The sequence below is a fragment of the Brachyistius frenatus genome, unplaced genomic scaffold, assembly GCF_029030835.1.
Source record: "Brachyistius frenatus isolate BFR_SWC_R1_liver_20210118 unplaced genomic scaffold, ASM2903083v1 Contig_12, whole genome shotgun sequence".
Lineage (NCBI taxonomy): Eukaryota > Metazoa > Chordata > Actinopteri > Embiotocidae > Brachyistius > Brachyistius frenatus.
This window is the reverse complement of record NW_027210611.1, coordinates 331594-475772: the sequence shown is the minus strand read 5'-3', so window position 1 is coordinate 475772 and position 144179 is coordinate 331594. Positions and strand designations below refer to the sequence as shown.

At 40.8% G+C, this 144179-nt stretch overlaps 3 protein-coding genes across 14 annotated transcripts in view; 1 reads left to right on the top strand and 2 right to left on the bottom strand.

Annotated features, from left to right (window-relative positions):
- Positions 1-3807, bottom strand: part of kmt2cb (lysine (K)-specific methyltransferase 2Cb) — a 62144-nt gene extending 58337 nt beyond the window's left edge. The window contains exon 1 of the mRNA XM_069692020.1: positions 3388-3807. The gene's annotated coding sequence lies outside the window, so the exon portion shown is untranslated. The remainder of the gene's footprint in view (positions 1-3387) is intronic.
- A 23338-nt stretch (positions 3808-27145) lies between these two features.
- LOC138617227 (A-type potassium channel modulatory protein DPP6-like) lies at positions 27146-104564 on the top strand. Of its 4 annotated transcripts, XM_069692014.1 has the most exons (27): positions 27146-27346; positions 27618-27693; positions 83015-83129; positions 85148-85246; positions 89068-89162; positions 89270-89344; positions 89428-89480; positions 89945-90026; positions 93068-93188; positions 97000-97154; positions 97891-97988; positions 98122-98248; positions 99015-99053; positions 99226-99333; positions 99425-99516; positions 99606-99653; positions 99751-99863; positions 100686-100733; positions 100865-100963; positions 101033-101102; positions 101837-102031; positions 102112-102166; positions 102284-102386; positions 102486-102541; positions 102689-102761; positions 102855-102928; positions 104205-104563. In XM_069692014.1, the coding sequence occupies exons 2-27, from the start codon at positions 27637-27639 to the stop codon at positions 104349-104351; spliced, it is 2397 nt and encodes a 798-aa protein (XP_069548115.1). In that variant the 5' UTR covers positions 27146-27346; positions 27618-27636; the 3' UTR covers positions 104352-104563. The 4 variants fall into 4 exon arrangements, with proteins under 4 accessions (XP_069548115.1, XP_069548116.1, XP_069548112.1 ...); XM_069692015.1 differs by lacking the exons at positions 27146-27346; positions 27618-27693 and adding an exon at positions 34623-34699; XM_069692011.1 differs by lacking the exons at positions 27146-27346; positions 27618-27693 and adding an exon at positions 40147-40381 and having other exon boundaries at positions 104205-104564.
- Positions 104565-106801: 2237 nt separating this feature from the next.
- Positions 106802-143029, bottom strand: arhgap21b (Rho GTPase activating protein 21b). Of its 9 annotated transcripts, none has more exons than XM_069692002.1 (25): positions 142878-143029; positions 141652-141847; positions 134458-134640; positions 134271-134292; positions 128660-128755; positions 128065-128143; positions 127924-127978; positions 125077-125103; positions 122068-123643; positions 118630-118776; positions 118266-118368; positions 118117-118162; positions 117158-117283; positions 116766-117065; positions 115625-115686; positions 115337-115482; positions 115098-115240; positions 114701-114859; positions 114493-114571; positions 114311-114384; positions 114119-114208; positions 113824-113991; positions 113205-113310; positions 109716-109747; positions 106802-109629 (listed from the first exon to the last, which is right to left on the bottom strand). In XM_069692002.1, the coding sequence occupies exons 2-25, from the start codon at positions 141721-141723 to the stop codon at positions 108025-108027; spliced, it is 5496 nt and encodes a 1831-aa protein (XP_069548103.1). In that variant the 5' UTR covers positions 141724-141847; positions 142878-143029; the 3' UTR covers positions 106802-108024. The 9 variants fall into 9 exon arrangements, with proteins under 9 accessions (XP_069548103.1, XP_069548104.1, XP_069548105.1 ...); XM_069692003.1 differs by having other exon boundaries at positions 106802-109626; XM_069692004.1 differs by having other exon boundaries at positions 128660-128752.
- Positions 143030-144179: the final 1150 nt, after the last annotated feature.

Here is a 144179-nt window from a genome sequence, read left to right as displayed (position 1 = left end):
AGTATCAGAGTTGAATGTCATTACAGTTTTCTCATTAAATGGAGGTGAACAGAGTAAGAAAAAACTTTTATTTTTAATTTTTAAAACCACACTTCTTTTGGGGCAACTGGGGCAAAATCATTCCACTCCATAACCCTCATATACCCCGTTTCAAACAGATGTCTGAAACGTTGACGGGCCTATTTTCATTAGACTATATGAGGGGGGAAAAAAAAAAAAGTTTGTGTTATTTCCCACCAAACCTGTTTAGCAGTGTGACTGAAATAACATGGAAATGACACAGTGCAGCCAATTGTGATGCTCTATGCTTCACACAAGTCATTATGCAATTAAGTATTTTTGTTTACCCGGTGAGTGAGTGAGTGATTGCTGTCGGGAAAAAAAACAAAACAGGATATAGGTTTTTTTGCCACCGATTCTATAGTTGGTGGAAAAAAACATCTGATTTCTTTTCCACAATGGAATTTACCCTGTAAAACTTTGACACATTTAGTAATTAAAACCAAAACCCAATGTTGACCATTGACTATTTTTCATGGATTTCCGACAATTTTTGTGCAATCGGGCTCTATCGTGAAAAGCTCACTACTGTAGGTGAAGCCATAGATGTGTTAAATTAAAGTAAACACCAACATTAACATTGTAAAACATGCATAACTGCAGCAACGCTCCTTGGCATAGATTCTCTAAGTTTCTGGATCCCCATTGAAGGAACGAACACCATTCTTCCAAAACATATTCCTTCAATTGTTATTTTAATGATCAGCTGGGTTGATTTGTGCACATAACACAACTTGTGATTGGGAATGGGCATTTCAAGGAAAAGCAGTATTTGCGCTCTGCACAATCTAGTGTACACACACACACACACACACACACACACACACACACACACACACACACACACACACACACACACACACACAGTAAGATAATTATTCACACCATCTCAGGCTTAACAAATCCCATCAAACTTCAGAAACCCTTTACCGTAGATAATGGGATGCATGTCTTTAGCCATTATATTTAAGATGAAGGCCAGTATTTGCTGTCTAAAATCAAACCTATTTGGTTTGGGGACAAAGCTACCCATTGATTGTGGACCTTTGGATGTGGAAGTTCAAACAACTGTCCATAGCTGTTAGAATTATTCATTAGCTTTACCTGGCACTTTTCACTGCATCTCATTTTTGTTGATTTATTAAAGGAGTTCCACAGTGAACATTTTGACAGCTTTACTAGTCCTTGCAATTTTCTCCAGCTTGTGTAGCAGCATTCACAGTGCCACAAAACATACCAGCACCTGGTCGGTTGTTCTTCTCCTCTTTTTTTTTTTTTTGCATAAAGGTGGTTGGATAAACAGTTTTTTGGTGCATTACTGCAACCTACTGGTGGTAGTGATGGGTTACTATCAGACACCTGAAAAATATTTTTAATTATTTTAAATTTGTGACCAGTCTGTATTTTGTCTGTTCCAAGTGTTGCACAAGCTGAAATGTTCCTGCTATGCTGTGTTTCCACCAGTAGTGATCAATGGTGATTCCTCCTCAGAAAGGTAGACGCAAACGTCCACACAAACCACTGTGGTTTTGTTTTGTATCACAAGGCAATCACATCAAACAACATATTGGCATTATGATGAGAAAGTCAACTTTGCTCGGTTTCAGGTCAGTAACACTGTAAACCATGCTGAGCATAGTTTGTTTCAATGCACGGTATACCTCGCAGTGTGGCATATTGCACATCTGTATAATACAATGTCGATGCAGACGCAATGTATTGTTTGGCCCCACATTAAAAAAAAAACATATGCTTTCAATACTCCTCGAACGAACAATTACCGGTGTCTCGTCATGCCTAGTGGGGTTTTAAGGACATAGCGAGGGCTGAAATGATTAAAATTATTATTGAGGCATTTTCTATCAGTGACCCAGAAAACAACTCAATTTGACAGACACCACCTTTAACTACTGGTTTCTGGTTATATTGTTTTGGATAATATCCTCCGCCAGCCTCCCATCTCAGTGGACAGATGGCGGTCCGACACCAAAAACGCAACCTTTAGAAAAGAAATAGGTGCTCTCACTTGTTCCTCCAAAACAATACACGGAGATAAATGAAACATTTTTTTGTTTTGTTGGGAAAAAAGCACCATTTTTTTTTTTTTTATATATATAAGCAGATTAACAACCAGGTGAGCCTTAACTGAATGTGATGCGAACACCGTTGACTTGACGGGGCATCCGAGGTTAGGGATCCGGTGACCGACCGGGCAGTCACGACCACCACCGGCAACAATTGAAAACACGCTAGCGTTAGCTTTTGTTAACTCCAGCTTTGGGCACAAAGCGGTTGCATCCAGCTAACGACAGCTAGCCTGTTGTGTTGAACTCTTGTCGCCTTTTTCTTCGGCGACCACAGACACACAAAACAAAAACAAAAACAAAAAAAAGTACCACTGACAACGTCCGAAACGCGACCCATCGATCACACGCAGCACGGGGGAGGGGGGGAGGGAAAGGGGGAGGGGGGCAATAATAGTCGGATTAGATTTTGAAAAGACATTATTATCCAGCGAGGACAACTTTGAAAAGGAGATTCACGCAGCAAACAGGTTAATCTACGGTCGCGGTTTTTTTTTTTTTTAGTTGGCCAACTCATCGTGCTTGTAACTTAACAAAACACCGAAGATCTTCTTCAGCCTTTTTGTTTTGTCCCGTGTGCTTATAATAAATCTTACACGTAATGGTCCGGAGACGGTGGCGAAACTTAACGGTATCCTGAACTAACACTTATCCGCTAAGCCAACTTCGTCCAGGGGTCCGCGGCGGTGATGATGAGCATTTGTGCCCAACACACACACACAAAGGCTCGGTCTATCCAATGGAAACTACAATGCTCCACACACACACACACACAAAAAAGTGAAAACGATCCGTTCCCATACGATGTGTTGCTTTGTTATAAAGCCGACTAACGTCAGCTGGGTGTGGGATAATCGACCTCCCTCCTTCCTCCCCTCCTCCTCCTTCCTCCTCCTCCCCTCCTCCTCTCCCTCCCTACACCTCCACCTCCGTAATAACGCGTTAAACCGGTAAACAAAACGTTATAGCCCCTCCACGTCTTGATTATACAAAAAAAAACAACAACCCGTGAAGCAGATCTCGTCGATCGCTCCGTTGAATAGTCTTGAGTCATGAGAGCCGAGGCGGCGACAAAACCCCCGACACCAAGACCGGAGAGGAGGAGGAGGAGGAGGAGGAGGAGGATCACGTTGGCTCTCAGCCTCACTTTGAAAATGGGTGAATTCCCCCAAAAAAAAGAAATGTATTAAAAAAAAAACAAAAAAAAACACAAGAAACGACACGAGTCGTCACCGCGGCTTACCTTCCAGCCCTATGAGTAGCGAGTTATCCTCTTCATGTCCGAAATACTGGGGGATGAAACGTCGCACTTTTATCACCCAGCTAGCTAGCGAGCTAATTGAGCTAGCTAGCCTCTCTCCAATGAAGCAACACCGCAGTTCTCAAAAATGCATAACGCATATCATTATATTCCAGCGTTGCAATGTTATTCCCAACTTCGCCCATTTGACGGGAAAGCAGACGACGTAAATCCCACGGAAAGCCGCTTCGCTGGCACACGCATTTGCAGGGATCACTTTCCTTTCTCCAATGACAGCTGTCGTCGCACGAGTTCGGGTTATATAGCTAGTTGGCGTTAGCCACCCAAGTCTACGGCCAACAATTTTTTTTACCATTAAACGTACAAACAAAAATCAAAAGCCCCCCCAAAAAAATAAAAAATAAAAACCCCCAAAAACAACAACCAAAAAAAAAAAAAAAAAAATCCAAAAGCGGCTGCAAAAGTCGACACTCCGTTGAACGAAACTTTAAACGCGGATCCTCGGGGGGAGCACGGCGACGCGCAGAGCAAATGTTGGGAGCCGACCGCTGGGTTGGCAACCGGCTCTATTTTCTTCAGCTGCGACAAGCTGCGGGACCGAGCGGCCAGTTAGGAGACTCTCGTAGCCAGCCTGCCACGCAGCAACACCCGCCTCCGAAGACATGTAAAAACACACATTAGATCGCCGAAAAATACCGTCCCGCCGGCCGCGCTGACCGAGCTGCAAATAAATTTTTGACCATGAAATATCACAAAAAGAATTAAGTTGAAGATGACGCTTCGGCGTACTCTATAACGGTGGCCATATCTAATGATAAGTGGCACCGAAGCGCAGCCCCCTCTGGGCTGTTCGAAAACTAGACCCTCCTCTCCCGGCGCGACTACGGCGCGCAGAGCTTTTCAAATGAGTGCGGCTCGCTGAGAAAGGAGCGTTTTGACGAGCGTGGGACAAGTCCCGAAACGTCGGTAAAACGACGTAATAGAAAATAGCACGTAAATTATTTTGCAATTTCTTCAAAATACTCTCTGACCCTGCGGAGGGATATGGGCATTTAGTAAATAAAATAATGGCAAAGGAGGTCTCCAAAAGCCGGAGCCTGGATTTTTGCCGGGGTTGGAGGGGAACCTGGTCCTCCAGCTCATGCAAATCTTCGTCAGCGGCTATGGTGAATCCAGCAGTCGGCGGTCTTCCTCATAACAGGGAGACACACAAAGATTGATTAACTTTAATAAGCAATGGTGGTGGTGGTGGTGGTGGTGGTGGTGGTTCAGACCCGTGCCAAATGAACTGGTCTGAGCAGGCTCCCCTACAACACTGTGTCTCCTTTCCTGCTTTCCCACCCCTCACACGTACACACGCGCCCTCGTATACAAATGCAGGCTTTGCATTAGGTGTTAAGTAAAGGTAGGTGCAAACTGGCAGACATACTGTACAAGCAGGGGTTAACTTTCGGAAAAGCCCCCAGGGGTCTGCTTTCAGCGGCTGTACATAATTTGTAATGGAACCAGTGGGTTTTACGTATTTACGTAGATTTTGTTTATTTAGGCTCTTGTAGTTACAACTTAGGCAACCGAGTTTCTTCGAATGAAGCTCTCAGAAAAATAACTGGAAATAAACACAGCCCTGTTCCTTTAAATGGTAAACCTTGGCACTGCTTTCCTAAACTGTGAGCTCCCCCTGCTGGCTCATACAAGACACGGCGCATTTTAAATTGACATGAATCATTCGGAAGCCAGTTCAAATATATCAGATAGCGATATACAGATAGGTGGCAAATTAGAGCAAAAACCTGAATGCAGTTCAATCCATAAAAGATAAAATTAAAAAAAAAAAAAAAAAAGGTTTTTGCAAAGTAGGCCTATAAGAAAGATGTGACATTGACAGTCAATCAGATCTATGGGATATTTGGGAGCTTTGTCGTCGATAGTCCTCATCACGAGTATTGACACATCAAATGAGGGAATATCTTTTGGAAGAATGGTGTTCATCCCTCCAGCAGAGTTACAAAGAACTGTGTAATATATACGAAGAAGCATTGAAGCTGTTGTGGTGGGCCAACACATGCAGTAATGAACTCAGTGGAGATGGATTGCCTAAAATGATCAAAAATCTAATTTGTCAAACAGTACAATGTGTGGATGCTAGATGTCACAAGACACTTTCCTTTAATTTGTCACTCATTCTTTTCTCATACAGTACACATGTTATGACACAGATGGGACACGTACGAGGCAACCTACAACCCTGAAATGTGGTCATAACAAAATCATTATTTATTAATAAAAGATAGAAAAGGGAGGATAGAGATGATACACAGTTACGTCAATAAGTGTACACAGGGAACCTTACTTGTGGCATAATCATTCATATGGGCTGAGTATCATGTTCAAAGTCCTAATAATAAAACATTCTTCAAGTACAAATTTAATATCATTTCCAAGCATTGAAATGAGCACTGAGAGAGAAAAACAAGAGTAATGATGTCTGTGAAACTTGACATTTTTTAAATACAGTAGCTATATACAAAGCATATATTTAACTATTTATAAGTATATCATGTACTGCAAGCAGGATGAACTTTTGGCTGCAGGATTGAAAAATGTCATATTGTAGTGTAACAGAGTCTTTGTACATTTTTGGGTGATTTCAGGGGGCTATTTTGCAAGACCTGCTATGCAGTTTTTTTTGTTTTTGTTTTTTTAAATGGTTTTTTTATTATGGAGTTCCACTGCAGTAGTATTGCATGATTCACAGTTCAAGAAATCCGAATTTATCCAGTACTGGCCCTTTATGCAGCCCCTCAGTTCACCCTCCTGTCTGAAACAAGCCGTATGTTTAGTTCCTGTCTCTTTAAAGCCCCCTTTCGACAAGGCCTTCTCCCTTCTGACTGGCCAACTTCCAGGAAGCCTGCGGCGCGGCAGAAACAAGTGCCGGTGTGGAAACCAAGACGCCAAATTTATTGCAACCACTAAGTAAAATCATTTCCTGGCCTTGATTGGAGATGGTAACTCCTCACATCCACCCGTGCATGCTTGAGCCTGTATCCGGTCGGGAATATGACAATTGACAACACGAACATCCATAGCAACAAAGATTACAGCAGGTCATTTGGTAAATATCACGCTCATTATCTGCTTATGGTGTCACATACCGGTGGATTTAAATTTTGTCCTAATTATACCCCTATTAATAAGTGTACGTAGTGATCACAATGGGTTGGTACTCTTTTCTTCTCTCTCTCTATGTCTGGTTTTCTGGGTAATTCATGATGACCTTACATAAACTTGGGCTACACTACCCAGGAGGAACTATATGACGCTCACCTGTTTCCGTTCATTCCTACCTGCTTTTCTCTGTTAGTGGCTGGTTTAAATAACATACATTAACCCTACAATAATGTTGGCCTGGCACCAGAAGGGTACAAAGTGAACAAGAATAGAGACAGATTATGAAACAGCAGAGCTTTTGAAGTCATTAGATATTCAATCAGATAATACAATCTGCTATTTCCTATGAACTCCTGTGTTTACATGACAACAGAAGTCATGTCACTGTTTGGTAGGCTTCCTGTTTACTTTTCAAATTTAAAGCTCTCCTGTCAAGCTCTTTTGTGTTTCATACATGGTCCTGCTATGTACTGGTACTGTGTCTCTATTCCTGTACTTCTTTTGACACACTTACACTTACTTGGCTTTGTTTTTCATTTTACCTAAAAATGAAAAAAGGTTTGGTGACCCCTTGTTCACGTACACAATAAACATACTGATAGCTTTTGCAACAGCAGTATCGAGGCACATAGTGAAAAAGAAACACTCTTGCGTTGACGTGTACAACTTTTATTTGTGATGTTTTCCACAACAGCTGCAGCCTCTGCCCATTTCAGGAGGTTAAAAATATGTCAGCCGCTACATAACCATCATGGCCACTGATGAGGGTGAAAAGTGTTGAGTGTTACGTTCTCAATTTTTTTGCTGTTATGAATACACCTGAATGTTCATATGGCGCACTGCCTGTTGCCATACTGATAAGTGATTGCACTTATGTCCACAAAATAGCAAGTGTGAGTACACAAGTAAGCAAACTGAGACACAGCCTAAACTCTGACCTACCCTTATTACTCCAATAGGCCTAATTGAAATGGTAGTCCCCCTAATTAAATCAATGTATGTTGTGAAGATCAGCAATATTTCCTAGAATCTGTTATTCACATAGAAATAAAGAATGTAAAACTTAATGATTTGCTGATACCAGATGAGACACATACATCACCATGTGAATAAGGGGAGCACTGACACTTTTTTTTTTTTTTTTTTCCGGCACTGAGTGTACATGTGGGCTTGGAATATCTTCTTTGGAGGATAACTGCTTTTGGTATTATAGACAGACTGAACGTGGACGGACGCGTCCTTGTACGTCTTGGCATGTTGTGGCTGGAGCAGATGACCATATGAAGAAATCCGTGATGAGCTGACCTCAGGACCCTCGCTGTAGCTATGAAGGACTCATTCTAAGATAATGAAAATATACCGGTTCTCAGTTTCAGGGTATTATACACCAATGTCATCATAATGCTGAATATTATATTTCCAATTCTGATAATAGATCCTCTTAAATCCTACACAATGAATATGTAATATGAACAACCCACATTGTAACATTGTATATAATATGACTGAAGTATGGAAAAGCGTAATAGGTCGTTTAAAAAAAAGAAAAAGAAAATCTGTGGATTAGGCTTAATACAGTATTTTTTTGTTGCAGTTAGGTTTGGATTGTGATTAATTACAAACTTCAACATAACCATTATTTCATGATATGGGAAGAATATGTTTATGTTTACAGTAACTTTTCAGACTTAATCCTGTGCAGTCAAATAATTATTAAGACTAAATGTTTAACGTGTATTAGACTGTGCATTGTGGCATCAAAAGTCACATTTGTGGTCAGCAGCATTTCCTGACAACAGCCGGCACGTACCGGTGTCACTTTCTAAATTATGACCTTTGAACCGGTGTATGTTTACACCGCGAACCACCATTGACCTAATTACTCTGAAACAGACAAAGCTGCTGTTTACCGCTGCATCACTGATACTCTTGTAGGCCTAATTCTTACACGTGAAAACCTAATATAGATCACTCCACAGACAAGTGATATAGTTATCAATATGGAGGTAACTCTATTATTGATTTGAATTGACTGAGTACTTCTGCCATGAAATTAGTAACAAAAAAAAAAGACTTTATGTTTTATACTAGAAAGTCAATTATAACCATTTTAAAGAGATTGGATTTCAATTTCTGTCAAAAATTTGCCTTTTGGCCTTTTTCAAAGCACAGTTTGACTTCACACAGGCATTCCTAATGACATTACCAATGGCTCATTTCAATTCTAGTCCCAGTAAGCCATGAAAGCAAGCCAGCATTAACAATACTAGGGCCCAGAAGCCAAAGGTAAATAGAATTCAGCTATCGTGGATTTGATTATTCACAGTACATGCGGTGACATGTCAAAATGTCACAGCATGACATCTATGAAAAATGCATATTACACAGTTAGTTGTGTGTAAAGTTAACAAAATCCCTCAAACAGATGTTATAAAATAAATTCCTAGTTTGTATTTGCAGGGAGCTGTAGATCTATACAGCAGTCATTTATTTTATAAAGAATCTGCTTTACTGCCACATTAAACATATAAACTATAATGCAAGATTTAACAGCTTATAATGTCATTGAATGTATACATTGAAGAAATAAAAAAAAAAAAATGCTCATTAGTTGGTGTACAGAACTATTTTGGTATATTACAGACAGAGGGCAGCATGGCTCTATTTCATACAACAGTGGATGCAGTAATCAGATCAAGTTGCCCAATACAATTCAACACGAAAAATGCAGTCTGACTTTTTACCACATGCGAGAGGCTTCTTATTCATTAATGTAAAATATTATCAGTCGGATGATATGTGCAGTCTGGTTGTAATGGCTTGTGGAGCTACAATAAACCTGGTTGAAAGCTACAAATTCAGTGTGTTTAACTAAGCGAAAATCACATCTATGCCAACAGTCACTCAGCATTTCCACAGTTTTGCATTTGTTGGTTGATGACCAGGTATCTTGAGGAAGACATATTTGAACTCAGCATCTCCCCAATTCAATTCAATTTAAATCTATAATTTAGGTTTGTGTAATTATTAGCAGACAAATGCGCTTTAATACAATAAGTCACTTCAGCAAAATAAAGCATAATTACATGCTGAATGGATAAATGCTCGAGGAGCTCTTTCCTGGTTGTTGAGCTTAATTGATGCCCTTTAGCTATCAGCATTAAGGACACATTTTCAAGAGAATACTGTGACTGCGAGATGAAATAGGCTTTTTTGAGACTAATGGTCTACACTTTGCTAGCTAGGCAAGTCATCATGTGGGTGTAGAGTCTTGAAATGCTGTGGATTTGCTATTTTATTCCTACAAAATAATTGGCTGTTTATGTTGGTGGCTATTTTCCTGGTGATTTGAATTTATGCCATATATGCAGTTTATCAATTATTACATGCAAATGCTGACATCGTTATGTGATGCAGGCAATACTACAATGCAAGACAATCCACATATGTAAAAGACATCATTACTGAAAAATGTAAACCACATAAACTCCACATCATCTAAAAAAACAACCGTGTCAGATCATACATTTTTTTCCTTCTACAAGAATGTTACTGCTGGTATCATCAGAGCTTTTCAGTTTTTCTGTATTATTCTTGTAGGACTCTTTTAGAAACAAAGTACAAAGGCTACTCATGATAGGGTAAAAGGCAGCTGCATAGACAGTTGCAGAACAACAGGACAGACAGCTGCCAGTTCATAATATTATAATAAAGACAAGAAACATGAAACCAAACGCTGGCCGAGCTCTTTGTCTGCAGAAGAACAGGTATTGTTGAATTCAGTCCACGGCATATAGCCAGATCATTATTTCCCAACGTTACATTCAGAACACATTTCAAAACTTCAGTATGTTGTTGAAACTAGGCTCAGTGTGAGTGCTAAAAATCAGAGAGTACACAAACTTTAAAAGACTCCAGGGTAGGGAATCTGTTTTAATCTTTCATTTCAAAGAGTTTAAATATTTCACAGACAAATTTGCATCATAATTTCACCTGCTAACTGGGAGTTGAAGCAGTGTGGAATCACTGTTACCTTTAAACAGGGACGGGTTTCATTAGTCTAATTAAAGAACAAAAATGTGAACTTTGAAGACCAAAACTTCTCAAAAGGATTTTCTTTGATTGGTGTGCATTAAATAAGCAGAATTGGGAAAGTGGATATGAGAAAGGTGGAGTGAGTCCATCTCTTCTTCTAGTTCTATCTCAGAATACAAGTCTTTGGTCTTGACAGGTTTTAAATAACGTTTTAGATCTCAGTGATATTAGAAAGTGGAACAAATGTGCTTAGATGCTTGCATGGATGTTCTTAAATGGTTCAGACATTGATAAGCTTCAAAAAGAAGTCAAAATCAATCACTTATCAGTTGATTGATAAAGAGACACTGGGTGGACTGACCCTTGTGTCAGTTTACAGCCCAAAAAACTGCATTGTACTGTGTCTGCATCTTCTGATTTCATGTGACTTTATGTCAAAAGGTCGGTCTGACCTTTCTTAGTCCTTTTGAAATTGATTGCACTGGAGAATTATTTTCGAACTGATAAAATACAGAAAATTAATCCCTGCTCTGCAGAAAAAATTAAATTGAAGCAGAGGGGATTTGCTATTTCTTCTGACTTTTGCACAAGCTTTAATGTATAAAGGCTTCTGAGTGTAGTCCCTACTTGATGAACAATTCTATTGCCCATGGCTGGAGGAGCTAATTAGAATCTATTTATAATCGTAGGGGAATATATCCAACGAGCTAAGAGAGAGAGAGAGGATAGAGAAAGAAAGAGGGGGCTAAAGGGGGAGGAGGGGTGTCATAAAATCAGTCTGCATGCTGTGATATCTGAAACTTAGATGTTCACATCCACGGAGTCAGAAAAAAAATCAAATTAACAGGCAAGATGGAGTTTGTTCCTTTTCTTCTGGAGAGAGGAGCAGCTGGTTATGGGACATTTTTCAGTAACACAAGTGCATAAGTGGAAGATGGAGAGAAATGGTTTGATCACTTGAAAGTTATAAGTTTCTGAAACTTTTCCTACCAGCTTTCAGCTGCCAAGTCTTATGTAAAGTTCTCATGGGAAAGTACGGAGAGGAAGATCAGGGCATAAGGACGAGAAGAAGAGAGTGAAGAAGCAAAATGGGTTGGCTCCATGATTAAACTATCACTATATTAAAACACATTATTTTCAAATACTTTTTGCATATATCTAGAAAGAGTGTATTTTTTTCTTTTTATATCTGGCTTAACCTTCATTTTCACTCAGCAGTTGCATCATCAAAGATTCCACCCAGAAACGGGCTCTGCTTCACTACTTTGTGAGAAAACATGACTGTACTGTCGGCTCTCTGCCGCCTGCCACTTATGTTTGTGCCATGATACAACCGAGAGCAGACACAAACCAGGTAGTCCAATGTGTACCACCCATCATCCACTGAGATGGTAGCACTGACAGTCTGACCAGACTTGGGAACCGCTAAAAACACCACATAGACACAAGCATGGGCTGATAGGTCATTACACTGTGCTGTAGCTGCTATCATAGGAGCTGTTAATGTCACATTAGCTGAAAAGAAAATCACCGCAACCCTATTCTCAGCCATGTGTTTATTTAACCCTCTGTAGTGTGAAGGTGAATACTCAGAGTATGGTTTACTTACAGTAAAACATGTATTCATATGTCACAAAGAGACTCACAGAGTTAAAAATATGAAATTGCAGATGCTGAGCTTTTTTTTTAAAGATGCATTATTATTTTTTTAAATGGGAAATATTCATATTTCCAGTGATTTAAAGATGTGAATTTACTTTCGATGACAAGGGCACACAATGAATTGTAGTAAAATCCTTCCTGTAATATAAACAGATTAGCCGCAAGATTAAAATCACTGAGGACAAGTGAGTTAACATTAATTATTTGGTTACAATATTACCTGTCAAGGGCTGTGATATATTTTACAGCAAATGAACAGTCCGTTTTTTAAGTTAATGTGTTGAAAGCAGGAGAAATGGGCAAGTATAAGGATTTGAGCAATGTTGGCCATTACCAAATTGTGATGGCAAGATGAACAGATGTTGTGGGGTGTTCCTGCTATACAGTGTACCAGTGGTCCAAGGAAGGACAACCAATGACAAGGCCGTGGGTGTCCAAGGATCGCAAATGCTCGTGGGCAGCGAAGACTGGACTATGTGAGCCGATCCCATGGAAGAGCTACTGTAGCACAAATTGTTCAAAGCTGTAATGATAGAAAGGTATCAGAACACAGTCCATGGTGACTCTGTGATGGAAATCATAGCGTTGGAGTGAAGAACTCAAAGGATAACTTCCCGGGTGACAACACAGTGATGTTTATTGACAGCAGCTTGATCGAGGAGAGAGATCACAACAGGTGGCAGTGCTAAACCTCTCTGACCGCACTTTCACATAGATCCGTCACAGGGACCACATTCTTCCAGATAAGGGTGATTAAGGTGTCCTTGGAATGTTTTAGTCCAACTAGGAATGAGCCTGACTGTCTCCAATGCAAGTATAAATAATGACAATCTTGGACAGTTAGTTCATAAGGTTGGCGTGCCCTTACAAGGACCTTTATCCCACAAGCCTCAGGGGATCAGTGGAGTCTCAGAGTGTTTCAGGCCTGAACTATGACATTTCCCTTGCATATTGTCAATTGCTGAAAACGCCTGCAGTGGACATGTGAGCATCAGAACTGAACTGTGTAGCAGTGGAAGGAGATAGCCTGGTCAGATGAAATATGTTTTCTTTTACAGTACGTTGACGGCCAGATGCTTGTGTGTTGTTTACCTGGGGAAGAGATAACAAAAGGATAAACTATGGGAAGAAGGCAAGCTGGTGGAGGCAATGTGATGCCTTGGGCAATATTCTGCAGGGAAACCTGGCATTCATGCAGGTGTTACTGTGACATTTACCACCTACTTAAATATTGTTGCAGATGACGTACACTGCCTCATGGCTCAAGTAAGATGACAAATAGTTTTAGGTGTTGACTTCCAACTTCAGCAGATCTCCATCTGATCAAGGATCTGTGGGATGTGCTGGAAAAACAAGTCTGATCCATTGAGGCGCCACCTGGTGACCTAAAGGATCTGCTGCAAATGTTTTGGTGCCTGCAGGACACCTTCAGAAGTCTTGTGGAGTCCCTGCCTCAATGGGTCAGAACTGTTTTGGAAGCATGAAGGGGACCTACACAGTATTAGGCAAGTGGTTTAAATGTTGTGGCTGATTGGAGTAGTTTTATTTAATTTTTCTGCTGTATTTGCATGTAGTGAAATAATATATTTTACAACCAAGAACTGGGGGAATTTTTGTGATTATGACTAAAGATGTATTATTGTGTTTTTGGTCTCTGGCAGCTTTATACTTTGTTAACTTAAAATAAGAGGTACGACTTTCAGTTTATGCACAAAAAAAAGAGGATGGAATGCATTTGGGGGGAGAGCAGTTTATAAGGTGCTGATCAAAGACAAAAAGGAATGCACAGAAAGTTGGCAAAGATTAACGGAAATTAATTTTGGACTACAGAGGGTTTATTTTAAGGCAAGGATACAAAAATAGTATGAACTGAAATAGCACTAGTCCACATAATAACATCCTGATTTCCTACAGAAATCATTCATTGATGTGACAGGATGAAAACATCCGACCAGCATTCAAAACAACGCTTTTTGTCGATAAAACACAGTGCGTCACTATTGCTGTCTTTCACATCATCTCCATCTTGTCATCTTTTCTCTCCCTTACTCACTGCAGAGGGACTCAGCCCCTCTTCACTTTGTCTTTTGAAAAAAAGCAACAAAGACCAGTGAGCTCCCTAGCAGTCACACCCAAGAGGCCTTATTAAAGCTAAGGTTAAATCCCACTTCTGTCTTACACTTCATACTAGTATCCACTCTAGGAGTTCTCTAATATTGTGGATTCTGTGCTCCACTCGAAGTCCTCGGAGAACACTGTACAGTAATCCTGGTGGTGTTACAATGAGGCAAGGTGAGATATTTCTCTGTTTTTGCTCTGAATGCCCTAAAGAAAGGAGAACAATAGGCCGGCACAGGCTTGTCCGGCTTCAGTCAGAGATTATTTCTCTTCATTATCAGATGTTTCCATTTTACATAGCCATTTGTGATAGGAGGCAAACAATGTTGTTGAAATCCCATGTGACCCCCCCAGTATTTTCTGTTTTTGCAGTGATTTGCTCACTCATGAAAAATTGCAGAAACTTTCTATGTGAAAAGCCTTTTTTTGTATCATTATCTCCTGTATCTCAGAAAATGTAATTTAGTCATATGGCTCATGAAACAGCCTTTTTTACTGCATTAATCATTTGTCTGACTCAGGCAATGCCTTATGGAATTTCTCAAGCCTGCCGCAGCAATACAGAGGAGATGAATTCATGGGGCTCAAGTTCCCATATAACCCAGGAGAAAGGGTAGTGGGCCGTGAGACACCAGAACTGATGCTATGTCCTCAAGCCATATCGGAGAGTGAAGTGAATGTGACAGAAAAGATTGAGGTGGGCTTAGCTCTGAGATCCCAGGCTGGTTGATAGTACAAGGCTCTCAGTCACTTAGGGTGGAGGCGGGGTGAGCATGGGTGAGGGTGGGAATTGTTTGGGGCACTTCATCCTGTTATTCACCAGAAATTCTCTTTGAGGTTCTTTCATTGATGCATGAGTATCTTTTTGAATAATAACATCATTCACTTTTAAAGTATCAGTTTCGCATTTTGAGAAATATGCTAATTCACTTTCTTGCTCAAATTTAGATAAGACCAACACCACACTCTGCCAAGATAATTGAACTATAGCCTTAGCTGCATAGCTGCTGTGCAGTTGTGAGTGTGGCATCAGTCCTCTCCAATCGGCAACCCACGGTGGCGTAACCCATTCATTTTTGAACTGCCATTATCAGGCCTCAAGTTTTGATTTTGGCCGTTGCCATCTTGCTAGCTCGTACTGGTTTAGAGCCAGAAGGGACCATATTTGGAATAGCTGGGGAGGAGCGAGTGGTAGATCTGACTTGATCTGACTGTAAACCTGAGGACACTATGCCCCAACTACCTATAGCGGAAACCTGACTGCACCACAGGGCAGTATTTTATGAGAGAAGTTGAATGGGAGTCTATGGAGCTCGAGGCTTTTTGGAGCCAACCTCTAGCGGCCCTCACTGGCATTGCAGTTTAATGCGCTTCTGCATCGGCCTCATTTTTCAGACTCGGAAGCTACGTCCACTTTTATGTACGTACATTCAATGGTCCTCTCATCTAACTAAGCGTATTCCCCAAAATGCTGAACTATTCCTTTGAGAGTGAAAAGATGACCACAGTGCACTTAATAGATCAAGAGGAAATCTGTATTGACTGAATCTTGCACAGTTAGGACATCCAGAGTAATGGATTTCAACACATGGATGTATAAGGTTTGGGAATTAAACCTTTCAGAAAGTATAAGAACACAGGCCTTTTATGTATCTCAAGAAGATTGCGGCCTTTTAAAACCCTTTGATGCCCACTGCTGAAGCATTGGTTTTGAATAAGTCTGTGCAGATTTGCATGACTTGCAGATTTCTGACACTCAATACTTTCTAACTATTTTTTCTATCTTTAATTTTTCTTAACTTCTTTCTTTAAAAACTGAATTAACATGAATTTGTCACTCCCAGTTTCCAAGGTCAAGAATGAACTTCCATAATAATCGGGTTCATTTCATAGTTTATTTAAAGTTAAAAGATAATATTTTATGTCACTTAGTTTAGCCTGTTATGACAGCCATCTCAGATATTTTAAGAACATAAAAAAAAAAATGGATGTATTTGTGTTTACAGTGTTTGTTTTCCATGAAAATGAGTCCAGATTCATTGAACATTCACTGCACTGATGCATGTCAAAGCTTTTGGAACAAGACTATAAAATTACAGCAGAGATCACACTTACTCCAATATCTAGTGTGCCAAAAAAATGTCAAGTTTTCCTTCAGTTTGCCTTCGTTATATATATATATAAATATTTTTTTTTTCTCTTCTCAGAAATATGAATCTTGGTAATAAGCTTGTGCTGAAGGGAGAAATCTGTGACAGTTTGCTGCAAGTGTGATACCGAATACTTGACAGGAAATATAGCTACTCGTACTTTGTGTTATCAAGCTGTCATGTTGTTTGTTTACATAGCAATGACCTATGATGAAGTGTGGGTTGTGTTTTGGAAGTGATTTACAGGCATTCATATTTCTCCTCATTACTGCTCCAGACTGGGCAGAGTGTCAGGAATAATGTAAAAGACTAATAACTGTTTGGGTGATACAGAGAAAAGCTATCCTGAGTTCTTGTACTTGATTCAGTAATTATCATTGTGCATGCTGTTTGGACATAACGGACAGGTTAACATGACTTACAGGGTGTCTAATGGTTTTAGGTGTTGTGCGGAGAAAACTGAAATGCTGTTGGCTAGCATTTTGTGGAGAAGGCGAGCAGTCCAACAGGAGGATATTGATTGCCATCCATCCATCTGCTTATGGAGCCTATTGAAGCACACACTGGGTGAGAGATGGGGTACATTCTGGGCAAGTTGCCAGCCCTCCAAAGAGCAAACACTGACCTCAGCAGAGACAATCAAATGCAATGTTTCAGTGGTTCACCAAACCACCGAGAGCCAAAGCCACAGATTTGAATGATAACGCTTCGCATTTAAATGATCACCTATTTTTTAATTATGGTTTTTGATGAGGTAGTTTTCCTTTTGTCTCTTTAAAGGAAAACTGAGAAAGAAAAAAATGCCATAAATTTACATGTAATAATGGCCCAATGAAATATCAGAACTGATGCATTAAGAGAGATGCACGAAGTTGCAGTGTGTTGGTGGTAATATAGTTTATACTGCATCATAAAAAAAAACATGCAATAACATGACTTCCATGCAACGCAAAGTCCTATGTATATTATATATTTTCTCTGTGTAAGGCATCTTCTAGGTTAGTGTTGGGAAACAATGGCAGTCAGAGGCAATCTGTTTGTATTCACCCCAGGTTTTAGTCAAGTTAGTGACATGGCTCTTGTGATGGCAATGTTTACCTGTCTGATGGTTACCGTTTTGGCCCAAACAGAAATATTTCTCCAACTATTACAACTTTGTACAGACATTTATGGTCCCCAGAGAATTCCTACTGTCTTTGGTGATCCTGGACTTTTAATCTCACACTGTGGAGATACAATTTTTTTTCTTTCAAATGAAATTAATCTATTGTGTGGATTTTCAGGTTGATGTTCATGTTTCTTCCAGGATAAAATGTAACAACTTCAGTGATCCTTAAACTTTTAACTGAGCACCATCATCCAGTCCAATTTGTCACATTAGGGTTTTATGATCAAATACCTGTAAAAAATAATGTCATTCCAATCAATATCAACTCTATTTTGAATTAAAATGCTAGTTGTTAGAATGTTAGCATGCTTTAATATTAAACTAAGATACTCAATTCTGTAAAATCAGCATAGTGTTAGCATTTAGCTCAATGCACCTTTAAGCCAACAATTATACACTAACATGTTGCTATGGACTCTTTTCATGCAATTCAGCAATTTTAGTGAACAGTTCTTCTTGTTACTGAAGATGTGCCAGTCAGTGACAGAATCTGGTTTCACACAGACCCTTAAGAATCCCCAGCATGACACCCTGTCCTTCCTGCAGGTTGTTGACACAGCCTGTGCATGAGCTGATGTTTCTGTCTGTGAGGCAGGAAAACAAGCTGAGGCCGAAATTATCAGGGCGTTTTGTTAAGTTTTGATCCTGTTGCTCAGCCTCACCATCTGTCTGTTTACAGACATCCCATTTCTTGTTCGACTGTGGGTCTGAGCACATGAATTAACCTGACCTTTCACTGATGTCTTGACAGTCATAGGGCGATTAGGGTCTTGAGTGTCACATGTCACATCTTGTTAAATTTGCCTTTCCTCTACAATCTGATTAAAGGGTCCAGAAGGATAATTTCCAAAGGCGCATTTCAATATAGGCCAGTTTTTTAAACCAGTAGATGCATCTGTCCTAAATCTCTCAGCTGTGAAAGAGAGTGAAGAGTCCATCTGTCAATAATTAAATGTGTACTCTTAGTAAATGAGGTTTGCAGATAGTATTTAGGTTACTCAAACATTGAAAAATCCACCCAAAGTATCATCCTCCTTAGTATTGTAGTCTAGTAGAGAATAGTCGCATTCATTCATGCAAGGTCGAAAATAATTTCACAAGTAAATTCTCAACCTATACACTCAACTATTCTGAAACACTCTGAGATATGTTGTTTTAGTGTTTGTTGTTTGTAAGCTACCAAGTTGGTCAGAGAGAAGATGCTGAGGTCAGCAGTCCAATTCAGAAATCCTTATAAAATGGAATTGACTCTACTTTACTGTCTCTGTCGGGACCTAGAAATAAATCATGAACAACTGTCTGTCGATTTGGTGTAAAATTAATGTTTACATACATCCGTAATGGTGATTGCAATTATCAAAGAGACTAATTAAGAAAAATATACAAGCTGTCAAAATTAGGTCACTTTGAGTGTTTGTGCAATTCTTCCAATGAGGACTAGAGCCCATACTTTCATGTTTTCATGTTTTTTAGAACACAGTCTTCGACAGTCCAGGGAAAGATGCAGTGAGCCAACATGAATTGGGTGAAAACTATCCCAAATTCAGGTGCTGGGCTGAATGTGAGGTTGCTGAATAAATCATGGCGCCGAAGTCCATTAGGGAATTGCCAGAATTCTCTTTGCTGGCTACCAAGGGATCACTTCAAAGTTTGATGAGGTAGGTGATGAGACGGCATGCATCACAAACCTGACAAAGGTTTTTTGAAGGAAGTTGTCTGTGCTTGCAAGTACAAAACAATGATTGTTTTCTGTTTTATTTTTGGGTTGTTTACGAAATGCGCTAAATAACGTGTAATAATTATATGTGGGCAGCTGTAATGCACAGATTCAGACCGAAGGAGACAGAGAGAAAGTGAGGGCTTCTCAGTTTCTCTTGCTGTGGTTCTGCATGTTGTCTGGGAGAAGCCAGGAATAAAAGCCTGGCTTGGCAGATCATGAGTTCTTTGAAATGTTAATTATAATCTCAGACATAAAACAACACAGGTCCTCTGTAATTGTCAGCCAAACAGAGCAGTTATCAGAATAAAAATAGTGTAAATACAGTAGGAACTAAACAGCCTGTGCCTGAGGAGAATGCAAAAACCCAGGCGACTGATTCAGGTAACAATTTCTTCAACCAGTCATGATTATGTTTGACCATTATACATTAAAACAATGGTTCCAGGCCTTTCTGGCTTGTAACCTTATTTATGTACAGTCTATGCTTGTGACCCATTATAGCAAAGCTCTGTCTATTTGCAAAAGTCTGCAAAAAAAACCTGATTCTTTTCATCATTTTATTTGAATGGTTTTTGAAGGTCTTTGAGAATTCAAATGGAATGTAGAATTTGCCTCTTAAAAGAGTGCTCTGCAAATTTGGCACTGCATCTCTAAAGTACTGTGAAAATCAATGCAGCCCAATCAAAAATATCTATTTTTCTATTTTGCACATTCTTCTTCAGTACCTACATTACCCACAGTGCAACTGAACCACCCACAGAGTTTCAGGTGTGGCTCATTGCAGCCAATGTGGCTCTGAAATGCCAGTCTCAGTCAGAAATTAGGAACAGGCGATAGTGGACTGGTGAGCTTTTGTTCTTGGTGAACCATTTTTTCTAACTCCACACATTAAGAGTTTTTGTTATTTATAAATTTGTAGTCTCCATCACTTGAGGGGAAAAAAGTTGTTGGCGTTGTTCTGTACATGGGAGGTATTCTGGATTTTTAAATTGGGATTTAAACAAGGAATTAGGCTTATAATGACATTTGCACCACTAGTAGAGAGCATTATTGTTTTGTTTGTCGGATGGTTTGAGGTCAACTGTAGATATAATGTGTTTTGAAAAATTAGGTTGAATTAGGTTAACTTTTTTTTACCCACTAATTACTGGCTGTATTTGTGAAAGAATATTTTAAAAGCATAACTGTATCAACATGTTTTATAATTGCTGTCATTTTTATTTCTCTTTTTTATATCCATTGAAAGTCAATATTTTGTAAATTGTATTTTTTGAAGAATAATGATAATATATTTCGTACTGTGCAACTTTAGTCTCATAACAGAAATAAATAAATAGACTATAGGAGAGCAAAAGCATGCCAGACCCCACTCTGATGAAACCAAGAGTGCTTAAACTTTTAATGATCAAAACATGGTGTTCTATAGAACCTTGAAGAACTTTTTTTTTTTTTTAATTATTATTATTTTTTTATGCTGCTCAAGCTGCTCTCTGCACCTGTTCTCAAATGTCAACACTGTGGATTCCAGAAGAAGTAAAAACTATCATAATTAAAACAGATAAAGGAAAAATTTGAAGAAAGTTGGGCAAGTTTGTCTAGCGTAAATGTGTTTTTCTCATTCTCTCTCTTTTCACAGCCTCTCATATTTACCCACCATCAAACTTGTTCCCTTAAAGTGTGATAAATGTAATTTAAGAGGAGTAAAATGTGATAAGCTAATGACCTGGGATATTGCTGCTGTTTAACTAACTAAGTGAAACTTTTACAGGGTAAAATATTTACACATGCATGGCAGTTTTGTTTTCCCATCCCAACGAATCATAAATCATAAACCACAAATCACCAGCATCTCAAAGCCGAAGATCCGGCAGCGCTGACTGTGGCTGAATGTGCCGAAGTACAGTACAGTGAAAATTCACACTGTCTCTGTCCATTCATAGTGATGAATGGTTGCCCTCTCTTTCCCAAAACAACAAAGCACACGGAGACAAAAGGCTTTGATGATGAGTAATTGTTTTTGAGCCAGAATATGTAAACCTTTGCGTGTGCAGAGCATTTCTGTCAATGTGAGATATTTGCTTCACTTTTCCCTTTGTAATCCCGCTTCATAAAGCATACTTAATACGCTGCCAGGGTGATGCATGAAGGTGGGTGTCCGTAAAATAATGTGATGAGGCAACAGTATCAGAGTAGGGCTTTGTTTATTGCGGATCTGATTGGAACGTATGACATCTTGACCTCTTGATGCTTGTATTTGAGAGCATTTAGAGGCAATGTAGAGATGGCAAATTGCTGGAAATGTAATTCGGATGAGAAAGCAGTGAGATTTAGCTGTGCTGCATGTGCCTTACATGACAGCCACTTACTCAGCGTGTGTGCACATAATGTTGTTTGCTTAGTTCTTCAGAACAAAACACAATGTTGCGAGCCCACACAAATTTGCCCCAAATCAAATTTCTTCAAGGCTTATTTTATGTACTATCCATCTCCTCTCATCCTTGTTGACAAATTATTTAATACAATATGACAGTTTGCACATAGACTGTGGAGGTTATTGAATTGTTGGCTCATTTTCAAGATTAATTTTGGCCAGCATATTCCTTGTGGTGTTGTGAAACAGCATGGCCACTAATGGCATGATTTATCCCTTGAATACAGTCACAACAGTAACTCTGGCTAAATTTGTCATATTACACTCCAGGTGATGAATGTTTACCATACATGATAAAATCACATAAACAAGTTTGACTGACTTGCGAAATATGGCCACAGTGCAAGCAAATGAGCATCTTTAATATCCCAGAGTGGCACGGAACCAGTTCCTCATTAGAAAACACATTTGTTTGTGCAAGTTGTTTTTGCAAGCTTCTTTTTTTTTTACTCTTGGCTGCTCCTCATAGACACCAAATGCTTACTTTAATAGACAGTCCTACTTTTTATCTCATAGCACCCGTGTTCTCATCCACTCTGCAACAAATGGCTTAGGAGCAGTGGTTTGACTATCCGCCAGGTGCCAGAGAAAGAGGAAGATTCATAATTCAATTTTAATGTACAGATAGGATGTATGGGCTAGCTCCTGCAGAGCCTGTATGCAGTCTGTTCACACTACTTCTATATGAATTCTGAAAGTATAGCCAGCGGATTCTTGGGGTCAGTTGTAATTACTGTATGCGTGTCAAAGGGCTGGTAAACCGGAGCCCTGCGGAACTCCACAGCTGAAAGGCAATACAACAGGATGTCTACACGTTGCTCTTGACCGCAGCTGGAGATGAAGTGGCTGGGAAGTCTGAGACCTGGCCGTGAAAGCTGATGCAGAGCGTGAGTCTGTGTGTCTGTGTCTGTGTGTGTGTGTGTGTGTGTGTGTGTGTGTGTGTGTGTGTGTGTGTGTGTGTGTGTGTGTGTGTGTGTGTGTGTGTGTGTGTGTGTGTGTGTGTGTGTGTGTGCATGTGCATGTGTGTATATGTGTGTGTGTGTGTGTGTGTGTGTGTGTGTGTATAGGTGTGCACTTGTATGTCTATCTTCTTGAGTAATTCAAAGGACTGTGGGGGGGGATTAAGACTTGTCAGGGTTAGAATTACGTTTAGTTTAGGTGCAGAGTAACAGTTGGTTCGTTAAGTTAGGGTTTGGGTTTGGGGCGTTATGCATTATTTAAGTGAAGTTTTTGGTTATAAATTAAAAGAATAGTTAATTTGTTTATGCATTTTGGAACATATGCATCTTTAGTCTCTTCAACATGACTAGTGACTTCCTGGAGTCTCTGCTGGCTTCCCGGCAACCTTATTGTGACATCACATCTCGAGGAATTCAACTAGTTAGATACAATTGTAAAAACACTGCCAAACATTTTTACATTTCAGTTAACATTACATGTTAAAAAAAAAAGGGCTTTATAGGTGCTGGCAGGCAGATTTTGTTTGCTTTGGACAGAGCCAGGCTAGCTGTCTCCCCTTGTTTTACCTTTTTGTACTAAGCAAAGCTAACTATCTCCTGACTCTCAGTTTATATTAAACATAGAGAAATAAGAGTGATACACACATTTCCTAAATGTTATCTAACTTTTTTGTCTCATCACATCTAGTTTAATGGATAAATCTGGTAATATTCCATATTTTTCTTATTCTCAACAAATTCTTTGAAAGGACCAAAAGCAGCAATGAATTCTCCTGATAAGTGTTACCTGTACAGAACCGAATGTAACTTATCCCTCTGTGCTCTAGAGGTTTATTGTTGTCCAAAAACAGAGTCAAAAACTGCACTACATGTGACAGGATCCTTCATTACACTGAACATATACAGTATGTATTTAAGTCAGTACACTCTCCCACTGCTGTAAATATTAACTAATGCACCATATCTACAGCCTTAAAGAGTTCCCAACAAATGTACAGTTTACTCCTGTATTGGATATGTTGCAAAAAACCTACAATTCATATGTTTATCCTTTTTGTAAAATAAATGTATATGTTCATGACCCATTTTCATAAATGTGTGTCTCCAGTAGGAAAAGACAGGCTTGTGGTTCAGACAAGGAGAAGGAAAGTATTGAGAGACCTACTAAAAAATAAAGCACATTTGAAGTTGAACAATTCTAATTTGAACTTTAACAGTAGCACTTTGTAGATGCGTTGTAGTTGTTCTGCTCTTCTGTACAAATAGTTTTTTTGGAAAGTGACTCACCCTCTAAATTGCTGCTCAACAAGACAGCTGCTACAGATGGATTTTATAGTCACCACATGACCCCTGTTCCTGCAGGCAGCTGTGTTAAGTAATGCCAGGCAAATTGGAGGAGTGGAAATTAAAGTTAAGAGCAGTAGTGTTGCTGCTGTCTGTGTCACTCATGTCAGCCCTTCAGCAGCCCACACATCATTTGGTGGAGGAGCTTTTTAAGCTGATAGCGTAGCTTCCCCATTCAGGTAGTCATTACTACAGGGCATGGCTTTCCACATGCGGCAAGTGTTATGCAAATGCCTACTCCCACCACAGAGATCCTCAGGTCCCTTAAATCAGCAGTGTTCAGAACACAGATTTATTTATTGCCCCACAGCTCATGTGGTCAACTTTGTTGATAGTCTAATGAGAAAGAGGGGAAGGCCAACTGGGAGAAGAAAAAAAAAGATTGTCAGCAAGAAGTCAATGATTTATTCTGCGTCTAAATTGCAGTTTTAGAGGTGGTAATGGAATGAATAAGTCACATTCAAATTCATAAAGCCCATTTTGAAATGAACCCGGTTTAGCTGATATTTTGGGCTCTTGTCTATGAAACTAGGAAATTGGATGCTTCCTCCATAGGCTGAAATCCCCAAATCTGAATTTAAGTTATTTGTTAAACTGATATATAAAGCAATTGTTTCTGCAGATAAAAACAATCCTTTGGCTGACCTTTATCCTGCCATGCTATGTGCCTATTTTAATAAAGGTCTGTAACTTACTTAGCCTCATCTAAATAAAGTGCCTATAGACCACAGGGACTGAAACAGGATCTGAAAATGCAGCCTGAGCTTCACAGTACTCTCACATACCATCTGACAGGAAGTACTTTATTGATATGGGGTCTTGGTAACACTGATACTTTTTAATAGTCGGCTCATTTCTTGCAAAGCAATTAATTCTATACAGACATTTATTAAACTGACAACATGAAACAGGGAACAGAGAGGGCATGTTACTTATAAGTGACATCTACATAGCAGATACAATGATAATTATTGCTATTTTCCCCCAAATTATACTCCATATTTTCCCCATTTTGTCTAAAAAATATGGAAATAAATCATAAAATAATGATCAAATAAAGAAAAGAAAATGTTTGGTTATGATTTTAGTAAGTTCATCTTGTTTAGCAAAGAAAATCCTTCCATATAAAAAATGGATCAACGTTTTTTTCCAACATTAGATCATAAGTCTTGTTATTTACCACAACTATTATGAGAGTGGTAACAGGCTTCGGAGAGTGTTCTCTGACAGCGGTTTTCTATGCTTCATTCAAGAGTACAAAGCTGTGTCATAAACACAGAGAGAACGACAAAGAGATAGGAGCATCATAAAGGATATTTGTTATGGAGATTCCTTTCATTCAGCCTCCCTCACTCGATTTCAACTCGCAGATGTCCAATTTATTCGGGTTCTGTGTAGCTCAGTTCCTGGTCTAAAACATCTAGCCTACTCCACTTGAGCATTTCCACAACAAAATAACAACTGTAATTGGTCTCCTGTGGGCTTTAGAGCCCGTTGCCTGTTCTTCCATTAACACCACCACAGAGCAGCCCGGATGCTGTCCATGGTGCTGATCTGTAAATGATGGCTGTTTTTGGAGGATGCCTCATGTGGCTCAGCCCTCAGTCACACACACTTCTTTACACTTCCACCTGTCTCATGCAGGATTGTTTTTATGGAATAATAATAACATATTTAAATGTTCATACTTCTTATAAAATACTTAACTGTAAGTTATACAATGGGAAGATCATGGCTGCCCTGACTCTCAAAAAACAATTACTTGAATTTTTAATTACTTCCGCATAAAATCTGAATTTAAATGAATATATGTTTGCTCTATATGACTTCCAAAGAGAACAGATTCTGCTTTCATGGCTTTGCTGTATTTTTCCTTAAAGGGCGGGATATATTAGCACGTTTTGTGTTGCCTTGTTACTATTTTGCCAGCGCAGCCCAGTTGGGAATTGTCATACCTAAACAGTTTATCTTTGGGTATTGTATACTACATTTCTACTGTTCAATTATTTATGGTCCAACATCAGTGCAATGCGGCAAAAAAAGAGAAAAGATTACCGCATGAAAGCAAGTAAAGGTTGTCTTTACTGCTTTAATGCACTGACTGTAATACCTCAGTGTCAAGAGGACAGTAAAACAATAAAAACAAGCTGTCCCCTCACGGGAATTACAGACAGTTATGACTAAATATCAATCTGATTGTCCTTGTTACAATAAGAAGCGTCTTTTCTTTGTTCCCTCTAATTGGCTGCAGCTGAAGTTGGAGAAAACTCCCCAGCCCCGGATCATTAGTATTTGCAGAGTGCGCTGGCACTTAGCTCCCTGTGGTTTCACTAAATTCACACTTTACTCTCTGTAATGAACTATTTTGCATCGCCTTCCTCATTAGGCCTATATGGAAAAATATCAACCGCTGAGGGGCCAGAGGGTGACGTAGTTTCGCCTTTGATCACCACCCACAGCTAAAAGCTTCTAATTTGGCTACATGCGGAAGTTTTTGCCACGAAACACCAGTGGAGGGAAAAAAAAAAAAAAAAAAAAGGCGCGCAGTGTTTTGCTTTTGTCCAGCTCATAATGGTATCAGAGAAACAAATAATTCATAAACGAATTGTGAAAGCGGTCTAAATCTTTCCAGATACAGATACAGTGAGCATGGGCTGTATATATATATATATCTCTGCTGCGTCTCAGAGAAGATCTCTGAAACAACCGATCCTCAAAATGTTCTGATAGGCATATCTACTCGATGGGGCGTGAACATTTCAGAAAGGTGCAGATGAGACGGCCAGTACAGACTCCTTTTCAACCAATTGGAATCAAACTGCACAATTAAACGTGGACACTTGGAGGATTGCAGCGGCTCCTTACTCCTGGAACAGTACGCAGTTTGCTGACACAGCAGCTGTTTCTATCTTCTTTTTCTTTGTAAATGCATATTCTACGTTGGAAGACGAACCTGGTCGGCTCATTTAAAGTGACGCTTATACAAAACCATAAAAGAAACTTCCCGACTGGACATTTTTGTGGTTTGTCATCGTGTGGAAAGTTTCTGCTGATTATCTGTCTCGTTGCCGTCGGCGCGCAGGCAGAGAGCGCACACTGTACATCGCGCCTACTACTTCTGGAGAGGCTGCGCGCATAACGCTTTGATTTATCATTGGACAACACTTTTAATTGGCGGTACTACAGGTGGGTGACGTTTAATCTCGCGCAATGTTGGAATAACTGTAGTTTAACCGCAACTGCGGGCAATTAGCCCAGCGAACGGCTGTCTCCACATTAGGCGTTTCAACCTGCGGTTTTCAACAGAACAAGCACAGACATCTTCGTAATTATTGGCTGTGTGAGTGTATGCGTGCCTGCGCCCTCATGTGTGCGACACAGAAAGAGAGCGAGAGACAGAAAGAGAGATCAAAGTTGATTGTTCAGGCGGCTTCAGTTTAATATTTTTGTATTTCAGACTCTTGTTCTATGGGACCATGAACTCATCAGCAGGTGCAGGAAACTACCGCAGGGGATCCACCAAGGGAGAGAAGGTAACTGACATTTTAAACCTCCTCTTTGCATTTCTAGTTCACATTCAGCTGCCATGTCTTTTCCACTGCAGCCAACTAGCACAGCGTTGTGGAAGCACTTTTAAAAGCACTCTGATGCGATTTTATTTCCTCTGCTGCGGACTCACCGGCCAGGAGTAAAAGAAGACGATCAGAGTCGTGTTACGTTGAGGTGTAGAGGTGTTGCCGTCTTCTGGGTCTTTTATCTTGAAGTTAAAACTTTGTATAATTTGAGGTCGTTTTTACACAATTTTTTTTAAGTGCAGGATCACTTACTAGCAGGACTATTCTGGAAACGGTGGCCTAGGTGCCATTAATGTTAAACAAATTCCTCTGATTGTATCAAGGTAAATAGACTCAATTTGACTCACTAGTAGTTTAAATTCACTTACATTTAGAGGTTATGACTTAATAGACCATTTAATACTTGTTTACAAACTTCATGAGTGTCCGTCCATGTTCAGTCAAGCCAGCTGTCCTGATAAGAGTCTGTTTTGGATTTTCTCTTTATCTCTAACTTCATGTTTTTATTAACGTTTGCTCTGTACATCTACCAGATTGTGTGCTGTCTTTGTTTACCTGAATGTGCCCTGTTCATTGCTCTTAAAAAGAAAAACTCAACAGACAGGGCAAAAATACCTATTTTTCTATCTGTGCCGTTATGGTCCAGCAATAGTACTCCCACAATGCCAGTTCTGAGATACACTCCCATAAAAGATTCAAAGTTAACTTCTATTACACAGGAGAGGGGACGCTTTGATTGTGGTTTCAATAGAGAGAAAAACAGTTTTCCTTCGTGTGATTCTCTGTGGTGGAGCTGTGAAATATTTAAATTGTGACAAAGCTATTGGTATCTCAGAGCCATGTCATACCAAAAAAAAGGTTTAGCAGTCACAGGCTGTTGTCTATGTTTAGACCACAAGCACAGCAGGCAAGTTTAAAATATTTTTTAAAAAGTTTTATAAGAAAGATTTTTTTCATTTACATAATATCATATACTGGAAAAGAACAATTAAATAGATTGTAGAAAGTGTGGTGGTTTGCCCTATTAATTATTCTCTTTAATCACATTTATACCTCATGTTTTTCATGTTCTGATTGTTGTGAAATGTGGGTGTGTCTTGTTTCTGTGGGGATTTGCTCTTCTTTTGGTATAACTGGATTGTCACAGATTTGATTTTTGACTGACCTTTGATATCATCTTGTGTTCAGATCAGTCCGTGCTCTTCTTGGAGTTAGTTTGCCCTCTGCTGGAGGCAAAAAGTCACATTCTCAGTCGTCATCAGGCCTGCTTGAGAAGCTTCATCAGTTCCTGAGTGTCTTATTATTTAGGCTTTGTGGGGCTCCTGTCAGTTTCATTCATCCACCACTGCGATTTGTAAAGCACTCTTCTCTGTACTTTTCCATATTTCTGCTGACACCACTTATAGCCCAAGGCCAAGAAAGCCCTAAAGTCTGAAGTTTCTGTGACCAATTTTTGACTCTTTAAGGCCAGACTATTAAATTCTACCATAATCTGTGGTCAATTTGCCTTGAAAAGAAATCATGAAGTCTGGCTGTGGATATCTGAGCTGCCAACTCTTCTCTGAGGACAGACCAATTTTAGAGAAAATGCAGATATGTCTTCACTAAAACTCATTATGCCTGACTTAGTTGGTGTACTCCTGCCCTGAGAAAAAGAGAGCTCATTCTTACTGAGACCTACCAGCTGGATACACTCAATCATTTTCTTTTCGCTCTTTTTTTCTTTCCCACTTCCTTTTTATTATAAAAGTATTGAGTGGCTACTTCAATTAAAGACGTAAACTTTGTTAGGATATTTACTTTTAACAAGTCATGACTGAGAATAAACCTGCAGCTCCTCACAGACGAGTGTCAAAATTACAAGTCATTAATTACCAAAATCACTGTGTTTCACGATTTCGCTCATGATCAGAGAGCACATTTTCAGTTTCAAAAGTTACGTTTTAAGTGAAGAGAAGAACATAAATAAATGTGTTTTACGTGCTGCATTCAATGCTTTTGTGTTATAACTTTTACCCTGATTTAACAAAATGCATCTCTTCTGCTTGTGGATTATCTAAATTTGAGCCCTGTTAAAGTTTACTGTCAACACCTGAGGGTGTTCATTGTTTGTGTTCATTGCATTAAGATTTGGCAGTGTTTGTCTGCTGCCTCCGCTGCTGCTGTTGTTGTGTTGAAGTGTTTGTTACCTGTGGAGATTATGTCCATTGTTGGTTTCATAATTAAACATCACCCAAGACGACACACAAATTCAAACATTCAATTGTGCTGTGTGGAGACCAGGCTGTCACGTTAACCTTAATGGAAGTTTCTACTTTCATAATTTTTATTTTTGGAAATCCATGTGCTGCCAGTGTCCTAGCAACACACTTTAATTCATCTTTTTTACTCTGAATTCTTCTAAATGCATTTAAATCGGATGGAAAGGTTACTCGGCATCTTTTAATTATGTTTCGACATGTTCCTGATTGAATCGCTGGCATTTGTTTGTACCTCTCACACCACAGAGCAGAAAATATATTTCTTATTTTTCCTCTTAGTATTTTGTCTCATCTGTTGTGCTGGCTGTTTCTCTTGTTGCCTGACGTTTTTGAGGCCAGTACCTTTCCCCTGAGTCCAGACTTCCATTATTTGCATTTAATAAGAGACTGAGATACACTCAGTCAGTTGACAAGTGCTTTCGGTTTCCAAGATATGAATGGTATTGTTCTCTGCAGTAACACCCCTGCTCGAGCAGAGAATGTAACGTTGTCGCTGGGGTCATATGATGTATTTTGTGTGTTGCCAAGAAACATGGTCACAACTTTAATCTGTTTGATCACGTTGGTTTTGAGTGAGCCTGTATCAGGGCTGTTTGAAAGTACGTGTCAAGGATTTACTGGCACCCTGAGCTGAATGTTAAGGTTCCCTGGAGTAAAATTGCACAGACAAACTTTCACTGAAACAATTTGTATGCAGCAGGAATATGTACGGTTGAAATGTCTCTCAAAAGCATTCTGTATTCATCTGGTGAGCCCTTTGTATTTCTGCATTGAACCATTGCACTTTGAATCGCCTGCTTAAAATGTTTGTATTGCTGCCCGCAGCCAGTAGTAACCATTATAAAATGACTTTAATTTTCCTGATGTGCACTTCCACACACATACGACGTGCACATTTCGATACCATCTGTTTATTTAATCCAATGACGGCATTGAAAATGATAATGTTGAAGTGAACAATAGCACATTTGTTCAATGAAATTAAATTTGGAGACAGAGAAATAACCAGGGATGCAACAGCAGAGGGACAACAACATTCAACAGCAGTCATTTGTCACCACTAACTGCTATGCTGCGATTTGGCTCTCCAGAGAAGGTTTGCTGTAGATGAGAACCATGTTTATAAAAGCTGTCCAGGTTTTCCAGCTCCTGGCCACCCTTGAACACCTGAAGCTCTTCTTCCTGCTCCTGATGATACGCGTGCATTGCTCCCTGGGGTGCAGGGTTCATCTGTTCCTGTCAGAAGTGACAGATGACCTGATAATGCACTGCCTGTAGGGAAGTCACTTGCGTCTTGCTGATAAAGATGCATTATGGCCTGATATGCACAAAATTATTCCTATTCTGACACCATCACCCTGTAATGTGCTCTCTGTTCATATCTTTGCACCGTTGCCCTACCTCCTCAAAGAGGAGCTCTTCTGAAAGGCATACCAAGTACGGCAGTATGAATCTTTGGGATCCAGAGGGAGAAGAACTGATGGAGGATGCTCGGGGGCTTTGAGTCAATTAGCCAGGGAGACGTACTGTAATCAGGCTGAAGGTCAAGATCAGAGCTGGGCTCAGGGCAGAACAGTTTGGGACACAAAGTTGGGAACTGATTTCAGATTGTGCACACTAAACAGTAGCAGACATACAGGGGCAATAACACACAATTCTACTCCCTTCAACACACTTGTATGTTACTATATTAGTATTTGACATGTTGAATTTTGTTCTGACGTCAAATCTCTGCTCTCTTTGTATCAGTGCTGAAACATCGCTGCTCAAAGGCAAAAAGCAACAGGAACAGGCCATGATGAAAAATATACCTCAAGCGATCCACAAGGAACTGTTTGGCATTCACCAGCCTTATTTATTGATCAGTTTATGATTTATCAATTTAATTCAGCTGCTGGAGACACCATTTAGGCTGACACTTTCAGACAAACCAAAACATAATCTGATTAATTCATTATCTCCACAGTATTGATTGATAAATCTTGCTTTTTCACTGGATCCAGAGGCCTCCATGTGCTTCAGGCCAGTCCGTTGAACATGTTGATATATGTGATTTAAAAAGACGAAATTGCACACTTTAAGCTATGAAATAAACTAATATGTCTCCTCCAAGTTATGTATGCTATCATTTATAAACTTTATTCATGGTTGTCTTTTGACATCAGCTCTTAAACTGCTTTGATGGCAGCTTACGCTCTGCAAAATCAGCAGGAGGTGACAAATGGAGGAAAGTAAACGAAGCTGCACTGCATGGGAAACGTAAAGAAATTCAAGCTGTGCATTGTTAATGTTCCGTCAGTTTGATAAAACACTGCATCACCTCTGTGCTCTACAGCAATAACCACGCTGACCTTTTACACTAATTGCAATTACAGTGACTTACTGTGAGCCAGCAAAATTCATAATCATAGGAGTGTATGTCATGGCTGTAAATGTGACAAAAAACTAATGGAGAAGATGACCAATCAGAGGCTGGTTGAAAGGACCCTGGGGAAATGTCATGGTATAAAATCAGCTTGTTAACAGCAATAGCTACAACTACAACCATCGTGTCTTGCATAAACTCAAAAGACTTATCATTCCCTTGTACAGTCACCAGAGCAATTACTCCCTTAGATGAAACCTTATCTCCTGTGGTGTGCATGCAAATATGAACTTTAGTTTGTCTATATCCTCAGTGCAGAGGATGTCCTTGCATTTTGGCTTGATTAACAAGGGAACATTTTTTTTTGTTTTTGTGTTTGAATTTTAGTGTCTTGTGTTCTGTGGTTATGCTGCTCACATTTAAATATGTGCAACAATTCATCCGCTGCTGCCGTCATTGTGGGCTTGCTGTCTGTGTGCAAATCAAACATGTAAAATATGAGCCGAAGCCCGGCAGCCGTTAGAGATAAACTGCTGCAGCTGCAGGGTGAAGACTCTTGCTTTAAACAGGCACGAGTCACGGTTGAAAAGAAATTTAGCTGACTTTTAATATAAGTATTTATGAAGCACCGTGAAACCTCAAACCAGTTCTCACCAAAGGGCATAAAACACGCCGCTGTCCGTGAAATAAGAACATAGGCGGCTCAACTTTATTTTATTCACTCTTCCTCTGAGTAATTGCCAAGGTCATATCAAAATAGTGCACATTTTCCTCCTGAATGTTAAATTTAACACCACCTTCCGTAGCTGTGAAATGTAAAACTTGAGGCAGTGTTCTGCCATGTGGTAGCCCCTTAAAGACCTTGCAGTCTATAGGTCTCCGATGTTCACACAACAGTTTGATTTCACACACAAGCAAAATGCTGGACAGCTGCATCAATACGAGCAGTGATTCAGAAGACCCTGAGTCCATAACTGACCAGGGATTGGCTGTGGGTACCCCTGTGATTCACTGCTCTTGGAGCCCACCGTGCACCCTTTTTAATGGATGAGTTATGAATGCCGTCCTTCCTACTGCCTCTGCTGCTCTTCTCAAGGTACGATGCGTCTTGCCTCCGGCTTTTGTCATACTCGGTTGACCCGATTAGGTCAAGACAGAAGTAGAGAGCCGATTGGATTTTCTCTGAGAAATATCACTACTCCCGGATTTATAAAAAGCCACTTCCTTCCCACTCTCCTGTGGCTTCCTGCTGTAGTTTGAATAAACTGGTTACTCAGCCTCAGCCCTGGGATTCAATACACAAAGTACAAATTCTACATAAATAAAGCAGCAGCATTTCCTGTGCCAGGCTTCTGTCCTGTTAGCATGGCTTGATGGGTGTGTGTGAGTGAGTGTATGTCGGTGGTGGTGGGGTATTTTATGACAAGGAAGACAGGCAACATAAATATTACTTGTGCTTAATCACAACCCAGCTGCAAAGTCGACTGAAGTGATCCATTTCTTGGTAATATGTCCACACACTGAGATTGGAAAAACACCTATTTAGACACACACACACACACACACACACACACACACACACACACACACACACACACACACACACACACACACACACACACACACACACACACACACACACACACACACACACACAAAGGGAAAAAAAATGCCTAGCAGGCAGTATTGGTTTGGATGTGTTGAGGAACACAGAATTTGTGTTTATTATTTGTACACTACAGTATGTGTGTAAGTGTGTTTATGTGAGATTTATTTACACTATTGAACGCTGCATAATTGCTGAGAAAAGTGTGGTTAAGAGAGTTCAAGCGCCTGAGAGAGAATCAGTGAGGGAGCTGGGGAGGGAAGGAGCGAGGACGGGAGAAGCGTTTGGAGCAGATGCACCCCCTCCTATCCCACCTCGTCGCCACCCTGTGGAGGCGATGCCAATGTGTGTGTGTGTGTGTGTGTGTGTGTGTGTGTGTGTGTGTGTGTGTGTGTGTGTGTGTGTGTGTGTGTGTGTGTGTGTGTGTGTGTGTGTGTGTGTGTGTGTGTGTGTGTGTGTGTGTGATTCACCCAGCAAGCAGAGAGAGAGGTGTTCTGGTTGGGTTCCTGGACCCCCAAGTCATCCTCTCCCTTAGCTGTAAGGTAGGGAGGGAGGGACGTCGGGTGTGTGTATGTGGGGGCTGGGGGGGACTCCTCAGACACCTCCAGCAGCCCCAACTTCACAGCACAAAGGTGTGAGCACAGCGAGAGGAGAAGGCAAGTGGCACTTTTCACCATGTCTGTCCTCATAGCCACCCAGCTGAAGATAGACACCAGCACTCTTTCCAGAAGGGTAAGGGGCCCTCTTAGCATGCATGGCACGCTGTGGGGGAATGTCTGTGTTTATGGGTGAGTCTCCTGCTCCTGACAGAAAAGGCAGCTGGCTGTTTTTGATTACAACTGGACAGGCAGGAGGAGAGCAGCGGGTCATGATGTCCCCTCTGAGGAGCTTGATGGACAACCGCATCCTGTTTAATTTTCTTTCAAGTGCTGACTTCTAATGAATGGCTGGTTGCATATGCTGTGGAGAATGATTAGTGCCTCATTGTTATTCTTTGTGATGTTGCCATCTAATGACTTCAGTCGGAAGCAGCCATCATGGGGGAAAAGTTGAATATAGAAGTGCGTAAGCAGTGTTGTGTGTGATGTCTGGATATCGTCAGATGATTGCTTTGCATCCCTCATTGGCATGTCCTGAATTTAACCGCTTTCTTTACTCTTTATTTATGTGGAAATCCATTAGATGGTTTTGAGGTCAACTAATTGGTCAGCTTTGACTAAATGCTGACTTTATGCTGCTCTGTTGCTTGCATGCAAGTGTGGCTGCAAGGGAGATTGATGAAGAGCTGAAGTTTAGGGTAACTTTGTTGTTCACAATCATCTAAAACAGACACAATCTGAGGGTAATTTTCTGGAAGTTTCTTCCTGTTGTAACTGATGTCTGTGGCTTCAGCTGAGCAGCATTTATATATTGAGAGGATTTGTGTGGCACTCCGGAGCACATTGAATAATAAATGACCAAACGGGTTTTGCCAAGCAATAACTTAAAAAGCATAAAAAGCAGGCAGGTCTAGATTATGCTCCACATTTCTTCTTCATCCTCATTTCATTCATCGCTTTCCATTTCCAACTCTTGTTTTGCTGCACACACTGTCTATCTATCCCCACACAAACACACATGTGATACTGAATTTCTTGTGACATGCTTTGGTTCCCCAGCTGCCTTTCTTCCTCCTTCCTTCCTCTACTCTCCCCCTCATCATCTGCTGCTACCATAATCCACAACTGTGGTCGGCTGCACCCCTCGTATGATAACCACAGTCTATTCTACAACATCAGCCAGCAATTTCCTCAGTGACTTATCTGTTGCCATTTCAATTTGGGCTCAGCACATACAGTAGCTTCCCTACGTTCGTAATATGCTGGAAGATTCACCACTTATTCTCTGAAAGATAATATCCCTGTTCCAACATGCTCCGCTAGTTTCAGCCATAACAATAATTTTACACGTGGGGCTCAGTAAAAAATGGCTTAAGAGCAGGTTGGAAATGTGTTCTCGCTTTGATATTTACATTTATGTGAATTTATGGTTGTATTTTCATTAAAATGATGAATGCAGGACTTGTGTAATCATTACAAGGCTCACGATGTGTTTCTGTAGCCTGCGTTTTATTGTTAGGTAGATTTGTGTCAGTGGTTGGTGGAGGCTTTCGGCGTTTGTGCATGTGGGCCATAATCACAATGAACTTGCAGCACAGAGTAATTGAATTGACCATTGTTACATGTCACGAAATGAGCCAAGTGTTATGATGTAGTGTTAGGGTGTAATTCAGTGATAAGGAGCGTATTCTTCTGCATTCCGATTGACTTTGCCCTCACTAAAGCCTAATTAAATTTTTATAAACACAGACGGAGAAAATGTTTCTACCCTGGGAGCCGCTGCGTGTTGAGTTGGTCAAACATGTTTGTAAGTGAGCAACTAACCTCTTGTTGTTGCTAGCACTTTGCCATACATGTGTCTCTTTCACCTCGAGCAGTATCATTGCCACGTCTCTTTAACTCTCCTGGGGGACATGCCTCAATGTCTGAACATGGGATCTAAAGGCGTCTTAATGATTTACCGTGTGTAAAAAAAACTACTTCTAATAATCAGACAGATTTGACGTATACAACACAGTTTAAGTGGAGTTATAATATTTTTAATCAGTGTGAGAGTAAACTATTTACAGCCCAGTAATGGACTGCCTTGAGGACAGCTTTAGGATAAAATATGTGCCCAGGCCACAGCAAAGCGATCCATGTCATCCGATGGTAAAGAAACTTGTTGCCATGGTCAGATCAGCTCAGCATCGAGGGTAATCATTAGTGTCTCGCTATTGTCGATTGGAAAATGGTGCAAAAATGTGATTATGGTTTGCTCTAAAAAAAAATCCATTATGTTACATGCATGTACAGATGTGCAGTAATTTCCTTATTCAGCTGAGTGATGTTCAGAGGAAATTAGAAATTACTGCTCTCCCACTAGACATCGATTGATTGATCTGTTTGCTCTTCCATCCAATTAATTTGTGAGCCATTTTGTTGTTTTGTGTATAGCATGCTGATGGAAACAAGTTGGCCTGTGGTGGTATTTCATTTAATGCAAATATATTAATGTGGGTATTGTAAGTGCATTACTCTATCCTGTATATGATATCATAAACCATGTACGATTGTATTGTAATACTGAGCTATGCTTTGAACTAATCGTCCCACTGACCTCTGTTATACATATTTTCATAAAAAGAAAATACTACAAATAGACTAATGTCATTGCCTTAAGGTAGGATAGAGACTTAAAAGCTAAAACAGGAAAGAATAAAAGATAAAAAGGCTTTATTATATATTTTTTCATGCTGGACAACAGTTTGCTCATGATTTTTGTTTCTCAGAATTTGTAGCTTCACTTCAATTTTTCTTCCTAAAAATCTGTAATGCTGTTGTGGGATTTTGTCTGCCGGCTGCCTCAAAGTATTCAGCTCATGATCACTAGTATTTTTGCATGATTTCATTTCAACAATGAGAAGAAAACTCATGACTTTCCGCTGGTTCTAATATAACAATATAACATCTGTGGATTCAGTTAGTGCATTTTCTGATAATGCTGTTGTGTTAATCCCTCACTGGAACTAAAAGTAAACTCACGCAGGGGAGTTTAGTACATAATAGAGCCTCATAAAGTCATCACCCACAGCAGCACAGAAGTGCATCATAGCATTCCGATTAAAATGCATCTGTTATGTGCTTGAAATATAATTAGAATTTCACACCTGAAGTAAGTTTTGGTTTGTACCAACTCCAACAGCACCATTAGCTACCCAATGGAGTTATTGGTTATGCTGCAGCTATCATCATCATTAAAGCTGCTATTACATGCCTCTCCAAATTTTGTACCACCTATAATGCAGAGCTCGCCTGCAGTGGCGTTTGTGAGAGCAGGAAAAGGCGTAGCTCCAGTCAGCTGCTGTATCTGCGAGAAGGCGATAGGGGAGTCAAGCTGAGCCCAGGCTCCCCGGCACGGTCCTGAGGGCAGCGTTAAAGCAGTCAGGCAGTTCACAATAGCTCCCCAACAAGGTGAAGGAGATTGTGAGGCATATATCAAAGAGAATGGGATGGATGTCAAGTGACATGGACCTATTTCCCAGGAGCACACAGACCCAAGAAAGGCATTTATGAACTGGAGAAACAAATGATGACAGGGACCGAGGCAAGCCAAGGGGAGACTGCTGGAAGCCCAGAGATGTTCAGTTCACAGTACAAGCCTCTGCCGAAAGCCCAATTAAAGTGTAGACAAAAGCATCAAATAAAGTTCAATTAATTTATGAATCATACTTTGAGTCAAAGGAAAATTGATTCACATTGATTAAGAAGGGAGGGATGAGACTCACTTTAATTAGGCAAAGGCAGTCATGTCCTATGTCCTTGTTTTTCAATGACTGTCCAAACCTTTGAAATTAATTTTCTGTATTCCAGATCCATATACTATTATTGAGGTTACATTCATAATTCAAGCCATGAATCAATGAGCCTCCAGCAGTTCTTTCAGAGCTCCAGATGACTCACCATTTGTAAAAGAAAATTAATTGAAACTCGCTCTTTGTTGAAAGTTCATTATAGAATATTTTCATTTCTGCTTGTCAGTCCTGATAAGTCTTTGCAAATGATTGCAAAATGAACTTAATTTCACTTAATCGGAGATGCAAAATGGTGGTATTGAACACAATATGTGTGGAGCTGTTTGGAGCTGTGCTTTAGTGCCGCTTTGAAGTTGTACCCCTGTGAAGATGACCTATTTCCCAGAAATGCAGCTCGCCGCCAGTGGAGTGCTAGTTTGAGCTGTCACAGTGAGGCTGCCGTGTGTTCGCCTGTGGCATTCATGGCAGGAGGCAGAGATTTTAACACTTTGACCCGAGAGCCTTTCGCTTCCTCCGCCACATATATAAGCCAATATTCTGCATTTACCAGAGCTCTGAAATGCTGTGGCCTCTGTGGAAATTTCAAGCATGAAATCACTTGCAATGTTATGAGCTGAATAACAGTTGTGGATGTAAACTGACTGGAAATGTACAAGGAGAGAACTGAATAAATTAAGGATGGGGAAGAGACACTTTGATGGTTTGAATCATTACTGTTAGATAGGATTTAAAGAGGAGTATTTATGAGACTATGTAAAGTTGCAGGAAAGAAGTTGATATCAGTTTGTTTGTGTAGAAACCAAAAATAAATGCCTTACATTTTATTCAGTTGCATGAATAAAGTATTTACTGTGTCTATTTGATTTCAGCTTTAACCTGAAAAAAAAACCTCACTTGATTTGTTGGAAGTGCATTTTATAAGCAATGACGAGCAAAATTAGTTTTGTTTTCCACCCGAAGTAGACCTCTTTAGAGGTGTGCGATCAGCCTGCCCTAATGCAGAACACCACGGAGAGGCACTCGAGCTCCGTCCTGGGACCAACACAGTGTGCCATCATTTGGGAGAAAAATGTGGTCTACGACCGCGTTCATGAAATCATAAATGAGTGAGACTTGTCACTCAGAGCTTTTCAACGAAAAGTGAAACTGTGGGTTAGTGGTTTGTGCGTAAAGCAGCGCACTGAAAAGTGCAATGACAGCAGCGCAACAGTAAAGCCGCTGTGTCTGTGCTGGTCACTTCTCATGCAGCGCGCGTCTGCGGAGAGGACCGCCGGGCTCTCTGCGTCCTTCACACTTTTCATGGGTAAGAACAGTCGGGCAAAAACAGAGCAGGAAGAGTCGAATCATTATCTTTTACTCTTTTTGTTTTGAGGACAATCACTCGGAGTCTGCCGGGGATCGAATATCTGATGGCAACTCAGCGCATCTGCCTGCTATCTCGCTGTAAGGAGGCATCGGGAAACTGACGAGGGGAGGCAACGTGTTGTGAATACAGAAGAGAGCAACTATTGACACCTACAGCTCACCAGTCTACCGCGTGCTCCGGACCAAGCAAAAAGGACAACGCTGCGAAGAATCCAGCTTTATATCACTGTCCATAGATGCTTATTTGCTAACCAAGTATCTTCACCTTATCTTTTTGCTCCATCCTGGAGGTGAAAACTGGCTGCCTGCCATCGGTTCTCTTCGAAGCGCACAGAAAACCAACAGATTGTCCAAAAAATCCGAACCAGATGAGACCCGTTTGTGGCTCTCGCATGCTCTAAGTTTTTTTTTTTTTTTTTTTTTTTTTTTTTTTTTTTTTTTTTAATCTGAACTGGACCTGTATTATGGCTTCGCTGTACCAGAGATTCACCGGGAAGATCAACACGACCAATTCCTTTCCGCACCCACCTGAGGCCAGCCACCTTCTCGGTGGACAGGTCGCAGACGAGGAAAACGCAGCGAAGACCTCTCAGCAACTCGCCGACGGCAGACCTCACGTCCAGTACCGCAAGAAATGCTTGCGGGAGGATGAGGATGTAAGACACTTCTTATCTATTTGCCAACATAATACCCTTTTAGGATAAATCTCCAGATGTATAATTTAGCTTAATCCTCTTCAAAGGCACACACTAAGACACACGCTTGCATAGGCTATATACACACAGTCACAGGCCTACCAGTGAATCCCTGGTGATGAAGAAGCTCTCATTGGTGTCACTTTTACAGGCTGCTCAAGAAAGTTTTAAAAGCTTGGTTTTTATCTATGGCAGCTGTACTCTTAGTTAAATTGGGTTCTTTTTGGCTGTATTGTGATGTTGTTCATTTGTTCCAATACCGGTGTATAAATATTCAAGAAAGCCTGTCATTGTCTCTGACATCTGTTTGATATGGAATCAAAGGTTAGTTAAAGGCCATATGATTTTTTTTTTTTTTTTGAAGCATTCACATCATTGACAATTATCGAACAGATGATGATGTTGATGAAGAGCAACACTGTCTGTTGTGTTTCTCTGTAGTTCACAGAGTCTGCAAAGAGTTTCTCTGGTGCTGACCGTGGTGCTGAAACTGCAAAGAGCACTACATTTGTGTTTTGGTTATAAACAGATAAAAAGAAGATTGGTCCCTTGGGTGTGTTCTGGGTGCTAAGTTGCACTTTTTTTTTTGGAAAGAAACTATGAGAAGACCCTTTGCTTAAAACCCATAAACAGTGTCTTTTCTGCTGAGCCCTGCTGGATTGTGTTCAGCATTTGTCCGTGGTTTTAGATTTTGTTGTCCAAACATTGTTGCCCTGGTCATTATTTTTCAAACATTTGTTTTCATGTACTGTGGTTTATACATAAAATTAAATAAATCCTCCTCATACAAAGCAAAATCAAAAAAGCTTTACAGATTTAGCCTTGAATTTAGCTTTTGTCCAACAGAGAACAACATTCACATAAATGATAGTGTAACAGTACAAGTGACAGTGCTAGGGCTTTCTGATAGAACATACACACAGCATTGTGCAGAACGCTTCTTCAGCATGCATTATTTTACAGTTCAAACACTTCTGGTTTCTTTGTGTAGTTTTCTCTCCTGCCAAATACACAGAGCAGAAACCACCAGGTGAAATGAATTGCATACAGCTTTGGTTTACATACCAACTGGCAGGATGTCTGTCAGCATGAAGGCCTGATGAAGTGATCCATTGAGACTTGTTGTGCTTGTTTGCTGATGACCCCAATACAAACCTACAGCAAACACAAGCATACTTGATGCTCCTCTGAATTATTGATGCCTGCCACATCAAGAATCAAGCCATAAGGCTGGCAACAGGTGGAACATTGACACTCCCTGGGCTGTCAATAATAGCAACACTGAGGCCAGGCACAAGTAAAAGGCAAAGTCTCTTATTGCCTTTAAACCCTCTATGTTCGCTGTATGAGGTAGCCGTTTTCTTGCAAGCAAATTTGAAGTCACGATTTCCTGTAAATCTTAAGATTGTATTTTAGTAGTGAAGTCAGCAGCTTTTATTGCACTGCTGGATTTCCCACATATTTATGAGGTTTACACTGTTAACCTTGAGGTCACCTTAAGTCACGATGTCCCCTTGAGTAGTGCTGGACCATGAAATTGCCTTTTGCCTCAAGAGATGAGGAGACCATTTCAAGGAATGCTATTTCCAAACCCGACCTCCTCGGGAGAAGTTTGAACGCGCAATTGTTCTCATTTTTTTTGCAGAGGGAAAGGGAAACATTGATTTGGAAATGGCATCAATTAAATTTCATTCGTCCAGATATTTACCTCCATGGTTGTCCAGCCTGCTTTTAAAATCTCTCGGTTCCAGATGTCAGAGGTGCTTTTTGAGGCAGCACATTACTCTGAGTTCATGAAAAAATTGAAAGGAATTACATTTTCTGTAAACAACAGATTAATTTGTTTGCCGCAGTGTTCATCTGAGCTCTTGAGCAGACAAAATGCAGACATTGCATCTTTGTAGGAGAGGTGTGTGTGTGTGTGTGTGTGTGTGTGTGTGTGTGTGTGTGTGTGTGTGTGTGTGTGTGTGTGTGTGTGTGTGTGTGTGTGTGTGTGTGTGTGTGTTGTGAGGTTGATTAATTGTTGCTTTGCTCCATGTGTATGCATCAATATTTTATGTTTACTTGGAGCCACCTATAGGGAGATATCAGCAGCAGTTCTGTCTCCCCCTCACTGCTGATTACCGCAAACAGAAGTCCATGAACATCCCTAATTAACTGTTGTATGTAAAGGTCAAATACCATGACGCTTTACCATCAGATTGGAGCCTGGAGACACCTTCATGACCCGGGCCTGTTCTCACTATTCTTTTACGGACAGATAAATGCATGAAATGTAAACATTTCCTTTTGTTTTGTAATTTGCACCGCAATGATAAAAGATAACAGAGGGTCACAGTCAACATATCGAGAGACAAAAAAATTATTCATGCAGGTTTTCTGAGCAACATGAAGGCTCATCTGCTCCTCTACACATTCTTAATAAAGTAGTTGATTGAACTTTTTTTGGTAATACTATTTTTAGATGCTCTATTTCAACACATAAAGATGACATAAGACAAAACCTAACAGTGAATCATTGAAGAGCAGATAACAGAGCAAAGACAAATAAACACTAAAAATACAATGTAAAATCTATAAATGCAACTAAAATAAGTCTGCACTTTCATAGTAAAATTTTGTATTTAATTTACTTTACTTTTAACACACTAAGTAAATACAATTTAATTGGAAAATAAGACCCAAACTTCAAATAAATTATATATTTGTATGATCAAAGATTCAAAAGAGGCAATGATTATGATTAATTTGGACCATTTAACAAAAAAAAACATTTGTCTGACAGACAGTGAAGCATAAAAGTAATTGTGTAAACACACACACAAAAATGCCACTAAAAATAGTTGAATTGTTTGTCAGTCAAACTTCTTTCATGTCAAAGTAAAGCTCTTCTTCATCCTTTTATTGAGTTGTGTTTGTCTATTTTAGGATTTGATGATCCAACTAGTTTTTATTTTCTGTCAGTTTTCTAAATGAGTTGAACATTTTACTGATAATTATTGAGGTAAATCACAGACTCTTCCCTGAAGCAACATCTTCCAAGCTTTTGACATCTTGTATCACAAAAAACAGATACAGTGAGTCTGTATTTGTGCATATTGATTTTCTTACAGATTTTCCTAATCATCACAACAACAACAAAAATAAATAAATAAATATATATTTCTCAGAGAAAAGCTAAAATGCAGCGCTTGCCGCTGATTGTGTTTGTGTGATGACATCTGTGAATTCTTGTTAATCCACAAGTCATTAGTGAAAAGCTTATTTCCCACCCAGCTACCTTAATATCAGAGGTGTATGCTGCTCTACAATGCAATATTTTTTTTCCTCCTCCTCCATAGCTGCTATTTATAGGATAAAACTGCACTGAATATGTGTTTTAATTTTACCTTTAATAGGCTGTTCCTGATGAAAATTTACCTCGCCTCTAATGACACAGAGACAGTGTGATATTGTCCCTCTGGGAACAAACACAAAGAGCTACGAGCTTTCTAATTTCTCTTTATAAATTACATGAATGTTTTCGTAATGTTATCAGTGTATTTCAGGAAGTACTCCTCAGTCTTGAAAGCGCCATTACACCTGTTATCACTAATTAATTAAAATTGTACTTTATCTTCGATAAATTCCCTGCACTCATAATTTCTGATCCTGTTTTGGATCACAGGAAATTGTAATTAAAAAAAGTCAATCGCAAATTTCCTTGACTGTGTTACTTAGATTTAAAATTTTATTCACATTGATAAGACTGCCCAGGGCTCACGCTCACACTCACGCTCTCACACACACACACACACACACACACACACACACACACACACACACACACACACACACACACACACACACACACACACACACACACACACACACACACACACAGCCTGTCTTCACATGTACTTAACTGCGCCTTATGCGTAGAGATACTCCAGATCTGAGTAACACAGTTTGGCCCGGTTCCCAAGTCTTAGTTTAGCTCTGTGCCTCCTTTGAGGTCTGCAGCTCAGATAAATCAGCCAGACGGAGCTCAACAAGAGCAGCCAGATAAAAGAAAGAGAGCAGTGAGATGTGATACGCTGTCCTCATTATCTCTGCAGCTGGGCTAACTGTATGGTTCAGGTGATGACTGCTTACTGAAGGCTGCCACTAGGTATGTGACTTACTGCACTAATCCAAAATGATCATGTGTCCTAAGACAACCTCTTCCCTTTTAACAGTGCTGAGAGCCAGATGTGCCTGTTAAGTATGTGGGCTTTATGGAGACAAGATAGTGTTCCAGTCTGATCAGTTTTTGATGCTGTATATTTTTTAGAGTGATGTTGTGATCACATTTGACCTGTGACAGTTTACTATAATGACACACACATCGATAGATATAGTACCTCTGTACTCTGGTCATGGGGAGTCTTTAAAAAAAAAAAAAAAATTCATACGACATACAACAGATACAAATACGCTGTGTATCTATATTGTCTTACCTCGTGTTGAAAAAATTGGGTTGCTTCTGAAACCTGAATCAATGGATTCTCTCCTTTTAGCTCTATTTTTTGGCCTCCACCTGCTCTTTAGTTGCTAAATGCTCCACTATGTTCACCAGCTCGTCAGTAAATGCCTGTATCCTGCTTGGTGCTTTGCAGGTAGTGTACAATAGGTTTATAGAGCTTTTGTTTTTGCTAGGAATTATCCTATAAAAGTGGTGAGAGTGAATGAAATCATTAAGTTGCAGGCCCAAACATCAATTCAATGAGCCAAGGGATTCTGAAAAGCTCTGAAGCTGAGGAACTGCACCATTTGTGAAAGAGCAATCCTCTGTGTTCATCACTATGAACATTTTCCCACAACATGTGGTCCTTTCTTCCACTGTTAATATATAAACATTGCATTTGAAAAAAAGCTACCCTAACTTAATGTCAAATTTAAGCTAAAATGGAAGATGCAAACATAAGTTAGTGACAAATTGCTTTACAAAAGGCAACAAATGAAAGTCCAAATATTAAATTAGATTATTTTATATAGCACATTCATACAACATAAGTTGACCAAAGTGTTGAATAACATCAAACCAAATTAACAGAAATAAAAAACTGTATCAAACCAAAATAAACATACTAGTATAATAATACAGTATACAGTAATTAATACTGAAAAAAATAATTAAAATTAGATTAAAAGAAATGAGATGTTAATTACTTCGTTCAACAAAGGTTCAACAAAATATAATTAAAGAATTAAAGAAAATACTAACATCAAAAACAACTGGGTGTATGGTTGCTGAGCTTTGAAACCAGTTTGCAGTAAAGGGCACACAAGGCAAACACGCTGTCACCGAGTGCAGCTCCTCCCCTCAGAACAACAAAGCATCCGCAGCAGGACCTCTTGCTCGATGTTGCCATGGTTGCAAAGGTGGAGAGGGTGAGGCTGTAAGCTCTGGGAACACACGCTGCTGCTCACTGGTGGCTCTGACTGCCATCTGGAGATGACGCAGCTCTCGCATTGCACACTGAACGTCCTCTGCTCGCATCTACATCCACTGCAATTACCAGGATGTGTTGTTTTTTTTCCCATTGTTTCTGAAAACAGTCATTTCCCTTTCGACTCCTAATGAATACCAGCTTCTACTCATGTTTCTGTGCAGACAGAATTATTCTCTATCGACCTGCTTTTTTGGGGGGGTCGGGGGGGGGGGTCCTCTGTTCTCAGAGGGCATCTCAACAGGTCATCCACCACCCAGAACCTCAACGCCCTGTCGACAGACCATCAATCATCCCTCACCACACGGCCCTCCCCCCGCCACCGCCTCCACCACGGACCTGTCAACAGCACGTCAGCAGGCGTCTGCCTCGCTGTCTGACTGCCCCTCTTCCTCCCCATGATTTACTGTATTATTACACAAGCTGACAGAGGGTATTAGTCAGTGCCTAAATACAGGGAAGCCTTATTACCCTGTGATGATGCTGAGCTTATGTGTCTTGTGGTAGATTTTCTATTCTGAAGTAACAAACACATCATCAGCTGTCATTATGCCTCTATGTTGCAGCATGCATTTAATATTACATTTTGGTCACATCCCATTTGAAATCCCCTTAATTTTGTTTCGTTTTAACAGTACAATCTGCCTCGTTGAAATTTAGCCCATTAAATATTGATGCAGTAACAAAATCCCCCGTTTTGTCAGCCTTCATTTGTGATTTTGAGCTTAATGATGGCAGTCACGTCCCCTCCTTTCTTTTCATTGGAGATTAACTCACTCCACAGATCTTTGTTGTGGATCTCAAAGATTTCTGCAGCTTTTTAGAACTTTGAGTAGGCAGCTAAATATAACTGTCTTTTAACCCAGCTTGTGTCTCTTTTTCTTTTCATGTCTCTTTTTATTTATAACTTCACGCAGTGTTTTCAGTGTTTCACTTTTGAGGATTAGTCTTATTAGTTGTGAAATTGATAATCACCAGTAGAGCTCCTTTTAAGAGAGGAGGACAGTTTTGTGTGTCAAGCGCTTGTTTACTCCATTGTCTGCTATTTGTTGAAAAAAATGTTTTTGCTCAGTGGATCATGTCATTTCATTGATGTTTTAGATGCCAAAACACTTTTTTTTTTATAGGTTTTCCATGCACTGTGGCTGTTCTGCCACTAGAGACTGTTGTGTTCCAATCAATGGACCCACTATGGGCATGAACACACAGTACAGTAGCTGAGCTCAGGCTTTGGTTCTGGCGAATGTTTTGTGGAAAGACTGCTTAATTCTTGAACCTTAAAAGAAAAACACAAACACCTTCTGTCATTGTAAAGGAAATGTATTTATGCTGGGGCATACAGGAGACCATTTCCTTATTGTAAGTCTTGAAGAATATGCATGCAGGTACAGTTTTTCATAAAGAACACAGACTTCACAACTTTGTTTCCATTGGTCAAATATACAAACCATATATAGATGATTATGAAATAAAAATCTTACAGTGAGCAACTTAATTCTGCAACAGATACATTTTTCCAAATTTACAACCTGGGCTTCTGATCTTTAACCTTTTCCCCCAAGTTCAAGTATAATGCTAAGCTCGGTCAAGCTTTAAAATGCACACAAAAGGAGACTGTCTGGCTCCAAGCAGAGCAAACCATGACTTGAGACAAAAATTAATTGATTATGAATTAAAGTAAGATGATAACTAAGTTTATTATTAGATTTACCTTCACAAATGTCAACACACCACTGTTTATTGAGGTACAAATGTGCCATTGCACCTATAAAGCCATAAATCCTCCATGTACAAAATAAACTAATAAAAACCCATGTTTCTCACCTACACAGCTCCTGTAACTAAAGTCAACCAGCTGGCATAGCTAAATGTGTTTCATTTTGCTCAAAGAAGAGGATGATAATGTCACCTCTCGTAAGGATTGGAAAGGTTATACGGTCACCTGGCAACATCAGTCACACTGAGTTATAGCTTTGACCTGTAGATGCAGATGAAGACCTTTTTCTGGCAGACTCATCAGTGCATTGCTTAATTGCAACATTTAATTCAAGAGGGTGAAAGATCAAATTATCATATTGAGCGTGCGGTGAAACCAAAGGCTAACAGGTGCCTTTCAGCTGCCAGCAGATGATTTATTCCACAGCAGCAATGTGCTCTGTTGAAATGTCTTTGAGCACAGCACCGGATTCTGCCCCTAAATCTTCTTTATGCCAAAACTGAGACTCTCATCTTCTGTAACTACAACTGTTAGGTTTTTCTTGATCAAAATCAGAGGTAAATATTAAATAATGAAGTCAAAAATTGAAAGCAAGTGAAGGAAATTTCCCCTATAACATTTCTGTCAGCTAGAATTAGAGTAAGCAGAGCAGAGCTGCCATTTCTCCCGAGTCCTCTCAGTCTTTTTCTGGGCTGAGACCAGGCAGCAGTAATCCGTTGTGTCACACGGGCAGATTCTCTTATCGACCCCACCATGATCCAGCAGTGACACACCCCTGAGACACACACGCACACAAGTAAGCACGTAATTTAACTGGCATATAGACACATGTGCTCACACATGTTTTAAAATAAAAGCATGTCATATTACAGTGCTGTAAACCCTGGAGGGGGGCCAAAAACACAAGCAACAGGTCAGCCTTCATACATTTGTCACTGCAGTGAAACAGTGATGCCTGTTGAAGTTAAGATCCCTGTCCTGATGCAGTGACTGTATTAGTTAGCGCTGTTATAATTTCTTGTCTTTTTAACTCCACCAGTGGTCTCACTGTCTAACTTGATGGATCAATAGATGAAAGGATGAGAACATTTACATTCCTGCCAATAAACTCTTACAAGCTGTGCAACAACGAGAAAGAAATTGACTTGAATAACTCAAATAAGATGAAAAGCACAAAAGTGTACTGTTACGTCCCCCATAGTGGGTCTAGGAGTTGCGGGAAGCGACACTGTAAAATAAAAACACAGGGAAATAAAAAGGAGCTGAAAAAAATGACTGTACGGGTAAACCTTTTAACAAAAAGTATAACTTAAAGACAAGCAGTGGGATTGCTAAACAAAGGAGCTGATTGACAAGCCAAAAAGGACGATCGATCAGCCGCTACTATTACTACAAACCAAAGCACCCAGAAGACCACCCTCCCAGGGAGTAGGTGACCGACTCCGGTCCACAGTCACTGATCACAACAGGCTGCAACAACACACGGCCATCAAGGCGTCAGGATGGCCGACTGGGGCCCAACACATGTTCTTCCAGGCTTTTAAACTGTGATGAGCAATCAACTTCTGGTGTGGCCAATCGCCCAGTTAAGAGGAGGAGGTACCTGGTGAGAAGAGCAAACATGCACACACAGACTACTGGCCGTAACATGTAAATTTTTTGTAAAAAGGTTATTGTCAATTCTTTTGGTAATCGATTCATTTTTTCAATTGTTTATTTGTTTTAGTCTCTCCAATGTCAGGATTCACTGAATTTCTGTTGTATACAATATTTGTAATACTGGCAGTGCGGGTAAATATGATATAATGTTGGTCAGCACTTTGGTTAAAGCAGCAATATCTGCACTGTTTGATGGAGGATGAAGTTTGCTAAAGAGGACGGATTTTAATCTCCAGTGATTTTCCTGACTTACAGTAATGGCAGTCATTCCACTCTATTCTCTATTCTACTTTGAACTTAGCTCTACTTATAGAAACGGTGGATGGTGAAGATGGTAAACATTGTACGTTTGCACTGTCTTTGAGTACAAGTTAGAATTCTGACATTAGCATTTCATTCTAAAGCAGCACCGTGCCAAAGTACAACATCGAGACATCACTCAATTTTACGCACTCACACTGGCTTTTTTTTGAGCGTATAAGTAAACACTGACTAGGTATGGCATCATCCAGTCCACTATTAGCAGCCGGATGGTGTACTTCTAACAAAATGCTGGACACCATTAACGGTCGCCATCTTGGCTACGTAGCAGAAAGAAACTGACTAACTGCTGAAAACGGCGGGCCAGAAAGTTGCAGCTGTTACGGTGACCTCCACATAATACAAATGCAGTTGCAGTTTTTACTTATCAATATCACTACTGTGCTCAGATAGAAACCATCAGTACGTTTATTGTCTGTGGATGAAACAGAGGGCAAAAAAAATGCATTACATTTTCTCGTAAAATGACAAAATAAAGCTGGCAGACATGTTGATGGATTCATTTCAATATTGTGGTTGACATTTCTAGTAAGAGCACGACGGCCATGTGTGGTTAGAGATAACACTGCCAACTATTCGCACACTTGCAAAAAGTGTACTATGTAATGCACTGACAGAAGTATGTGATATGAAACACAGCCTCAAAGAGACGTTTTACACTTTTACTACCCTTCAGGCTGTTGCATCTCATTTTATCTTATTGCCTCAAAGGTTTTTTTTGTTGTTATTTCTATTTTTCACGTAGCACATTCACTGTGTTTGAAATATTTTTTATGTTCCCCTAGGAATCACCTGGTGACTCTGACTCTAAATCAATTAATTCATTAATAAATACATACAATAGTAGAGCTATAGTGGACACCCCATTAATGCCCTGTGTTGTGAATAGACCTTCATTTCACATCGAACTCTTTGACTTGTCATGAAAGTCACAGGTATAACTAAAACATTAACATGACGATGGTGCATTCAGGCCGACCAGTTATCTATCGCATTGAATCCACATGTACAATACGAGGGCCATCTTGTGATCTCATTATGATCTTGTTAGTTACACATGCTTTACAACTCAAAATGTCTGCTGTGATAAAGGTCTGCAAGTTCACAACATTATTCTACAGCCACAGGGCCCTGTCCTGCCTCCAGGCTCTGGTTTAGTCTTCTGATGAATAACACATGAGATAGGTTTTCACGTTGCATCCTCGCATGGCCTTTGTGTGCATTCTGGTCTGGAGAGGAGCAACGGGAGAGAAAAGTTTTGTCCCTTAAGCCATGAAGGTGGGTTTGTAACTTGTTATAAGTCAGCTAGAAAGCTCAGCATGGAGGTTACCGTTTATTTTCAGGAAAGACTTTTTTGTCTGATACGGTGGTGTGTTGTGTGAGTGTGTCTGTGTATACCTGCTCACTTACCTCTTGTGTACAGCCACATGTAGGTCATTGTCTCTGTGGAGAGCTTTTTCCACGAGGCACATTCTGTGTTACGGAGCTTTTGCTGCGCGTTCATCATCATCTCCAGTCAATATTTCCCTCGTCTTCCTCTGAGAAAGGAGTCAGAAGTTGGAATGAGGCCCAGAGCTCCAGGGACGGGAGGAGAAGATTACTTTTCCCTGAGCTGGGAGTCGAGCTTTGACTTGTGTGATGGTGTTCAGTGTGGAGCTCACATGGAGCAGAACAGAGATGGGGGGAGATAATGAATGTTTGGTGGAGCGGCCGTGGAGAGAATGGGGAGCGCTATTGAGTGATTTGCTATTCTGGAGCTGGCAGCCCATCAAATCGTACCCCACCAAAGGCAGAAAAGCTGAACCGTGATGATTGATGTTACTCCCCTCACCAGATCGGCTGTTGCATCATGGGAATACAGGATCTTTATTGCTGGATATGTTTAAGAGATCTTGCTGCGTTGACATGATGGCTTATGTGTTGAGACAAACATACCTTCACCGAGGCGTGTGTGTCTGTCTTCCCTTCTGTCTGTCTTTGTGTTGTTGGTACGTCTTTAATGTTGGACAGACATCGATCTGAACAACAGTTTTTTTTTTTCAATCGAGAAATTCCTACTTTTGAATCTTTCAATTTATGTGTAAAAGTAATGCAAATAGTTTTTTTTTTTTTTTTTATTTCAGCTGAAATGGGTATACTTTTTAGAGTGAGGAAATCCTTATTTTGACATGACATATTTCACATGACAAGTAGTCATATTTTTTTATCAAGATTTTGATTTGTGCTACTTGGAATTATCAGAATGACTTTGATGAGTGCTAAATAATTTAAAGAAATGTGTAGTTCCTGGATGGTTTTCAGTTTACTGAAACCACCATTTTCTGACGGTTGTTTTTCAATCATTCACGAGCAAAAGAAGCTTAAGCTCTCACATTAGACGCTGCACTTAGCATTCTTGCAAAGCCTTGAGGGCACAGATAGTGTGAACACTTTGTGACACCTTACAGGTATTAGCTTCACCGGGAACGTCATGAACTTGAGCTCCTAAAACCTCAAGAAATGCGAGCCAACAACATGTGCTGCAACTGCATGAGCAACAATTCTATCAGTGCAGAAAGGTGTTATTGTGGCTCAATTGCTCCTGGGAGAAGAGTAGAAGGGATACAGGATAAACAACCCTGGGTAAAAAGCGCCGTAAAATGGCTGAGCTCTGTGTGTGGTGTGTAATGCTGATCTGTGCTCAACGGCACACTGCAGCTAATGGTCCAGGTAAATGCTGATTGTTGTGAAGGGACTTCATCCCTCCTCTCCGGGGTTATGTTCCAGGGATTAGTGTGGCCGTCAACGGGACCCCGCTCTGTCTGACGTGACGGGACCTCCTCTGGCGTGACTGCATAGGTGTTGGGTTCTCGCTAGCTTTCTGGGATCTCCTTGATGACATGATGTTTATTTGGGACAGCAGGGCAGCGTTTCATTTGGAAAAAGTCTGGGCCAACACACACACACACACACACACACACACACACACACACACACACACACACACACACACACACACACACACTACACAACTATCTGGGCATGCTCTTCATCTTAATGCTTGGAGTGTGGAATTTAGTGCAGAGATGCTGACTGTGTGATTATTCTCACTGAGAGCTGAGGTGTGTTTCTTTTATGACCCGGTCATTATTCGCCGTCTCTCTCTCGACGTCCACATCACTCCTTCTTATTCCTTCCCAACACCGGCACTTCATATACTGCCTCTCCGTCACAATGAAAACACGCAAGTTGTCGCGGGTGGAGAGACTGTGGAAGGTGAGTGTTAAATCATTTCAAGGACACATCCTGTTTGTATTTGTGTAATGTTGACCATGCAAAGCATTTTTAGAATCTTCCTTCTTTTCTAATTATGCTTTTAATTAATCTGTTATTGAGCACTTGGAGGGCATGTTCAAAGAAAATTGAGTGTTGAGGAAGTGTCAGGGCTTTTTATTTATTTATTTAGCTTTAAAACAGTCTGATGATATAATGAGCACTTCAGATGACAGCCCATATTGTGGTTTTTGAGACTGGTTGAGTTTGCAGCGAAATCATAGTCATTATGTCTGAAAACTTGTCAGATGGTAAATTTAAGCACTATGCTTGTCCCTGGGGACGTGCTGAAGGGCAACTTGGCGTTAAAAATGTATATTAAGTTGCACTACATTTAAATTTACATAAAGTTAAGAGGGGCACATTTTCTAATTGAATCAGTGTCCTAGTTATTTCTTTTTAGGGTATTTGCATCTCTGTATGTGTTATTGAAGAATTGAATCAAAGTCCTGTTCCAAAGTTTGCTGAAGTTGTTATTTAAATATATACTGCTATATGGTGAGCTTTACAAACACAGTGTGAGGCTTTGGGAATGTTAGCTGACCCAGAACACTGATAGAATGAAGCATTTATACAAATGGACAATAGAGACAGTAAATGCTGACCAAAAAGCAGATGGTCGGAGACATTGCTTGATTACCAAAATCACATGTAGATTTGAACCTCATTATAATTAGAATATTCAGGATGTGTATTTCACATCAAAGAATAGTCTGCATTAGTATCCTGTATATGTAGAATTTACATCTTTTCGTTCCTAATATCAGTGAGATGTAAAAAGCAAGAGCAGACACACTGGATCCAGCACAGAAATACCGCAATGCACTTTGCTAATCGGCATTAATTGTGGTTAAGGAAAATGCTGCCTTGTAATGCACAGAGTGCTTTCCTCAGTCCCCTCATGCATTATCAGCCTTTTTTTTTTTTTTTTTACCAAGATACATGTTTAATATAGAACCACAGAGTCCACGATGGACCTCCGCACCAACATTTATGAATCAACTGTTGATGCATTGAGGTAATTAGAAAAGGAAGAGTGGACGTATTTAACCTAAACTCTTTTGTTTACTTGCGGCATCCTGGTTGCCTAAAACTAAAGGACTGTTTTGACACATTGTTCCCTCAACTTTCTCTTCTTTGTTACTGTCACTTCTAAAACGTCCTCTCCTTAGTATAATAGAACAAAACAAACAAAAATCATTTAACCTGCCAATTAACTGTGGTAACGTTTTTTGGGGTAGTTGTGCATCTGTGGTGCATTCAGCAATAATCTCATTAAAGACACAGTAATACATTTATATCTGGTGTTGGTAGACACACTTTAGAGCTCAGCAGGGCCATACGTTTCACTTAATGCTATCAGCATCAAACTGGGAGCAGGAAAAAACAATTGAGGCACTGTCTGGCTTTGATAGACTCAGCGTGACTGTGACTGCCTTGATTCCTCAAATATGCATTTGCTTTGACATTATTTTGAGTTTTACACACATTTTTCAAAGCTGCATCCTAATCCCTGAAGAGGCTAAGCTCAGCAGAGAGCTAACAGTGTTCCAGCTGTCACAATAGTTTCTGTGTTTTAAGGATACTGCTGCAACTACCTAACCGAACTATTACTATTTTCAGTTGCTTGCCATTTTAGTGCAGTGTTGCTCCAATAACGGCAATGTCAGTCGGTCGGTTGTTTCCCCACTTTGGTCCGAACTAAAACACCGCTGCAACAATGGTTGGATTGCCTTTAAACCTGGTACACATGTTTATGGTACACAGATGATGAATCCCATGGTCTTTCCTCTTGTGACACAGTGAAGTTGGCTCTTGTTGTTTTGAGTGAACTGTTTTTTAGGACTTATTAACAAATACCTGCAGAACTGATGGGGCTACATTAGCATTTAGCATGCTAACATGCAGAAGTGAGGTGGTGGATATGGTAAGCAACACCTGCTAAACATCAGCATGTTAGTGTGTGAGTATAACATTTAGCTCAAAGCATTGCTGTGCCAAAGTACAGCCACACATATCTGCGAGCCTGGCTCCAGACTCCTACCACTCTGTAGACTGTGGAGTGTAGTTGAGAGTCGTGTTTAATCCGCTGCAGAATAAAACTCATCTTCTCACCTCCAGCAAGTGCAAATAGGTTTTAGGTTTTTTTTAAGCTGTGGAGGCAGGAGTCTCAGAGACAAGTACCTGGCAAGATACCACCCAGTACTTAAACAGTGTTGAACTGTTTTAGAAGAAGAATTAAGAAGAATAAGGAACGAGATCGAGAAAAAAATTTAAACTGCAAGGGCATGCTGCACGTTGGGGATCCAGCGGGTCGGGGCTGCTGGCCCCCTGATGTGCAGCATGCGAGGGTCCACATATCACTGCTTGCAGTTTTAATTCTGATTATAATTGTGTGTGTGTGTGTGTGTGTGTGTGTGTGTGTGTGTGTGTGTGTGTGTGTGTGTGTGTGTGTGTGTGTGTGTGTGTGTGTGTGTGTGTGCATACACAGTCAAATTGAAGGGATTTGAATTCTTTTTGGGGACAAAAATCAAGTCCTTACGATGTAAATCATTGAATTTTTGGTTTGGTTGTTTTAAGGGAAGGGTGAGGCACTACTTTACATTAAGGTTAGGGTTAGAAAACAAATGTAAATAAGTGAAATGTCCTCTGTAATGCAAACACGAATGTGTTTGTGTGAGTGTGTCTGAAAATCCCATTTGGGTCTGAAGTACTAATAACCAAAAATAGAGGGAATAATTAAACTAAAACTAGACTGGAAATTATTTGTTTGTCAGCGGGGTTCCTCGGAGACGTGGAGTTGCCTAATGATAAAACCTTTTGAAACCCACAGTGAACGATAATGATGAAGCACTATTCATGCAGATGCTTCTAATTTCCTTTTAATCACTCCCCTCGGTATTTCTACTACTTCATTCGTAAGAAAAATAGAACAGCATTGATATGCTAACCATCCCATTATGCATGTGATTCATTACCATTTACTTCACTTTTTTTGTTTTACACCTGTGATTCGATGATTTGTAACTCCCTGATCTGAATACAATGTGCATGCTGCAGCTAATTCCTTCTTTATTGCCTTTGCTGCTTTATCTCCAACAAATTTCCAAAACAACTTGGCAAAATGCAGCATAAACTTTAAACTTTTTTTCTTATTTTAATGTTATGACCCTCTTGTAATCCCTTGATGAGCGCACATAAAGTTCATGAGGCTCGTAAGTCTGTTTTACGAGGACTGGATCAGCAGATGGGTTGATGCTCTGTAAGTGCGTGCTGACTCACCCTGCTTGTCTTGTTTTTTTATATATGCCAGATGCCCATGCACTATTCTAAATGAACAACTTTACAGTTTCCTTGTTGACATAATTTTCTCGCTTTTGTGTTTTATTATCTGACTTATATCCACTCTGTTGATCATCTTCTGTTTGTTTAGTTTTTTAGATCTCATTTGCCTCAAGATGCCTTTTGGGTTTTTCTGTAAATTACTTCAATCTTCAAAATCAACTTTACTGAAATACACTCAAGAGAGAAACTGAAATGCTTTCTATCCTCAGACTGGGTTAAAGTAAGGTACACCGACGACAATGCCCATAGGCATTAGATGTATCCAGTATACCTGAAAACAACTGCCGATAGTAGACGTGCTTATAATAATAATGTATGTTTATTGCATGACATCTACAAATACTTTCCTATAAGTAAAAGTCTTGTCTTGAAACAATATTAAAAGTAAAAGGTACTGCATAAAAATATCACTTGATTAGTATTACTCATGCATTAATATAGAAGCAGTATTTTACTGTTAGTTGGTTGAGATGGAGTTCATTTTAAACTATTTCCTTACGTGAGTATTTTTTCTTATAATTTTTGGACTTCCACGGCCTTACCCTTCAGATAAATATTACCCTTTTTAGTTCACTGCATTAATATGGCAGCTTTAGTTACTTTACAGGTTTTTGCATACAAAACGTAGAGTATGAGGAGTTAATTAAAAGCTTCATTGCAAATTAAGCCACCCACACATGTAGAGTTTAAAGCATAATTCAACCTGGCGTATTTCCCATTAATGTGGGTGGCTTTATTTTAGGGATTCAGAAACGAGGAGTCTCACAGAACAGTGTACATCTGGGCAAAATGGATTGTTTTAAAAGCTTGTCCTCAGGCCTGACTAAAATCAAACATAAATATTATGGTGTGTTCATAAGCAATTGGGAAGTGGGACACTTACGACCTTCTCCGAGTGGGAGAAATCACCTGAACACATGTCGAACTGGGAATTTCCCATTTGGAAAGTCTGAGGTTTTTGAGAGTAGATCTGATGTCACTTGACACGGCAACGTTTGTGGTGAAACATAGTGATACACTTGCTCTGGGCAAAAATTGGGAATGTCCCTAATCCCTGATTGGGATGTCACACTTACTGTACCTTCACATGTCAACACATTTACTAACATCAAGTCATTCTCCAACACACATATCTGCTTCAAACAAGTATCAAGAGTAAAGGACGATCCAGTGCACAAAGCTACATTCAACTACAGAGAACTACAAACCACTACAAGCCGATAGAGGACCAGTCTACTACAGACAAATGCAAAACTACAGTTCACCACAGATGACTGCAGTAGCTACCAACAAACGTATACTGCTTAACTTTTCTACAGTGTTTTTGTTTCTCGGTGCCATGGCCCAGTACGCAAGGAATTTTCACAATTTTCAAATTCGTCTGGTCTGCGCAGTGTCTATGAGGCCTCCAAAAATGAAAATTACCAACTCAGTCATATTTCAAGCAGTAAGAGATAATCCAAGTTGTTTTGCAACCAATATCGGATTCTACAATATGACAAAAGATCTCACCTGCAGTTAGGAGGATGTTTAATGCTGTTGGGTGCCCAGCCAGGATTTCCACTTTTATATTGTGTCCCTCGTGTCACAATGGCCTCAGTCATTGGACTTGTCAGTCGCCGCCTGGGATCTGCAATACTCTCAAATAAAATACAGCAAACATTAGGTACAGTAGACAGATCAACATCTCAATGCCCTTTATAGTATTGTATTATATTTACAGTTCCTTGCCATGAAATTATCTTGCAGTGTTTCCCCGCAGAATTGTATTTGCTGTTCATTTATATGTCCTGTTTTTTGCCCTCATGAAGGTTAGGTGAGGCTGAATTGGTTGATGCATAAACAACTATCCTTGAGTAAGTACAGGTTTATATCAGCATCTCTTTGCTCTGCCTCATAGTGCCTGAAAAACATATTATTTTCTGTGTCTAATATGATTGACTTCTGGAGTATATAGAAAAGAATAGTTTGACATTGTTTAACGGTTTGAAGGAGACATAGCCAAATGTCGTCAGCAATAATGACAGAAAATATGTTTAATTTTGCTAATAATATGATGTGAGAGAAGCATATTCAATGCAAACAGTATAAGACCCGAGACAGAACTTGGGGCTCAGCACAAAAAAGAGCAGCGATCAGCCAGGACATCAACTTCAACTTCTTTAAGATCAATCCACCATATGACACAGACATACAGATGGATGGGAAAAATGTTTCTCACAGTCCCACTGTGTGCAAATGAAAAGACAAAACAAGAAAAGCACAAACATGCAGCAACAAAAAAAACAATAAAACAGACAACGTAGTGCAAATATGGGTCCGCAGTGCAAAAGTTAAGAGTCCATGGGGCAAGGGGGAGAGAGGGGAGAGAGCCCAGCATCCCGACAGCCTCATGAGCGAAGCTGTTCCTCAGTCTGGAGGAGCTGAACGGAGGCTGCGGCACCTCCTCCCAGAAGGCAGGAGGCTGAAGAGGCTGTGTGAGGGATGGGCTGAGTCTCCCACGATGCTGACTGCTCTGCGGGTAGGACGGATGATGTAGATATCCAGGAGGGAGGGGAGTGCGGAACCAATGATCCCAGCAGCTGCCCTCACTACGCGCTGCAGGGTCTTGCGGTTGGAGGCGATGCAGCTGTGCCTCTTTCCTGTCCTTGCAGTTGAAGCTGGGGGGGAAGGCACACCGCGACCACCGGAATGGCTGCGAATTCTCTCGGGAGGTAGAACGGTCGGCATTTTACTTCTGCAAAACAACCACAGCATCCCGACACCAAGCGGCGTTAACGTTAGATACAGACTCTGCCACCGTGAGTCTTTCCTGCCGTAGCTGAGGCTCTATCCGCCCGGTGGCATGTTAGCCGGTCAAGACCAACGGCGGAGTCCGGGATGTTGTCGTCCAGCCACGTCTCAGTGAACACACAAACACAGCCCCCTCTCATGTCCCGCTAGGTAGACCTCAAAAGACGGATGTGATCCGCCTTGCTGTCCAAGGAGCGTACATTTGCGAGGAGAATGGTTGGGATAGCCTGCTCGTATGGTCTAGCTGCCAGCCCGAGTCTGAATACCTCCTCGCCTACACCTTTTTTGCTTCCCTCCACACCGTCCACGGTGCCTCCACTTTGGGTGGGGGGCAGCAGTTGAGGCTATTAAGTATGGTGGACGGGTGAAGCAGTTCAAGGATCCGAAGCTCCACTGCTTGTGTGGTTCCCAAGATGCAACAAGTCCCATTTCTGTCCAGCAGAAACCGACGACTGTACTGTTGTCTTGACAAACATGAACATCTTTTACACGCACACGACAAAGATACACAGTTAAACACCGTAGTATCAGGACAGAGAGGGGTCGCTGCATCTGAAACGCGCCGCGATGTTGGCTTGAGATGTTAGCTTTGCTTAACATAAAACAGTCAGCTTTTTGTCTCTTGTCATCTCTAAATCTCCGAACCAATATTTTTCTGAGTGTGTCTCATTTACTTACACTCTGGGTTGGCTTTGCTGCCAAGCAGCTACCAAAAGTGACGGCACCCATTGGTTTGTGAACGGCCTTTATGAAGCCTCAAATTTTAAAATTGGCCGTTGCCTATATGCTAGTTTGTACGAGCTGGGGAGGAGCGAGTGGTAGATCTGAGTCGATCTGATTGGAAACCCGACGATGTTACGTCCTACCGACCGATAGTGGAAACCTGACTTTTTGGAGCTGACCTCTAGTGGTACTCAGTTATAATGCAGCTTAAGGCCCTTTCGCATTGCCCTTATTTTTCAGACCCGGAAGCGACATCCACTTTTATAAACAGTCAATGTTTGCTGCTCTGCGTCTCTGGGTGTAACGTTGCGTTGTTGGGTGAAGGAGAGTAAGAACACTTGTTTTGATGTAGTTAATGTCCTGAATGAAAATGCAGCAGAATCCTTGTCATGAATGAGGCATGAATCGAGATTGTGATTTTATTATGATTAATTGTGCAGCCCTACTGCATGTAGCATGACCTGTGGAAATAATTTAAGTACAAGTATATTAAAATGTTTTAAAGTCGTATTTACCCAAATATGTTTTATGGTTCGGTACTTCACTTGGACGTTAGAACCTTCAGTGTATACAGGGTTCAACACTAGAAAGTTGTTTTCAATTTCATCGTTAGTAAAGTACGGTGAAGGACCAGTGGGACTTTGTGCTGGACTAGTTAGGAAGCCAGTCATGGTCCAAATACAATGTACATGTATGAAGTATGTCAGTATGTGAAAATATTTGGAACCAGTTCAACCTTTAAAATAAACAGCATTTAGATATTCATCCAGGTAGAAGTAGATTTTGAGATGAATTTTTTTTTTATAGGGAAATTAAACTTTTTTCCACAAACCTAAAACCTCATCAAGCACCAATTAATAATTAGTGTATTTGTCTGTGAATATGTCTGGAGAGAATATTTTGGTATAATTCAAAATATTTAGGGCATTAAATGTGAAATTCACTAATAAGTGGAGTGGTGCTGTTAACACTGTCATCAAATTAAACCAGTTTGACTGCTGACATTTTTTTTAAGTGTTGGTATGAATTAATTATGGGTTAAGAAACCTGTCAGCTATTTTCATGGCTTCAGGTCTTCTTCTTGAACTTTTGGTTAAAGATTTCTTTCTTTTGAGACAAAAATTATTTTGCACAATTATTATCTTGATTGTTGAATTAAGCTTTTGTCCATAAGCAGAGACTGCAGAGTCCTGAAATTATAATGAGGTCCTAGCTGCCTTGAGGTGAGATCATACATTCAACATCACGTAACACCCCAAAGAATTTATGAAAATGCATCACTGAGGGTCTGGACATCCTTTAAATGGATTATTGAGATCTACTGTGACAGCAGAATTAGTGCTTCATTTGTGCGCCTCCATTATTGGCAACCTTAGAACAGTAAAACTGTTTCGCTCAATTATTTTCTCCACAGGTGCAGTTTTTCCTCGGAAGCATCCCATCTTAGTCCCTGAAGCAGTCATTTCTGTCAGGCAGTGATCTGTATAGATCTTTTTTTTTCTGTTTGAGTTTGGAGACATTTACTAAGAAGCCTACTCCACGCAGCTCTGCGGTGTGTTGTGAAGACGAGATAATCTTTTTCCTCTGGAAAAATTCTAGAGTTGAAAGTTGTGATGTGCTGCTTGTGGAGATCTGTGGGATGTTGTTGTTTAGGGGTCACAAGAGTAAAATATTTTGGGTTCCTGTGTTTGAAAAATATGAAAATGATTTTATGGGGCAAACAGTAGCACAGTGTGCTGTAATGCAGAGCATGAAAAAGGACAGTTGTGAGTCTGAGTCAGTCACTGGATAATGGGTGGTGGTGGGGGTGGAGGTGTAACATGAAACAAACCAGTTGCTTTATTTTTCTATAGATATTATACTTTGAGCAAAGATAACATTGCCCAAGTGTGTAGGCACAAGTCACACTAGTTTAGATATGAAACAGGTAGAACAGGGGTGATGGGTGTGAATATTGAGGGGAGTTGTTCTGCTACTGCAGACTACTCTGCTGCTGTTCAGCCTTCCTGCGGTGTTGTGGGCCTAACTTGATGAAACACCAGTGAAGGGAGTTGCCCACTTGATAAGCCCACTGCATACTCTCACCTTGTTACTAAGGCTTTGTATTAGGTAGTGTCTTACTTTGGTGTGTGAGCATATCATGCATAGTGTTAACATAGCACCCTGTGAATTAGTGAAGCGTTTGGTAGGGGATGACGGGTAGCAGTGTTTAGTCAGTGGACCATTGCGGTGGTATTCTGCTTTGATACGGTACTTTGTCTGTGCTTTAAAATCAATGCTAATCAAATGATGTTATTATTATGTACATGGGGTCTTGCACCTGAAATACAGAACAGGAAATTTAAAGTGTTGACAGACAGGAAATCACAACTAAAATGAAACATGTAATGTTTTTAGAAAGAGGGATTCCTTTACTTTTCCTACAGAAATGCCCCTCACAATTTTAAACTTGACTTTTTTAACATCATCTGGGAATCAGGTAGACGTTGGGAGGATATACCTACTGCATTCACATCATATTGGATTCAGAGTAAATATCAGAGGCCAGCAGGGGAAAAGAAAAACATGTCTGCTTGGAGAGGTAATAACGGGTTAGAGGTAGTAAACAAATAAGTAACCAAAAACTATCACTTACAATACAACCGCTGTGCTGTATTTCAGGAATATCCCATATTCAGCTTCAGTAACTGACTACATGGTATTGAAATAAAACTGAAAAAAAATGATCGATTAGATGGTTGTGAACTTAAAGTTTTTAACTATAAGAATGTGGGGCACAGTGTGCACTACAAAAACTCCCACCGGCTCAGTGTTGTTGTTACTTATCGAGTAGGTTAACCAGTGGGGCAGCCTCCCCGGAAAAACAGTCAAGTATTGATGAGGGTCAAGGATTTAGGTGGAGAAGCTCGGGAATTATACAAAGTTAATGTAATATTTTATCGTGTGTGTGTGCGTGTCCAAACAATTCCAGACAAGACAATGGTAGATTAATTGTTTCTCCTGTAAAACCCTCTCTTAGTAAAAGACCAATAATGAGTCTGATTAAAGACTTGAGGATTTATTAATTACCCCTCTGTAATGTCCAGACAGCGAGAAACTGCCTCCGCCTGTAGCCTGAAAACTTCCATCAATCCACGACATAAGGAGGCTTGTTTTCTCAGGGTCAAATTGATGACCTTAAAGTACAGCAACAATCATTGATGAACTATGAGGTGCAGCCGAAACAGTGTCTCCATCTCCTTAACCTGAGATTTGCAGCCACAGCTCAGCAGTATTTACTCTGAGCGAGGCAGGTGTGCTGCCAGTTGGACAGCTGAAGGAGTCATGGCGGGCCAGAGGGCAAAGGGGACGTGACTGATTATTGAGTTGGCCATGATGACAGCTGGCAGCTCGGCTGAATGGAAACAGCTTGTCTCTAAATCAGCAGCCATCGTTGATTGAAAGGGTGTCGCTGCCAGTGTCCATAATGAACTGTTTAACATCACAGACGTGCTGGTTTATTTTTATTTACGGGATTTTCTTTTCAGTACAATTTCAGGGTCACTCATCAGTTTTAGTACAAACACCATCGGAGAGGACGGACTTTAGCCAAGATTTTACAAATCCTGAGGTCATAAATTCAAGTCCCCCAACATACCCTTCAGAACAGAAACCTAAACTCAAACCTTTTGAATGAATGACTTGTATTTTCCTTCAGCTGAGGACAATTGCTAAAAGTTAAATGATATTTAATTGTTGAATATATTTAGAAAGAAAATGGTGCTTTTATTTGCTTGTCTCCAGCTCAAGCTGTCTTGGTTTCTTTAGGTGTCTTTAGGAACTCTAATAAAACATTCTTATTTGTGCTCTCTGAGAGTTTTAGAGCTGATTTTAAAATTTGCTTATGAAGCTGGATCAGACTCATAGTTAAACTGCGAATAGAGCATATGTCTCCCTTATGAGACACAGTGGTGCCTTCTAGTTTTTTTAAGTGCTCATGTGGGGTGACTGGACTTTTTCAGTTTGTATCCCTCAGCTTTGGAGATCCCTGCCTGCCTGAGTATCTCAGGTGATCTGGTTTTTATCTTTGTTCCTTGTTGTTTTACTGTTTTAGTCAGTGTACCTCTTAATCCTTCTTGTTTTAGTAATTTTATTGTATTTTATTGTTTCTGAGTTAGTCACTTTGTAACTCTGTTTAGAGAAGTGCTGAATTATAGTCTTATTATTTCTCATATATTATTTTGAGTTTTTATTGTTCCGGATGAAGGAGATTTCAACCACAGACCCTTGGTTTTTATCATCAAGCTGTCACTAATAATCCATAATCTAGAAGACTGTAATGATCTACCATTTTACACACTGACAAGCGACCATCTGAGCCTGAAACAAAAACGAAAAAATACCTCCACAAAAACAAGACAGATTGGGGGCAATAAAAGCTGAAATGATGCACTGTGTTGTCACAGTGGAGCAGATGTTGAGGGCAGATGCCAAATCTTTGCAAAGTTTTCTTATTCTACTTCATTGTATTTTTTGTAATTCTTTATTTGCACATAAAACCCCAAAAAGATTAATATCTGTTCACAGCCACTTTGGGAATTACGTTTCCGTGGTGAAAACTTGAATCCTTTATTTGATAATTGTTATATTTCCATCCATTATCTATACCCACTTTATTCTGAACAGGGTCACGGGGGGACTGGAGCCTATCCCAGCTCACTTTTGGGCTAAGACAGGGTACACCCTGGACAGATCGCCATTCTTTCACAGGGCCAACACATAGAGACAGACAGAAACAAAGACCATTCATGCTCTCATTCACACCTAAGGACAATTTGTAGAACCACCAATTAACTTGAGGTGCATGTTTTTGGATGGTGGGAGGAAGCCGCAGTACCCGGAGAGAACCCACGCAGGCACAGAGGAGAACATGCAAACTCCATACAGAAAGGCCCAGGCCCGGATTTGAACCCAGAACCTTTTCACTGAGGCGTCAAAGTTAACCACTGCACCCCTGTGCCACCCTATTATTATATTTGAATGAATAATTGTCAAAAATAAAATAAAAAACATTTTGTCTAAAACCATGAAATCTGGTGAGCATATACCAAGTATGCTGTTTTTATTGTAGCATGTCATTCTCCCTGAAAAAATACCCCTCTTAGTCACCACTAAAAAGTCCAAAATGCAGTTACTACTTTACGTGAAAAGATCAGATTTTTATGTATTCATTATCAGTACATATTACTGACCATTAATAGTCAAATGTGAGTTGCTGATTCATAATGTATGAAACATTAACCACAAATTCTAAGCTTGGCAGAGGAAGTATTTATTGCAAAGCTGTTGTGTTGTATTGCAATATATTGCGCAGGTGTTGATGACATTCTGTGTTCCCTGTTCATCATCATGGAGGAACCGGTCTGCCTCTACGCTGGAAAAAAAGGAAAAGAAACCTTTGGGAGGCATTTATGCAAACACGGTGGATAATGATTTTCTGCTTGGGATTGTTGGTTTTAAGTGGCTTGCAGCTTTGTTAGGCTTTCTGCTCCGTTGTTTGTCCCGAGAGAGTGCAGCTGATAATGATCGGTTATCCAACAAAACTGTCAAGGCCTTTGTTTGGGCCTCTTCAGATCTCTCGCTCTCTTCAGTCTTAACTGACAAAAAACTGATGACTATGTCTGTCAGAGGAGGTCAAAGGTTCAGACTTTTTTTTTTTTTATTTACTACCCAGAATCCCCTTCATAACAACAAATGTGTTAATACCTTTGTAATAAAGACAAATGTCTATGTTTCTGCAATTAAGTAAACTCAATCTCCAGAGAAAAATATGCCCGATACTGTTTTATTTTTGGCCATCATGAAGATGTCAGACAATTAGTGATCACTGGGGGGAGCTAGCATGCAGTTCAATCCTTTCACACTGTTTATTGACATGTTAAATAAATGCCTTTTTGCTGGTACCCTAAAAATAAGTGCTTTTTTAAGAGCTTTGGTTGAAAGAATTTATTTGATAATTGCTGCGTAGAGATGCTGCCTCATGCAGCACATAAATCACTGAATGATTAAGATAAAAAAAATGAATGAAAATGATGTCAGGTGTGCATGTGCAGTAAAAGCAAAGGCTGTGCTGGCCTGCTCTGATTCGGCTGCATTTTATTTTGCTTCTCCATATAAGCACGATTGTCTGTTGTTTCTGTAGAAGGTAATTGTTGGAAGGAACCCACGTCGAATGTGTTGTGATGATCAATCTTTGCAGTCCTCCCCGTGTTTGAGCCTGTTCTCATTTATTAGTGCTTGGCTGGTCTCTTAAGCACTCTCTATGTTTTGCTTTTTGTTTAATGGCGTGTTTAACTTGTAAATTGGGTCCCGTTGGCTTTTTCCTGCCTTAAAGACTAAGGGCGGCTAATTGTTGCTTCCTCTGACAGTGAGGTACATGTAACCTGCCACTGAGCGACTGTGGAGAACACAGTGAAACCAGGTCATAAAGAGAGGACGGAGACGGTCACACATCGAGGATTAAACTGTAAACAGGCTTTCTGCTCGTGTGTCAGTGGAGCTGTCTGCGCCAGTGGTGCTGAAATGATTCTTGGCAGTGAGCTGGTCATGCAGCTCCCTCAGGCCATGTGTGGAGCTGTGCATTGACAGCAGCACCAAATGTTGTCTTTGGTTCAGTGTATGGTCTTTTAAGCTTGAATGGTGCTGCCACTGAAATGCGTGTTTCATTTGCAGCATTATAAATCGTTATATCCAAACTTAGTCTTGGTACCTTGTTTCTACACTTCAATCTATATGTTTGATTTCTCTATATTATTATTTTCCCTTTTTTTTTTTGTCAGTAATGATCAACTCGAGTCATGACCTCATGTGACGATGTAATATGCTGCCATTATCTTATTGTAGTGTGTGTGTGTGTGTGTGTGTGTGTGTGTGTGTGTGTGTGTGTGTGCGTGCGTGCGTGCGTGCGTGTGTGTGTTGTTGTGTGTGAATTGATAATCAACTTACATATGTGTCACTTTTTGTTTTTGCAGACTTGTTGGTTTTCTTGCATTTTGTGTGGATTACTTTCATGTGGCGATGCACTGATCTGAGTTTGTCTCTCCAGTATTAATAGCGCAACACACCAAGTATTCAATAAGTTCAAGTTAAAAAGAAACATGACGTATTTCTGATAAATCCATAGATTTTGACACTGCAATATTCCATTCATAAAGGTTGATTAAACCAAATAGTTTTATTGTTTTGAGTACATGATACGACCCTGACAGTGATGACAATGATGTTCAATTAATGAGAGCGCAGACATTTTTAACTTTAACATTTAAGTCTAACAATCGGAAGGACTTTTCAAAACGCTGAAGAACAGACTGCTGAAAATCAAATCACCACATTTTTTAGTGTAACCTGAGCCGATGATATATACTCTTTCATTAATCTGACTATATCTTCTGTCAGTGCACCATATTGTCATAGTTGACATTTCCAAGTAACGGAGATGGAATTGGTGAATATCTCCGAATGTATGGTTTTATTTCCTGGAGCCATTTAGACAACCAGAATATTTCATGACTTTCTGTATTGTTTAATGTGATCAATGTACATTATTACTATTTTAAGATACATTTACATGGTTACTCCATTTATTTCTGTTAAATTATAGATCGACGAATGACAAACAGAGAAGGCACCGTCTTCTTCTGTCTGTAAAAGCAAGAATTACCCTTTAGTATGACCATAAAGTTACTGCTGAAGACATTATTGTTGCACGGGAATCTTTCCCTCGTTCTGATGACAAACATATCCTCCTCTGCGCCAGTGACTCACATCACGGACTTTCTTTCTTTCTTATCTGATATTGTTCAGTTCCTTTCCCTTTGACTGGTTCAAAAGGCCAGGAGCGCTGCAGAGACTGTGCATGACTTCTAAAGAAACACTCTCTCCGCCACGAAAGAGCTCTGCGTGTGTTGTGTGTGTCGGCGTGTGCTTGTACAAATGTGTGTGCAGCACAAACAGTCAGACAAGCTGTGCTAACAAGAATGTGGATTGTGTGTGCACAGAGATGTGACACACGGTGAGAGAGTTACAGTACAAACAATGTTTTGTTAGGAGCTGGAACTATTTCTGCTCGATGTGGGAGGACGGTAGCATTGTTTCTCAAGAGCAAGGCCAGCAGCAACTCTTTGCTTTATTGGCAGACAATACAACAGCACTGGCAATATACTGGAGTGGATATGATTTTTATAGGTGTAGCTAAACTATGCAAATCCTTTCTATCCAACTCCCTAAACTGCACTAAAGAGAACATTGTCAGTCGTCAATATATCCTGACTTTTGCTAAAAAAAAAAAAATAGTCCCATCTGTAAAGAACCACACTGATAACTGAAAGTATTTTGTTCCTCTTGCATTGATTCTTGTTTTCATTTCCTGTGTAATGGACTTGCCAGTAATGACTGCCCACAGTGATCTGATCCAAACTGACAGGTCTCCATATCATCAGCTGCGGTGAGCTTTGAGCAGAGCAATGGGAAGTGGAGTCTGGTAAAACTAAATATAGGTCCAGGTTGAAGGACAAAACCTTGAGCTCTTCTCTGTATTGTGGTCGGGGGGAAAAAAAGAAGAAGAAAAAGTGATACAGAAATGGAGATGCAGTTGCAGGTTGGACTTTACGATAACCTACTGCTGCTTTTCTAAACTAAATAAAGTGTTTTTACTTCCGTTCTTGTTCCTTTTTGCCTTCAATTTCCTTGCCCTTTAGGGGCTGCCTATGACAGCATTCTGATCGGAAATGTGTTTTTACTGCTGAGCAGTAAATCCTCCAGCGGACTGAAGGTGCTCTCCTGTGTTAGGTGAAGTCCTAAATGGCGCAAATTCAAGTCTAAACCGCTAAAGGAAATCAGGAGCCCGCAGGTCTGAGTTTTGAGCCCATTATCGTTGTGAGTGATGACACTGCCACTCTGAAAGTTAACCTGAACGTCCCACATCGCCGCGGTCTACAGCACACGAAATAAACTCTGCGCCGTCTGCACCTCGTCATTGTTTTAGCAAATCACTGGATACCCTTGAACACTTCGTGCGTCTCTCTCTCTCTCTCTCTCTCTCTCTCTCTCCCTCCCTCTCTCTCTCTCTCTCTGTGATCTTCCTCCTCCGCTTCGTTATTCTGTACCTGTCAGCAGCGGACGTCGACGCGCGCGCTTCTCTCCTTCTTCTTCTGCGCTTTATTTACCGACATGACTTCTGGAAAAGACGCGAACGGGCAGGGGAAAGCGTCTCAGCAGCAGCAGCAGCAGCAGCAGCAGCAGCAGCCGCTGGACCCGGTAGGTCTTCCTCAGAGCGACCTGCTCCCTGTGTTCCAATTCTCACGCGCATTTCCTCGCGCTCGTTAACAGCGTTTGGAGCGGCGGCGCAAACAGCTCTTCTTCTTCTTTTTTTTTAACAAGATAAACCAAACATATTCAAACCCCTGCTTTCTATTTGAGCATTTCATTACCGTGTCTGTTTGACTTTTGAAATGTGTTGGCTTGCTCACGAGTGCAGCAGTTTAAGGAAATGCACCACTTCTAAACCTATGCATAAATAATGAATGAACTCCTATTGTAACCTCAGCCCAGGTGTAAGCTTCACTGCCGTGACAGCCTATTTGGTGTGCTGTTTTCATAATAGTTTGACGATGTAAAAACAGCTTTTGATAACAGGCACTATTGAATATATATATTTCTGTTGAGGGTGTTTTGCAAGTTTGCAAAGCTAAAAAGCAACTGTGTGTGTGTGTGAGAGAGAGAGAAAGATGGAGAGAGAAGGACAGAGTGGGTGTTAATTGCCTTGTATTGTTCTGCAACTCTGACTTTAAATTGGGCTCTGTATGAGGCTATAAGGAACACTGAAGTGATGTAATGGTGTGCAGACACACAAACCACTTCTGGGTTTACGTAACTGAGCTCTGCATGGCTGGTATCATAATTTGGGTTGAAAGGTGCTTCAAAAATAAACTCATGTTTGCTCGTATGGAGAGTGGCCGTCTTCACAATAAAACCAGTTGCATAACAGGTGTTGATAGTTGAGTGCTTGGCTCTTACAGTGTATTTTCAAAGGCTGCTGTGAATATTTTGGAATAAAAACAGGGTCATTAGTTTTAGGTGAAGGTTCTTCAGTGGAATTGTGGCAGGGTAAAGACATAATTAACGTTGGAAAGTTTGGCTTCAGTGTTTTAAAAACCTCACCTGCATTTGATTGTCTCTTGCTTCTTGGTTCACTTTCTGAACTGCAGGAAGTTTCCTTTCTTCGCTGCAGTCAGCTTCTTTGAATATTTTAAATGTAAAGTGTTTATTTTTGCATCCTATTCATACATTTATGAAAGCGGAACTGCAGAGTCGACAGCATACAGCAGATCTTTCCATGTTCAGATCAAAAAATAGAAAGAGAGCGGGAGAGCAGGAGCTTTTTTGAAGGTTGGGTGGAAATCAATGTCAGACTTGAAAAGGGAAGCACACAGAAAATGAAATGCACTTAGGCTTATCTGTACATTAGTGCAACACATATAATACACAGTTATTATCACACAGAAGCATCATTTCACCTTTGATGAAAAGAAAGGATACATCTTTATTCACTCCCAATGATTTTCATATTTCATCTACCTCAGTGTCTTTTTTTTTTTTTTTTTTTTTCAGTTTGCACAATCAACACTATCTCCTGCTGGAAGGGGAGCGTAGGTAATATACTCCCCCATCACTGACACTGGAGCTTCATCAGTGACCTTGCTCGTTGGTAACATCAGTTTCAAATGCGAAATCTCGCCTGTGTGCCTGCTCTCAGAGGCAGGGAGATGAAGATATCAGGACGCACCATGCAGGGCAGAAGCACATCTCAGGTTTAAACTCTCTGCAACATCGCTGCTGCTGACGCTGGTTGTCATGGCGGTTTTAAAGCAGTTGGGCGATGTGTTGCTTTTACTTTATTCAGCTTGGATCTGAATAGATGGAAAACTTTCCCCCCTTTTCCAAATGCTGCCGCTTTCATTTGGGAAGGCATTACAGACTCAGGAGATCTACCTCCGTGCGCTTTAACTGACACGCCATCAACGTCGCTCCCTTCTGTTGAGCACCACTGCAAACAGTCCCCACATTGTCGCTGATCATGATGCTTTGTAGGCTCTCAGAAATTGCCACCATACAATGTTTTTGTTGCTCTGATGATCACATCTCCTCCATTTACTGCTCTCGCTGATTTTCAACATCAGGTCGTTGTTGTTGTTGTTTTGTTTTTTTCCTGTATTCCATTTCCAACAGCAGCATCATTTAAACCCCAAGTACCTATCCACACTGAGGGGATCGGAGGTGACGCATGCACCAAAAATGGACGAGATGGGAACATGCACAGCACACCCAGCTTCTAAAAATTCTGCTGTCATTACTGTTTTAGATTTTTCTTTGTAAATTTTCATCATGCTCGATCCATTCGGTTTGCACCTGGTGATTCTGAAAGGATAATAGGTCTCTTATCTTTCCTGTAACTCTGACTGGATTTAGTTTTCAGCAACATTTTGAGGAAAACATTCAACGTGGAAAAAAAAACAGAGAAAAACAGTGAGAGGCACTTCCAGCTGATCTATTCTTCAATGATTGAACTTCAGTCACACTGTTGCATGCTACTGTTCTTCTGATGATTAAACGCCACTGTGCCGGTTTTGTCCAGAGGCAGGCAGTAATTCATATCCTCTGAGAAAACACTTCTGTGTTGTCTTTGCTTTTGTCCTCTTGATAGAATCAGCAAGAGTTAACCGCCTCATTTTTACTTCTCTCATCTCCCTCCCAGTCTCTCATTCTCTGCACGATATGTTATTAAAATTTACAAAGGCATGGGAAAATCCGCACAAAGCCAAGGAAATACCTACTCATATCTCCATGTTGTTTTATATTAGGTCAAAACAACACAACAATTTCCCACTTTTGTAGATCTCCTCCTGCAGCTTCCCAATTCTAATCTCTTAGGCAGACGCTAAAATATGTATTTATTCCAGACGGATTGGATTTCCTCCCAAATCTGTTTTGTGGATTCTTTCAAACAATTACCGTCAGGAAGGGTCACCCAGGAAATCAGTGAACTATCAGTTAGATATGGCAACACACTACGCCTCTGTAGTTATCTTTAGCTGCTACTGTGAGCTCCTTTGCAATGGTTTCCATTGTTAGGAAAACATTAAAGTAGAATATTTGCTGCTGTTAAAGATTGCTCATGAACGGCTGTTTGTGTGTGTGTGTGTGTGTGTGTGTGTGTGTGTGTGTGTGTGTGTGTGTGTGTGTGTGTGTGTGTGTGTGTGTGTGTGTGTGTGTGTGTGTGTGTGTGTGTGTGTGTGTGTGTGTGTGTGTGTGTGTGTGTGTGTGTGTGTGTGTGTGTGTGTGTGCGGCCACGAAGACAACATTCAGGGAAACGTTTATTTTGTTGTTTTGTTAGATTTATATAAGCATGCTTGATTTTTACAGTCTCTCCACTGAGTCTCACCACTGAGGGTTCATTCTCCTTTTTTTTTTTTTTTTGGATGCTATTGGTTCACTTTACTTCACTATACGAGATTTCAAGCTTTTCAATCTTCAAGCTTCTGGTTTAGAAGAAAAACTCCTCCATCACGTCCACCTGCTTTGGCAGAGCATCTGGCAACTTGAACACAATATAATATGAAGATATTTTTGACCAAATACCACAACATCAAAACTGCAACAATATTGTGGGGATGACTATTGTTGCTTTCATAAAATGTTGATAAATAATCATCAGTAATGTAAATATAATAACTAAGTGGGTAAAGGCAAATAATAAAACAGCAAGAATAGTCTGATAATGTCAGGAAATGACCTCACTTTAATGCAACCTTTGTTAAGTCAACAAGTATGTCTCTAGTTTCCTATCATAATATGATATAATATCAACATATCGTCCAGCCCTATGGGACTGTCATTATTTTGATGACAACTAATTGTTTTTGAGGGATCCAATTTTTAATGTTCAGCGGAGAAGATTTATCTTTTAAGCAGCTTTTTAAATTCAAACATTTTGCTTGTATGTATGTTTTGTTTTAATGTAAGCTTTATACGCAATGACAGAGAGAGAGAGAGAGAGAGAGTGTGTGTGTGTGTGTGTGTGTGTGTGTGTGTGTGTGTGTGTGTGTGTGTGTGTGTGTGTGTGTGTGTGTGTGTGTGTGTGTGTGTGTGTGTGTGTGTGTGTGTGTGTGTGTGTGTGTGTGTGTGTGTGTGTGTGTGTATGTTTCTAGCATGCTGCAGACTTTGGTGATCCCCTGACTTTTCCTCTTGTGACTTTCCTCCCACACACTCAGCGCTATCGCTCCTTTGGTGTGCCGTAATCAGATGAGTGTGGCATTTAGGGTATTTTTAAATGAGACACGCTGGCTAGGTGTAATTTAATTTCAACATACACAATATTGTAGTTGATGGGAATAATTTAAGTGTCTGGGCCATGGAAGAGGAAAAACATCTCATCAGTTGTTGAATAATTTATTCCCAGGTGAACTTGGATAATAGCATAAAAGCCGGCGGTCTAATATTTAATATTTAATATCCTTTTGACTTGTTGTGAAAGAACAACTCAATGCACTTGTCTCCTTCTCACTTCCCTCATCAATATATCAGTGGCGTCACTAGTAACACTGCTGCTACACCACCACCACCACCACTATTACTACAGACACTCCTCCAACTCTTACAGAATAAGTAGGTCAGAAGTTTTTGTGCAAAGCTGTATAAACCCATATTTTATATTAACAATAGGTCAAATGATGATGTTTAATGTGAAAGGTGCAGCTCATAAAGCTGTGATAAACTGTGCAACTCTCAACACCATATCCGCTCAGTACTAAACAGCAGCAGGTAGACAAAGTTAGCAATAAGCTGGAAAACCTAAAACCTGGAGTCAGCATTTTGTAATTTGTAGTTTGAAAGAACACTGGACTTCTGCACCTCCTCTTAGCTGACCGAAACCTGTCGGCCAATCACAGATCATTTCAGAGAGAAGGGCTGTTCTACCAATATTAATGGCGCAAGCACGTCCCCTCATTAAGCGTGATTTATTGTTGGAAAATCATGAAGATGTTGCTATTCCAGCATTGGCAACAACTGCAAAGCAACCCAGAAAAGGGAGATGGGTTTAATAAAAAGAGTCTGACAATAAACACAATCAAGGGTGTTCTGAAAAAGAAATTCAGTCCTAATCCGATGAGACCATGCTTTAATGCAGACCTCAAATGATAGGCACACAGAGGGGGCCTTTTTTTTTTGACTCTGCACTGGTCACCCGGGATTTGTCCCGGTATGCCTGATGGCCGGTGCACTCAATAAAACACATGTCAATATTGGCAAAAAGTGTCAGCGCATTTCACAACTAAAACACGTGTATATGCACGTCTGGTGGGAGGGGCTTAGCACAGATTTTTTTTTTTTTTCTTCTGCCTTTTCCAGAACTGCTTACCACAACATTATTCAGTGAAGCAGCCAGATATTTTCTGCAGGAGTTGGTGCTGTAAACAGAGAAAACAGAGGTAAAAGTAGAGTCCTAAATTCACTTATATGTATGCGGGGACAAGACTATGTGCAGACTCCTTTGACGTGCAAGCCGAGGGCATATTACAGACGGAGATAGTCGATATATTTGCTCATTTTTAGTAGCTCTGCTAGAGTAGTTTTATTATATCGCAATAAAACTATCAGTAAAGAAGCAGTTCGACTAAACTGGTAGCAAAGCCCAAAAGGGAAAATGCAGCAAAGCTTGTCAATCAACCAATTTAGTTTTGACAAATTGTGATCAGAACAATACAAACATTTGAATGTTAAAATTATGATTATGAGAGAGAGCAGATAAAGTCAACCAAAATATAACGTTCTCATACTTAATTAATTAGCATTTCACATTTAAGGATGCATTCACTATAAAAGCTTTCCCTTTGTTATTACAGCTGTTATCAATTCATTTTCCTGTAAAGGATTCATTGTGTGGGTCTGTTGCACAATAAAAGACTTTAATCAGCTCTGCTATATATCCGTCTTAAAAACGATCAGATAATGAAGATGATTAAGGGAACTACATGCCACTGAGGTAGAATGGCACCAAAGACATAACAGTTATGTCCCTTAACTCTCAGTTTCCTCCTCCTGTTCGACAGCCATCAGGTCCACCAGTGGAGCCAAAGATGAGCTTTACTGTAACTTATGAAACGTTTTACTCAACTTACACATTACGTGAGCAAAAGTAACAAAACTCTCTGTCACCCATGCCCTTATGTGCATTGTCCTTTTTCTCCATTTTCTCCACTGCAACAAGAGACAGAGGTAAATGTCACAGACAATAGATTCCACTATTTTTATTCCTTACTTGTTAATATTTCATTCAGACATGTTGACTTGTGTGCTCTGGTCTGAAGTGTAAAGAGGTGACTTGATTCCCGAATGTGTTTAATTTCCAGTTTTGTGCTCCCTCATCAGAGCTGATCTCTTAACACCAAACGTGTCCACAAGTTACAAAATCTCCACTCAACAACATTTTGAGCGTAGACCTCTCGATCCAAATTTTCCAAAGTGGACTGGTCGACCAGATAGACAGACAGCCTGATGGCCTACTATTCATGAACCAAAAGCCAGCTGGCATGAATTCTTAATCTCACTCATGAATGCCCATGATTTATTGATGCTGTTCCAGAGGAAAAGTTTACCCCCATGTGCAACGGTGACTGCTTCACTCTCGAGTTGGGCTGTTCTCACACAGCGACTACATTACAGTGGGGTGATATATCATGTGTCAAGTGTCCAGTATCTGTATTCGGCAGACGTTTGCTTTTGTTTCAAATGTCCATATTGCTGCATGTCTCATGTGAGAGTGTCTTGTGTTCCGAGTTAATTTGTTGAGCCACTCGGCAAATGTTTCCCACATGACAGCCAGCAGCAGTAACATTAGTCCCGACTGTACTGCACACAGCCAGTCCCATCCTCACTGCAAATCTGATTCAAACAACGCTCTTGGTTCCCTTGGAAACCAGGTGCTCAGAGATCAGGAAAGATCCATTTCACACTTCAGCAGTGAGCAGGGAGACAAAGAGATGGTTAGACAAAGGGAAAGTGGGAGGCAGAAAGGATTAGAGAGAGAGAGTGAGTGGGGAAGGGGGGTAAAGGAAGCTTGACCTTAAAAGATGCTTCATTCTTTTAGCCCCTTTGTCTCAAAATAGAATGAAAATACTTACAAATAGATTGAGAAAAATGTTGTTGCTTCCCCTCTTGGGATTTTCTGGCCTTTAGAGTTGTCAGTGCTGAAAAGCACAGGATTTATTTAGATGTGGTGGCTGCAGTTCTCATTTATTGATGCAGCTTTTATTGTTATCAGCTGTAAGGCTTACATGCATGCTCTTCACACCACCTAGCTGAAGGAGATGGCTTGATGCAGATAGTCAGTTTTATGTCTCATTGCTTCTGAAATGCTGCCAAAGGTCAAAATTCCCCTTCGTACACAGATGCACTTTTTCATTTGTTAAGAACTCTCCAGAAAAGACCACATCAAGGGAACGCTCAAGTTTACAGCTGAACAGTTTGTGATAAACATACTGAACATCAGGGAAATCAAATGATCCATCTGAAGTCAGAGTCCGAATGTTTCTGTTGGGTTTTCATTTTCTGCAAACAATGGCTGTGTTGATCATTTTCATACATTTTATGTGAGTGAATGCTGCCTGAGTTTGGAGCTCTCTGTTCAGCGGTTGAGTAGGTGGGTGAAATGGTCCACATTTCACACAGGGATAAAGCACTCTGCGCAGAAAATGCAATCAGAGCTAAGGCACTTTAATAGCAGTGGATTGTGTGAAAGAAGAGTGCTATTTTAAAATATATGGTGATACTGTTGAGTCTAAGTCTTAAATACACAGAATGAGAGCAGATGGTGGTGTTTTTAACAGGAAAGATAACAAATACCGAATTAATAAAAACAGACAAGTTTCTACCTAAATCCTGATACTAAATAGATATCATCTGTATAGGAGGATGTGACCAGTTGAGCTTCCTTAAGAATACCAACATGGATGGAGCATTTAATCAGTTTTGAAAGTATTATTATACCAGCTTTATATTCAAACTCAGTACCTTTAAGGTGCATTATTTAAGCTTTAAGACCCAACTTGTAATACCACTTCATACAAAAAGGGGTGATAATGATTCACTATGGAATACAGCCTGCTTTCAGTCCAGCTCTTTGAGTTTCAGTAGTTTTGTCAAATTTTGTGTGAGTCCTACCATTAGAGTTGTTAGCTCTTTGTTTTATAACTAACAATTGTAAAGTTAGCATGCATGGACCCAGTAGTGGATTGACTTAGGCGGTTAGGTCTATAGGTCTGGTCTATGTTACGGTTTGTGTTGTCATTAGTTTCAATAAAGATATTTTTTGAATAGTCCAAACAAGGCCAGTAGGCTACGCCTGGTTTGTTTGCTACATAAAATTGCCTCAGTGTCGGAACCACAAAAAGCTAATTTAGCAAATATAATAACACTGTCAGAAAGGTTATAGAATTAGCTACCATAATAAGCTACTGCTACAGAACCAGCTGTTTATTCCCTAGTCTTAAAAATATGTGATTTTAACATGAAACCTTATTCCTTTACTCTCCAGGAGCTTCCTTCGGCAGTGGAAAGCAAGACCAATGCTAACTAGTTTTTCTTCTATTTTGCCAATCTTGTTTATTGTTCTATTCATCCTATTGAGAAGTTAGAATACACTACTTCCTCTATCTCTCATATTGGACTGAGAGCAGACTGGACGCCACAGTGACTCACCTTGAGTTGCGGGGTGGTACTATAAGACGGGATGGGCCAGGGCCAGCTGGTTAGGATGCTAACTCCAGTAGGCAACACATTGACATCTTTGATAAAACATCAAAACTTTTCGGCATATTCTGTGGATAAGTTGAGTGAATATTTGAATGCTTTACACTATGAATCTTTCAGTTAAGCATAACAGCTGCCATGTAGCATGGCAGTGAGTGGCAACTCTCAGAAAAGTGCATCATCATCTCCGCCCTGATCTTTTATTTTAGTCAGTTTATGAATGTAATATTTTATATCCTACAGTAGAAGCCTATTGGAAACAAGAAAATGACCAAAACAAGCCTGAAAATTGTTGAATTATAGTTTAAGTAGATGGTGTTGTCTTGCTTCTACAACTGTTTATTCTTTTAGGTGGAAATGTGTCCATGAAACAAATTCAGGCAAATAAATGTAATTAAAGTCACAGAATTTTTGCGTATTCCATCCATCCATCCATCCATCCATCCATCCATCCATCCATTTTCTTCCGCTTATCCGGGATCAGGTCGTGGTGGCAGCAGGCCGAGCAAGTTGGCCCAGTCTTCCCTCTCCCGTGCAACATTTTCCAGCTCATCCTGGGGGATCCCAAGGCGTTCCCAGGCCAGATGGGATATATAATCCCTCCAGCGTGTTCTGGGTCTTCCCCAGGGACTCATGCCAGTTGGGCGTGCCTGGAAAAACTCCAGCGGGAGGCGCCCAGGAGGCATCCTGATCAGATGCCAAGCTTCTTACTCTATCTCTAAGGCTGAGCCCGGCCACCCTACGGAGGAAACTCATTTCAGCCAATTGTAACCGCGATCTTGTTCTTTTGCTCATGACCCAGAGTTCATGACCATAGGTGAGGGTTGGAACGTAGATCGACCGTTAAATGGAAAGCTTCGCCTTTCAGCTTTTTGACTACCTTAGATACAGCGTCCAGGGAAATGAGTGTGATGCCCCTCCACTTGGATTCCATGTCCTCAACCTCCCTCGGGATGTGTGAGAAGTTCTTCCGGAGGTGAGAGTTGAAGATCTCCCGGACCGGGGCCTCCGGCAGACATTCCCAGTTTACCCTCACTACACGTTTGGGTTTGCCAGGTCTTTCCAGCCGACTCCCCCGCCATCTGATCCAACTCACCACCAGGTGGTGATCAGTTGACAGCTGAGAGTCCAAGACATACAGCCACAGATCAGCTGATACAACTACAAAGTCAATCATTGATCTCCGGCGTAAGGTGTTCTGGTACCAGATACACTTATGAGCCACCTTATGCTCGAACATGGTGTTTGTTATGGCCAAACCGTGAATAGCTAAGAAGTCCAATGATGAAACACCATTCGGGTTCAGATCGGGCAGACCGTTCCTCCTTCACCATCATTGCCCACATGAGCGTTGAAGTCTCCCAGGAGCTGGTCTATGCTGTCGGTGATCAGCTCGCCCAGATCCCCGGCCCAGCCCGCCACCTGGTCTGCAATGCACCCAACCCTGATGCTTGTCCCCGCGGGTGGTGGGTCCACCCGCAGGGTTTTTGGGCTGAGCCCGGCCGGCCACCGGACGCTCGCTGGTGAGCTCCCCTCCCAGGTCTGGCTCCGGCAGGGTTCCCCGCTATCCCTGATCTGGGCGAGGTGGGTGAAGTCCGTGTGCTGCTGTTCGTCAGAGGACTTTTGAACTGCTCTTAGTCTGGGCTCACTCCTGAGAGCAGTTTGCCTTGGGAGACCCTACCAGGGGCTGATGCCCTGGACAACATAGCTCCCAGGATCACTGAGCCACTCAAACCCCTCCACCACGTTAAGGTGGCGATTTTCTGAGTAATTAAAGTCACTGAATTTAACTGTATTTCATGAAAAAGAATCTCACCTTGCATAGCTTTGAGGCTCAAGACTCAGTAAACAAACTCTGGATGCTTGGCTTTACCATGTTGCAATTTCTATTGTTATTTGAGGTTTTAAATAGCAGCAACAGCTGGACTGACATCTCTGTTGATCACTGTTTAGCTTCTCAAAGGAAGTACAATAAACATTGATCAATTGTTTCTCAAGTTGGTGTTATGTATTCAGGAATATTGACAGAGAAGATTAATGGTTGTATACGTTTCAACTGAAGCTGTTTTACTGAGGATTTTGCTGTGAAAGAGACAAGTGTCCAACAGTAGGCCTATTTGATTGTGTATTGATCAGAATTGTGGAAAAGCTCTTTGACCTGTAATTTAATAATCAAGTCTCTGTTGACAGAAATGACAAGCACAGGAGGGAAGCTACCAGCGCTTGTCAAGTCATATGCATCTTACTTTTCCACAGCCGTATATTGGCCCACAGGGCCTTTAGATTGAAAAAGTAGGCTGTCTGAAACCTTATGCGTCTTGTGCTATCGTGAGTGTGCTGGATTTTTCATGGGTTGAAAAATGACTCGAACTAAATGTTTATTCACATGCCTCCCAGGCTGGCATCAAAGTGTCTGGAAATATTCTTACTGAGACTTTTTTCCTCTCTTGTGTCGAGTAGATCCAGCTGTCACATTTATAGATGTGTACTTCTCCATCAGGTACAGGCTGCGCTGGACTAAATTACCTGCCCTCACTTTGACCGTTTGCCATTTTCAGTGAAGATATACGGAAAATAAGTAAGCAGATGCAGAAACAAGGCCGTTATCTGCCAGCCTGTCAAAATATCTGGACATTTTATTTCTGGCTTGGTCAGAGGTCTGAAGTGATTGTTGATATCAGAAGAAGCCGCTAGTCTTTCCCGTCAGAGTTTGATAACACAGGGAGTTTAATATCTTGTGAATCCAGTATACAAGCCTGTACACCTTATCGTGAAAATCCTTACCGCTGCAGCAATAAATCAGCCTATTGATGTGCCTACTGTTTTTCTATGTGTACTCACTGCCTTCAGTATTGATTTGCTTTGCTGAGGCAAACTCTACAAAGGCAGTAGCCGCACAAAAAAAGTAAACACACACAGACACACACAGAATCATTTGAAGCATTGAGTGTAAATAATTGCATCTTTAAATATATATATATATATATATATATATATATATATATAACTTTGTGTCTCTGGTTGAGCTGCCTGTTTCACTGTCATGTGTACACGCACCCCTCATTAACTTGTTCACTGAGCTGCTCCATACCGTATAACCACCCTCACCACTACAGGCAGACAGAGACCAGGTCTAATTAGTAACAAGAATATCAACAGCTGGACTGATACGGGTGGCTGGAGCTGCTCACTTTTTCTCACTGACTGTGACCAGAAAGATTAATGTGCAGATGTGTGTGACAGTTTGTGCCCACGTGTAGTTGGGGACCATTAATTACGTGGGAATGGCACCTGACAGAAACCCTGACCTTAACCTTTCAACCCTCTGGTTGCAGTTCAGTTAGCCATAAAATGTGTCGGTGTTGCACTGATTCCCAACCAGGGCAGCTCATACAGCAGGAAATACTTCTGTATTTACCACAACATACAGTTGCTTCAGAAAGTATTCAGAATCCTTCACTTTTTATGCACTCTATTGTTTTGTAGATTTTAAAGTAAATTAAAAAATAATCTTTCTCATCAATCTACAGTTTATAACCCATAATGACAAAGCGCAAATGGATTATTAGAAATGTTTACAAATTCATTACAAATTATAAACTGAAAACTCTTATTAACAAAAGTGTTTTTTTTTTTTTTTTTTGTGATATTCCAAATTTGCTTAAATTATCTTTACCATTTGTCCAGAACATGATGGAGGTGCCTTCTCAGCTGCAGGGATGGAGAGACTGGTCAGATCTTAATGTTCATATGAATCCAACCAAATACAGAGGGGTCCTTAGAAAACCTGCTCATGAGTGCAGACTGAGGCTGGAGCAACGGTTCACCTGTCAGCATAAACCAAAGCAAACAGTGAAGAGAAGGCTGGAGAGGCTATATGACAAGTGTCTGACTGTCCTTAAGTGGTTCAGCCAAAATCCATACCTAAACCCCACAAAACATCCTTGGACAGATCTGAAAACGGCAGTGCACTGATGCTACCCATCCAATTTCTTGTCGCCTGAGAGGATCTGATGGGAACGACTGGATAAACTGCTCAAATCAATGTGTAAAGCTTGTAGAGATGTTGTAGAGAAGAAGACTGACGGCTGTAAAGCCTGTACAAGAGGCTTGTCTGAAGTACTGAATCAAGTTTGTGAATATTTGGTAAATTGGACATTTCAGTGTTAAATTTCCATAAACAAAAAATTAACTAAACTTTAAAATGTCTAATTTCTTTGTCATTATGGGTTATTGACAGTAGATTGATGTGGAAAAATAGCTATATATAAAAAAATACTACAATATGCTAAAGTGTGTAAAAAGTGAAAGGGTCTAAATACTTTCTGAAGCATCATTACATAGAAAAGACCTCGGAATAACTTTACTGGCAAACCCCACTTTTATTTATTAGTAGTGTTTAAAAACATCCAATTTATAACCAGTTCAAATGAACAACATGACAGGCGGTGTTTAAGGGAAACTTGACTTAGTCCAATAGATCGGTATAATATAAAAAAGGTTGCGAGCCCCTTCAAAAAGATCTACTGTACATTGCCAAATAATGGATTTTCTGAGTAGTCTAACCAGTCCTGAAAATATATGACATTTGTGGCTGAAAATGTGGTGACAATAACACAGGCCCAGAAGTAGTGGGAGTGGAAGACAGCTCATAGACTTCAAGAGGTTAACCCTCATCTACTTTTATTCCAGAAACCTGTCTCTTCCTGTTGCCATATAGTGGAACAGTGTGTCCAGAAGTGGATGATTTTGTGTAAAATCACAGTGAAACTGACAAAAATGGCTCCCGAGATCAAAATAGTTTAAAATATGTGTTTTTTAGTATTGGCCGGTCTTCAGACACAACCTGACTGCTGCCTCTTACACTTCTGCTCTTAAAATGTTTTGTATGCCCTGTAGAGTTTTGCAGTATGTGTGTTTCAAACAGTGATTAGCCATTTACCATCTGCTGAGCTGTGTGAGGAGAGCAGCTCATGACTCTGCCTGTTGTGTCTGAATCAACGCCGTAGCTCCACTCCAGCTATCAGGCAAAGCTGCAGGGACTCTTCGTATGCAAGCAGCAGGTATCAGCTGGATGATGCAGTGTTACTACACACAAGTGGCTCAGTTCTTTGCCATCTGTGTGAACTGAGAATGAGCTGTCCTGTCACCGATCTCTGCCGCTGCCTCCTACTGCGCAAAATACCTCTACCCTGTATGATGAGATGAACTTTAAAACTCTGTGCATCCATTTCAAAGTTAGCCTCACCTGAAGGTCATCAACCAGCATCTTCTTCAATACAGTAGAGTAGATTAAGCCTGTAGGAGGGAAATCTATTTATTTGCTGCTTGAGTGATGTTTTTAATTTTTTTTAATTTTGTGTGTCTGTGTATGCATCAGTGTAACATAGTGTTTATGTTGTTTTCCAGGACCTGGTGGGCAGTGCACCGCCTCAGAAGAACTGGAAGGGAATAGCCATAGCCCTGCTGGTGATCCTAATCATCTGCTCCCTGATTGTCACCTCCGTTATCCTGCTGACCCCTCGTACGTACCCTGCGCACACACATGCCCACAGTCAGAGTGTATACTTCCAAGGATGAAAAACGGATTATTTTATTCATTGAAAATGTGTCATCTCAGTCAAAATATCAGCTCAGATTCTTTTGAATGACCGAGCATTCACAATTATGCGACAAAGGATTTAAAATCATGCAAAACTGACTTGTCTGGCAGTAAGGTCGCAGAATAAATGCATAGTGTTCCACCAAATGCCATTGAAATGTGCTGTGTTTTTGAGACACTGACCATTCAAACAAATGAGAAATAAATCGTGATTTGCTCTGCAGAGAAAACACTACAAACAACATTCCGTCACACACATCTGTTCTGCTGTCCTCTGCCTTTGCAGAAATGTTTTAGCTGCAGCCTCGGGTTGAAATTGAATATAGAAAAATATTTTAAACAACTCAGAAATAAACTCAGAGACCACATGCCTTCACCAAAGCAGCACAATCATCTCGACTCAAGTTAAATGGGAAATAATTGGACACAATGCGCCAGATGCAAGAGGCAAGATGTAAGATGTCACCCATTGATTTATGTTACAGATTTTGGCTGCCGCCATCCTGCTTGTTCGGAATGGTATAGAGCTTAGTGGCCCTTGGTGGTATTGCAGTTTAAGGCACTTCCACATTGGCCTAATTTTTCAGACCCAGAAGCTACGTCCACTTTTATATACAGTCTATGGCCAGATGGTGCATATTAGATTCATGAAAAGATCCTCCCGCAAATCACAGTTTATCATGGGCCATGACCTAATGTTACATCAAATTCTACTAAAATCGGAGATGTTTTTGGATTACCTTAGAAACAAAGATGAGGAGAGTACACATTGGTTAAGCTATTTGATTCATTATACACACATTCAGCGCACATGGAGGGCTTTAGATTCAGTGTTGCAAACACTCAGATACAATTTTTATAATTCTCCTCTCGGCTGCAGGATTCAGCTTTTTCTCGCAGCTCAGGCAGCTATTTTAATTAGATAACCTTTTTTCTACGAGGGCAAGGTTTTACAGATCACATGGCTTCTCCGGGTGGTGATTGTATACCAGTTTTACACAGAGGCGGGGTCACCATCTCACTAGGTAATGGGTCTTCTTAATGTGTAATGCCATTCAGTGCTGTTTAATAGAGATGATTATGCAGTAATAGCTCCAGCCATTTGTCAGATTGGCACTGCCTGAGAGATATCATTTGCCTCGTGCTGGAAATGAGCTTTCCCCTCTCACGCTGCAGCTTTTTGCCAGACAAGAGAACAGCTCTGATTTTTCAAGTCGATAAACACTTGACAACGCCTGATGCGGTATTTACACACTCAGAGCTCGTTGCTCAGTCACCACAGGAGGCCTGCAGAGGAATCTGTCAGCTCACGTTTTGTACAGTAAGACTGGGCTGTCAGCCATCATGACGACTCTTGCCTAACTGTTGTTTCCTTAGAAAAGGTGTAGACAGTTAAAGGGAGCAGATATTCACTGTGTTTCCTTTCTCACATCCAAAATAACTCACTCATGTTCCCCTGTTGTCTGCTACACCTGCAGTTCAGCTGTCAGCCTCAGATTTGATTTTGAGTTTTGGGTTTGGAAGGAGTCGCCAGCTGCTGAAAAACACAGCAGGCAGATGTGAACTGCTGCTCTCAGACCAACAGAGCAATACTAGAGGCCCCGTTCTTGTTTGTATTTTGTTGTAAATTGCTCTACTTATAGTGGGGAACAGTTGTTGAAGGCTTCATCTCCGGAGATAGAAGAGGAGTATATTAAAGCGAGGGATTGAAAATTTCAAAGCAGCACACTGATGAAAAAGTCAAAAGATATCCTTCAGTTTTTGCTCTGAAACTTGTAAACTTACTCGCTTGAAATACTAATAAACATCTGAAGACTGAAGGACGGCTTCTTGACGTGTATGTCAAAAATCAGAAGGATGTTTCTGAGAATATATGTCATATTTATATGTCATGTTTAATTTATGCGTTTTTATTTATCTTTCGATCACACACTCAACAGGTGAAGATGATAGCCTCGCCCTTAAGAAGAAAGTAACTGTGGAGGATGTCTTTGGAGCAGATCTTCACATCCATGATCCCGACGCCAAATGGCTCAGCGGTGAGTGAGTTTGGCTTTGACATTTCCAATCTGACTCTGCATGTCAAAATATATCCAGACATATCCAGACACCTCATGACAAGCATCAGTGATGCCCATGACTCCGAATATACCATCGGTATTAAAATATGTCATATTTTCTTTGGTTTGTCCAAACAGTTGTGATAATATTTGTAGTTTAATGCACATGCATGTTTCCAACCCAGAGGGACTTATAAAATACACCAAAAGACACAAGTGGTGAACATTCATGAAAAACAGAACTTAATACATGCTATATAAACGTGTATTGCAGTTACGAGATACAAATGAGAGAAGAGATGTGAGGGAGTTTGGAAGCTGTAATTGCACAGCTTTACAGATGAAAACGAGCAATTCAAATATAAAATTCACTTCGCCTTCAGTCTCAATTAAAGCACATAACAAACAAAGCCAGGGAGTCCATTGAACCTGCCTGTTTCTGGTGGTGCACACTTTGCTAAGTAAACACTACAGTTATTTGAAGTTACTATAACTGTGACTACTCTCTTTAAATGCCAAACAAATGGGATACATGTAAATGCACATAATTTACCCCCGAGAGATTTATAAAGTACCATCTGTCTGTCTGTCTATCTGTCTCTCTGTCTACTCTATCTAGCGGTGGTTTTTTTTTCCATCTCCTGGCTCATTTAGTGTGAACAACATATTCAGCACATTGTGTTTCAGGTTTACAGTATGACGGTCTAAAATGAACAGATGTTCAGTAGAAAAGCTTTGTTTTGGCCTCTGTAACCTCATCAAGTAGGAAGCTGCCACCTGAGGTCTTAAATGTTGGATCAGTTTACTCAGTGCACCCTGGTGTTTGACAGGAAAACTACTTCACATCAGTTCAAGTATGATTCGCTGAATCAGTGCTGTTTTATTCTTAGATTATTTTATGGTGCACAACAACAGGCTAAAACAACATGACTTGTACAAGGACTGCCAGTTCTATGTTTTTATTAACGGATTTCAGAATAATAATTCAAATAAGTTAATTTGCTTGTAAAATAGTAGAAATGCTTTAAATCAGCCAAAGATAATACTGATATCTGGTCATTTAACAGAACCCAAAGCTGAGCAAGCAACTTTATAAATCACTAATTGGAGTTTAGAACATATTTCTTAAATATCTCACAAACAGAAAGGGATTCTTAAAAATGTAAAAGTAAAGGTGTGAGTAAAGAATATTAACTCTCTAACAGAGTGAATTAATCAACTGAGTTTCTGGTGATTTTTATAACTGTCCAACATCTGTGTATAACAACTGGATCTTGGTCTGTTTGTCTGCTTGTCATTTCATAGTCATTTGAGTTTTGATATCTTTTATTTTACAACAAAAAAATTAGAGCTTCATCATATACCAAAGCCTTCCTGGGTTTTACCCTCAACTGAGCAAGTAAAAGCTCCAGAAGAAATATTAAGTGGTCTTTGAGTGTCAAAAAACAAAAATTAGCTTTAACTTTACATTAAACATAGTATGTGTCAACACTTCTGTCTGAACTATCTAAAAAGTTGTTCAGTGTTCAGCTCTTTCTACAATTTTTTAAAATAACTACTCTTTTTGATTTTGTTTTTGTTCCTATGAATTTCCCTTGAACAATAAACATTACAAACCCCGTTCATAAAGTATGAAAGAACTTTTAACTATCGGGCAGTTTAAGTTTTATGTTGTATTGGACTGGACCTACAGTATATAGTTATCATCATCAGATATCCTCACACTGACACACACAGGTACAGGCAGCTTATGCACAAAAACACCTGAAAACGTACATGTATGCATTTGATAGTGTTGCGGGACTTGTAGTGTAATGTCCTTTTGTTCTACTGTGCAGGCTGTTCTGTTGATTACTTACATTACAGACTAATTAGCATATAATTTGTTAAATTGTAGTGTTTCTGTGCCCTTCATTCCTGACCGTGATGAAAAAAAAAAAAAAAAAAGGTCCTCAGCACCTGATGAAACTCCAGTAATCAATTGTGTGACATTGCATCTTGTTAGTTAAGTAAATGCAATCAACTCCCATTTGGTGCTAATGACCTTCTGATAACAAACCCAATGGGAAAACTTCACACTTGAGTCGTCCTCATCAATATTTTGTAGGCTTCATTCACAGCACTGTGTAATTGATCCCCGTTGCCCTTTGATCACCGCTTGCCTCAGTGGTCTTTGGACTCACCTCTGAGTTTCTCACACAGACTCTGATCCAAAGACAAAGGATTCAACCTTCACATTGATCCGTAAAAATGCTGCTGTCTGTTCGTCTAACGAGTTCACATAACAGAATATAAAGCATATGACACAACTCCTGGTTATTATCACTAAACTGTTAAAGCATTGCATGTCATATCCATTTACTGCCAGAAAACCGAAAGTTTGACATCCTCCAATGAGAAGTCCATATTTCAGCACCAACTACAACAAAAATGAGTACACCATTCCTTTCTGAGATCCCAATCTTTTGTGTCTTTAATATTTTGTGTGCATGCCTTTATTTTTGATGAAAGATTTTGCCTCCTGGGCTCATATGATTTCAGTCTTGCACAAATCTGTGGAGAGATGTTCTGCCATCCTTCACACGTGATTCTTTTCGGCTGCTCCTTGCTGTGGGGGTTTTGTTCTCCTGCCTACCATTTTTTTTTTAAACTTCAAAAGTGTTTTATTGGATTGAAGTCAGGGGAAGTACTTGGGTAGATCATTGTTTTCCCTTCTATTTCCTGTCTGGGATTGTTGCAATGTGTTTGGGATCACCGTTGTGGTGCAAAGTTTCTCTCTCCTTCCTCCGTGTTTAACGAGCAGCACCATGCCAAACATGCTCGACCCCATCTGACCCCCCCCCCCCCCCCCCCCCCAAAAAAAAAAAAGTGCTTTTACCTTACCAAAGAAAGTTCTGCCAGTAATCATCAGGGTTCTTTTTATGAGCTGTTTTCTTTAAAGGTTGACTTCATGCTGTGTCCCTCACACTGTCTGAGCTGTCACTGAAACACCAGTTTCCACAGATAATCCTCATTGTTAGTCAGAAGCACTTACTTGTCTGGTTTTCAATGGAAGGTTGCGTTAATAAAAAATATGTGTGTGGATTTTTCTCACCCCTTAGCCTCCTGTTTTATAGCTCATCCTGTACTTGCCTATATGTCCTAACTACTGCTGCATCTGTGTTTCAGCTTATCTTCAGGGCTCTTCTTCCCTCTGGTTACTTGCTTGTTCAGGAAATACATTATAACGTAGAGCAATGCTGCATCAGACACAACTCCAGCCAAACCTGAGAAAGCTGCGGTGTTCACAGGTTCTTTTATAACCTTGTTCATGCAATTAACTTCAACTGGAAATGTGAAAGCACATTTGTTGCAGTGGTCACAGATAAACCGACTTTTGTCGAGTCTTTTAGAGCCTCATTTTCAGTGACATCTGTCTAGCCTGTTTTTCCTAATTATACATAAGATTAAATATCCTCCATGTCACCTTTAAATAATGCAAGTATTGTTAGGTATTGCATCATTTAACATTTTATTGCACAGAAATGTGCAAAAAAAAAAAGCTGGCAATGTCCTTGACTACAGAAAAAACAAAACATTATGACTTTTATGACTCCCAGCTCAGATCTTCTCGTAAAATTGATTTGGCATTACAGTTCCTATTGTGCATGTCTGCACTGACAATGTCAACTTGTGTTTATGTCCATACAGTCACTAAAAAGTGGCAATAAAATAACACAGAACTCTTTTCACTTACACAGACATGTTGTGGCCTGAGCCAGCCGCTTTCTCAAATGGTTTTCTTCCATGTGTCATTTCAGACAATGACCTGCTGTATCGTACGAGTGACGGGGATGTTGTCAGGCTTAACATTGACACGAAGCAGAGAAAAGTTGTCGTGCTGAACCAGCTGTTTGTGAGTACAGTTTTTTTTTTCAAGAGCAGTAACTATACTCTCTACTGCTTCTGTACTGTTTGTGTTATTTGTGCAAATGTGTAAATTTTTTTTTTTGTCCCATTCAGGACAGATCCAGAGCCGCCAAATATCAGGTGTCTCCAGACATGCAACACGTGTTGTTTGCTTTTGAAGTAAAACCGGTGAGAAAATTGACCTGGTGCCTCAATGAATATGTATTTTTTTCAACCTTCGTCTATGACTGTGATGCTGTTTTCTTCCACAGATCTACCAGCACTCCTTTGTGGCCAAGTACATTATTTACAGCCTTCTGACACAGTAAGACTCACCTCTGTTGTGTTTTCTTTGCATTGTGTGTTTTCTGTCTGTCCTCGTCCTCGCACAGATCTGGACAACCTGACCTCACTTTGACCTCATGTAGACAGTCTGCTGCCGACGGCCCCATTTACCTGCTCTCACTGCCACCTTATGGGAATGCATTTAAGTTTGGTTTAGTTTGGGGCGCTGCATTCTGCCTGGCCTGTTTTTAGCCTTTCATCCATCTATGTCTACTTATTTCCCTTTCTGTTCTGTATTTGTCGTGAGCCAAGCAAAGTCCGCTTGTACTAAAACAAGGTTGTGGGTGATTGATGAAGCCTACAATCGGGGGACAAGCCAAAAACACATGACCCTGTTCTTCTGACTTTGCATTTCTGTTCACATACTGTATACAGTGTGCATTGTGCATGTAGAATACATACTGCCAAAAGCCATATTGGCTCCATATTGCGTTGTCTCCACAGGGAAACCTGGCCGTTAAATCCCCCTGAGGTGCATGAAGCTACCCTGCAGTTTGCCGGATGGGGACCCCAAGGCCAGCAGCTGGTAAGCAGTCTGTAACCCTCGAGATTACACTCACTAAACTCTGGCACATTGGTGGAGATCCGTCAGAATCAGCCTGCCTTCGCAGGCAATGCACTGATTTATGGTTTGTCACAGTGGAGCGGACTAATGTTGTGTTAATAGGAGGTCTGTGTACTCTGTAATGACCACATTAAGGGTTCCAGGGTGAACCCCCTTTTGTTTTGACCTTCATGAATGTCAGCCAAAATGATTTTTTGTTTTCTGAAAACTCCCGAGCTGGTGAGAGCCATAGTGGCAGATGGCATCTTGGTGGTACAAGCCGTGACTTGGGCAGTCTGAGGTTGCTGGGGGGGGAGCAGACACATGGCATTGACTAAAGTGTTGGTGTGTATATGTGTACTGTCACATTTATCTTTGTCAGGACTGAGTTTCAGACCGTAGTAGTGAGGACATTTTGGCTGTCTGACACCCATTAAAAGGGCTGTTTTGTTAGGAGTTGGTTTAAGCAATCAGGTTAGAGTTAGGATTAGGTTCGGGTTAGAATAGGAGTCAGGCTTTTAGTTGTGATGGTTAAGATTATGGTAGGAGGCTGGGAAGGCATTATGTCAATGTCCTCACAAAGATAGCCATGCAAATGTAGGTGCGTGCGTGAGTGCATATAACAAATTCAACAGTAGCAGCAGAGTGAACCTATTAGTGAACATAAATTCAATAAAACACTGACTGAATTAAGGTGGTTCTCATGATCGACATACATTTCCAGTAAAGTGACAAAGACCTCTCATGGTCGAAAAAATGGAGACTGAGCTCATTGTTGGCTTTGTTTTCTTCACGATTTGTTGACTAGAGAAATGCGAGCCTATCCTTTAATGAGCCTAAAAGCGCCATTGATCCAAAGCACCTGATAATGTTTGGTTTGATTACTTACTCCATTTTGTCCCTTGTTGTCTTTAAATTGGTTTCTGTTTAGATTGTGGTGCTTAAACAACAGACAGCCCTGTGTTTCATCAGCTATCACCTCAAAGCTTTTTCATGTACCATAATCGCTCTCATCGTATCATTGCCTTAAATTACAGATAAATTCCTGTGAGAAGATATTAACATTTTGAAGTGTGCGATGAGACTTTGGCTGGTGAGGGAAGAAAGCAGAGTAATTTGCATATGGTAATAGTGTACCTGATTGTTCCTTTTCTCAATGCTGTTACTGTAGCTATGCATTTGATTTAATGATGCGCCTAGGTTGTGCAAGAAAAATGAGATGAGCTCCTCTCTTTTGTCTCTGTCTGACCTGGAGATGTCGGATGTGTTTTCTTTTTTTTTTTTTCCCCTCACGGTTTGTGAATATAATGATTTCCCATTAAGTTTATCAGAATTGGAGCAATTTATCATCAAGTATTTCATCAGCCTGTAAAAAAAAATGTGAGGTGTGTGTGAGTGTTTGTGGCAGCATGTCTGTGTGCAGCGGAGCATCAGATGTACAGTGAGAGGAACGGGGAGATGAATCCAGCAACACTCCCCTCATTAAATGGCAAGCAATTACTCTACCATGGCTGCGCAATCAGTGACGCTGGGTCAACACACGCACACACACACACACACACACACACACACACACACACACACACACACACACACACACACACACACACACACACACACACACACACACACACACACACACACACACAGACACACACACACAAACAAGAAACCTTGCCATTCGAGCTCCACAGGTGTCTTTGATGTTGCTACTTTCATCTCTCCACCCTTTTGACATGACTCTTTTCTAGCTTTTTGCTTATTCTCTCTTTTCTCTCATCTAATTCCATTTAAGATCCAAAAGTCATTGGGCAGGTGAGCGTAAATTAAAAGATTGGCCCCTGCCTTACATATTATTCCAGCTTTCAGAAGCCGTTCAGGATCATTTAAGACTAAATGCCATCATGCAATTTGGGCTGCCGAGTCTTTTGAACCTGCAGACTTCATGTATCTCTTTTAATCATTTGGTGTTCATCTTGCAAAGTTGAAACAAGGTCTGGTGCTTTGAGGCCACCTTAGCCGAGGTGTAATTCATGATAATTAGAATGCAGCTTCATGTAACCTTTTGAAAGCGGCCCATCCTGTCCTGTGGTGGTTTTACAACATTCGCCAACCACCGGCTTCCTTCTTTTTACACAGCCCTGCATTGATCTGTTTTCCACAGATGGTGTTCCCACAATACAAAACTTTGATTTTCTCAACAGCAGCCATACATCAGAGCAAAAGGGCTCATGTTTTTCTATTCTTCTGTCTCTTGCCAGCGATTTGAGGCTTACATTTAAGCTGAACAAGGTTCAGTTGACAGCCCAGTCGCACCAGCACGGCCTGCACTTCAGATACCAATCAATCCCACATTCATCTCCCTCACACTGGCACCAGGCGAAGCAGCGAAAAACACTGGAGTGGCTCATCAGAGGGTTTTAAGTGTCGCACGCTCATCTGCTAGCGGTGTGTCTTCACTCCTTTAGGCGATGCCATCGTTGGCGCTGACGGCTTAAATCAGTCGTCTAACCTGCAGTTTAGCTCAGTCATTGCCCACCCCGAGCCGGCAGCATAACATCTCAATAAACAGAGAGTGGAAACGGTGTGTGCTTCTGTATGTCATCGGTAATGTGCGTGTGTGTGCCTGCAAGGCCTCAGCCAGTATTACAAAGAGTTTCATGCTGCTACGGAGAGGAATACAGCTTGAACTCTAATGAGGCAAATTACCATTAATACAGTGCGTACGGCAGGTGTTGACTGAGACGGAATTTGTTTCTAAGCGTTACTGATTGGGCCGCTGCGTTTCTGTGTGGATTAGGATAAAGTCATGTTGTGATAAAAAGCCACAAGTCGGGTTTGACATAAAGGCTGAGGATATAAAAAATGTGAGCTACACAGGCTGTGAAAATAGTTTCTCAGCTTTACAGTAAACTGAGATTTAAGAGTTTGTGTAGAACAATAGCGATACGCAAAACGATCGTAGGCTGCTTATGTTGACAAAGAAACTAATGATGGCCACTGCTCTGCCTTTCTCTGTGCAGATCTTCATATTTGAAAACAACATCTACTACAGAACAACAGTAGAAAGCCGAGCCATTCGCCTGGTTTCCACCGGGAAAGAAGGAGTCGTCTTCAATGGCCTGGCTGACTGGCTGTATGAGGGTAAGATGATGAAAAAACAAACTTACACAGAGACAAAACAAAGTTCTGAATAATAGTGTGTCCATTATTTCCATCTGGCATGGACTGGACTTTTCGGAGTTTGGAGTTGCTTTCAGCTTTAACAAAAGAGTTAAAGTTGTAAGTGAAACTTGACTCCATGATGAAAATCATTTCAAGTGCTCAGTGAACATCTCAGTTCAGAACCAGGGCTGTTAATAAGCCACGATAAAAGCCTTCAGTTTTTTTAGGAAGGCTTTTCACAAGATTTTAGGCGCCAACTTCAGGGAGTTTTACAGATTTTCCTGTTTTCGATTGTGATGTTGGACGCAGTCTGCATTTAAAGTCAGCCCAACGTTGTCAGATGAAGTTGAGGTGAGAAATCTATGCAAGTTAGGCACCAAACTTAAGACAGAAAACAATTTCATTGTGGACCTCACTTTGTCCTACCCTAAACTGTTTCCACAGAGTTTACAGTATTGTCTGAACAATGTGTACACTGTTGTACGCTGTACCATTAAGATATCCCCTTCAAAATGCATTAGATGGTTTTCTTTGGCCAGTTGGGGCAGGAGAAGTCAGCCGTAAACACAAACACCACTGACATATTAAGTTGGCATTGCAACATTAGCAAGTTGTGTTTCTGTTCATCTGTATTTAGCCAACTCAATTTGAAAACCATTTTAACCCAGTCTTTTGACACTTGCCCCCCCCAACCCCGCCACCCCCCACCCCACCTGCCTCTCTCCGAGGTGCGATGGGATGCATGATTTCATTTGAAAGATCACAGCTGGCTGCAGTTCAATGCACCTCCCTCTCTAGACTTCACATAACTCGTCTTTGTGTTCAGGCATTTGTAATTAATTAATGTCTGCAGCGCTGTAATCTCACTCAGCAGATGTTCAAACGCCAGCATACGTGTAATTTAGTATGAGACACTTTCTGATTACAGCATATGTGGGACAGACATTCTAATTACGTACCACTTCAATATGGCTTTGTTTGCAGATGCACTGCCACGTTGGAGAACAGTTTTCCCTCTCCATTCATTTATAATGAAGTTTATAGGTATCTTATTTAGACTTGTGTTTCTGGCATTGTCATAATTACTAATTGTGTATATATTCAGAGGGTGCTTTTGGATAATAATTTTAGGGTAAATGTAATTGCAAAATGCCATTTATTATGGGGAAAATTCTGTTACAGTGCATGAACTGCTTCAGGGTTGGCTAGAATCATTTTTTTCATTAATGGGATTAATTCTTTATTGTAGACACAGAACATGACATGAAAGAAGTAATCCATTTCCAGTGCTAAAGAAAGATTTGCCTTGCTGTGTTTTCCCCACTATGTTGTAAGTATTTATCAGTGCATAACATACTGTCTCATAAAGGCAGACAAGTATGTCTTTTGAACACATTTCTTACGGTGTTAACAGTGTGTGCCGTGTTGTTCAGGTGGGAAATATTTGGCAAAAGTTGCTTGAATATGATTCAAGGTGAGGCTTCCTCGTTTGTCTCAGGTCTTTAATGCTGTGCATTCAAATGTACAGCGAATGTACCTATCACAGTGCTCTGTATTAAAGAGGTAAAGCAGGTACATTAACATAAAATCTTGTAAAAATTCAAAGCTAATGTTAAAAATTATATTTTCATACATGTTTTGGTTTGTTGTTTTATACAATTTCCCAAAAGAGCTCAACAAAGTTCAGATTTACAGCCCTCCAATCCTCTAAAAGTAACAATTTTGGTAAATCGTACGTTCATGTATAAAAGTGCTTAAGGGTATATTGATTTAGGATCAGCATGGTTCATTCAAGTTACAGCATATCATGCTGATATTAAATAAAATATTAAAACCAGCTAGTCCTATTGATGCACTTTATAATATTTTAGATAATGAACCATCAGATGATTTACTTTTCTTTTCTTTTCTTTTCTTTCTAATAACACTTTCACATTTATAGTCTTGGGGGTTTAAACAATGCTTGGCCAAAAACAATTATCTTGCAAGCCTTTGATGTCAGCCAGTGTTAATAATTATTCCTCAGTTGCCGTGATGGAGCATCAACAAATATGTGAGTTCTACCTTTGATCAGGGGATTAAAAATGGTGAAGTCATGGGATTGAAGTCGGAAAGACTTCGATTTGTGTAGAGCTGTGGGTTTGGGAGATGAAAGACATCAGAATACATAGCTTTTATGTTTTTACATGAGCAGTCATCTGCACCTGTGTAGATCTGTGTAGCTTCTGTAGGATTTGGTCGGTGCATGCGGCCTCTTTGGGTTTCGACAGCTGTATGTTTGCAACCTCTGCTGTCAGAGGGAGTGACACATCGACTGCACAGCCAAACCACACTGATTTGTCACAGTGAATTTGCGAGTGCAAGGAACAGAAAACCTCTCCATCTTTCTGTGGCGCTGTTACAGAAAGATATAAATATTTTTGTCTCGTACGAATAGCAGACACAGTCTGTATACTGTGGCTGATGTCAGATGTCAACGAAGGCAACAGGAGTCTTATTTAATGCGCAGACCTTCATAAAAGAACAGATGAATATAATTTTTTTGTGGTCTTCCTGCGTTATAGAAGAAAAAGTGGACGCAGATTTTCTTTGGGCGGCAGCCTTGAAAATCCTCTTGCACTGCAACAAACTAAACTCGGCCTTAGAGAGCCAACTGAAGCAACTGCTGAGAATTCACCGCTGAATAGTCTCCTTTGCCCACTTGACCCTACATTCACAGCAATGTGAAAAATAATTATAGCCTGACGACAAACAAAATCACAATGTCCTCATCAAGGTTGACTTGATAATTGTTTTATCAGGGAAAGGTTATTGTTCGGATCTGCTGGTGTTCGGATCTGCTCGTGTGGGTACAGTAGAGTGGATTCATAGAGCTCTTCTGCCCCCTGCTGGAGTTGTATATAATATCATACTTTTCTTGCAAGTTTTTGTTCAAAAAGAGTCCTCCACTATGTCCACTCCTCCTTTTTTATTCCTCCTTTTTCAAAGCCCAGTTATAAAGTGTCTGGGCATATTTTAAGGTTTTCACCAACAACAAAATCTAACCCGACAGAATATAAGCAAGGCAAGAATAGCTTTATTCATGCAGCATTTTTCATACACCGGGGAAAAACTCAATTTGCCTTGCTTTAAAAAGAAGAAAATAAGAAGTATGAATGGAGTAACCTGAGCAGTGCTTGATTAATAAAGGTGACAATGTTGCCTTTGCAATTACGTATTTATGATGATTTAGATCAATTTAATTGTTGTTTTAATTGCTTTTTCATTCCCTGGCATTGAATCAAAATTAGCACTGTCTACTTAATAAACAACTTGTAATTTCACTTTTTTAAATTGTTCTAATTATCCAGGTTAAATATGAACCTATAAAGTGATTTGTTGTTCCTCAGTAAGAGTCCAGGTAACGTGCTCTAAATGTTAAAAGGTTATCTATTCAGCTGCTCCCTTATTGTAAATGTCTTTATTCGTGTTGGAATATTAAGTACATAACACTAATAGGAAAGCTGTAGAGAGAGAGATTTGCACTGCAAGGAATTAGTAGTATCGTTTAAATGGCATTTAATATTTGTTTATATTTCTATATTGTTCATTCTGATTTCAGTTCCCCAGTGTACACAATATAATAACAATTGGGCTCACAAAAACAGAAATATGAGCTGTGTGTTAAAGACAGTAAAATACACCACTGTTAAGTAAAACATTGAACTTATTTTGTTCCACATGTCCAGCAGCTTGTTCTTCAGTTTTTTTGCAGTTTTCAATGTGCTGTATGTTTGATTTTGTTTCACAGAGGAGATCCTGCAGACCCACGTAGCCCACTGGTGGTCTCCAGATGGGCTGCGTTTGGCCTACATGACCATCAACGACACGCTGGTGCCAAAAATGGAGGTGCCGTTTTTCACAGGAACACCGTATCCCGCCAGCCTCGACTATCACTACCCGAAGGCAAGTTCTCCAGCACCAACACCTGTTGTATGGCTGAGTAAATACAAAGTGGCTATAACTCATATTTTCAATAATAAAAAATGTCCCAAATGACAATGTGAAAACAATGTGACAATGTTGAACATGGCAGATCTCCCAATTTGAATTATGAATGAAGAGTTCTTTTGGATGCCTCTTTTTCTGGAAGTAAAAATCCCATTAATTTTTTCCAATAAAAAATGTTAGCTGACTGATAGCTGGAGCGGTAGTGCTGCTTGGATCAGCATGAAACTCTCCCTGTTAAATCATCAGTTCAAATGATTAACATCTGCAGCACACAACATTTGGTTCCTTAAAGAGTCAAAGCTACAAGCTCGTGTACATTCAATTTGAAGTGGAAAGATGTTAACCGCAACTCCCAAGGTGCACTTTGTTAAGAAACAGCCAAACACTGAGCCACTTCATCCAGATGATTGTGTGGATTCACATTGATTATGATATTTACCTCTGTGATCTGAATGCAGGCTAATACAAACTGTGATGCGCAAAGAAGCAAATTAACCTTATTTAGGATGATGCGTCAGTGTTGTGTTCTTTCATTTGTTCAACTCATTACGGCTGCCCCCACCTGGCCATGAAATACATTTTTGCAGCTTCAAATATTCACATCATGTTTATATGGGGATTTTAATAGATAGAAACGTTTCAGTGAAATCCCGGCTGACCTGCAGTGTCTAATTTCCTCTTGTCCTTGCAGGCCGGGGAAGAAAACCCTGTGGTGCAGCTGTCGGTGGTGAGCCTCCACGGTCCCCTGCACACAGTGGTGATGAAGAAACCTGATGACCCGCGAATAGGGTGAGTGACAGTCTGAGGGTGCCTCGTTCAGTATGAAGTAACAAGCACCAAAAATCCCTGGAGCATTGTCTCCGAGGTAGAGGACACGGGGGATGTCGGAGGTGTGATGTGTTCTCACCTTCTGGATTTTCAGGAGGGAATATTATATCACCATGGTGAAATGGGCCACCAACACCAAACTGGCTGTCAACTGGCTGAACAGAGGCCAGAACAACTCCATCCTGACGCTGTGTGAGGCTACCACTGGAGTCTGCATTAAGGTAAAATGGAGTGTGAAATTTGCTGCCACTGTTTATGTCATGTTAAAGGATTATTCAGTGGTGTTCCCATTAAAAGACCAAAATATCAACATGGCTGACATGTTCCCTCATGTCTGTAAACATGGGCCTATATACACCAGTCCGTTGCTACAAATAGAGCAGCAAATCCACAGCTGAAAATAGGTCCTAACAAATGTGCTCTTAGTCCTGTTTGGGTAAAGTTCTTTCCACTAAATACGCTTGGAGGAAAGTTGAGAAACCCTTGTATCCATAAAATAGTCTGTAACATAAACATCTGTTAAAAGGCAAATTGTTTTCACACTGTGGTTTTGTACAGAGTAAATAAGACAAATATAGTGTTAATCTGTGATCTGTTAAGGTGTTAGAAATGTCATCTTTAAATTAAGACCAGCTACCTGTTTCCAGTCTTTGTTTTGAGCTAAACCAAGTGGCTCCTAGACGTACTCTAATATCTAATTGACAGATATGAGATGTAAAAAAAACAATAAAAAAAAAAAAAACATTCTTGTCTTACTTGGCGCTACAAATTGTCGAAGTTTTACATCTTCAGTACAACAAATGATCTTGGGTGCCATCAACAGGTTATGGAAATTGTACCAAGATACGGACCAACACAGTTGTTTTAGGTCTGTTCATAGGACTTGTTGACAAAAACATGAATGTAGAACATTAACAGAGCCATCCTTTAACTTTCGGGTAATTTCTTAAATGAAGCTTTCGACTCAGATCCTTTTGCTCATTTCAGAAACACGAGGATGAGAGTGACAGCTGGTTGCACCGTCAGGTATGTGATTAAAATACTGCTGCCCGGCTGTTGTGTAGCACGTTGGTTAAAAAACAGACTGTGTTTGCGCCATGTGTCTGAGCATAAACAAGTAAATAACAGGAGATACAAAAAGCCCTGCAGACACTTTAGGACACGCACAGCATTTTTTTTATGTCTCTTCTCTGCGCAGAATGAGCCGCCTCTCTTTTCCCAAGACGGACACAAGTTCTTCTTCACCAGGGCAATCCCACAGGGTGGGAGAGGAAAGTTTTTCCACATCTCTATGTCCACCTCAATGGTAAAAAAAAAAAAAAAAGGCTAAATTATCCTTGTTGTGTTAACATTTTTTTTTAACTTTGGTCTTAAAGTTTTAATGCGTTTACTTTCAGCCCAACACCAGCACAGACATCCTTCAGTCCCTGACCTCTGGAGACTGGGACGTCACCAGCGTCTTGGCCTACAACCATGAGAGGAACCTCATGTAAGACTTCCTGATTCTTTTGCGTTCACATCTTTAAAAGCCAGCGCAGTTGTTTTGGGATTTATTATGACTGTTTGGATGATTAACAGATACTTTCTGAGCACAGAGGACGACCCAAAACGACGGCACTTGTACAGGTATGATTGTAATAGACACTAACTGGGTGCTTCTGTGTTTTCTTCTTTGACTGCTGTTTAAAGTATGAAGTGACATTTACTCACCTCCATTTTACAGTGCCGACACAATCCCTCCATTTAACCGCTGCTGCCTGTCCTGCGAGTTCAAGTGCGGCTACGTGGACGTCTCATTCAGTCCCGACATACAGTACTTCTTACTGAACTGTAAAGGTGAGCGTCCTTTGCCTTGACTCTCTTGAGTGAAGCCTCTGCTCGTAACATCCGGCGGAAAGTTTCATGCTCCTGAGAATGAAGGTCTCCTGGGAGAGGCAGAAAGCCGCATTTAGTAAAAGGTGTAATTGAATTACCGCTCCACGTCGGATGGAGAGCTCGTATCGAACTGGACGTTAGCTGATAACCTCAAACTACTGCTGGATCCACCTGATTAGCCACAGAAATAAATGTCTTGTCTGACTAGATGCCAACAGTCATGTGAAGACTGCTGGCAGAGAGTGTGGCTTTCTGGTTTTGCTGGTTGGCATATGGAGAGGAGAGTTAGCTCAGTGATTAGTACTGTGTTGTCTACTAGATGTGTTCCTCAGAAGACACTCTGTCATTGTTTTTTTTGTTTTTTTTTTTTGTCTTTATGGCTTCAACACTGGGCAACAACATCAGGGTTTCTATGGCAGCTGATTTGTTTAGGGGGCTCGCTCAGGAGAGGAAAAGTGCCTGTGGCTTTCTTCATTAATTGGATCTTTGGAGAGTAGTTCCATTGTGAAATAATAAGCTACTTCCTCGTGGGACAGAAGTCGATTATCAACTGTAGAGCTGAGAGGCTGTTTCTGAAGTCTGTGAGAGAAATCATTCTGGTGCAGAGAAGGGTTGGGTTTCAGCGTCTTGATTGTAGATTTGTTGGAGGCATTTGAGCCTTTTATCAGTGTCTTCTTACATGATATTTTATCATGCCTATTGAATTACATTCTATTATTACATTTTTGTTCGGTGTATTTTTTGTTTTGTTTTTTTTATTTTGAATTGTTCTTTGTACTGTAGGTCCAGACATCCCAAGTGTGGCAGTCTACAGCACTGAGGACAAACAGAGTGAGTGTCGTCTCTGTAGTTTTGTGCGCCTACATCATCATGCATAACCAAATAAACCGAACTCACTTTTTTTTTTATTATTGATGAATATATTTGTCATTGAGAAATTTAAGCTTCTTTTTTTTCTGCAGAGGTGTTTGATGTGGAGACAAATGACAGAGTAAACAACACATACAACAGCATGCAGATGCCCCGGGTGGAGTACGAGACCATCACCATCGATGACTACAGTAAGTGTCCACAACCTAATAAAATAAAAGCAGTCCGTTTGTGTTGACCCTGTTTTTTTTCTGCCGCAGCGCTGACGATGCAGATTCTGAAGCCAGCTGGATTCATCGATACAGCCCACTACCCTTTACTGCTGCTTGTGTGAGTAGGATCTGTTCAGTTCTTTATGAAGCACAAAATATTAAAAGCACTTGAAAACTGCGATTAAAAAAAAAAATACTTTCATAAGTGTGTTACATCAAATTGTTTTTGCACTTTCCTAAATCTGGCGGGCTCAAAAGAATATGGGTCTCTAGTACACTGGATCCTACATTTCCCATAATGCAACTCCACTTTTAATAGATGCCTGGCTGCTAAATGCCCTCATCTTTTAAACTCCTGCCCTCAGTTTTAACGTAGGCTTGCCGTCCAGCTGGACTGACAAATATGTTTTGCTTGAAGGACTCGAATGATTTATGTAACTCTAAAATAGTTTGAGTTAATTTTCTGTCACTCAACCACTATAATCATGTTAGAGTATAATAACTAGAATACAATATAGACCAGAATACCCTACATCAGATGTCACATTTGTAAAACATTTTCGGTTATTTAATAAAATCCTGTACGAAGTTGGTTCCACTCTGTGGTCATGTTTATGGCTTGGTGGTGTTTTATTGAACTGCTCTGCATTGCAAGGTTTTTCTGTTATTTTGTCCACTCCTTCTATCTTGTGCAAAATAATTCAGAATACAGTACGTCACCTTTGCTCTGATAGATTTTCGCATTTTGGTTTTGACCAAACAGTAACACCACTGTTACAATACTACTATTAGTCTCCGAGCAAAAAGTCACTCCTTAAAGTTGACCGTCATGCGGCCTGTTTGTTCCCCCAGCGACGGTACGCCCGGTGGGCAGATGGTGACGGAGCAGTTCCAGGTGGACTGGGCCACAGTTCTGGTTAGCAGCTTCAGCACCATCGTCATCCGCTTCGACGGCCACGGCAGCGGCTTTCAGGGCACCAACCTGCTCCACAATGTCCGCAGGAGACTGGGCCAACAGGAGGAGCTGGACCAGCTGCAGGCTCTCAGGTCCGTCTTTTACTGCAGCTGCGAGTGTGATTGGAACTGAAGGGCTGAGTCGTTTTTAATTAATTTTCTTTCATTTTCAGGTTCATATCCAAAGAGGCTTACATTGATAAGAATCGGATGGGAGTTTACGGAAAGGTAATCTTTAGTTAGCTGCAAGCCTACGTAGGAATAAAGCTCACATTTGAAATAATCATCAGAAAGTGGATTTAAATAGACTTGTTGACATGTTTCTGCGTCCCTGTCTGTGCTCAGGCCTACGGGGGATATTTAGCGACTATGCTTTTGAGCTCTGAGGAGTTTAATGAGCTGAAATGTGGAACAGCAGTCTCCCCCATCACAGATTTTGAGCTTTATGGTATAATTTTTTTTGATATATTCTTCTACTTCGGATGCCTTAAAGTGTCCAAAGGCGGCCAATCTTTCTAACCCTGGCTTTCTCTTTTCCAAATTGCAGCATCTGCGTTTTCGGAACGATACCTCGGTGCAAAGACAGACTCCCGAGTATACACTGTAAAGTATCCACTTTTCTTTCTCCTTTTCCAAATCATGCATCGAGATGTTTACTCCAAGTGTGCAGAGAGGGAGTTCATTATAAAACAAAAACATTGATGACATGATGAATCTGTCTCTCTTTTTTTGTTGTTGTTGTTCTTCCAGGTGGCAAATTTAGCACACAGAGCGGGTCAGCTGCTGGAGAAACAGTACTTAATAATTCACCCTACTGCTGATGGTAACACTTTTTTTTTTTCTAACTACTGCAGTGAGTGAAACGATATCTTTCTGTGCTCTGAATCTAACATGGATCTCATATTCTCTGCCACAGAAAAGGTTCACTTCCAGCACACAGCCAAATTTATCAACCATTTAATCAGCGAGAAGGCCAATTACACTTTACAGGTGAGCTGCAGTTTGTGAAATCACTCGGGGAAATAAAGAATGTGTCTGCTATGTTTTCTGAAATGAAAACACCTTTATGGAGCTCATAGCTGACAAATCAGTCCAGAAAATAATTCATTCATTTCTTATTTATTCCGCTGAGGATAATTCACCAAATTCTCCACAAACAGAGGAAAGATTGCTTCCCAAGGTCAAAAATGAGCCGAAATACCTGTAGGTTTAAGTTTGCTGTTAAGACAGATCAAATAAATTGAATGGCATTTTTCTCCTTTTTTTATAGGCCTACTAAATAGTTTGAGTAAACAAAAAGTGAATGATACTTCAATATTAAAATATGTGTTTAGTTTAGTTGCTGCACAGTATAGATCAGAGGGGTGTACTACAAAGTGAGATTATTGGGTTAGCGAGGTATGTTGAGACTAATGCGTGGGTAGTCAGTGTCACGAAGGTGGCTCTGTTTTAAACTGGCTGGATCACCATGGTAACTTAACCTGCTTGGGACCAGGTTAAGTTTGCAGCATATGTTGGAGATATCAGATCAAAACGTAAGAAAGTACCGTCTAGTGTCCAATCAGTTCTCTCTGAAATATGTCATCACTAATCGGAGAAGATCCCGTGGAGCTCGGTGAGACAGTCAGACAGTCCTCTGAGGGGGACAGATTGTTTACAGACTGACAAACATCTGTCTTTCCCTGTTGATTTTTGAGATATAGATTAATATCATTGTTTTTTTTTATATACGCATAGACTCTCTCCATAGACTTCAATGTAAAATAGCGTTACAAAACCAATCCGTTGTAAACCTCCGGATCAAAATTACTTTAAAAATGACACGGCGGCATTATATCTAGGGGTCATATTTAACTCTACCTGCCATGAAACACCTGGATAGATAAAAAAAAAAAAAAATTTAAAGTTGAATTTGATCCCTCCTTATTCAAGTCAGTTCAGTCTTCCCTCCTGTAGAGGGGTTTCACAGAGCTATTCCTTCTATCAGGGTTCTTTTAAGATATAACTGGGGCAAAAACAGAGAGAAGAGTTTTCCACATCATTGTTGGTGCAAATAACTACACAGCAACTCTTCTGCATAGCGTTATTATTTAAACCGGTTAGTTAGTTTAAAGCAGGAATTTTGGAGAAGAGTCTCAACTTTCTAAGATTTCCCGTTGCTGTCAATGCAGCGCAATGTCAATGTTGTTTTTTTTGAGGAGAGCCCGCCCCGGATGACGAAATGCCGGTCTGCTCTATGAACGCACCGCCCTGTATTTACCTCCAGATCTACCCAGACGAGGGACACTTCCTGCACAGCGAGGGCGCACGGCAGCACCTGAGCCAATCCCTGGTCAACTTCTTCGAGGAGTGTTTCCGGGTGCCGGAGGTCCCGACGGACGACCAGCAGGACGTCAACGAGGACGACAGTTAAACCGGATCCGACGTGAGCCAGCTCCGGCCAGCGACTACAGCACAATATGCAAACAGATCTTTCTTTTTTTTTTTTAACCCAATCCAACCACACCACCTGCCGCCCAATCTGATTGGAGCTCTAATCTGAAGCGCAGCACCCGCGTGTGCAAAAAAAAAAAAAAAAAAAAAAAAAAAAAAAAAGGGGCCCCCCCTCTCTGCCGACATCCCCTCTCAAGCAGTCAGACGAGAGGTCGAGTAAATCTCAGATGTGGACAGTCACGCCTCCCTGCGACTGGAATAGATGGAGCAGTGCGGCCTCTAGTGGACAAACAGAGGATCAACATAGGATCCATTGAGCAGTGCGCCTGCACTCCCAGCGCTTTGCAGCACAAAATATTCCCCCGTGAAGAATAATTATGTTGAGATTTAACTTTTAAAAGGCCGCCACTTTCTGATAACCTTGCCAACTAACTTACTGATTATTGTGTTCATGAGTATGATTATTGCTACTTGTTTCTCAGAATTTCTGTCCCGTCTTACAGTTGTACCGTGTCTGAGTGGACGCCTGGCTGCACCAGTCCTTAGTTGCTTTACGGAACGAAGGCACAATGTTTAACTTGTGTTTGCCCCCACCCCCATGAAAAAAAAGAAAAGAAGAGAAAACGGTATAAAATCATGTTTCCTTCTCACATTTCTGAATTGAACTCTTCTTTTAGTCACTGTGCCTTACTGTGGGTCAAATGTTCACGTTAGGAGCCCACACCACGCTAAAAAAAAAAAAAAAAGAGAAGCAAATATGGAAAGGCCTTGCAAAGGTTTGGCACATTTTATCTCAAAACCGTGGAAGGCATTGAATTTAACTGCTTGAAAGATAGTATTATATACTGACACAAAAAAGGTAAAGAATATTTAGTTTGCAGTTTCTTTATGTTTACCATCCAAACTGGCGGACCAGTGAGTTTACTAAGCTGAATTTTCCTTATTTTGTGAATTACTTTTGACAGCTTTGTGTGTTACAGACTCTCTCATGTCACTTGTTAGTATTGTCAGTGGTTTCTAGTCAGCTGATGTACAAAGTGTATAAAACTTATATTGTTTAAGTCTTTATGTTGTATGTGCAACTTGTATATAAAGCATTTTGAAATGTATCTTTGCTTTGCTCCATCTGTGACCTCATCTCTTCTTCGTCGGATAATTTGATCTACTTTACCTGATCCAGTATGCCCCCTGGTGGGCAGTACAAGTATTGTAGTTCAATTTAGGACCAGCAATAGACATCAGAGCAGGAAAAGCACAGATATTACTGATAGCATTTGACAATGTTAGCTCTGCTGGCTCTGTGTATTCAAGTGTCCCAGTAAGACGATGATAGAAAGGTAATGAACTGCACTGTACCGGTACCCTAAAACTCAAAACACCAGGGCTTCTTTGTAAATGCCACTAATTAAATAGCACCACGACTGAAAACAAATGTAATTATTACTGAACTTATAGTGCAGAAATATATTAATATTTTACTTTGAAAATCCTCTGAGTTTGTGAGGTTCAACTCAAACTGAATTGAATAAAATTGCAAAACTTGACATTTTAATTTCAGAGTAATTCTAACTCGAAACAAACCTAGGTTGTTTTCTTAGTGAAACGTTTCGATGTCAGACATTCAGGGTTAAATTTCAACATTAAGTTTTCGGTAGTAACTTTAAGAGTAGACTTGTAACATTAAATCCACTGACAGTTTAAGCATTAAGTATAATGCAACAGCCCCCTCCCCCCCTGCAATATATTCTACTTTTGAAGCCATTAGTGTTCAGTTATTCAGTCGGATTGAGAGATGTCGATTTATTTAATTGGTCATTTTGGAGACTTTAATTTGTGATTCTGTTGAACTGTGCTGGGTTATACCGAGAAGTGTTTCTAATATTTTGTTTTACCCGTTACATTTAAATGGGCGGGGGCCAAAGTATCAAGAACACCTCTCGGTATAACCCAGTGCAGTTCAACATAAATTAGTCTCCAAAATGACCGATTAAATAAATCAACATCTTTCGTAATCAGCTAGAAGAACAACTGAACATTTCAATCGTCATGAAGGGAGGATTTCTTGCTGGGCTGTTCGCAAAATTGAAGGTCATTCTTTGATTCTGTACCTCAAAGCAAAAAAAACAAAAAAAAAAAAAAGATGCATGGACATTTGCCATTGACAAAATTTATTTCCAGTGTTTCAGGAGTCTGTGCACACCCCTCACAATCGGAGGAACACCGCATTGATTAAAATGGTCCAGCTCAATCAGGTGTCCTCGTCCCGCAGGGGAACCTCTCCCCACAGAAAAGTACCAAACTGCCCACAGCACCCACTCAGGCCGCGTAGGCGTCACGCTCATCTCACAATACTGTACTTAATCCTGCAATCTGATGGAAATGAAAAGTAAAGCAGCTAAAACATGGCATTTATATGTACATTTAAGTTACTTATTTTACAATGAATATTTAAAATTCAAGTTCTGTTAAAATCAAAAAATGAAAAACAGGAGAGGAAAAAAACAAAACAAAAGTGTATAAAACATTAAGACCAGAGTGGAATGCCTAAGGAATGGAAGCTCGGCATTTTCTGAACCTGTAGAATGACTGAGTCGACAATGAAAATGTCATTCACAGTAACATCTTCGTGTGTCTCAATAAAGACAATATGGCACCCTTAACATTTCATTGTGAGGCACTTTCTTTTGTGAAGAAACATGATTTTTCTGATTCGATTAGCCAGTTTTTCTTCTACTTCCAGCTTTCCTTTATTTTGCCCGTCGCCGACAGATGTGTGAACCACGAACACTAAAACACAGTTGAACATCTGCATCAAGAGGGATGTTGTTCACTGCTCTTTAAACCACAATGCAGGGATGAATAAAAACTATATTCACGTTTGCATAAAGTCCAGTGTCTCCTTGTCACATTTGTACCTTTGGGAAGGCCCCTTTGACAGCAGAGAGCTAGTAGGCAGTCACGCACAGGCTGTACCAAAAAAAACAAAACCTATTCAAGTACACAGAAAAATAGGAATATGTACACTTTAGAATGAAACACAAGCATCTAAAGCTTTTAGTCAGTATTACAGCAAGCATGTCTGTACATTCTTCATTTGGTTACCGACAGACTCACTGACTGAGCATCTCAACTTTCTTTACACAAAAATAGCTCCTCTGCAATACTAAAAAAATCTCTTTCACTACTTCCTATTCATCCTAAGCCAGTTCATCCTTAAAGCCACTTAGCTAAACCTCGAAACAATCTTAACTCGAGTTGTTCACACTTCATTGATCATACTTCACAAGCTCATCGTTTCATGAGCGACGGGGTCCTTTCAGCATAACAGGGATTTGCATCAGGAGGGAGGAAATCCTCCTGCTGAGCAAATCCCAGTCATTTGTCAATAAAAAATAAAAATAAAATAAAAAATACACTAAAAACTAAAACGATATAAACAACATTTTGTTCCATGCCTTATACATGAGCAAGATCAACCATCCCCGTGTGCAGTAATTCTCTTTTCACGCACGCACACACGCGAGACGGCCTTTGTACAACATGCTCATTCACGAACGTTGGTCACACAACAGACACGACACTGACAAGACTCCCGAGTACGTACACATCTCACAGACGGACGAAACACGCGCAGTCACGCGGTCCGACACCTCTCACAGGTACTGATAGAAGCGCGAATGGACCACCTGGGAGCCGGTGAGTTTATGCGGGTGAGCGGTGGCAGAAAGGCTCAGATTTTTACTGTGGGGGACGTCCCCGTTCAACGCCTCCGCCGGGCGACGGGGGAGTTCAGAGGAGGACGAAGCTCCGAGGTTACGAGAGTGGGCGCTGCACGGCGCCCCCTGCTGTTCGGGGAGGTCCAGGCTGACTTCGGGATTGCTGGTACGGTGGCGCTCGCGAGCAATCCAGTCCCCGATGGAGAAGTCCTGAGAGCTGCACTTGGGTTTCAGCCGGTCCACGGCTGACAGCTCCGACCGCGAGCCCGAACCGATGTCCGCCTGCTGCGGCCAGTCCCCCAAAACAGACAGCTCCGCAAAGTCTCTCTGACCGCCCATCGTGTGTCTGCGCCTGATGTTCTTCTTCTTACTGCGGCCCTCCGGGGACCGACTCCTCTGGCTGCCCACACCAAACATGTCGTCCACAGACGTCCGCAGACGCACCTTCAGTCGGTCCGTGATCTTCAGCTTCCACGCCGGCTCCGCCTTGTCCAGCTCGCTGCGGGACGAGGAGCTGAGGCTCCCGGTGGACGGACCTTTAACCGACCCCAGGACACGGGACAGTCTGTTGGAATCTTTATCGCTCCGAGCGCCGTCCAGTGACGACTCGCTGCCGGTCTTCTGTTGGGCAGCTTTCTTTCTGGAGAGCGTGTCGCACTCGATGAGTCGGTGCGAGGCGAGCGGTCGGGGAGCTTCCTGCAGGTCTCGCTGATCGGCTTTGCCGACAGTGAACACCGACAGGTCACTCTCGCTGTCCGTCTCCATCGGCCTTCCCTCGCTGATGAGCTCGCTTCTCTCGTCGTCTGCATCTTCTCCGCCCCTGCTCTCAGACACGGACTGCACCTCCGGACTGAGGGTGCTGAGCTCGGCTCCCGTCAGGAAGGTCATGGAGGAAGTGGTGGAGTAGTCCGAGGTGATGGAGCAAACCTCGGCTCCCGGCCCGCTGGGGCACGCCTCCGCGCCCGGAGCCACCACCCTGCCACGCCTCGCTCTGGGCCCCGACGCCTGGGAGCTGGTGCTGTTCATCGTACCGAGGTCGGACACGGTGTCGTCGTAGGTGGACGGCGGGTCCGACAGAGAGGACTGGTGAGCCATCGGCATGCGGTAGTGGAGGTTTGGGGAATGGGAAGGCGAGGCGTAGGGGGAGCCGGGCGGGAGGGTGGAGGCAATGTGTTCTGGAGGCAGGGAGAGAGAGGGCTGCGACATCAGGCTGCTGGAGAGAGACTCCTTCCTGTTGGCGGTGTCCAGCTGCTCCTCAGAGCTGTTCCTGTGCTTCTCTTCTTTCTCGCTGGTTTCATCCGTCTGCCCCCCCTCCTCCTCCTCCTCCTCCTCCTCTTCCTCGGTCCGGCTGCCCGGGGACCACGGAGGCTGCTGCTGGCTCTCCTCTGGCGGCTCCTTCTTGGTGAACACAGGGTCCAAGTCGTCGTCTGAACTACTGGGATGAGCTTTGTCCTTGGGCTTCTTGCGTTTGCGGTTGGCGAAGAAGGAGGAGCGCAGCATTTCTTTGCTACACTGATCCTTCCCTGACCCCCACAAGCTCTGCTGACACACAACCAAGGCCGCGTTAGACGACTTGTCAAAGACTTTAGATTACAAAACCAGCAAAGACGGAGAAATTCAATATTTACCTTTGATTTGGAGGAGTCACTACATGCTGAGTCTGCATCAAAGAGAAGAGAGTCATTAGTAAGAGTCTGGCGGCTCAACGACTTTATCAAAGCAGGCAACAAGATACAGAAAGAGAGGAGGCAGATTTAAAGTTGGCTCAGTGAAATTGACAAGATATGATGAATTGAATGAGAGCAGCTACACGAGAGCAGATGACACATTGTTGGTCAGCGCGAGAGAGAGAGAGAGAGAGAGAGAGAGAGAGAGAGAGAGAGAGAGAGAGACGACGAGTGACCACACCAAGTGGGAGAGGGAGAAGTGGAGGAAGCGCAAGAAGAGGCCTGAGATGACGGATGAGGAGAAAGGAAGTGAAAACCCGGCAGTAAACCAAGACACAGAAAAGCAGCTCATGCTCATGTATCGATGGAACGACGGCACATCACGGACAAACACGCCAGTCACAGAGCATCACACGTGGCCACCAATCAGCCGTAGGCATTCTTTCCCAACTCAAAAGACACCACAGAGGAGAGGGGAGTGACGAGTTCGCTCTGACTGAGAGACGTCGGGGACCTGAGCTGAACAGATCAGTGGGTTTCGTGTTGTCGATACAGCCGCTGCAGGCAAGCGTCAGTGTCACGGGAGGTTGCTCTTACTGCGAGGTGGATTAACTCCCGTGGTGCAATTTAACGTGTACATGTCGCGTCACTATCAACAACATAAAAGGCAAAACAAAGAGTTCACAAAACGTTCTCGTCTCGCTGTTCGAGGGTGGAAAACATGCAAACTTGACGCTGACAAAGACGAGCACAGCAACGGCACCTTTCGACCAGAACGTTACAGGAACTGTGGAGCCACAAGAACTAAACTCGGGAACAAAAAAAGCGCCATTTGATTCCTGCCTGCGTTTCAAACCACATCCAGAAGTATCAATTTGACAAATCAGTCCAATAATTATGAAAAAAAAAAAAATCATTTCATTTCTTCACGTGTTAAAGCTTTACGATGACCAGTGACATTTAAATCTACAGCACGGGACTGTTACTTAGTAAATGTGCGAGTATTTGACAGTATAGAGAGTTTTTAAATCTGGTGTCTGGCGAGACGTTTCTACGCTGCCTGGATGAAAAGTGCGATCTGGGTAAGCACGTGCACCAGAAGCTTCCGCTGGCCGAGCAGGCTAACTTCCACTTTAGTTTCATGCAATAGATATATAGATAAATAGAGATCAAATAATCCAAACATGCAGCTCCCGGAGGCTTTCCAAATGTTATTAACTCGCGAGCGCGAGTTGCGAAATAATTTATCCATCGTTTCACAGCTGCAATAGCAGCTCGGAAGAAGCTGCAGCGGAGCCGTTGACTCGAGCACGTGTTGACCGTTTTTCAAATACTCTCAGTGGCAGAGGAGAGAGACTAAAGTTCCTCACTGCAGGTTTAAGTGGACGTCACTAATGGACGCGAAGAAAAGGTGAAGGAAAAAAAAAAAAAAACAACAGCTGAAAACTCGGTTGCACTCGTTTTAAAAGAAGGAAAAAAAAAAAAAAACTTTCTTTAGAGACTTGTCACGAAGCTGACGGCTTAATTTTGTTTAGAAATGTAAAATGTGACATAAATTGTTCGACTAACATTGTTAGGGGTGGGATTCGGTGCTTGCTCACCGTGCGGATGAAGTTTTGAGTAAGTTGTGACATTTGACACTGCAAAGTTGCCCTAACATTTGAGAAAGTACTACTCTTTGAGCTTGATGTTTCTGACACTGAAAACTACAGGAAAGAAAGTGAATTCAGTCACTGGTCTGCAGGTAAAGTTCCTGAAATAATTCTTGGGACTCCTAAAAGTTCCTGTGGTGGAAATGGGCTATTGTTGTTATTATTATTATTATTATTATTATTATTATCATTATCTAATTTAGGTGAGTGTATCGGTGCGAGGTTGGGTAGAAAGACTGTGAGTGACACGTTAGTGATCGATGTAAATGCCAAACATTATGCGGTAGGAGATGAGGAAGTAGGTGGAAATGTTGGTCTATAATTGACAATGTCAAGTTGTAAAATGCTCAATAAAGACAAAGATTTAGAAATAATGACATCACAGACAACACGTCAAACAAAAAGACACAAGAGGCGGCACCTCAAAACATATCGCGGCAAACACCCCTCCCTACATCTACATGCTCGGAGCCCCGCCCACTGCTACTTCAAAAAGCCTGCGTGCCTCCGCATCAGTAAGTCACTGAACACTAATCGGCCTGGGACGTGGATGCATGTGTGGGTTTGTTTGGTGTGTAAAACGCATGTGTGCTGGGGAACATCCAGCTCAGTCCCAACACTACGACCCCACCCTCAGACATCAGGACAGATTATGCCACATGACCGGGAGAGAACCCGAGGATGACCGTACCATGCTACTTGTCCTTGCGATCAGCTTAAGAGACAACAAGAGACAGCAGAAGGGCTTTCAGAGAAAGTACAGCAGCATCGCTCTGTATCCCCTCAATTTAGGGTATTGGTTTAAATATGAGACGTGCACACCACAGGAAAAATGACAAACATCGACTTCTCTTTCTTTCTTTTTTATCTTTTTTCCTCCTGTCGCCCAAATTTAAAAGAGCTGCGGGTTTCTGCAGACTAGGCAGCTACACTGGGCACAACACTCGTCCTTCTTCCTACAGTCCCAGCTGTCCATCACTGACAAAACAGAGTCCATCAGTGACATCATCGAGTGATAGACGCCGCCCACTTGGCCTGTGTCAAGATTGGGTAATGTGTGAGTGCTGGACAGGGATAAGGGAGAAAAACAACACACTACACACAGAAGGGCACAGGTCAGAAGGGTTAAAACTTCCATTGGCTTTTTTTTTTTCCGTTTGTTAAGATTTTCTTTGGGAAAGAACATGCCGGGAATATGTGAGAGACGAGGAGGAGGGGAAGAAAAGAACTGAAAGAAAAGGAGTCGTCGTCTCAACACAGGTAAAGCACAGGGAGAAAAAAAATGACTTGAGCAAGAAAAATAAAGGGTAGAGCAAAAAAAAAAAAAAAAAAAATGAACGAAAATAAAACTTGAGGACAGTTTTATCTTTGGGCAAAAGAAAACATCAACCTCAAAACAAAACAGACTTTTATCCAGAAAAAATAGTTAATAAATTAAAAAAAAAAAAAAGGCTCGACAAACTGCAAGGTATTTTTCAACAACTTTCCAGTGGTTAACCAAAATAATGTATTTACTGAAAAATGGCTGAAAAAGCTTGCTTTAACATAAACACAACTCAAATTTGTTCGTCTAGTTTTTGCTCAAAGTGTTGAAAAATAATGGAAAACAGGGATGGTGCTCATTCATTTAGCATTAGCGACCGACAGTCTACAGACATTTCATCTTAAAATAAGTCTTTACCACACATTTCTCTAATCTTTTGTAATTCTAATAATGATGAAATATAGTATTGTTGCTATGGTCAAATATTTGCTGTGCCAATGAAGTCCTGAGAGAAAAACAACGCTTCTATTTTACCTGAAACTTCGCCCGGAGAGGCTGTCGTCCGCCCGATGTTGGAGAGCAGGTGGTCGATATTGGGCACAGGCTGAGACTTAACTGTGCTTTCCTGCTCAGCTGTGGTCTGGAGCGGCACATGGAGGAAGAACAGGAAGAGTGCGGACAGGATAAGTGACTGAACACAATGCATAAATTGGAGAAGACTAAAAAAGAACCACCATGAGGTGCAATAACTGATCAAATGACAGATTTAGCTCTGTTACCGTACCCGCATCTGGCTCTTTAGCTGCTAAATACGCCACCATGTTCTCCCACATGTCACTCTCTGCTATTCGGAGAAGGGTAGCTAGAGTACAGCGAGTTTATCTGAGCTTTTTCTCTGGAAATAGCCGTCTACTGTCGCTAAAAACGATGCGAATTAAAATGGAGATCCAAGTTTCAGGCCTTAAAAACCAATGTAAGCTGAAAGCCATTAAAAGTGCTGCAGCCTGGTGTTAGAAGAAACAACTTTCAGTTTATTACACAGCCATTTGGAGCTATTGCTCAATAAAGATTGTCGACATGTATAGTATTTGCATTACACACATGGCTCAAGAGCAGATTAAATAACACATAAACAAAATAAATTGCCACATACAACAGGGTCCTCGTCACTGTCATCAGTGAAGAACCAGTCAAACTGCTGGATAAGGTTCTCAACTATCTTGCACTGGTCCGGCATGTGATTGACCATGTTGGTCATGTTGTCCTCAGAGGTTCTGACCAGTGTGGGACCAAACACAATGGCCAGGTTACGAGGCTCCATCTAAACAGATCAGGTGAAGACAAGTCACATTTAATGATATAATCCTCAAGAGGGAAGCTGGATTTAACACAGGATTGGACGGTGTTAACTAATGACATTAACACCGAGATGCTGTTAACAGTCATACCTTGTTCTTTTCACAGTTTTCAGAAACTCTCTTAAGGTGAGCACAAAGGAATTTCAGGGTCTCATAATGATGATCCGGTAATTCATAGATCTGGAAGAAATGACCAAACCGAGACAGAGTTTTAGGGCAAATGGTATTCCTCATATTAATGCTACTTAAATATGTTTTCCTCATATTAGACTTTTCACTCACGAGCCTCTTGAGCTCCTTTAATCTCTCCACTGACTCTTCTGTTCTGTTGGCTTCAATAAAATCAGCATACTTTTCTGTGAATAGAGACAAGAAACACCAAATTAGAATTATAAAAAGAATCACACAGAAAACCCAACAGTACTATCAGTATTGTTTCTAATTTCGTAATCACTTCATCTTACCATTTGTAAACAGGGGTTCTGGAAGTTTTCGGAAAAACGACTTTAATAAACTACTGATGACATTAAGGTCCCGCCATTTCTGCAGAGTAGTAAAAGATCACGACAGCATCATGATAAAGCAGCTTTGCAGCACAAATCACTCAATACTGAAAGAAGTTGTCAGTAAAGCGGTGCACTGTACTGTTCAACCTGGCTGTCAGTCACTCACGTCTTCCTGGATGTCGATGTCAGTCATGCCTTTCGTGTTGAGTTCCTCCTGCATGCTGGAGATGGCAGCGTTGTTCCCAGGCACCCTGTAGATTCCCGTGTACTCCAGACCTCGCTCCTCCACAACATTGCAGCACACCTCCACGATGAGAGGAACAAACTACACGACACGTAGAAGGAAGACATTAGATAGGACAAATAAAACAAATATGTCAGAACGGCAATTGTCAACATAAACTGCGCGCGAATATACAGTGTGAATACAAACCGATGTCACGTGCAACCACTGTGGCTGACAAGTGAATTTTCCGGGCTGATCAGTAACGTATTACTGACGCGATCACATATGCCAAAATACGCAGCATTCTTTTGAAGACATAAAGACAGCGCAGACCCACCCTGTTCGTCTGTGCAGGCGGACAATCATCCAGCCGGACACCAAAAGTAACGCCAGCAGGAGTCTTTTTTTCAAAGGGCTTTCTCATGATCCCTGCGATGCCAATTTTCCAAGCACCTCTGTCCCGTGGAGGACTGGAGTCATCTGTTAGGTACACGTACAGAAATCAGCCGTCTGAGGTTCAATGCCCTCTAACTGCACTAAAAGACACATCTCGGCATTGAGAACTGGTGTCTGTACCTTTCAGTGCCCTGCGCTCCTCTCCTGTTCTCGGCAAATGGGGGCTGTGGATTTTGCCATCTGTTTTACCTCCCAGGAAGGCTTGTTTGATGCTGAGGGACTGGCGGGAGGTTTTGGGGGAAGGTTCAGACCTGCTGCTGGGCGTACTGATCAACATGAAAAGTTAGAAATGAGAAAAATACGCATACACACAAATATTAACATGAGGTTGACAAAGAATTCAAATGGGTGGATAGGTGGGTTAGTGGGATGGATGACCCCCAGGGGGCAACGTGGAGTCCTGCATACCTCATCATGTTGTATTCTCTGATCTTCCGACTGATCAAGTCCTGGCTTGTTACAGCAGCATTCTGTAATGACAACAGAAATATATTAAGGTCTAAGATACTAAACAAAGTACAAAAAAAAAAAAAAAAAAATCATAAATTAAATACAGATTACATTTTTACTTCTAATATAATTGAACAATTGTCAAGTGTTTGAGATTGTTTGAAAAGAGACCAAAATCATTTTCCTAAAAGGGCCTTTCAAATCAGTGACGAATAAATTCAAACTTCACTTAAAGTAGATTTCAGATTTGCATTTGCTTTATGTGGCAAAAAGGAAGTTGTCACTTGTTTGACAGACAGGGAAGTAGATCAAAGATAAAAAAAAAAAAAAAAAAAAAAAAAATCTAAAAGGGAAACTGCACACAGGCCAATAACTACCGCTAAACCGTATGCGAGGCGTTTAGGGGACATCTGTACATTATGGCTACAGAAAAAAAACAACCCAAGTTGCACTCTCCCCCTCTAAAGTGCAAGAGTTTCTGCAAGCACATCAGTCACATGCTGTGCCACCCACCACCACAAGTAAATTCTCACCATGTGGGAATCTCAGCCTCTATCTGAGACACCAGAGTGAATTATTGCCAGACGATATCACTTAAACCCTGGCTGATTGTCTCTCAGTCTAAAAAAAAAAAAAGAATTTCCCCCAACAGGTACCACTTGTGTGTGTTTTGTTCTGTCCAGGAAGAAAAGGTTTCAAATGACATCTGATTTGATCTTTTGTTTACCATTTTATAAATGAATGCTGTAATCCCTCCGTTCATTGTATTTTATTCAAAGCCGGTCTTTGGTTCATTTTCTTGCTAACCTGATGGGTGTGCCTGTTATTTCTATCAAAACTATAGTGTGCTATGATTTAAACGTGCTTGTTTTTCCAGTAACGGTGAGCGACTGAGCTCAGGTGCTGGAATATGGCCTGATGGCAAATTACTGGATCAAATGATGACTTGCTGTTCGTTTGGGACAAATGTCGTCTAATTTCTCCAGAATCTCCATCACTTGAGCTGGAGGGGAGGCCGTGAGAGCTCGAGTTCCACACATCATGTGGTAGTAATAATGACTTGGCAACACGCAGCACGAGTCTTAGTCCGCACACACACCTCTTCATCTGGGTTACTGTTTTCCTGAATGACTCTGATCCAAGACAGCATGTCGTCCCTCGATTCTGCTTGAAACAAATACTCGCAGTCCGAGGTGGTTAGTCGCAGCACATTCTTGCGCCTCGTATCGCTGTAGGAGATGTCAATTAGACAGGCCTTGATGCTAATTTGCAGTGGGTCCTCATCAGATTGCGTCGAAGCATGAGACAGTGCATCCTTTCTGTCTTTGTAGAGGGTCAGGGTGTGACCTTGTAAGACAGCATACATTTGCTTCCATGATCTCATTCCTCCACCAACACGCTGCAGAGGCGGAGAAACAGAAATAATTATCACAGCATTAGTTGCATTCATGTATACGGTTGTTAAATGAAGGCGTGAGTGTAAAGGCATACCTTATTTTTCTCTGTACCAAGTTGCCTAAAGTTAAGCAACCCTTCTTTGGAAGAATCGGTGACTATGTCTGAAGAAGAATCCCCTCGAGATCCAGAATCCACAGATAATTTGTGCCCATCCAGAGCCTGCAAGTGTAAATATATGATTTTTTTTTTTTTTTTTTCTGGCATTATTAGCTGACAGTAGAGCATGACATGAAATGTAGGGAGGAGGGTGTGAGCGGAGAATGACATGCAACAAAGATTGGCAGATGAAATCAGACTAGGATGTCACAGTTATGGTTACCAGGACATCCCAATATCTGAAAAATAAACTTCCCAAGGAAGCCAGAGAAAATTAGGAGGGAATCAAAGCCTCTCTTACAATAACCTATTATTCTATAACTATAAAAGAATACTTAAAGTTAATGACAACTGCAACTTATAAAAAGCGAACTTTACAGAACAAGTTCCATGTTTTGATGAACAACCAACATTATAAAAACATTTCAAAGCAAGATTAACTTCATTTACACGTGTAAACGTGTGGCTCTGGCAGTTGAGTTTGTCCAGTCACTGTTAAGTTTTTTTTTACCTTCAGTGTAATAAATACTATTTACTTCCTCTGCTCCATTCAAAACAAAGCTGTTTCTCTTTCTGATACACAATTTTCAAAAAAGTATAAACTTTTCAATTTTTTTTATATAAATATTTCAATGCTCAACCGGCCCTCATGTGGCTTCTATATGTATGACCATATTCTGAATTTGCTGAGGAAATACATTTTTACATAATTTGAATGTGTCTTTGGTGCTAATAAATCTTATACTGCTTTCTGGTCATTGCAGATAAAATGGGGGCAGCGATCAGAAAATATAGGATTAATAGAACAGGGTAATAGAAAACAAACAAAGATTTTTTTTTTTTTTAAACAACAGCTGTGTAATAAACATGTTATGACTGATCCTATAGTTTCTCACCTTTCTCAGGCCCCTGAGACTGGGCATATGCTTACTTGAAGATCTCCTAAATAAGTAGAACAACAGATAAGACAAGGTCAGACAGATCCATAACCCATAACAAATGAGGGGGGAAAAAAATAAATAATAATATCTTAGGACACACTCACCCTCTGCCCTCCTCCTGATAGTTATCCAGACCTTCATCATAAGACTTGGACCGCTCTGTTTTGCTGGCTGAGTCAGAGTCCAGCAAAGCACTTCGCAGGGACTCTAGCAAGTGATTGTGAAAAATTGTGCTACTTTTAATTTACAACGCAAATCAGGAGTGTTAATGAGAGTCACATTAGTCTCTCAGATCAATGACAATTCAGATAAGAATACAATTACTTGTGTAATTTCCTGGAGAAAAAAAATAAAACAGCCTCTCAGTGATTTGCACACTGTCTCTACACTGCCCCCCCCACCCCCCACCCCCCTCAAGCAAAGCATTGAATCATGTATGCGTCAAGCAACCAGTCTAGTGCCATTTACCTTGGTCATGTGACAGCTGACGACGAATAGTAGGGCACGGTGAGCCTTGACTGGAGGGTCCCGTCGCTATGGATGGCGCAACAGATATCACAGCAGAGGGTGGAATAGGAGCAGCCTCCCGGTCAACACTGGGGCTGACTGGCTCATCTAGGAATAGAATGAAACATTCAGTGTGAGCATATATTTCTGTTCAACAATATCCTGTATTTCCACATTATGTCTCTTACTGCAAGAATGTAGAGCCTGTTGCCCAATGACTCACTTAACTGTATCTCAAAGACAATTTCATTAATTATCATCTGTGGGATTAAGAAAAATCTATCATTCTTTTTGTGAGTCCCATAGCTAACATGCTGCAGCACAGCTGAGAGTGGGAACAGATTGACGCCTTTGTCTTTTGTGAGGGAGAGCGAGAGAGAGAGAGAGAGAGAGAGAGAGAGAGAGAGAGAGAGAGAGAGAGAGAAGGAAGTTTTTAACTCTCAAGTACCGCCCACTCCTGGCACTTCAAGCCTGAAACAGCTCAGAGTACAAAGCTGCTCTCTGCAGCCAAGGGGTTTTTGGAGCTAAATTTAAAAGCAACTGTCCTAGTTCCAGCCTGTACCCAACTCTGAAACGGGGCAAAGATAAAAGGATGTCACCATCTCCCTAACAAGGCCTCTTAGGCCACCTTACGAAGGTCGTGTCCACCATTGATAACCACTTAGTTGTAATAACTTCAAAGTCTTCTGTCTTTAGCTACCCTCTCTCCAAATGATCAAGTTAAACTTTTCTACAGTACAATACTCTGCATACATCGGTCCTTCACAAACCCAAAGAATCTCATCTTCAATCCATGCATACAAGGCACAAGTACATATCGACCAAGGTTTCAGGCCTGAACCGCAGGTTCAAATTTCACACCAAACCCTGAACAAGCTCCACCACAAAGTGATATACAGCAACATCATGAGGCAGTCAAGAAATGCTCGATCTCCTGATGCAAGTACAACAACCGATACGGTCATTCGGGAAATAAATAGTCTTTTGGAGGGCCATCAAATTTGTACTCGCACAAAAGTCTACTAAAAGAGTATAATTGAATTGTAAGACATAAGGGCAGGATTGCAGGTACCCTGCAAAACAGAGTAAAAAATACCAACCATCACCATCTCATGAAGATGCAAAATAAGACTGTAGATTAGTTAAATAAAATAATCATTTATCCTACAGGACCAAAGGCTGATCTCCCAAACGCCAGGCTTGGACTGTTTGGTTTTCAAACAGGCTATTGATGGAGATCCAGTGGCTTACTCAATCAGGGCTCTGTTCCCCTGGACCAGGGCACCAATCCCAGAATGGCTGTGTTGCAGAATCATCACTGTCACTGGCTGCTTTGTTTGCACCTGGACTGTCAGACTTCCTTAACAACCAACATTACATGGACCACCAAAGGAACAGTAGAACACTGTTGGTAGCAACAAGCGTAGTGACTTCATGATACTGCAAACACTCTACATCTTCCCTAAAACTGCCACCATACCTAGATTAAAGACCAAACTTTACTCAAACATGTAACACCTCCCCTAAAGGGAAAGGTCACATGACCTGGAGTAAAGGAAAGTGCTATAAGCGTAACGTAAAAAATCTTAACAAATCAGTGACAAAATGAGCACATAACATGACGACAAAAAAACCTTGCTTACATCTACAATCCTCCAGTCTGTCTCCAATTACATACGGTGGACAAAATAGTAAAAGTAACTCTCAGTTTAATTCAATACAGTTTAAAAGCACCACAAACTAAATCAAAACCTCTGTTTCAACACAACAACTGAACATTATAACTTGCATTAAGTAAAACAGAAGTGTGCAGATTCATTATTATTAAATGTATAACATTAAGAGAGGTGAAACAGCCAGTGAACATTTGCCTTTGGGATTTGTGAATTAGGAAGCACTTTTAAGTTCATTAAATTTATTTGGCTCATCATTTGCTAGATTTATCTTATAACTGAACAACTTCAAAAAGACCTATATTTCTGAAACTTTTCCCCCTTGGGTCAAAGTGAAACTTTCCAGTAACTTTCCAGCTGCCTGTGACCTAGTTCCTCCATATGGTCTACCTGCAAAATACAAAATGTTCCCTTTGTGTTCTTCCAAAAAATACGTACATCATCCATCCGTTACAGCTTACATACAGTAAGTAATAACCAAAAAACAAGAGGGTTATCTGGATTTTTCAATTTGAAAGGAAATCCATCTTAAGGTTATTTCTGTTATACGCGTCTGACCCGCTCTCTAAAGAATGAGCCTCATCATACACAAGATCAAATGCAACAAAAATGAACTGTGAATAAACAGCTTACCCACTCGCACAGAACCGCCTATTTTCCATTCTACTACATTATATGGCATCATAGAAAGACTAAAGGCAGACAGATGGATACCCAAACATGCATAATACATATATGACAAGAGACAGATGGAGGGACAAACAAACAGAGATGTACGATATAGAGAGTTATCTGAATGTTATCTGAATGCAGTTTTCAATCTGACAATAGATTCCAAAGAACATTTTAGAAACTTAAAAGGGTCCACCATTTGCATATTCAGTCTTGCCTCCAGCAATGTAACTATAGCAATATTCTCGTCAAGCCACACCGCTGAACACACTGAGACTTCCCCATTAATTATGAATATTTTCTCAGTGTTGAACTGTTTACAACAGATTCTCTAAAACAAGATAACACTGAAAATTGTGGCTCTAAAATTCAGACTAGATTCAGATGCGTGTGCTTAACGCCTTTCCATAAAACCTGAGCAGCAAAAAGCAAAACATTTCTTGTAACCCTTGAAGGATGTGGATAAAAATGTTTTTGGAAACCGCTTTTAAAAGATCTCACAAACACTTGATATGTGAATGGTGAAACATTTGTTTTTGAGATGACAACAATTTAATCACCCATAAACCCATTATGTGACGACTGAACCATAATGCAATCCATTTTGATGAGAGAGAGAGAACCCTCAAAAAAATATAATAAGAAGAGAAATTCAATATATTCCAGAAGGTTTAAGCCATCTTTCACTCCGTCCCGGTTAAGTCAAACATCCCACAAACCCTCTCTGAATGCCACAAAACCCAATTAATAACATCTTCCCAGGGAGATTAATTTATCTGTGAACATCTCCCCACCACTGTATTTACATGCACCAATAACACACCAAATCGGATTAACAGTGAAACTATAGTTGTCCGTTAGGCTGCAAGCTCCACAGTCAGTTTTCCATCCATTCATCTATTTTGAACTGATTTATATTAGTGTCTGTAATACAAATGCTATTTATCTGGCTACAGTATTAGCACTGGTAGTCTGCACCACGTCAGTACTGCCTGCTGTTGTTGCCGTGACAACAACGCTGAGCGGCAAGGCTTACTACCGATTATTCTCTTACCGATGAATGGAATGGAGTCCAGAGACTCATCCAGGTTGCTGGAGCAGGAGGTGTGACTTTGTTCCCCAAGACGGCGTATGTGTATCTCTCGACGTGCATCGTTTGGAAGCCAGCAAGCCACCACATCTGCTGTGGAGTCCGTTCCCTCATCATTTACAGCCAGGATGTAGGAGGGGTGCCGTAGAGGGCTGGGGTTCTTCCCAGAGGGGGGCTTCTCCCTTAGAACCACCCCAGAGTCTGTGGGGCTTCGCCCATTGACCTGACTTTGGGACTCTAGAGGGGATGGCTTGAGGATACTCGGCCTCTGAGGCATCTCTTTTGGAGTGGAGCATGAAGACGACCTGTGTCCTAACAATGCTGAATCTCTGCCTGCCTCAACAGGCTGCATGCTTTCAGCCCGCATCCAGCTCTGGCCTTGTTGGGTATTGTGGGCTGCGTGGTTTCCTTTGACTGAAAGTATTTGGTCAGCGAAAGAATGTTCCGCACTTGGGCTCTTACTAAAACGTGACGGTCTGTCGGAGAGCATCGGTGAGGAGCGGGTCTGAAAAGAATCTGGTCCTTTAGAGTAGAGAGAGGAGTTTGGTGCTCCCCTCATGCCGCCACTGTATCCAACAGAAGGCCGGCAGAGCATGGCGTGTCTGGGGATTGACTGTCGACTGGGCCTCGTACCTTGGTCTGCCCTTCCACACCTTCCTCTTCTGTCACTGGGCTGAGCCAGCTCTGCGGTGTCAGCGTAGTCTGTGGAGCGTGCGCGGGCTTTGTGAACTAGGCCATCTTGCGATACGCTTCGAGGGGGCCAGTTCCTTGCATGGCCCATCTTCTCTGCAGTACTCATGCGGTCCTGCGAGGCACTGCGTGGGGCAATCTGAAAGTGGGGTGGAGGTCCTTGGTATGACCGTTCATGAGAGGTACTCCTCCGTCGTATCCCCTTAGGGATCCAGTCACCCCGGGGAATGTGATGAGTAGCGCCAAAGTTGGTCTGACTGGCAGCCCGCAAATTGTCCAGCCGCTCCTGGATAGTCCGACTACCATGGGAATGGATTCCTTTGTTGTCAATGTACTCCCTATACGTTTGGTAAGTGCGCCAATCAATGTTTTGATGGTTGCCTGGGTAGTGAGGTGCTTGACCGCCATATGGAACCATTCCGGGACCACTGGGATAGACATCAGCCTTTCGAGGGTGAGGATACTGGGCTAGTGACCCGGGCCTACCCCTAACAAAGGCAGGGTCCATGAAATCTATCCTTTGTGCTGGAACAATGCGCCTCAATAGAGCTGGATTCGGAGGAACCACCACAGTCCTTACGCTGTCGTTGCGCATGCACACCGCCGTTTGGCTTTTCGGATACGACTGAGGAGGAGGAGGCGATGGGGGCACGGTGATCTCCTTGCGGTACCCATGGTCAGGAGGCACTGCTGGCCCTCGGCAGACCTGCCCCGCTGAGTCTGTCGCCTGGGCCATGCCCGTAGCCTTACAGTCTACTCTGGGGTAGCATACTGGAGGTGGATCAGGAATGTGACAGGCATTTCCACTGTAGGTACTGTGGCCACGGGGGTAGGCATCCTGGGAGTAGGCCTAGAGACATAGCGACAAAGCAGCGTTACATTAAATAAGTAGAGGCAGCATTTGCAAGTGTGTGTAACATTCAACAGTGTGGTACTAGACGCTCACAGAGAAGTCAAGTTTGATATTACAAATGTTACTGGCTGCATGTGTGTGGGCAGTGCATGTTGCAGTACGAGTGAGCGGAGGCGTTTCAGGCAGTTCAGGGGTGTCATCGGTCTACATCTGCTCCTTATTTAGAATTCTCATGATAATGATTGTAGATGGTATACTAAATAAATCAAAGTAGGAAAGAATTTTCACAAAGAAAGCCTCAACAATTGTGCTTTAACAAGATTTGTTATGGTACATCAGTCTTTCTTGTATAACTCCTGCCTATATTCTGAAGACAAAAACAGTTTGATGCCTCCAGACAGTGATTTTCAGTATTCAGTAAAAAAAAAAAAAAAAAAAAAAAAAAGAAGAAGAAGAAGAAATAATTCACCTGTGGAATAAATAAACACCAATTACAACTGCACACACACCATAGGATAATTGTAGAAGGGTGTGTATTTCTACTGAACTCAATATTTAGCCGTAACTGTGACTGTCTCTGCAACAATTGTGCTACAATATATACACATATCAAGTAGCTAACCACTGGCAGATTTGAACAAATGTGATAACATTAAAACTGACATAAAAAGGACATAACTGTTGACAGGTAACCAGCATCTCCATGTACCCACCTCAGACTGACAGACTGTAACCTCAGACAGACAGCAGGTCGCCCATCCCTCATAGAGAAAGTGCTATTTTTAGCCTGCCTGATTATCGTCCAAGGTCTATTTCCTTGTGGTTCCTCAAAATCCTTTTTAATAAATACAACATTACAGCAAGAGCTCCATCTACTTGCACTATGTGCTTGTAAGGCTCTACTAGATACTAATCTGCTTTACATATAACATGCTGAACATACAACAAGCAAGAGACAGGTAAAGGTATGAGGACTTTGATCCTGCTACAACCTGGTGTCAAATTACAATCTTACATAAAAGCTGTGTACAACAGCAATCAGTGCCAGACTCAGTTCCTCCCTTTGCACGAATGGCAATACCGGAAAGTTCAGAGGTCATTGGCCTTTATCACACTAATAACATCTGGCATTGTAGATGTGGAAGGGGCGAGGCTTCACCGAGATGCCAGCTGGATGCCAACTCAAGCGCTCAATCTAACAGGTACTGCAGGCGCTGTGCATCGGCCATTTCTACAGGCTACACATTTGTCATAAGCACAGAACTAAACATCAAACATTCATCCGAGACAACAGGACAGCCATAACGTAAAACCTGAAGACAACATCCTGTAATGACGATGATGATGATGAAATGCATGACATACGCAAAATGACACGGCAAGTACAACATGTCAACATCAAGGTGCTACCCAGTGAGCAGTTTTCTTACCAGATTAGTAGTTTCCCGAGAAAAAGGCTGCCGTTACAGCGTGTGAAAACGAGAGCGTTTAGAAATCATGGGAGAGAGGGTGGAAGAGAAAAAGATGCCAGCAGAGCAAAATGCACACATTGTAAGAAACAGAACAGATTGAAAGAGGCGAGAACATGAATCAGCCATAGCAGTGCCTGGGCTTGACATGCTAAAAATACACTTGAGCTGCAGCAGCAGTACAGAGGGATGAAAGCAGCAAAGATGTAGCAGGAGTTGCCACGTTACGACCTGTGTGTGCCAGTCTGTCCTGGGTGAGGTGACAGGAGCAGAAGCTTGCCTGTCATGCTGCCGTTAAGTCTCCATGGTTCTGTCCATCTTCATCCAGAATATTACGCTAACTGAACAAGGTGCCTCTCGTCTATCTCTCTCTCTCCCTCCCTTTGCTATTGCTCACATGACAGAAGCAGCAGCTGCTGATTATACATTCAGCTGTGATGGTACAGCTCCCCCCTCCCACTCCTTCCTCCTCTCTCCTCTTCCCTTCGAGTGAACCTGTTCAAAACGAAGGGCAGTCAGCTGATTATATCTACTGGTTTCACTTCATCATTCATGCTGTTCCCTCTATTTTTCCCTGCCCAGTATTTTCTCTGCTTTCATGGCGTACAGTTCCCTCCCTTTTTTTTTTTTTTTTTGCTCCTTGAAATGTTCAGTCTCTCCTTCAGTTTGCTAAGCAACTGCTGCCCGTCTCCAAGCAGTCAGTGTGTGCTGCCTCCTACGGTGTAATGCCTTGCTGCTAGCATCTCTGGTAATCTTCCTGTTCTTATGGACAGTTCTCATCAGTTTGCTTGCCTACATTAAATAGATATTTATGTGTGGCTGTTTTCGTTTTGCTGTGCAGCACAGCGGTCAAAGGTGTCACAACACGTGTGTAAGATATAGTGAACGGTGGAGAGAGGTGGATTGATGGTCAAGTGAATACCAGAATGTAGAAAATGAACATGGATGTGACAAATATCTTATTTTTCTGTGTGATACAATAAGTTGAATTTCAGTTGACTCAATAAAATGTTATAAAGCACTGTTATTGCGTTTCAAATATTTGTAATGGTGTGACGCTTAGAGAAACATGACTAGTTGTTATCACAATACATATTGATATTTCAATTCTGGATGCCAAATAAATGATTAACCTAATAAATTATCAAGTTAATTATGACAATTTTATCTGGCCATAAAAGATCCCCAAGGAGATTTTCCAGGTAAAGCAAAGAGCCCAGCTCTTTCATTATATAGTTCATAAACGGGCCGTCGGATAACAATAAGCCCTCGGGAGAGGATTCCTGAGCATCCTGACCAAGCACTTACAGTGATTTGCTATACATATGGAGTAGATGAGTGCACCTTCGCTTTGCCCCGAGTGTGCACAATGTACAGAAGCCAACAACAACTGCCTGCAGAATGCTTAAAAGGTTAATGATGAAATCCAGAGTGTGCACAGGTATGACAGAACAAAATCATTTATAAGAAAATATACATTGTGGAAACACTTTCCTGTGGTTCACCCAAACTAGAACAAATTATTAACTATCCAAACACAACATTTGTATAAGCTCCAAACAAGAATCTCTGCGTAGAACTTTTAACATGAACCGCAGCAAATATGCACGGATTGCATTTTATTGAATCCAAATTCAGTATCACGTCAAAATGATCAAACCTGAATACTTCAAATCTCTTTTGGAACCTCATTTTTTTTATTTTAGCTTTCATTATTTGCAATTGACTAAAGTTATTTATGACTACAACTCAAAGATTCAATTTAGTTAGCTAAGAAGCGACAGGTGCTACTATTTTCTTTTATTAATCAACATGTATTAAAATAGCCGGATATAATTTTACAGCTTGTTGCTACAACTTGAAAAAGAGATGAGCAGCAGATGATATAAAGTGATTTCTGTTTGACAACAACTTTTCTGACACTGAAATAACAGCCGTAGCACATCCTGAAGACCTGAAACCAAATAATAAGTTGTGAAAAATGTTTATTTATTTGATCCACATAGAAAGTGTAACTGGAACGCTCCTGTATTAAATTCCCTGTCATCAGCTGATCACTTCTCTACAAAAACAAAGTTCACCTGTGATCATAGAGTGACGCAACAACACAAACAAATTGACATTTTTCAGTTGTTAGGAATTGAAGTGTTATTGCCACTTCTCTTGAACCATGTACTCTACTTCTTGCCATGTTACAAACTGCAACTGCATAATCCAGCTGCTGCCTTAAAAGCAGTAAAATACTCTAATCTTAAAGGAAAGAGCATGTCACCACACAATCACCTGTTGATGACACAAACATTAGTTCTAAGAAAAACTATCTTTGCTTCACTTAATATCCTCGTTGGGTATATGTTTAATTGGGTTTGGTATTCTGTATGGAGTTAAGTTAGACGTCATTTGTAAAGAAAACACACTCATTGCATTTGTACATTTTATAAGTCAGAACACGTGATCTATACAGATGGGGTTGTGTATTACACTCCATATTAATATGTCCATATATATATATTTTTGGAAATGCTTGCTCTACCATTCTATTTAGGCCATTTTAGCGGTCGAGTCAGCAGCAGTTCGGGAGGACAGAAAAGCCTCTCTGGCCTCATTAGGAGGCCTAGATAAAGAGCTCTGATGGGATAGGCCTGCATCTCATGACTGTCCCAACATGAACACCTTAAACTAGAACAGCTCTGAGATGAAATGGAAATTATTGTGAGACTGGAGAAAAGAGGAGCCAAACTTGTTCAAAACTGAGTTTTATATGAAGTGAAATCCAATTACAAAATAGGATTGTTAAGCAAAACTTACCAGTTGCAGAATATCCTCATCTTTTGGCATCACGCAAAGCTCCAGAAAGTCACCACTGTAGGAAAACCAAAGGAGATTTTAAACCAGGGAAATGCACCAAATGACAGAGAATCAGCTATACAAATATATATGCAACCTTACCTGTCTTGGATCAAGGATATAACCTCACAATAGGCTTTCCCGATGATGCTGGCTCCATTCACCTTCACTATGCGATCGCCTAATAGTCAGGAAAAGACAGCAGTGGTGACATTAGTGACAGAGAAGCCTGGTAAGACTGTAAGCTGACTTAAGAAAACAGAAGCTCTGCCCACGACAAAGAGGAAGTGTGCCTTTAGCCAGAATGTGAAAAAAAAAAGGTAAATATAGTAAGTTTACAGTAAGTTTGGTGGAAGGATTTCTGTATCATCTTAAATGTTAAAATCATTTAAGAAGGCTCCAAAAAGTGGCCAAAAAAAAAGAAAGAAGAGCACCTCCTTGAAACTATATGTCCTGCGGATGTTTCTCAGCACAGTGACAGTATTGTCAGGCCACAACTGAAAACTGCAATACATGTAATTATTTTCCTTTTGCTTGCAATACTGTAGAAAACCTCCTCTACACTATTGTTCTCAGTGTATTTATAGGATTATGCCTCTGCTGTTGTGATGATTTCCAATTTCCGAGCACTTCCTAACACTCTTCAGCAGGTTTTGGGTAATAAAGGAGGCTGATTGCTCGATGACTGATTATTTACCTGTGCAAAGCCCAGCTCCGTGAGCAGGGCCACCTTCCTTGACTTGTTTCACGAAGATAGTGTCCATCGGTTCCAGTTTGTTCCGCTGTCTCCCTGCTGACAGGAGAATAAATTATGCAAATAATACACCGTGAAAACATCAAATGTAAGGAAGGTCAGTTTTGAAAAGGTACATTTTCATCAAGTTTCAGATAAAGATTCCAGTGGACCAGAACTTGCCGACTGCAAACGGTATAATGTCAAAATAGATTGTGAACTTTAAATGTGTAAACAACAACTAGCCTACCAATGAGTACCAAAGAACGCTGCGAGTTGCCTCATGAGAAGAGAGAATGTCTGTGTATGAGAATGAGTGCGAAACTGGGAGGTTTGTCACAAGATTTGGAGGAATGTGAATCAACATTATGACAGCAGAGCGGGTGGTGTTCTGGCCAACACATGCTCAGTTTTGAATAGACAGGGTCATTAATTGAGGGGAAAACAAAATCTCAATAGGGGGAAATTGTGTGGTTTTCAGGAGATGGATAAAAGTCGCTAAAGAGAGAAAAACCTGTTTGCTCATGCTGCTCCTGTCTCCTAGCAGCTGCAGGGCCACAGGAAAAAAAAGAAAAGAAAAGAAAGGAAAAAGAAAGAGAAAGAGAAAGAGAGAGAGAAAGAGAAAGAGAGAGAGAGAGAAAGAAAGAGAGGGACTAAAAGACAGTGAGCTCAACTGCACAACTCCCACTCTTTCCTTATAAACTGAGAAATAGCTCTGGGCATAGCTAAAGAGTGGCTAAAATCCTTCCCCCGGTAGTTATAGTTAACATTCTGTTAGCGAGTCAGTGCAAGATACCTGAGGAACTACAGTGGATGGAAAGATTGACAGCAGGCGTGAGAGCTAAAAACTGTACAACACCTTGTTCAAACATTCTGGCATTATCTTCAAAACAAAGTTACACATTCTTAGTGCCAACCATCTTCCATAACGTAGAGAAAAATAAACTTATGACTGAAAGACCTCTGACACGCGTTTGCCCTGATATTTGAATGTTTTGAATGGAGCACAGGCAAACAAGTGGTTTATTAATCTCTGAAAGCAATGCTCTTAAAACCTTGCGGGCGTCTCAAACACAGACACACTCGTGACTCAATTTTTCCTCCTTTCCACAAACACACGAGATTACTCATGCCGAATCACATCCTGTGAACTTGCATTATGTAATACTGTACAGCAGTCCAATACAACTACAACAGTAAGACACTCTCCCTCTGGTGGCGTACTGTAAGACTGCATCTCTATTTCCTCATTGTTGCTGTTCATAAATCCATACTTCAGCCACTATAAACATTTAAATATATGGTGGATTTGAGCTCTATTTCTGCACTGAGAAAACTCACTGATTTTGTCTTTGCTACCATGAATTAATATAATGAGACCCAATAAAAATGGGCAATAAAAATGTCATAATTCTTTACACTCTGGAGCACCACCCTACCATTGATCATGCATAAACTCATCACCTCATTAGTGCTGCTGGCAAGAAACCATTTTAGAAATATTCCCAGCAATTTGGGGAATACATTTTGTTTGCTTTATTACCCAAAGTTAATTGACACAAACAAGCATATATCCCAAAATGTTGGGAGTGTCCCTTATTAGCAGAGACACCCTGTCCAAGAAAATAAAAACATTGCCAAGTTTTATTTGCACTATTTTAGTCACTCAGCAAAAAGAGGGAGAGCGATTAGTTCCTAGAGTTGACTCGTGTTTATTCTCATTCCTTATAAAGATAATGAAGACTATTTTAAAAAATACTGCAGAATGATTTGTGAGCAAAAACTTACATCAGCACACACTAAATAAAGCCTTCATAAATAAGCTCACTGTTTCAAAACAAACAATGGCAACAACTAATTAGCTCTTACTGAAGGCAAAATACAGGCTGACAGCTGTGAGTGAGGTTAAAGACAGACATTCCTGATGTGAAAAAGGGCGACGAGTTGACAAGCAAAAATTAGATCACTAGCACACCCAAACTTGACCCGAGTCATGACAGAGGAGCTTTGTCTTGGGAAGCAGCCGAGTGTAGTACAATAAGAGAATTGATGGTGCTGTAGCACAGCAGAGGGACCAGAACGGCACATTAACAAGACACAATGTTTCATACATAAATCCACGCATCAGCAAATTTCTTTCTTCAAAATAAAACCACCCTTCATCTGAATGATCAGTTATGTTAACACAAGCAAAGGTCATAGCAAAAAGTCTGAATTATGTTCCTACGGTTTATACTGTAGAGAGAAAAATACAGATAGAGCTGTTCAGAGTTTACTGGTGGATAATGTTGTTGTTGTTGTTGTTTTACTGCAAACAGAGGTCTAATACCAAACATTATACATGTTATGCTAGAGTTATATTTTCTACATAACCTGAAACCTGATTTTAAGACACAACTTGTTGATGTTTTGATAAATTGTTCTGCAATATTGGTCAACTTCTTAAGAGTACGTGATGTTTTTTTTAGCACAGCGACAATCTATTAGTTGTCATTTTTTATGCCATGCTGTAAACAATATCAACATGGCACTTGGATCTAGTATATCATATTAACAGTTTGACCTTGAGACTCATCACATGAAAAATGATGATTGAGACCACTTTGATAGAAAAACCTTGTTAGGTACTCTTGATATATTAGTCAGTATAATTTTCCCTACTTAATAACGGTCTCTATCAGGGTTCAATATATAAAAAAATTCCTCATTGCCCCACTTGGCCACCATGTTAAGTTTTACTGGCCTCCAGCATATTTTCACTGGCCTGGCAGCTAAAAATCAAAACAATGCTTTTTCCATCATTTTGATGATTTATTATACACAACATATACGACAGTGAAATTCTCCTTAGATTTGGTTGTTTATAAGAACCGACAAGATTTGAATTTATGACAATAACATTTCAGCAAGTATGTATAACTGTCATAAACTATTGTATCAAAAAAAGGAGCCAATGCTAAGATTCAGTGTTTCCAACAAGCTTGATAATTTGCTGGTGGTGGTAGGTGGCACAAGAGTTTGGTTGATTTTCCTGCAGACTCGTAGAGTCTAGAAGGGGAGTGTGTAACCAGGTTATTTTCTGCTGCCACAATTTACTGATATTCCATAAAGGTCTCACATGCAGGGAACTGTTAGGTATCTGTGCACAAAGAAGCACCAGGTCACCAGTGTGGTGCGTCCACTCAGGTTGGCCTTTTCTTCTTCCATTCTGGCCTGCTGCCTACTGCCTACTGTGTGCAGCATTATAACGCTGCCAGGATTCTTTAAAATGCTCTGGCTCATCCAAGCCGAAGCAGCAAAGCCCCAGATGAGAAGCATGTCTTCTACATTGTTTAAGTACTTTTAGGTAAAACATAAATCACATATGCTTTAATGGGAGCTGGGCTCTCCTGTACTTTTACATGAAGTATAAATTTGGACAATGAGCAAGCTCCGTGAATGCTTTCCAGCAGTTCCCCGTTGTTGTTGAAATCACAAAGGGGGTCACCCAGAGAGTTCACAATTGGAAATTAGACACCACAAGACCATTTGAGCATGTGGTTATATTTAAAAGGAGTCTCTCTCAGGACAAACAGCTATGTCATGAGCTTTGGAAGATGACCATTAAAAGATATCTATCAAAGTTAAAGCCTATTAAAAATTAAGTTCCTTCCTGTGTTTCCCTGGATGGTGTTTCCCTGTTGAGTCCCTGTGGAAAGAGATTACCTCAAAAATATTTGTTTTACTTTAAGAAAATAGCTTTGAAAGACACGTTCTTGATTTGACTATGTAAGATTGCTGAAGCCTCATTTAACGTCTGATAAAGTATTGAATTTATTTGTACAAATAAGTACTGCGGAGTTTGTCCCCTAAAGACGAAAGGATCGCTTAATGGTATGAAGAGTAGGAATGATTACAGCAGACAACTGATATTTTTGTTTTAAAGCTGCTGTGACATAAACATCTGCATTTGAGTGACTCCTGTGCCGTGTATAAGTAATTAATTATGAATGTCTCTACCTGTTAAGCCGACTTATGATGTTAATAATGTTTTTCCATTATATTTTTTGTTGAATAAAAAATATCTTCTCAAAACTACCAATAGTACTATAATAAATGTATGTCAAAGGAAATGCATATCCTTGTGCTCGGTAAAAAGAATATGCCGTGATACTTTTTTTTATATATTATCACCCAGACCCAAATACTTTCATAACCATAGGTAGTGAGTTCTGAGGAATTTATGGGGTTTCCCTTGTGTAATGAAAACAAAAAGATTACTTGTACATATCATAATTTGCTTCCTCAACATGTGGAAGATGAATTACAGTGGTGTTTTTCTGTACAGCATGTTTCCTCTCTAAAGGAATATACAGTGAATGTCTAATAGAATTATTGACATTTAACTAGATGAAGTCCAGTGACAGCAACCTTTTCATGGTCAACAAATGGCAACAGACGAAAGAGTTTATCCCTCAAACAAGCTACTGCAATATCAACTCACATTAGGATGGAAGAAATTTAAATAGCTCTGTCAATATTTTGTAGACTGGAGTCTAAGTCACAGGAAACAAAAAATCTAAATTAAATATATTCTCGATGGGGAAGCCCCAATAAGAACAGTACATATTTGTTTTCATCATGAAGAACGTCACACATGATTTGGACATTTAATATTGTTTTCTTGGCAGCAATACAGCTTTAGAAATTAGATTTAGACTTTCAAAGGTTTGCTTGATAAAAGTTCAAACAGACAAAGTGGGATATTTTACCAACAGAGATTACACTCATCATTGTGATAATGGATCACTGTCATTAATTAACCCCTTATAGACAGACTAATAAAACCATATCACCATCATATTTCCTCTGGATCTGAATTAAGTTAAAACAGAGTTGTGACTCCACCAAAAGCAAACGAATGATAAATTCAGGTATCATTATTTCTAGTATTATTATTATTATTTCAGGCCCTGCATGATTCCGTTGCTAAATTTGTGCAACAGGATTATTGGTGACCATCTCTGCTCGTGTTTCGTAACAAAAGAGTAACAACCACAAAATGTGTTTTAAAAATGCAGGGGGGCATGCCAAAACGGTGATTTGGAAAACGTTGTTGAAGTTACATTACCAGATATTTGAGATTTTGCTTTCGGTTTAGGTTTAGACAAATCACGATTAACTCATGGGAGGGATTTGATGTGAAGCCGTTTCTCTAATGAGGAGACAAAAAACTAATGTATGCATTGTGACTAACAAGTGGCTAGAGGGGCAAACACACAACCCAGTAAAAACTGAGGCCATCTCTTTCTGACAGCCTTTTTACAGTGAGGGAAAAAAGCAGCAAGAACAACACAGTAAAACAATATGAGGTGGATCAGTGCAGGACAGAAACAGGTCGCGCTGACCAAACCTTTCATGCCTCCACAAACGTCGGTGACCTTTGGGGAGCTACAATGTTGTAACCGCATAAGGAAGCAAAAAGAGTCAAAGAGTAGATGGATTAAGAGTCATTGGAAGTCACAGCCACCGCTCTGACTCAGCAGTGCTGAATGGCGGGAATTAAGAGCAGGAGCGGAGGGTTTTTTTTGCTTACCTCTGCGGCCATGATCTTCTTCCTGTAAAAACACAAAAATACTCAAGTGACTTTGGTGCTCATGGTCACAGTATTTAGTTATCAGGCCTTTTGTTGACTCAGAGTTATCTTACGTGATAAGAACCAAACAATACTTAAGTCTAGGAAACTGCCAATGTCTGATGACAAATATAATCCTGAAATTTACCGGGAAGCAGTGCAGGGTTGACTCCGGTGGGTACACGATGAAGTGCCTGAGAGTGAAGCCGAACCCTTGGGATGTGCGACACAAACGCACAGTTTTCGGCCTCGGCCATGAGAACACCTCCTCTTCTGTTGGGTATTGCGCTGCGGGAGAGCCGGCCGAGCCCCTCCACTCTGGAGAGTCGCTCTAAAGAAAAAGAAAAATGGAAGAAGGAATTCAAACTATTTATACAATTAAGCTATAAAATTAAATCTTTTGTCATGGAATCCTAAACTAGAAACTGTACATGCTGGAAAACCCCAATGCAATAATCCAAAGAAAAATGATAACGGAACAACACGTGTAAAAGCTATTTGAAATTTCCACATTAACAAATGACCTTTTCAGTGAAATTACAGTGCATTAACACCAAGTGTCATTTATGAAATTTGTGTAGAGGCAAATGGGCTTTTGAAAAACATGAATGGCTTTCCAGTGTTTAGTCATTTCACAGCTGGAGCAGAGTGTTTCAGGCTTTAGGGCTGTGGACACCCACTCCTGTGTTTACTGGCTATTTATAGCCTCACACCTCTGTGGTATCATGTGTGCAGCAACAGCCCCTTTGCTCAGATCTCCCCATATCATATTCCCTGTTCCAGTACGACTTTCAGGAACGCCTCTGTTCAACCAGTCTTGCATTTCCACACTGAAAAAAACTATTTCCCCTCATCCTGACTCAAACAGCCCCCACTCCTCCCTCCCCCCTCCCCACTGAGGCATAGACTTTCCCCCACAATGTGAGGAATTTGATGAGCTTGCATTCACGCTATCTCTGCCTGCTCCGATATGTTGAGTAAAATGTCAGAAAACCAGAATGAATTACATGCATGTTAACACAATCAATGATAAACAAGGAATTTTTAAGAGGTTTGTCTTGTTGTGAACATTAAAGCTCCGCTCATCTGACATGTTTGTTTGAAGCAAAGGAGGGCTAAATAAATCGGAACAGCTCTCCCACTTGATCCAGCTGTTGGAGGGAACCATGAATGAGCAAAACCACATTTCAAAAAACAAACAAGAAACAGTTTGTTCGCACCGACTTAAAATCTCAAAAGGTCCCATCTAACTTCTCAGTGTACGTCACAGGATGAGCGTTCAGTCTCACTCAATGGCTCATTAGAAATATAGTGTGTGCCTGGAGGTGCGTACCAAGTTAAAGCATGTTTCACTGTGTCCCTTGAAGCCTTCTCAGCAAACTTATTTTCTTGCGCTTCAACCATATATTTCTGAAAGAGACAACTCACTTGAATCAAAGCTTATTTAAAGTGGCAACGTGACCTATTGAGTACACATAAAGAGTTCAAATGTGCATACTGCAGAGAGAGAGACAACCCATTGCACTTCTGGCTGGCTGGGAAACAGAGCTACAGGTGCAGCTGACACCCATGTATTTTGATGAAACTTACAAAACAGGTTTTACTGCGTATGACCAAGCTCTGGCTGTTCTCAGTTACCAGGACATCCATGCTGAAGTCAGTGTCTGTATAAGCCCCGGGTTCCTTCACAACACTAGAAAACATTTAAATCCCTACCCAGTGAAGTGCTGGGTGATATGACTATAGATCAACTGGATGTTTAAAATGCTGGCATTGTTGCCCTCATGTCTCCAGGACAAGCCAGACGCAGTCTGATTTAGCAGCCAGGGCACAAAGCAATTTCCAACCCTCTGATCTTTAGATGTGGACGTGGATGACAGAAGGGGGTGTGGGCCTCGGGACAGACGCATGCCATGCAGTGTTATCATTGCCACTTGCTGAGTTACTGTTGTGACATTCCAGGACAATAAATTCCATTTCTCACACGGTTTCCTCTTTTCCCTTATTTAATAACAAATACTGCTATTATTAAGGAAGAGAACACACTCCAGTTTGAACCCGATAGACCAGATTAATACTGCTTTCAAATAACTCTGAAATGAGGTCAAAGGGGAATCTACTTAAAGGAGAAAAGTATAACATGGGAAAAAAGGGGTGACAAAGAAAAGCACATGAAAGGAATAACCACTTCAAAATACACACCTATCTTTTCCTGCCCACAAATGAATGCCTCTCGCCTATTTATGAATCACCAGAATGCCAGACTGATATTTGCAGTGGGTGAGGCCGCTGGGAGAAAGTTTTCAGGAGGCATTTGTTCTTCTGCTGGATATCTCTTGGAAATTAAAAGTGACCAGTCCTTTGGGTTTATAGAGTCAGCATGATATACGATATCAGACGACATGCTTTATCTTCAAAGTCACAAACCTCTATTGTTGTCCGAAAATAAATGAAAACACACCCATAAGCAACACCTCCACACTGGCAACTGTTGTTTATTGGGTTAATCCAGTAGTGCTCCTGTGAGTATTTACATCTGCCTGCCATAAATACTCCCCAAAGCACCAAATGTGTATTAATCCACAGATAAAAAAAAATAGTCCGACAAATGCATCAGGTACTAATGTTTGGGTACTATACAGTAACACAGAGCGGCCTGGATAGCTATAAACATTTTAGAAAGACATTTTCTCTCATTTTCTTTTAACAGAGCAGCTGTGGCTACAAACTAAAATCCATTCTTATCCATTCAGACTGAAGTTCTTTACTATCTCACATTATATTTATGCACTAACATAAAAAAAATAAAAATAACTTTCTTCAAAAGTTATTATTATTTGACAAATGGTTCACCATTTGTTCCCGTGTTTAAAGTACCGATCTAAATCCACAGTACATGTGGTCATCTTCCGAGAAATTACAAGGAGACTACGTCAGTGGTTCCCCCACCACGGAGATTAGAGGGCAGGCAAACCAATACCACCCCTAAATTTCAGGGGAATCACTGTAGATGCACAGCTGTTTACACACCGCACATTTTGACATCGAGACGCAAGGTACCCACTGACAAAGAAACTGGAATATCCGCCGTGTCCATTTTTTTAACATGTAGACCAATTATAAAACCCGACTGCATGGCCTGTTTGTCTAAAACCCTCCGCTGACATCACCAAATGACATACTACAAGCACCAGATGACATCAGCTCTAAAAAACAAACAAACAAAAAAAAACAACAGACAAGCACACAACATTAATATGTGAAGAAACCTAGTTCTCTGTGGGCTGCTAAATTCTACACCACATCCCATCCAAACCAAGCACTTGGCTGCAAAAAGCCTACGATAATGACACAGACGGCCACTGGTGCGCCCTGGGCGTTCCAGCCTTGTAGTGCCGGACAAGGTTAGAAGTATCATTACTCAGTCTACGAAGACACGTGGTGTGTTCTGTGCACGCCACACTTCCAGTTGTAACACATGGACGGGACAGAACAGCTCTGTGGCTGCTGTCTATGTGGGATGCCTTTCTAAGATGCTGGCACTTGTATAACAATATTTCTAGCACTGTCACACACACAAAAAAAAGAGCATGACTCTTTGTATCTCTTAACAGCGGAGGACATTGTATGTATCTTGCTACTTGTAGAGTTGAGCAATAAACAAATTTCACACTTACCTGAGCTTTCCATAATTTTTTTTGTGTATAATCAAAAATTGTGTAGCATAAAAAAGAAAGAAAAATACAGGTAGCAAACACTATAATATGAAAACTTGCCCAAAGTGGTGCAATCTAATAAACTAGCCCTGAATTTGTTTTTGTTAGTAAAGCTGGCAGTGTATCTTTATAATGTATCAAATTAATCCACAGTGGTATTGCATTACACAAAGGGATGCTCCCAAACTTATTTACCATCCAAATACAGAAGCCAAAAACAAATGTACATGAATAAGCCATACTGACACCATGCTGCATCTACTGGGCTCGGTAACACTGAATTATTAGGGATAGGTAAATCTAAATGAATAAAAACATTTTGTTAAAAGAAAGGCTGCGGCAGCTTTTAACAAAGAGATTGTACTGCTTATACATGGCACTCTCATTGGTGGCTCAAAATTATTTTGATTTCCTGATGACATTTCTTTCACAAAGTTTCACCAAAGCTGTGCACTGCAAATTTACATTTTAGTCAATATACTGTAAATATGTTCTAATAAGAAGAAATGTTCAAAGATGATGGGACAGTTGCTTTTGCCAATATAACTTATCTGTGAACATTGTTTTGCTTTCAGGAAATATATTTAGTGAGCAGTTGTTCAAAAGGAAAACCTCAGTCAGCGCTCTAAAATATCCCCTTTTGTTTCGTTCGTCTCTAATGACTCACTGCTTAAGCTACTATGCGAGTTATCTAAACACAACACACACACCAAAAAAAAACACACAGGCTTTTCCATTTGGAGATGACATGAATGTTTCAGTACACCATGAGGAAAAACTGAATCATTCAGTCCATCTCTTCTGTTTTCTCCTGAGACATTGCAGACACAACCATAATGCAACAGGAAGTAACAGACTGCTTCTATCCAATTGAACGTCAATTTTCCCTTCCGACTGCCATCAGTTAGCCATATGATGCCTGCGCAGAGGGTTCTGTAAGAGGCAGCCTGCCTAAATGACATAAACACTGAGCTTTAATGAAGCCAAGATCGTGGGGACCGGGGGAGTCTGTCTGTCAATAGCCCCCTACAGCGCTAAATATGGATCATGCTTCATCATCCAAAACAATAATCTATCTCACTCCTCTCTCAATTCTGTTGTCTTAGTCTAACTTAAACAGCAGGTAGACCAATATAGAAAATTGTACCATAGACGTAATCACACAACAGCAGACGGATCAACACCCAATCTAAAATTGCTGTGCTGCTAACACGATATCGGACTGGAGGAATCCAAGTAGAAAAAGGACTTTGCTATTTGGATTCAGCTGCAATGTTTGAATGCCATGCACTATTCAGCTGATAAAGCAGACGAGACACTCCAGTGTGGAGGGGAAAAAAAAATATATATATATATATATATCAGACCACCAGCAATCTCCAAAAACTAAATTTTTGATTTAGACAACAGATAATTTAATTTCCTTTTTTAAAATGTACTACTTGTCAAAAATGAAACTTTTCTCCTGGACCAAGCGCCAAAATGGTTGGGAAAAGATCAAAAGAAGAGAAAAGGCTGAATAACTAGTACAGAATTAGACATGGATGAGCAAGTTAGACAAACTATCAGGAAAAGGAACAGAAGATTCACCAAATACCATTTGCTGTGATACAGAATGATCAAATGATGATCATCTTAAGACCTCGGTTACATTAATCTTAACCAAGTTAGTTGATGAGAATCTCGAAATGGGCTTCACTATGTCTGGGACAATAACTCGTGCTCTTATTGTAATCCTTGCTTCTTGTTTACCACGGCAACAGGGTCATTTTTCTCTGAATATGTAGTTATTAACATCTTTTGACTGATCCCCATCAACCGAGGTCATGACAATTTTTTAAGACACATTTAAAAGAAAAAAAAGAATAATCACCCACCCAGAAAAATTCTGCAGTAATTAAATCCTCAGTGTCATCATTTCCAGAAAATCCCAGCACCAGACACTGCAGGGGGTTTCCGGCTCAAAATTAGCACATGAATTGGTGTGTGTGTGGTAGTCTTATTAGAAGGGCTGCTAAAGGAAGGATTTCCACTCGCGACACTGTACTGAGACTTTCCCATTTGCTCTACTAAAACTTACTAAGACATGTTTCTTGTCTACTGTGTAAAAGATTTTTCTATTTTGTGTCATGTGATGAAAAGTTATGTACGCCAGTATATTGCCTTGAGTTGTTTTCTTGGGATATGTGTCCATTTTCTGCACCAGAACTGCTCTGTGCTATTCAGTTCATTCAATCAATTTATTTAGTAGTGAAGACGGTGTACACAGATGGTTGTGTTAACAAAGATAAGCACATGATCCGAGTTTGTTTTCTTAGCTGTGACCATGAATGAAAACAGGGATGCAAGACAGGCTTTCTCTGTAGAATATGTGCTTCAGTGTGTGTCGTTTTCACAATCTACGAGTCGGCTGTGTTTCTTATCAATGTGCTTGTTTTTATCCTATATGAAAAGGAACTTCTTCAATTGATTTAGATTCTCAAGACTTTCCAAAAATATTAATGTCAGGCCTCTGGACGAAACTCATTCATGTGAATAAATTAGAACACAAACCTAATAAGACCAACTCTATTACTTTGTAATTGATTTACTATCTTGTTGAGGCATTATTTGCTCCCCTGAGCTCTGTCCAATGCTATAAAATCAAATTCAGTACATCTAGCCTGTTCAAAGTAACAACATAATGAACTTTACATCCCTCATTTACAGACGATTCACATTGACACATGGAGTCTTAAATGGCAAGCTGAATACTAGATGAAAGGCAATGGAGGAAATCAAAGATAACTTTAGATTCCATGAATAGGTGCCCTTCAATTTCAAAGACTGCGGGTTGCTACCTCGTTTAAAATGAAGGTCTTCATTCATGCAACAACCTTTCAGAGGAGCAGATGGTGTCCTGTCTGGTATTACAGGGGTCACAGCTTAAAAATCTGAAAGACGGGACTTGAATAAACTGCTTCAGCGCCATTGTCTCCTCCCACTTCCACCAGTGATGAGTTTGATTAAAATTTTTAATTTAATTTCATGGTGCTCTGCAACCAAAACCTGTTTTTTGAGCTGCTTATAAACAACAATCAACCTCAGCTGGCACAAGAGAAAACAGGAAAAATATATAAATCTGATGGTTGTTATGATGAAAAGAACTAAAGCATTGTTGAGATCAAGAGCAAATTCAATTCAATTCAATTAAATTTTATTTATATAGCGCCAAATCACACCATAGGTTATTTCATGGCACTTAACACATTAAAGTCCTTACAGCAAGACTTTACAATATTATACAGAGAAACCCAACAATTTAACAATTCCCAGATAAGCTAGGAGGGAAAAAAACAACTCCCCTTTAAGGGAGAAAAACCTCCAACAGAGGGAAGAAAAAAAAACCTCCCTCTTAACAGGAAGAAACCTCCGACAGATCAACAAATCAACCCAAAGAGGCGTTGTAACAAGAACAAACAGCTGGTCCCAAGTGTTAAACAAATTACTCCCCCACCAAAACTAAACTGAAGGAGGGGAGGCACTGAAGCCTCAGTCAGTCGGCCCTGAAAATCACTTTCATGATCACCATTTAAATATCATTCACACAAAGAACCGAGTCAGAGCTGTGGATTGGTTGGGTTTACCTCACAGAAAGAAGATCTTGCTTGTTGTCTCTCATCATCTTCACAAGAAGGAACCCAGCGAGATGCCATCATTCAACTTCACTTAAAATCCTGTCGTCTGTAAACCCCCACATCGAAAAGGTAGCTCCAGCAGGATGGAGGAAAATGCTTTCCGCTCTCAGTTACACCTCCATTATTGCTGGATTTCTTAGTCCATCTGTTTGGGAGAGATACGTTATTATTAGTGCATTTTGTTTAGATTAATTAAAGGCATATTCGTGAATAAACTGCACTGTTAAAACATTTCACATTGTTGAAGAGTCTGTAAAGCAACACGAATCAATACCTCAGTTGTTTGTAATAGTGGACCATCCGTGCTCAATTCGGGACAATCAGCATTATGCAACGGATCTAAACCAAACTCGACTTTCCGGCAGATGTTTCTGTGTCTTATCTGCACAGACCATTATACTCAGGAGCAGTAAAATAGTCTGACTCAATAAACATGTAATACTGAATGATGAAATATGAGCACAAATAGACTTTAAAAAAAAAAAACTGTAATAAAAGGTTTTCACATAGGGTAAATACACACTCCTACACACACACACACACACACACACACACTGAGTATAACCGTAAATTTTGAGAAAATCTTGAAGACAGTGCTGTGACAAACAATATCATCACTGCATTATTTACCCAACAACAATTTGGCCTAGTTGTCAACAGCGTGAAGCACAACAACGTGGACGGTCAACGCTGCATAATGAATGGCAAGCAACAAGTGGACCACAAACGGGAGGCAGGGCAAAAGGAACACAATTGAAATTAAGTTACAAAAAAAACAACTTATAGGAACTGTGGTTAAAAAAAAAAAAAAAGTATAAATCACCTACACCGTCTGTATTGCCGTGATACATCGGCTGTTTTGGTGCTTTAAAGAGTGAATTACTTGTTAGAGAGACCGATGGGCAACTCGAGCACGAACGGAGGGAGTCGAGCTGTTGTTCTCAAGCGATCAACAAAAGAAGCTTTGCCTTTTGTTACTTTACATAAAATATCACCACGAAAAACTCTACAAGTCCGTACGAGAAACCTACAGCGTCTTTTCCATGTAGAGCGTTTAATGAACGCCGCCTGTAAACCTTCAAAAGTGGGTCAAAAGCAGCGACTAAACCAACTGCGGCGAGAGGCTGTTTAGCGATTAGCATCCGTGCTAACGCCTGGAGTTTAAACAAAGTTACCTGTGTAGTGGAGAAGCGTCATTACAGGCGGGCGACAGCAGTTGTCCATAAAAGCAAGGAGGCGAAGTAAAATCATAGCGTGGGCGCTCCTGTGTGGTCAGGCGTTGTCGTAATTTATTAAATTTGAGTACAACCGACTTCCCGGTGATTAATCCAAACCCACTCAGTGGAGGCGCATGGTGCAGTTTTGTAGCTGGAATTTTTTTTTTTCCCCCGACTCTCTGGGAGTCCACCTTCGGTCAACAGGACACTCTCATCCAATCAGAAGCGGTGTTGTATTTGACAGGGCCAATCAGGCGCGAGTTCACAAAAAATTCACCGCTGCGCTTGTAAAAAAAAGGTGGTGTTTTTTTTAACCGTTCCGATGGAGCTCATCCAGTCGAGAGACTGTAAAACAGTCCCTCAGCTCTCAGTTGGACAAAGTAGAAGTAACACTGAGAAGTCTGCATTTTCAAAACACTACCCGTTTTCCTTTAATATACAAAACAAGGGTGAACGAGGAGTCATATGTCGTGGTTCAAAGTGAGGTCGAGCTGGGCTGGCATGTGGATACAGCAGTGGATGAGGAATGCGAGTTCACACATACCACACTGCACATAATCTTTGCTCTCATCGTGCTGCAATAACCCCCAAAGCAGATAGATCAAATTAAATACGGACTCTCCTTTACCACACATATTCAAACCAGACTTTAGCTGCAGACAAAAATAAGTGGACTGATTCTCAAGGCCCTGACAAATGTCCCCTTTATGCTTCTCCAACATAAGGGGCCACCTGTTCTTGGGATTGGCAGCTTTTGTTGCAGAGGTCATTTTAGGGAGGAGACTTTCACAAAGCAGTCCTGTCCAGCCAGTTTCTACTTTTAGAGGGTCTACTGTGGATGTAAACATTGGAAAGAAAAAACAACTTGTAAATGTCAGACAAATTTCAGTGATACCTCACAGACACAGCACGTCTGTGAACAAGAGGGGGGAGTGTTGCTTAAGTGTATTTTACCCAGTACTTTAATAAGGTACAATTTTTAAATGTCTATTCAATGATATTCTCCCTCACAAAAATACCTGTTTATGTTTTGCTTTGATTTTCATCATATGGGTAACTTCTATGAGTAATGGAGTATTCTATCCAGTGTGGCATTGATACTTCTACTTAAGAATAAGATCAGAATACTTCTTCCAGTACTGCCAAAACATACTGACTGTAATCTAGGGATTGCAAATTCTATTTTCATCAAGATATTACCGTTGGAGCTCAATTCGGTTAAGAGGCCAGTGAGTCAATTCACTGTAATCCCCATGAGAT

Bases quoted from the DNA above. Each gene is read 5' to 3' on its own strand.
- LOC138617227 (XM_069692011.1), top strand. From the start codon at position 40,190: ATGGCTTCGCTGTACCAGAGATTCACCGGGAAGATCAACACGACCAAT. The intron at 90,027-93,067 runs GTAAGCAGTCTG...TTCTCTGTGCAG, and splicing joins GACCCCAAGGCCAGCAGCTG to ATCTTCATATTTGAAAACAA. The intron at 102,167-102,283 runs GTAATCTTTAGT...GTCTGTGCTCAG, and splicing joins GGATGGGAGTTTACGGAAAG to GCCTACGGGGGATATTTAGC.
- arhgap21b (XM_069692002.1), bottom strand. From the start codon at position 141,723: ATGATGGCATCTCGCTGGGTTCCTTCTTGTGAAGATGATGAGAGACAA. The intron at 115,483-115,624 runs GTATGCAGGACT...CATGTTGATCAG, and splicing joins AGAGAATACAACATGATGAG to TACGCCCAGCAGCAGGTCTG. The intron at 109,630-109,715 runs GTAAATATTGAA...GTTGTGTGTCAG, and splicing joins GTGACTCCTCCAAATCAAAG to CAGAGCTTGTGGGGGTCAGG.